The 130,022-nt window shown below is 39.5% G+C and overlaps 2 long non-coding RNA genes across 4 annotated transcripts; one reads left to right on the top strand and one right to left on the bottom strand.

Moving 5' to 3' along the window:
- Nucleotides 1-13,921: 13,921 nt before the first annotated feature.
- LOC141417364 (uncharacterized) lies at nt 13,922-51,964 on the top strand. 2 transcript variants are annotated; one of them, XR_012441903.1, is made up of 6 exons: nt 13,922-14,184; nt 22,211-22,360; nt 24,176-24,348; nt 24,999-25,303; nt 35,240-35,467; nt 51,872-51,964. It is a non-coding gene; the product is annotated as an uncharacterized lncRNA (long non-coding RNA). The 2 variants fall into 2 exon arrangements; XR_012441902.1 differs by lacking the exon at nt 51,872-51,964 and having other exon boundaries at nt 13,923-14,184; nt 35,240-35,484.
- A 17,151-nt stretch (nt 51,965-69,115) lies between these two features.
- Nucleotides 69,116-88,601, bottom strand: LOC141420702 (uncharacterized). Of its 2 annotated transcripts, none has more exons than XR_012445236.1 (4): nt 88,431-88,601; nt 88,186-88,302; nt 83,231-83,354; nt 69,116-70,777 (listed from the first exon to the last, which is right to left on the bottom strand). It is a non-coding gene; the product is annotated as an uncharacterized lncRNA (long non-coding RNA). The 2 variants fall into 2 exon arrangements; XR_012445235.1 differs by having other exon boundaries at nt 83,240-83,354.
- Nucleotides 88,602-130,022: the final 41,421 nt, after the last annotated feature.

Raw genomic sequence — 130,022 nt, 5'->3', positions numbered from 1 at the left:
CCACTTGGAGCTGGAGATGGGGGTGAGTTAGGCAGAAGGGGTGCTTGGTGATTGGAGGGGGAAGAGGAAATGGATGCTGGATAAACAATCACGAGTATCAGCCATCCAGACCCAACACAACGGAGACAGATAAGTCAATCAAAGTGACAACTTATTAATTTAAGGCAAAAATAGAAGTGCTAATCAAACTAGAAAGTTTGTGTCAGCTAATCAGTACATGTTAAACTCATAGAAAAAGCTGATGAGAAGCCATCAGAAAGTTACCTGGTGAGCATAGAATCTGATTTAACCCAATTCCCTGAACACAAATATTCATTGGCTTTCTAGTAGGTGGAGTGAAATTAACAGCTGGTGTCCCCAAGACGTAGTACACAAATAAATTTATGGATTCCATTAGTTTGCACCTGCAATCTGGGCACTGTGGTGTAGGTATGTAGCTGAGCCTTCACTCTTTGCTGCTGTACTGTTTTAGCCCAAGACTGACAGGACGTTGTAGTAATGTGGTTTTTCTTCAGACTGAATGTAATATAGTTGAAAAGATTTCAGCTTCTGTGTTTTGCTGAAAATCAGGATTTAGGGATTTAGAGGAGTCAACTATCCCTTACACATTTCAAAGTCTCAATATCAAGTGGTAGGGATATTGTGTTGCTTGAAAATTTTTCCCTGTGATGGTCACAACCATAAACCTCCCGGCTCCTACTATGCACAGTATCTAAAGTGACTTATTTCTGTCTTTCAAGCTAGAACTCCTTTCTTAAAAAAGAGTTTAATTAGAATTTTATTAGATTACAATAATTATTTAGAAAACTCTGTACATATTTATCATACACAATTTGACGAGTTTAGATGTATGTATATAACAATGAAATCATCACCACCTAATAAACCCATTCATCAATTCCAAGAGTTTCCCCATGGTCTCCCCCCAACTGAGATCTACCTTCTTCACAGTTTTTAAGTGTAGAATATAGTATTGATGGCTACAGATGCTGTGTTACACACCAGATATCTATACTTGTTTATCTTTCATAACAGAAACTTTATATCCACTGAGCAGCTCCTCCCATGTTTCCCTTTCTCCTTCTGCTGGCAACCACTATTCTATGAGTTCAATTATTTTAGATAGCTTGAATAGGTGGATTCATGCAGTATTTGTATATCTGTCCTTCTGCAGCTAATTTGTCTCACTTAGAGTAATGTTCTTCAGGTTCATCCGTGTTGAATATAGGGAGATTTCCTTCTCCTCTTCTTCTTTTCCTTTCTGAGACCAGTTCTCCCTATGAAGACCAGGCTGGTCTCAAACTCACCGTCCTCCTGCCAATTTGGAATTACAGGCGTGTGCCACCGCACCCAGCTGATTTCCTTCTTTTTAAGGACCGAGTAATATTCCATTATGTGTACATTCTTTTTTTCTTTATTCATTTACCTATCAGTGAGCATTTGGGTTTCCCCCACCTTTTGATGATTATGAGTTAATGCTGCAGTGAACATGGGAGTACAGATATCTCTTCAGGATCCTGAATTAGATTCTTTAGGATGTATATTCTGAAATGGGATTGCTATAGCATGTGGCAGTTCTATTTTTAATTTTTTTGAGGACCCGTCTTACTGTTTCCATAGCAGCTTCACAGTTCATACTCCAACCAACAGTGTACAGGGCTCCAACTTATCTACATCCCCACCAATGCTTGGTATCGTTTTTGGATAATTGCCATCTTGACAGGTGTGAGATGACATCTCATTGTAGTTTTGATTTGCATTTTCCAGGTCAAAGTCTCTTTAAAACCAAAATCGATCTTGTCACACTTTTGCTTAAGGCCTTTCAGTGGCTTTCTGAAATCTTTGATATAAAATTCAAACATTTGTATGTGGCTTTGAAGCCCTTCATTCCTTTAGTTTGCCCCACACAGACTGAGTACTGGCCTCAAATTTGTTACTTTCTCATCTCTTGGCTTTACTTCCCTGACTAGAACATTTCTTCCTCTGCCTTTGTTCAGTTCCTCTTCTTGCTTTAGGTGCCCCGGTTTGTAACTTCCTCTAGGAAGCCTATCTTCCTACCCTGTCCCCACCAGGTTATCTGCCCCTTGCCTCATACAGCTCCCACCCTGACATGCATCACTTTTTCCCCTCTAGACCATAAGTTTCTTGAGGTAGTGCATGTCTATATCAACTCAAATTCTATACCCACGGTCCAGCTTGGTATTGCCCACAAAAAGATATTTAAGTAAGGTATGATGGGGCACACCTGTAATCCCAGCACTTGGGAGGCTAGTGCAAGAAGGTGGCAAGTTCAAAGCCAGCCTGGGCCAGCCTGCCTCAGAAAAAAGAAATCCAATAAATATTTGTGAGACAGCAAAGGAAGTGAGTGCATGATGAGATGAGTGACTGCTTGTTACTGATACATTTATTAAGCACCTAAGCTGGGCGAGGTGTTATGCTCAGCTCCTGGGATTCAGAAGTATTGTATTCACACCTGTGGATAACTTAGTGGAGCAGGATGTCAGAAACATACAATTCGCAGTATAAGATACCTGGCATTAAACATGGAGTGTCCATGTAGACCAGGATTTCTTCTGTTGCCATTTTGTCCTGGAAAATTCTTTCTTGCAGGAGCCTGTCCTGCTCACTGTTAAGATGTTTAGAAGTATCCCTGTTCTCCACCTAAAGATGCCATTGGCACCTCTGCCTGCCCAGTTGTCACTAAAATGTCTCCAGACACTGTCAGTGTCCCGGGAAGCAGCAAAGTCAGACACTGATGGCTGTGGCCTGGAGTGAGGACGGAGACCCCAGAGTAGGGGCAGGAACTTGAGACTGGCAAAGTTCAGGGAATGGGTCTGCTGGTGGGTTCATACGGAGCCGAAAGTATAAAGGAAGCAAATGAGTGGGAAACCAAAAGGCTGGAGAATGTGAGATGAATAATATGGGAGAAGGAATGGGTCAAGGAGGAAGAGAGTCAGGCAACGCTCAAACCTCAGTGTGGACTTGGGACAAGTTACTTAATTTCACTTCCATCATGTATAAAAGTGACACTGTAACCTCATCATAGGGGTAGAGTGAGGAAACAATGAAGTAATATATTAAAGTGCTTCATTGAGGCCCTGGTTCTGATCAAGTGCAGTGATGGCTATGTACTATTATTATTAGACTTTGAGAACAAATGAAAGATATTAAAACTTTAAAGTTCTAATTAAAAATTAGAACTAGGTTAAAAATGAGCTTATACTTAGTCTAGAAAACAGTAAGTTATCACAGAGAAAATACAGTAGCATAAAAGTCACATGGCTACAAAAACTGATGTGCAAGGAAAGGGTCTTCAAAGAGAATGGTGCATTAAGTCCTTGACTTCTCCTTTCCTAGCTTTTGATCTAAAAAGTGTGGTTCCATGAGTTTCAGGACATGGGCTACTGAGATGTGCTTTGGTTTTCACTTCTCTGCCTGGTCAATTCCAGAGGCTCGTGAAAGGCGATTGTGTAGTGGTGCTGCTAGGGTGACAGTCCCCAGGGTCTCATGGTGACTGAGATACTCAAAGTCCTCAGGCCACATTCCTCCTTGCAGGAGGCAGCTCTGAAATGTTTGTGGAATTGAATTGAATGGTCTTAATGAACTTCAAACAAGGCTTCAGGTGACTTTGAATTAAACCAAGCCGGTTGTCCCAACCTCCTGTGGCCCATCACCAATGGAAGAGAACACATTTCACATCTGCTCGGAAAGCAAAACACCTGCTGGCTCAGACACAAGTCCTGTGTCGTGCTTCAGTAGCAAGTTAAAAACCCATCTTTCAACAGCCCCGTGATTCACGGGTGCTACTGTGCTTGGCAAATGAATTTTTCAGTGGTGATGTGCATTGTTGTCTGTGCTATTTCAAGGTAGAACAAAGACTGTCACTAAGTGATTAACTACAGGAGAAAATCTAGCTACAGCTTTGCAAAATAAAATAAAATAAAAATAAAAAATAAAATAAACCCCCAGATAGCTCTCAAGTGATGGATCGAGTTTTCAGGATGTGTTTTAAAAAGCTGCTGAAACTCTCTCTTTCATGAGAAGACCCAAAATACCCAGCTGAGATCTTCCTCCCAGCATTTTCTGAATCAATTTGAGTTCTGTAGATGAGTCAGTAAGTTTCTATTATGGCTTCATAAAAATTCAATGCAGTCATGTAAACAATGAAAGTTCAAAAAGACTTTTTTATAAAAAGCAAATAGATATACTTTGATTGACTGTTAATTGCCTTGTAGAGGTTGGATAATTTCCTGTTCTTGGATTTCCCAAGGGTTTTTCATCCTTAAGACTGTTAATTTTATGCCAAAAAAATCCATCATGTTTTTGAGATTCATAGCTAGATGCGGGGTGGGAGGGACACACACACACACACACACACACACACACAAGAGAGAGAGAAAGGGGTATTTTCAGAGCTTTCTAATTATGACATATATTCATGATAGACCTGCTATATAATCACTCTTTTCCTCAGGGTTTTCTACCATGACTTTGCCTCTGACTTTGACTTTACTGTAGCCAAAATCAGCTCTAGAGAGTAAGAAGTCAACAACCATGTTCTAATCTTCGCTTTGAAGTGAAAGCCCTTGAATCATTTCTTGAGTCTTCTCTCAGTAGGAATACCGCCTCCTTTGCTCTGTGACCATCCCAGCTCATTTCTGATCTCTCTGCCTCCCAGCAATGACAGAGGAGATAGCATGCTCTCAGGCATGTTGATGACAAACACCCAGAGACAGGTGACAGCCTTAGGGTGCTTTACCACTGAGATGTCAAAATTATTAAGCTCCAGTATACTCAGGAGGGAGATAAACTCCATAGAAAATGATTTGGACTAGGAAGAAAGGTCCACATGTGTTGTGACAAGTCATGAAATTCATCATAACCAATTGGTTAATAATTATAAAATATCAGAGCTCTGGAATTCTTTTTTTATTTTTTTCCCATGAGATTGGAGCCAACTCATGGTTATATCATCTAGCTTCATTCTTTTTCATTCTGATATGATTTCTTTTGATCGTTACTGATGTGCTGTTGTAGCTGTGATTACAAATGACTATGCAACTTATAATTATAGCTATTTCTGTTTATTTTTTAATTTTACCCTTGAATAAATTTTTAATATGCTAGAAGGCAAGGGCAGATGAAGGGTATGTGTGACATACATCTACATTGTATTATACAGAGGAAGAAAGAGCTGTGTATGTCTGTCAATAATATCAGACTTGTGATCACTGAATCAAAGACAGAGCAATGTTACAAATAAATTTCTTTTTTTTTATTGTTTTATTATTCATATGTGCATACAAGGCTTGGGTCATTACAAATAAATTTCTTGACACTATTCATTTAAAGAAAATTAAAATTTTATATTTTGTTTTCTATTTTCAATAATAGAAATACAGTGGCTATATTTGTTCTTTAGTAGTATTGACTGACTTTATTAATACTAACTTTGAAATGGGAGTTTAGAAAAAACTGAGTCTTTAAATGTCCAATTAAATAGTCATATTAGCTATATATATTATGACTTTAAATGGCTGATTTAATTGCTCTGACAAAAGTACTTTTAATAGATTGCATACTGAAAAATAAAGCATGTGACACTATTTGCTTTATTTCACCATAAAATCAGGAGGGGTGTTAAAAATTGAGGACGCCCTAAAAATGCTATGTCTTATATGCTTATATCATCATATTACATCTGTCAGAGTGGGAGAAACACAATTTAGAGCTCCTGAGGGGAAGTAAAATTGAGTGATTAGCAGCACAGGTCTTAGTGAAAGACTGCGTGGGTTTAAATTCTAGCATTGCCACTTGCTGACTGGGTGACCTTGGGCAAATCACACTCTTCTCTGTCCCTTAGTTTCTGTATCTTTTATATGGAATTCAGAATATATTGATACCCACAATGCACTTAAAACACACATGGCAGGTAGCAGGCATTCAATCAATGCATTTATCATTTGACATTCCTTCAGTCATCTTTATTACATATTTTTTTGATCTGAGGCATTTATTAAAAACTTGCTGCAAAAATTTTTTTTTTAGAATTCAAAATATTTCTGACTTTGATTCTGTTGTGTGGGACCTAGTTCCACAGAAATATGTCTACCTAGTTCCACAGAAATGTTCTTTTCTGCTGTCAGTACCATGGGCGTGTGCCTTTGGTAGCATAAAGTTCTCACTCCTGAGTCTTTCTTGCTGCAGGTCTGAATCAAGCATTGCAGTTCTTCAGCAAAAACTGAAATGGAACAAATAACATTCTTTCAGCCTCAACACTTTTCCCCTTAAAGTGGCTCTGACTACCTCACTCTCATCCCTGCAGGAGCATCAAATTCCTGGCAGATTAAGAAAAAAGAAATATGTTCATGGATCTTTATTATCTAGCCAAATTGGTTTTCATTTTCCATTGGCAAGGGTAGTGGTCCCGAGAGCTTGTGCAACTTGCTGTGTTTGAACTGAATCCAGGAGAGAGGGGAATTCATTTTCATCTTGATGTTTTTAGCACTGGGGATATCAAGCCAGTCAGCATTTGTCTTGGCGCATGCAGAAGGCAGTACGAGGGAAATTTTCTTCCACTCAAGACAGACCCCAAGCTGAATGTGAGATCAGTGCACCTCCAAAAGCAAATAGAGTGTGGCCCACAGATGTTGATCCTGCTGAGCCCACTTCCTGCCAGGCTGGGGGCCCGGCCTGAGCAGGCACATGTTTCTCCACTCTGCCTTGGAGCCAGCTTTGAGGACCGGAAGACAGCATGGCTGGGAACCCTCCACCCTCCTAAGATTCCGTGCTGCTTGAGCCTATTCAACAGCAATTTGCAAACGAAAACATCTTACCCAGAAGGGGATTTTGGTTCCCTGAATTGCATGGTACAACTGACGAAAATCAATAACCTCTGAGCTGAGCCGTGTAAACCCAAAGCCGTGAAGAATGCTGCCAGCACGCTCCTTTGTGGGGGCAATGTCAGAGTGAGGCTCTACCTAGTCGCTCCTCAGCTTTGCATCTGTATTCCATGTTCGTCTCTCACAGTGCCAGCCAGGGAAGTTGTGCTCTGCAAAAGGAGATGACCCTCCTTGGCACGCACAAATCCACCTCCACCAGGGTGGGGCCACTAAGAAGCATCACTGCTGTACTGTTGATGACCTTCTGTCCTGTGGCCAATTGTTGGCAGAGACAGGACAGGTTTGGTCGCAGCCACAGAGATGGGGATGGAGACTTCGTTTTGAAGTGTATCTGATGGCTTTTCTTTGACTAGCTGTCACTGGAGGGTCCATCTCGAGCTCATTCCTTGAAAGGTATGGCAGCTTCGGCAGTCTTAGCTTTACACTACTTTGCCTCCTGAGACTGCAGAAAAGTGATTTGGAGCTTGTCACACAGTTCCCCTCATGCACAGCCCCAGTGGGCTGTGAACAGAAATTCTGCATCTAGCCAGGCTAATTTACAAGCGTCATGTTATTCTCTGCCTGTGGTCTTATTCTCATCGGAACTTTTTGAAACCTACATTGTTTGCATCCATGTTACATGATTCTCTAACATTGTCTTAATTTTTCTTTATTAATATCAAACACTGCAAATTTATTTCCAAAAGAAGAGTAAGATAGGAGGCTGTTCAGAACATGGTTATTTAGTTTTCAGTCTCTGATATACAAATTCTGTATATCAGGAATTTGACCCCAAAGAGTTCCTGCTAGGAGAGGGGCTCTCAGCTGTGAAATCAACATGCCTCCAGGGTAGAAAAGCAAAGACATCGGACTAGGCTTTAAAATGCTGTTTTCTTTTGCTGCAATATTTAGTTTATTTGCCAAATATCTTGGCAGTTGTAAGAAGAAGGTATTTCCAAATGAGTATACCCCAAGGTCAAAAATACATACTCTTGGAGCTTGGTATCTGTTGTCAAGTACTTAACAACACAGAAGCCATGTGTTTATGGCTTGATCAGGTAAAATTCCTCTACAATTGCCATGTTCTGAGTCATCAATAACATTTATAGAGGACTAGAATTTATACAATTGTGGCACAATTTCCAATGAAGAAACACTGGTTCAATTCTATATGCACCCTTCTGTTACCTTCATACAGAACTCACATCCCTCTGGCTTTGCTATGAAATGGAATGACTCCCCACAATATTGCAGCAAGAGGCTTTAGAAGCTAAAAATCTGTTTGCATATCAATAATGAAATCTTTGGATCAAGCAATCAGATTGGATCGCCTGAAGACTTGTTTCCAAATACTAAGCAATGTCTCTTGAGTTGTCCTCTTTGCAGAACCCAATCCAAAGTAAATGTATTCAGAGTCTAAATGAGAAGTTAGGGCTTGAGTTTCTTTTAAGACATGAATATGCTTTTAAAAGCAAATGGTTTTACTGAGAGATGTTTTGAATCCTGGAGGGGCTGGAGAGAGAGCCTCCAGGTTAAGATAGTGATCTTTTAGCACAAAAACAGCTTTCAAAAGGTAAGCCATTTTTAAGTGTCACTCAAAGTGTTTAAGAGACCTAGAGGTTGAAAAAAAAATCAACAACCACCATGTTGTGTCGCCTTTCCTTTTTTCTTTCTTTGTGCCTCAAGGCACAAAGAACAACACAGAGGCACACAGGAGCAGGCAGTGAGGAAGTTGCAGGTGTTTATTCTCTTGCCTGAGGTGCTTTCTAAAAGGATTTTGGAGTTGGCTTTCTGATACCAAGTTGGGCTACAAACAAACTTAGATATCTTGGGTCACAGAAGCCACTCACTGGAAAGCCCAAGTGTCAAAGATGCTTCCTTCTAACAGTACTATTGCTTTCCCTCCTCTGTCCCTTAACTGCATCCGCAAGGGACTTCAGGTTATTTTAATACTTCTAAGAGAGGAAGGACTTTGGAGGAGAATGTAGTCCTCCACGGAGAGATGATATAACCCAGAGAGCCTCCAAATTCATACATCATAATTCTGGCTCTGACAATGACTTCTGTGCACATTTCTTTCTGTTTCTGTTACCTCTCTAATATGAGGCAAGGGCTAAATGGGATCTAATGTTCTAGCAAATGGTGTGCAGTTACTAATGAATGGTGCTTTGACATTTGATGTTACCTGTGCAACAGTCATCAGACACTAGATTTAATGGTAATGGTGATGAGTCTCAGCAGGTGCCCAGTGACAGTGGAGGAAGGGCCACCCCATGGAAGGCAAACACAGAGTGTGCCTCCAGAGCAAGACTGCCTGATGAAATACAGGCACCCAGCAGCTCTGAGCTTCACATAAGAACAACTTTCCCATGAATTTTTCTTTAACCTGGAATTCAAGTTTTTCTGGGATGCCTGCATTTTCATTTGCTAAGTCTGTCAAGCCCAAAGTTTGACTCACAAGGTAGGAGGGGGAAGATCTTAGTGACGGGGCAGGGGAGTGGGATGTCAAACCTCTGAATTATTCTGAGTTGGGCAGTTCTAAGTCAGGTTTGGGAATGAGCTCCTCAAACACTTGAGACATTTGGCTTGGAGTATGTCTTGTACTTTCAGAGGATGTCAGATTCTGCTGTTTTCTCTCTCTCTCTCTTTCTCTTTTCTTTTAGTCCTATCCAGAAAACAGATTAAGTGAATTCTTTCTCAGAAGAAGGATCAACTCATTCATCATTCTATGGTGCTCACTGAGCAACTACTATGTTGAACGCTGTGCCAACTTCTGAGCACGGAGAGGGGATGGACAGAGCTCTGCGTTCATGCAGTACCCTCTCAGGTGTGACACTTCACACCTGGACTTCAAAGTCTGTCTCCTGGGTTCAAAAGCCCAACCCACCTTCTTTTTTTTTTCCTACCTGCAATTTGATACCTCTAAGGCACAAATTGGGTTCCATAGATACAAGAGAAATACAGATTAATAAAATGTTGTTCTTGAGTACCAGGAGCTTGTAATGGTGACACGAGACCATTCTGTCAATGACTATAATAAAATATGAGATGTGACAAGAAAAATAAGAGAGATGAAGTGGAGGGTATGGGTCTTACAGAGTAGCTATTACCTAGCTTGGGGGCATAGGAGGATTTCTACAGAAATCCCAGGTGGCTTTGAGGTCTGAGGAGATATTCCCCCAAAACTCTTCGCCTATGATCCAACAATTATGGAATTATGGAAAGCGGTGTTCTCAGAAGTATACTTATCCAAACATTCTTTCTATGGCCTCCTTTGCTCAGTGTTGTTTAACTTTTGCTTGAATTCTTCTCATATCTTCCCCAGATGTCCATTCATGTGGCAAAACTAATAGTCGGAAATAACATTTCAAACAAGCTGGTTGAAACCCACTCTCTCTAAGCGTCCCTCATTGATTCCATACCTGGTTTTTACCTTACTTATCACTTTAATCAAATACCTGAATGAAAATTGGAGTATAAGCTTGCTAATTTTCCCAGGATAGAATAGAGAATACCACAAATGATATAAAAATCCAAAGCTAATAAGGTGAGATGTAATAGCAATACATGTAAAATCCTGCATTGACAGTCAAAACTATCAGTTACAGACTGGGAGAGAACTGGCTTAGTAGAAGCTCCTATAAAAGCAGGACTTCTTAACTTCATTTGAGCCAACAATGTGGTGTGACTGTTAAAGCATATACTAATCTTGAGCCACACAGCGAAAACAGAGAGGAGATCATAGAAAGTCATTGCCCAATACATCCTGACCTGGTCAGATTACATTGATATGCTGAGTTCAGCTTTGCATGCTGCAGTTTAAGAAATATGTGGATATATGCATTGTTGCCATTATACCTGGCAAGAGGGGCCTCTGCCCTGACAACAGGCTTGAGAGCGTTCCACTCATCACAAATATGAGTATACCCTAAATGTCTCCTACAATATTTTTTTGAAAATTGGGTAATTGATTGTTCAGATGGAGATTTTGGGAAAGAGACATGTGCAAAACTGGACCTTACTAAACCCTCACCAGACTGTAGAGGGTATAAGGATGTAAAGTGGTGGGTAAGACAGAGGGTACTGGTTAGAAGAAAATCATACCATTGTCTGGAGGCAAAGAGCTAGGCTGCTCTGCTTAAAGTTGGCAACCTAAACCTCTCAAAGTAGGTATCTAGGCAGATTGGACTTTGACCACACTCTTTTGAGGAGTAATTTTCAGAAGTGCTTAGAACCGCCTCCATTGGAGGTTTTAAGTGTCAAAGCAGACAAGACACTATGATTCTTCTAGTTTAGAGGAATACTAACTTCTGTTAGTATTTTACCGATGACCTTGAACAGAGAACCTGGCCATCTGTATTTCTAATCCTCTCTCCTTCCTTTTTTTTAAGCACAAATGAGTAATTTTTTGTAAAATGTTCAGTATAGAGCCTGACAATAATAGGTGTTTATAAATGTTAGCTATTTTCTTTTTCTAAATATCTTTTTAATTTTCTTTTAGCATTTTCTTTTTCTTAACTTCTGTGCATAACTACAAATATCAGCAGGTTTCACTATGATCTGAGCTTTGAAATTCTGTTCATGCAAGATCTTTTGTGTTCGGCCTTGATTCCCAGTTCCTTATTCCATTTTTTGGTATGTCTTTTGAAAATAAGGACTCCTCCCATCCCAAACTCTTTGATATTTGTAATGATTTCTGTAGATGTTTCCCTTTCCTTCTTATTGTGTGTGTGTGTGTGTGTGTCTGTGTGTGTGTGAGACAGAGAGAGAGAGAGAGAGAATCTATATATGTATATATACACACATTTTTTTCCCTCAAATCTTCCACTTTTGTGAATTCTATTATTACTTTTTTATAGTCTCAAGTCCTGGATTTCATTGTAAATTTTTCACATGTATCTTTTCTGTAGCCATTTTGAAAACAACCTAAAAGATCAGTGAACATATTTGAGTGTCCTTCAATTTTCCTTTGTATCAGGGTTCTTTGATGTTTGCATTGCAGGAATAGACTCTGAAGAAGTAGAAAAGGGTTTAGTGAATGGAGACTGGGAGCTCACAGACTTAAGAAGGGTATTCCCAGACCTCAGGAAGAGCAGTTAGACCAGCTTTAGAATTTTTTAGAGAAAAGTTTGAGTTATCAAACTTTTAAGTTGGCATAGTTGCAACTGTCTCCCTATTCCTCTCTACTCAATATGCTGGTTGGAGAAAGAGAGGTTCTGATTGGCCAGTGTGATCAAGAGGAGTGAAGACCTGTGATTAGCAGCCCCAATAGAACCTTAAGGGAATTGGTTAGGGTAGTTCCCTAAGGAAGGAGTGTAAGGATAAAAACCCATACATAAACATCACATTTTCTTAGCAAATGTTTGAGGTTATTGTTGAGTTCTCCATTTTTACATATTATCAATCTGTTCAGCTTGTAGGCTAGAAAGATATATTTCTTTCATGACTGTCTGCTACTGCTCTGAGCTTCTCTGCCTGCTTGAACTTCAGGACTTTCTTGAGGAAAGGAATAGGAAGAAGAAGGAAGTACAGGTAGAGTGGGAAGATTGGTGGATTTGGTTTTGCATCTGTTATTTGAAGTGTCTTTGAGGCAGACAGGTAGGGATGGCCAACACCCAGTTGGAAATACAGATCTTTTTATTATTATTGTTCATTTTTACGTATGTGCATACATACGTAAAATCTGGAATTTCCAGAATCTGTATTTCTGGAAATACAGATCTTAAGCTCACAATAAAAATCAGGACTAAGACAGTATTTGTTAATGATTCTAACATTATTCAATTTAAGTAGATAGTCAAAAACAATTATTAAATATCTTCTATATACAAGACACTGTATTGGGACCAGAATTACAAAGTTGAATAAGTCAAGGGGTGGTTTTAGGAAGCATATATAGTCTTTAGGCGATGATGGACAAATAAATCAATAATTGTGATAAATTGACTAGGGCAACACTTGAGGTCTAGGGTCCCAGGGAATTCAGAGCAAAGGGCACCTAAAAGATGGTTCTTTATTCTCTGATGTCACTTGCATTAATAATATATGTTCATAATCTGAATTCTGTTTTGGTCATTAGAATTTTCCCTGTCCTGGATCTGCCAGTGCCCCTCTCTTATAATGCCCACCCCGTCGAGCACTTTGAGTAGAATTTCCTGTTGTGTAGACGCTCATGGTCCTGGCATGAACAGAAAATATCTTAGAGGCAGAGCTGTTGGCTAGAGGTGAACAACTGATGTTAACAAAGATATTCCATTAAAATACACTAAGAACATGCAGACACAGCCTGAAAAAAACCTTAGACAGTATCTATTATTTTTGATACTTTTGTTCATTTCTCAATATTCCTTAGTCATTCCCCTTCCTTTTCAGCTCAATTAATTACTCTAGAAGCAAAGATATATTTTATAAAACCTCTAGTCATCCAACTAAAATTACAATTTTAGTTGCACTATTTAACTTCATTAGGGCCTTAGAACAGATGACCTAGAATAGAAATAATTCAGAATCCGTTTTCAATTTTCTCAGCTACTAAATCTCTTTGAATGCATATTTGTTCATTAGTTTTAAACACTTGTTCTGAACATAGAGTACACCATGATGTTTTTACTAGGAGTGCTGACACCCATTTTAGTTTTAGTGCTTAATCTGCATTATTTTTTCCTTTTAATTACATTATATAAAAATTTATTATACATGAGCCTTCAAAGATGTTAATTGGTGTTTTATAATAGTTTGTTTTTGCCAATTATATGAAGTATCCTTTTCTTGGCCTGAATACCTTATTATCTTTTAGTGGAATACTTGATGTTTTGAAAAGTTATTTAAGTATTTATGCATAAAGTCTTATTTATCAACTTTGGAGGAAAAATTTCAATCTTAATGCTCATACACCATCTCCAACTTAAGATGCTAAAATTAATCCAGCAACTTTAAAGGCAATTTAAACTCCCTATCTTTCGTAGTCTGCTGATTGCAGGGAATCTTGACACTTATGAGTCATAGTGAGAGGGTGGGAGAAGAGTCAGGTGCCGTGCTGGCTGAGTCACTACCAGCCCATAGCAACATCAGTCTGCAGGAGAATGAGCTCTGCAGGCAATTACAACAACATCACAGTGAGCCAACGTAGATACTGAACATGCAGCTTGGGTACCCAGCTCTCCTTGTGAACTGGAACAGATGCCTATAGGACCTAAGCTGGTCCAGGACTCGCTGGCTCCTTTTATCCCTCTTTTACTCTATAACTCATTGGCTTTTCCATGAGCTTCCAACATTTGTCCTCTACTTATGCACCCAACTCCACGTAAGTTTATTTCTCTGTTGTATGATTCTAAGATTGTCTTTATTTATATAACTTCTTCCTTTTTATTATGCCTGTCCTTCCATAATCTTGCTGAGCTGAACTTATTCTTTTAAAAAGTTTTAGTTATGGTAAAATACACATCATATAAAAGTTACTATTCTAACTGTTTTTAAGTACAGAGTTTAACAGGTTATGATTTATCTTATAAAACTGAAACCTGTGCCCATGAAGCAACCCCTCTCCATTCTACCCTTCCCTCCAGCCCTGGCAGCCCCATCTTCCTTTCTGTTTCTATAAATTTGATTACTCTAGTTACCTTATATAAACAGAATCAACAATATTTGTCATTTTATTTCAGGCTTAATTCAGTTAGTCTCATACCCTATGCTTCACCTATGTTGTAGCAGGTGTCTAAATTTCTTTCCTCTGAAGTCTGACTATTCCAGTGTATTTCTATACCACATTTTGTTATTACATTTATCTGATGTTGGCTCTTTTAGTTGTAAGCATCTTTTTTTGTTGTTGTGCTGGTAGTACATGGTGGTATTTGCAAAAGTTCTTACAATGTATCAAATATATCACAAATTCACCCCTTCCATCATTCCCCTTTATCCCCCTCCTCCCATTTCTGGAATAGTTTCAACAGGTCTCACTTTTCCATTTACATACATGTGTATACAATATTAGCACTGCAATGAGAATAGGTATAAGATGTCTCTTTAATACCAGACACGTTCTTTTTGTTGACACATGCACATATTTAAAAATAAAAACTTGTCATAGAAAATTTCAAATGTGAAAAATAGAAAGAATAGCATAATGAACTTCAGAATATCTGTCAGTCAGTTTGAACAAACATCTTGCAGCATATAGTCATATTTCACCTAAAATCCCACATATCATGTAATTTTACCTGTTAATATTTCACAATGTACCTCTTAAAAAAATAAGAACTCTTTTAAAAAGTAAGATAAAGCATAAAGGTATTTGCAAGTCAAGAAACTTAATTCCTCATTACCCCCAGTATGCACTATAGTGTTCATAGTATCCCGAATTATCTTTAAAATTTTTTAAATTTAAATTTATTTTAAATAAATACATAAAAGTATACATGCTTGGGGTTATATGTGATATTTCAAGACATGTATACATTTTGTAACAGTTAAACATATTTATTACCTCAAAAATTTAGTATTTCTTTATTGTGAAAACATTCAAACACTTTTTTTCCTAGCTTTGTGAGGTATATCGTACATAATTTTTTATCTCTAGCCACCCTACTGGGCTAGGGATTGTAGCTCATTGGTAGAACATTTGCATAGCATGTGTGAGGTCCTACGTTTCATCCTTAGCACTGGAAAACAAACAAGCAAACAAACAAAAACAACAAAACACCTATAGTCACCCTACTGTGCAATAGCTCACTGCAACATCTTACTTCTATTCAACTGTAACTTCCTACCCCTTGATCAACTTCTCTCCATCCCTCTTCCCTCCTCACCCCCCAGCCTCTGGTACTCATCCTACTCTCTCAACTTCAATGAGATCAACTTATTATAATCCACATATAAGTGGCCATCATGTGGTCTTAAATTTAAAAAAATTTTTGAGTTGGAATCCAAACAAACTCTACCAACTGTAATTGTTTTATATGACTCTTGCATTTCCTTTAATCTATATGTTTCCTTTCTATGAAATTTCTTTGAAGAAGCTCCCCCCCAATACTACAACATTTTTCAGACTTTGAAGTTTGCTTTTTGTTTCCTGTAATCCATTTAACATTGTCTTCTGTTCCTGAATTTTTTTTATAAGTTGGTAATTGGACTTACATGCTTGGTCAGATTTAGAATTTTGTTTTATTTTGTTTTGCAAGAGTAACTTATAGACAATGTTGTGTTTTTCCATTGGTTGATATATAATAGTTGGTTCTCTCTCTCTCTCTCAAGTGATTATGATAGACTAGACTAATTCATTTGAAGCTGCATATTAGAAATATTCTTTGTTCTTCATTTATTATTAGCTAAAATATTTGCATAAAAGTGATGCCCTTGGGTTGGTGGAGTGGCTCAAGTGGTAGAGTGCCTGCCTAGCAAGCATCAGGCCCTAGCAGCACTAAAAAAAAAGCGATATCCTGTTATCAGTTTTTTTGTTTTCTGAGGGATGATTTTATAAAAGGATACATGTGCAATTATTTCTCTTTATTTACCAGTAGCAATAATTTGGCTACTGAGCAGCCTCCAAAGGTGACCAATATGATTTTTGTTCTTTTAGTTAATTTGAACTCCATAATTAAAAACATACTTGATTTTGCACTTATTTCTCTTATTGAAGTTGGCTTCTTTTATATGACTCTTATTGCCAAGCTATTTGCTTGGGCAAAATACCTCAGACCCATCTTGTACTTTTTCATCCCAGTTTGGAATCAGCCATTTCTCCAAAGATCCTTGATTCCTTTACTGGGATATGGTATTTAGAGGCCACAATCTGACATCCATGGGATCTCATTGCCATTGAAGTAGTTAATGTTTCTTCAAAGCCTTTTCAGTGGACAAAATTAGGTAATATAGTTTTCATTTTAAAGACAAAATATGTCATGAGTGTATACTGATGCTTGCATTTCAATTGTAGAACTTTTAATCAGATTATTAGTATTAATTTTTAATTAGTCTTATAAATCTTTTATCTCTATCTCCTTTTACTTAAACACAAATACTGCTTTCAATATACCAATATTATTAACCTCCTCCCTTTTTTTTACTCCACACTATATGTACAATAGTGTTAAATGGAAACACCAACACTAGTAACAAGAAAACTAGAAAAAGTTTAAGATTTCTTTCCTGCACTTAATTTTCTTATTAATATATATTGCACTAGGGATTGTACAGTAAAACCACTGTGTTTATTACACAGAGATTTGGAAAATCTCCTGTGTGTTTTTTTGTTTTTATTTTTTGGGGTGGTATTGGGGTTTGAAGTTAGGATCTTGTCCTTGCTACATAGGCCCTTTATCACTTGAGTCATTGCCCCAGCCCTCTTTTGCATTAATTACTTTTTGGATAGGGTCTTGTATTTTTGCCCAGAGCTGGCCTCAGACCATGATCCTCCTCTGTTGGACTCTTGCATAGCTGGGATGACAGGTGTGGAGCACAATGGTCAGCTTATTTGTTGAGTTGGGGTCTCACTGACTTTTTGCTTAGGAAGGACTCAAATTGTGATCCTCTTGATCTCTGTCTCCTGAATAACTAGGATCAGAGGTGAGAGCCACCACATTGGCCATTTTCATTTATAGGGATTACTTTTTAAATTTTTGTCCTATAATGGCATAAAATATCTATGTGGCATGAAAATCAAACCAAGTAAGGCAGGATGTATTTTTAAAAGTATAGCTTCTAGTCCCATTCTTCCTCCCTAAGGGTCCTGTAGAGACTCATTTTTATCTACTCTTTATTTTAAATCTAGTGCTTATTGAGTTTATTGATCAAATACATTCTACTTCTACCAAGAAAATATAATATTAAAATATGCCTAAACATTGACTATTTGATATTTATATTTTTGGCTTTACTAAGTTATAGGATATGATGCTAACAGTGTACAGGAACAGAGAGAGGCTCAGTATGGATGCAGAAGAGTGAGACAGGGAGAGAATACTATGAGGTAAGAGTGATGGAGGCAGATTATTACCATTAGTGGGAGCCCATTTGAGTCCATGGGCTTGTGAGGGTTGAAAACTATGGTCACAGATCAAATCTGTTTGGACCTATATAAAGATATTGTTGGCTTTCTTTGACAATCATAACAAGCAAAGTAAGCCTACCAGTGCTGAATCAGATTGATATGAAGTGATACAGCTCTAGATGAAAGATCAATTCATTGGCTAGAAAAGGTCAATCTTCTGAAGTACTTCATTCCTGTGTGGCAAAGATGACATGGGGATGGCATCTCAGGTCCAGGATGTGGCAATGCTAATGAGCAGTGAGGTTGTCACTCACCCTCACAGGTGGCCTGCTCTCACCCTCTCCACCAGCTGGCATGTGATCGCTGGTGTGTGCATGTGTAAGCTGGTCCATGGACAGTGGTGCCTGCTCCCTACCATTCTCCCATCTCCTAGGATACCAGAGTAGAGATGGCCAGTTGCACAGATGTTTTTCACAGTGTTCTGTCTCTTAAGAGTAGAGATCAAGAATGTGTTTGACTCAAGTGGATGTACGACAAATTCTCATCAATTCGTGCCTGAATTATTCAACTCACCTACACGTGTATTGAATGTTTGCTAGATTCCAGACACGACGCTAAGCTCTGAGGATGTAAAAACGAATGAAACATTGCCCCGTCCTTATGTAGTGAACAGTTTACTGACAGGAAGCTAGTATAAAAAAAAGTGATTTTTGAGCAATGTAGTGATTCCTCTGGTGGGTAGATCATTCAGAAGCTCATAGTGGGGGTTAGAGATGGGAGCTCAGGAGTTAGGAGAAGCTTCCAGAAGCAGGTGATGCCTAGACCAGGCTGGAGCCTGAGGAGGTTTAGGAAGTCAGTCAGCAGAGGGACAGGAATGTGGCTCTTGAGCAGAAGTAGAGGCAGCACAAGGATAACATGCAGACATACAGGAAACCCCTGTGTGCGAGGCAGAAGTGGCTCAGGTATAAACAGTTTTTGTCAGCAGGGATCCTCCCGGAAAGCCTCAAATGCCATCCCGATGAGCTTGGACTTTATTCTGAGGCTGTCAACAAACCACTTAAAGGCTTTCAGGGCAGGGGTATCCGGAGTGAAATGGGTGTGGTGAATATGATAAATATCTGTTTGTTATAAATTGTAACCAGAAACCAACAAAACAAAACATTTTCTCTATATAAAATTCAAACATTACTGAAGTATATAATATGGAAAATGAAATTTCACCCCCTAAATCATTGATGGTTTGGTTATTGTTCTTTTAATTTGTTTTGTTCTGAAAAATGACATTATTAATGTTGAGGTGGGAAGAAAATCAGATAATCTATAAAATTCTATAAAGTATATTTTGGACACTTTTTGATTTCTTTCATATATATATCTTATTTTTATTTATTTTATTTTATTTTTTATTATTATTCATATGTGCATATAAGGCTTGGGTCATTTCTCCCCCCTGCCCCCACCCCGTCCCTTACCACCCACTCCACCCCCTCCCTCTCCCCGCTACCCCCTCAATACCCAGCAGAAACTATTTTGCCCTTATTTCTAATTTTGTTGAAGAGAGAGTATAAGCAATAATAGGAAGGAACAAGGGTTTTTACTGGTTGAGATAAGGATAGATATACAGGGAGTTGACTCACATTGATTTCCTGTGCGTGGGTGTTACCTTCTAGGTTAATTCTTTTTGATCTAACCTTTTCTCTAGTTCCTGGTCCCCTTTTCCTATTGGCCTCAGTTGCTTTTAAGGTATCTGCTTTAGTTTCTCTGTGTTGAGGGCAACAAATGCTAGCTAATTTTTTTGGTGTCTTACCTATCTTCACCCCTCCCTTGTGTGCTCTCGCTTTTATCATGTGCTCAAAGTCCAATCCCATTGTTGTGTTTGCCCTTGATCTAATGTCCACATATGAGGGAGAACATATGATTTTTGGTCTTTTGGGCCAGGCTAACCTCCCTCAGAATAATGTTCTCCAATTCCATCCATTTACCAGCGAATGATAACATTTCGTTCTTCTTCATGGCTGCATAAAATTCCATTGTGTATAGATACCACATTTTCTTAATCCATTCGTCAGTAGTGGGGCATCTTGGCTGTTTCCATAACTTGGTTATTGTGAATAGTGCCACAATAAACATGGGTGTGCAGGTGCCTCTGGAGTAACCTGTGTCACAGTCTTTTGGGTATATCCCCAAGAGTGGTATTGCTGGATCAAATGGTAGATCAATGTCTAACTTTTTAAGTAGCCTCCAAATTTTTTTCCAGAGTGTTGTACTAGTTTACATTCCCACCAACAGTGTAAGAGGGTTCCTTTTTCCCCGCATCCTCGCCAACACCTGTTGTTAGTGGTGTTGCTAATGATGGCTATTCTAACAGGGGTGAGGTGGAATCTTAGTGTGGTTTTAATTTGCATTTCCTTTATTGCTAGAGATGGTGAGAATTTTTTCATGTGTTTTTTGGCTATATCTTATTTTTAAACATATGTAGGAAATATTTTTATTTAACCTTTTTTCTGCTGGTAGATATTTGGATTCTTCCCAACCATTCTTTCTATTTTTTTAAATCAAAGTGATACATGTACGTCTATGCTCTAGGAAGGCAAATAGTAGCCTTGGAAGCATGTTGAAAAACAGGAGTCCTTTGTTCTGTATTCCACTTCTGTCCCCTCTACTCCGAGGTTGGTCCTTTTGGTTGTTTTCTTTAAATGCTGCTTCTTGGTTTTCATTTTTAGTTATTATGTAGTCATATTCTTAAAATGGGTGATGAGAATTAGGTTTCTTAGAAACTCCATTTCTCCATGGGCCACAGTTTCGTTTGTTTCATTGTCCAGTATAGTTATATACTTACCTCCAATTATATCAATCAATATTCAATGCTGACAATATTATGATTATGGAATTATTAGTTGGGGTTGAGCCATGTAGGCTTGAATGACATTTCCATATATATATATATATATATATATATATATATATATATATATACACACACACACACACACACACACACATATGTATGTATATATACATATATGCATATATATGGAAATATATATATACTTACATTTTTTCCTGCAAAGCAGGAAAAAAATCTTTAGTCTATAACTTTTGCCAGACTCCCTGCATGTTCAAACACACTGTTTGTTCTAACAGTTTCACTTTCCCTTTGGTAATATCTCTCCAAGACTCTTCCATCATTTTGCTCCACCTTGGATGGGTTCTGACCTAGGCAGGTTGAGCAGCTGTTGCCTTGACTTTCTCTCCCTGTCACTGTGGGACTCCCCTTCTCCTTCCTGGGGCCTTGTGGTCTTCTGGTTACCTCATCTTCCTTTCCTTGGTTTACTCCCTGTTTTGGTGCAGTAATCTTCCAGTAGTTTCCTGAGAAATATCTTAAAGCATTTAATGAAATTTTTAGGTGGCAGAATTCAGACTTGGTGATTGATTTGATACAGAATGATGAGAGAGAGAAATAAATGGTTCCCAAGGCTTTGCATGATACATCTAAATGGCCAAGTGTGCAGGAATTTGAGTAGGTTTGAGGAGGGAGGCAAGACACTGGATATATTGAGTTATATGGAATGTCTGGATACAGCAGCTAGTAGGTATCTATCCGAACAGGAAAGATGTCAGCAATAGAGAGCCTGCATTTGTAGTTGTCCTGGATATGCTTTCTAAACTATGACAGCAAATGAGATGGGTTGAGGAAAAAATGTAGGAAGAGGACAAGAATCAGTCAAGGAAAAAAAAGCCAGTCTGCAGTTTTTAAAGGGTCAGCTAGGAAATGTATATCATGAAGAAATTTCAAAAGAAGCCATTGGGAAGGTGGGAGAACCAGGAGAAATTAGAGCCAATGGACAAGCGAGATAGCACCTAAGAGTGTATAATGTGTAACGGGATTTTAAGGAGAAGGTTCATTAGAAGAAAGGTAATGGCAAAAGGATACATGCATAAAAATGTTTACTGCACCTTTGTTTATAATGGTAAAAAGTTGAAACAAAATTTCTCACTCATTCTTTAGGGAACTTGTTATAGAAATAATAATACATAAGTCATTGGACTACTATGCCTCTATCAAAAGTCTTATCCTTTTTGACATTTATACTTGTTATTCAGGAAAAGCAATGCAAGTTACTGTAAAAAAATGAGTAGTATATGCTATAATTTATGTACATCTCTATACACATAGCCATCTGCTTGTGCATGTATGAATAGACTAGAGAGGTTTGGAAGAAAGTGTTAATGGTGATTATCTCTGAAAGAGAAGATCTAGGTAAGTTTTCCTTTTCTGATTTGCATTTTAAGTATTGTTTAAATTTGTTATAATCATTATATAATAAAAGAACTCTTTTTATAGGATACAATGTTGATGTTAAATACTGCAGAGAGGCTGAGTTGTTAAATACTGTGAAGTGGGAACAGAGAAGAGAATGAACTGAGGACTGAACAGGGCCTTAAGATAATGAAATGCTAAAGATTGTTCTAGAAACAGGAACAAGACAGAAAGGTAAGAGATAGAATGATACTAGAAGATTAAACAATAACTCCTTCTATGTCCCCTCCAACTCCCCCTCTTTCCATCATTTAATTCATTCTGAACATTGTTTCAGGTAAATTCCCCAGATATCACTTTATTTCATCACTGTCAATGCCAGACCTCCATAGCTTCCACCCAATGAAACTGAAATTGTCCATTTGCCTTGCAGAGGCCTCTGTATTCTGAGTTCACTCACTTCCACATTATCATCCTTTTTCATTCAAACCAACTTTTCTTAAGAGAAACTTAAATGTGTACTTGCTGAGCAAGAACTGTATACAAGGCACTCTTAAAAATCATCAGATATAAAAGGATATTATGGTTCACACTGTCACTGTAGCTATAAACCGGTGAGGATGTCAGTTATAAACAATCAATAGCAACGCAGAGTAATAGGGGTTACAACTGACTGAAATGTCAATTATTTGGTCATATTTGTCCATATGGACAATGCAGATGAATTGCTTTTGTAGCTGTCATTACTTATATGGTCCATTGCTTCATCTCTTCATTTTCTTTAAACACTTAAATTCTTCTAACCTTTCATATCATAGATTAAGTCCAACCTTGGCATTTTTATTCTTATAACATATATAGAAATTGATTTTTAATTATTCCTTTATGTTTTTGATCATATGGTATTTCCCATTGGTAGTCAACTACTTGTGAGTATCAACCACCTTTTCTCCTGGAAGAGAGACTATGAGCTTTGACAGCTGTGACAGTACCTAACCCAGGGTTAAACATGTGTCAAGTGTGTGATAAATATCAGGTGAACTATATCAGGAAATTTCCCACTTGAGGTGCTGAATATTTTTAAAAAATACACCTTGGAGGTGGGATATTTGAGAGCATTCTAATATAATCTGTAAATAACACCAATTTTGAGGGGCAGAAGGTCAGAGGTGACAAGATAAGGATGTTTTAAGACTTTAGAAGGATGGAATTTAAAGTGTTGAGAAAAAAATTAGATAAGAAATTGAATGGTAGTCAGAACCTTATCAAGATTGCATATGCAATAAATAAAACCAAACCCAATTTCTATGCAGGACAGGAAATAAAAGCTTCATTATTATTTGAGACTCTAAAGCACAGTATGTTCTAAGTATGAGGGGGTATTATGAGTCTGTGGTTAGAGAGATAATTGCAATAATGGATATGTAAACAGAAATGTGACCTTGCAAAGGCTAGGAGGTCATCTTTGTACTGTATGTGATATAAACGATGCCCTGACTGGGATGCTGCCTCTAGCTTTTATTTTAATATTTAAAAAGGAACTTGAAAATATCTTGGAGCCCTGTTTCCTCAATTTCATTCCACTGAAATAGGAGATCATGAGCATTCTATTTCTAATGTGGTCTGATGAAACTGGGGAATGTTGATTTAGGAGATCCTGAAATGTTTTGATGAAAATGGTGTGCAGGACCTATGAATAACACTTAGAAGAGAAGGCACTTTTCTGAAGAGTGAAGTAGAGCTGAGGGGAGAACCAGTGACTGCAAGTCGTGGGAGGGTTATTCATTATTAAATGCTGGGTACATCTCAGCTGCTTTATCTCCATAAAGTCAGAAATTGACATATGGCAGCAAGAGAGAGATGGGTTAGAGATGGACTGCCTGGTGAGGGTGTACAAGGGAAATATTAAATTATTATTGTGACATAGCACATCATCTTCAACTTTGGACAAATGATAGAAAAGACAGAAAACTATTTTAGGGTGATTTATGTGTCTTGCTGCCTGGAGCTGCCAGCCAGGTGACCCTTTGAATTTATTTCTCCCTCCAGAATTCCATGACTCTAGTGCTGCGGGCCCTAGGATGAAGAATATGACTGTAAGAATATCTGGTTCCAGTTCCACTTCGCCATCAACCTATTGGGCCATCTATAAACTGACCATCATGACTTCCTACTCTATTCTGCTGCAATTTTCCTAGGATTCAATACACTGTGCTTGCAAGGTACTTTGAGCACCATGGAGGATGACATCGAAAGTTTGAAGGATAATAGTTCAGATCCTATGAAATTGCTGGCATTTGATCATTTGTGAGCTATAAAAATGGCAATTTCATGTGGTTTAACCTAACAAAATTCATCATTCATTGAACCTGCTGTGTGGTAGGCAAGGGCTAATTCTGAGGATTTGGAGATGATTAAAACACTATTCCTGCCCTCAGGGAGCTCTCAGACCAGTGAGGGAAATGAACACTTTAATAAAATACTGCAGTACAATTGGACAAATCCTACAGTGAACATATTATAAGATGCTTTGAATAAAAGAAGGAGCCAGGGATTTTGCTGGTCCAGAAGGGAAAGACTAGTAGGAGGCCAGCAAAGGGAGGCTTTGTACAGGATATGACATTAATTTAGGTTGGATTTTGAAGGCTGAATAATTCACCAAGTGGGAATGAACACGCTAGACAGAGGAGACAGCTGTGCAAAGACAGAGAAGTAGGAAAATGACTTTGGGGAGGAGAAAAAGTCATTCAAAGATTCAATAATATTAAGAAGAGGAGATATTAATTAAACCTTCTGTAAATCACTCCTGTCGGAATGCCCTCTTATTTAATATTACCTCATTAGTATTTATCATGTTTTGCTCTTTCAATAGGTCTTATACAAGCTTCTCAGAATGGCTGAATCACAGAATGCTTTTCTGCTGGTCAGGTTGCAAGAAGCCAGGTTATGATGAAATTTGCGTCCAGCAACAAGAAGTACCTACATCCTGTAGGTACTGGGAGGCACTACAGAATTTTAGGTCTGTGTGTGGGGAGTGACATGATCACATTTGCATTTGGGGAGCAGAAAGACAACTATGATGGTCTCATGAAGAAAGATGATAAACAGGTGCCAGAGAAGACAAAAGAAGTGGCTGGAGAACAGTAAAGAGGAGAGACTCCTGACAGGGAGCAGCAGGTAAGGAACACAGCAGTTTAGGAGGCAGAAGGAGAATGAAAGAGAATGAGTTCCCAAAGTCCAGGGATAAAAGCACACCAAGAAAATGAAATAAATTCAGCAAGATAAAAAAAAAACCCTGAAATCTTTCCCTTGGGTATAGTAGTTGGTCATTGATGACGGTAGTGAGAATAGTTAGTTTTAGTGGAATGGACGGAGGTCAGATTTCTGTGGAGGGAAGTGTGAATGGTAGGTAAGGAACTGGAGTAGGTGTAGGTGCTTCTAGTTTTCATCCTCTTTAATCTTAAAGAAGATTAGCCGAAAAAGAAAGAGCTGGGACAATCAGAGGGGCCAGCACTATTGAAGGAAGCCACAGAGATGGTTGCTTGTTTTGAAGGAGTGAACAGTCTTGTGCAAGTGTGAAGTTGAGGGATAAAAGCCAGGGGACAAGGAGGAACAAAGCTAGAGGTTATAGAGTGGGAAGGAGGCCATAGCTTCAGCCATCCACAAAGGTCTTTTTTTCCAGAGCAGGGAAATAGGGAAGTGGATGCCCATATAGATAAGTTTGATGATGAAGTTGTGAAGGTGAAGAATTGATGTCTCTTGATCTTTTTTCTGTGAGATGGGTGCAAGCATATCTTTGGACAATAGGCAAGGGTGGATTGAGGGTGGCTCTTGCCAAGAGTGGTGGGTGTGTGAGATGCCCATGGAGTGGTGGCCATTACAAAGAAAACTTGCCAAACAGTACTGTGAGCCCAGCAGAAGCTGGAAACCACTGTGGTGGTTGCAATTTAGATGTTTGTATTATTTCCTCTAAGCAGTACATGGGTTTATGAGATTAGGATGAGTGGGGACTGTGGACATTGCTGGAGAGTAGTGAGGAGAGAAGTCACTGAGAGGGAGTAGTTGAATGACAAACCATAGCATAAGATCCAGAGTACGGAGGAAAGGTAGTAAACCCCAGAGAGCTGATAAGCTTGGAGGTCATGGGTGGATTCAGGATACTTGACACAGCCACCTTATGTGGTTCCATGGGCTCAACAGGAAGAATAGTGAGAACAAATATAATGTGATGAGGACATGAAATGGCTGATCAAAGTTCAAGGTCTCAGTTATGAGGTCATTTAGGATAATAACAAAGTCCCAGTATGGATTTGAGAGTTGCTCAAGTGGAAAGAGATGGAGAATGAAGAAGAGTAGATTAAAATTTTTTCAGGCAAGGGTAAAAGATGGGAAATCTAGGAGGAAAGATATTTCTTTGTTTAGGACAATGAAAGAGTTAGGCAACAGAGATTGAGATTAAGAATCGGTTGCCATATTGCTCTTTAGGAAAATGTACTCGATCAAGTCAGTCTCTCCTTGAGCATAATCTTCAGCCAACCGGTTTCATGTGCCACAACCTACTGTAATATTTATTTCCTTTTCTATACTTGTAGTAGGATCAGAGATGATCCCTTTTCTCTGATGACAGGAAACTCTGGCTTGCTTTTCTCTCTTTCCCAGTCCCCATCATTTCTCCATGATTTGCTGCCTTCCTCTGCTGGTGGATGGCTCATTAACCATTGCTTTCTATTCTTGCCAATCCTCATTTACCTGCCTGATTCCAATAGGTTTGGGGTCAGAGAAATTTAACCACCCTATTCAAGTGGGCATAGATCCTGTCTCTCTGCCACAGGATCCCTCACCAGGGCTCCAAGGTTTCTAACTCTCTCCACCTCCACACGTAAGAATTGTTTGTTTGCCAACCCATTCTACTCCTGCCAAAGCTGATTGACAAATTCAATATGAGCTGTTTGAAACTGATTTGTCAGCCATATCACATTTTAAACTCCTAACCTACAGTAAAGCAGCACAGTTATTCGTATTTTGTTTCTGAGGTGGTTGTATCCGAAATACTGAGCTTCAAGATTTTCCTGCAGACATGTGCTGAATAATTCCACTCTCACTCCATTATCTATCACAGCTCTGCCTGCAGCAGTAACCACAAAGCTGTATCAAGTTAAAAGTTCTGTGGACTTTAGGATCAGGAAAACCCAGTCTAGCTTCCTTTTGTGTGGTGAATGCAAGGCTCTTTGGGAGTCTTTCTGGGCTTCACAACGTCCTTTCTGAAGTGAGTCAGCATTTCTGTGTTTGCTCAATATCTAAGGATACTGAAGCACCAAAGGGGGCATAATTTATCCAATTTCACCCTGTAAGAGTGTGGCAAGCTGAAATCAGACTAAGAACTTGCATCCAGCAGGCAGGACTCCTTGAATCTTGTCACGTCTACTGGAAGCAGTTATGTTGGTAGAAGCCCCACACTTCCATCTTTAAATAGTCCACTGGCAACCAGGATTGGAAGTCCTTTTGTGGAATGAGTTCAGGCCTTTGTATGCAGTTCAAACTGCAGTTTGAAGGGATTCTGATGGTTTCTGCCAAATGTAATGCTTAAATCTAAGCATAAGAAAAATAATGCAGGATGGCAGAGATATGAAGTAGAGACTGAAATAGATCTGCTCTGTTCCTTTGCTTTTCAATTGGCAGTTATACCCCCATCCCCTGAAAATTCTGCCAAGTCCAAAATCTTTTTCTCCCCTTGAAACAATTAGATTGGATGTTCGGGATGTGAGCTTCTTCATGTGCACTATTAGTATACATTCACAGAAACTCCTCATGTTCCAGCGTGCCAGGATACAAGGCCAGGGAAGAAGGGTGTATTGGATTAACAGCATTCTAAATTTATCATGCATTTTCTTAGCCTCTTTTCCTTGAACATAATTTTGAAACAACAAGAATTCAGTACAGTGGATGTGGTTTTTTGTTGTTGCATGCTGCTTGTCACATTGCTACATGTAAAATATGTAGCCTTCTTTCACTAATAATTGATCACAAAATCAGTGATAGCCATCATAAACAGTAAACACACAGTGAATGGCTTTAGTTAGCAATTTATGATCTCAGAATTGAGAGGATATTGGAAGTAATCTGAACCAATCACCTTCTCAAAGAAGGAATCTGTTCTTCAGTGGTTTTTGTTGTGTTTCCTTGTGGTGCTGGGGATTGACCTGGGGCCTGTGCTTTCTAGGCAAGTAGACTACCACTGAGCTGCATCCCCAACCTACATTCTCCAACATTCTTGATGAGAGATCTACTTCAGTTGCCCTCAAACTTTGCTGCATATAAGAATTATCTGGAGAACTTTTAAAGACCCCTGGGTCCCATACCAAATCAATAAAGGAATAATCTCTTGGAGTGGGACCAAGGTGTTAGCATCTCTTAGAACTTCCCAGGGGATTAAAATGTACAGTAAAATTTTGACCAGTGATCTAGCTTCTACATAGCTGTGGCCTGGGTAAAGAGTTTGTGCATTGGGAGGCTTGCTGTTTGTGATGGCCAGCCCTTCCTATCAGAATGAATAGAGCCCGCAGCCTCTGGGATCCACATGCAATGAATCAGCTCTCCACTGGATAATCCTTTGAATGCTGAAGAGGGTAAACAGTCTGCAACATGCTAAATTATTCTAGCTATATTTTTGTTTAATATGACCAAAATACCAATGAAAATGAAGCTCTTGGTTATGCTGTTTGATAAGGTGGATTTTGAGCCACAGTTGGCCAATATTCTGTTTCAGTTTCTTTATTTTGGTTCCTTGATGAAACAATTGGATATAGCTGTAGAGAAAAAGGTCAGATTTTGTTTGAAGTTAAAGCCAATAATTAGATTTCTAAAGAGTCAGTTGGCCAATCAATTGGGCTTCCCCCTTTCTATCAGCTGTTGTGTTCCCAACAGCTTGGGCCCTCCATGGCCAACAGTGTCTCCTTGGCTGTTCCACTTGCCTCTGCTCTCCCTATGTCTATGTTTGAGCTTGAAGGACAGCCAGACCACAGAAGAGCAGCCGAGGAAGAAGACAGAAATAAGAGGAAGATGTCATTGTCATATCCTCATAAAAGGACTATGCCGGATCCCAGAGACCTAATCCAGTGCCATTTGTTAAGAGATCAAATTCTGGGCTCTTAACTTCTTAGATTTGGCCCCTCACTCTGTGGGAACAACCTTGGGCAGCTCTCTTAACCTGTTTGAGCCTCAGTTTCTTCTTCTGTAAGCTTGTAGTAATAATAGTAACTAACATCTATGATATAAAAATATACTGTGTGTAATGCACTTGGTACAATGTGTCTGAAGTACAGCTAGTGTCTAATAAGAATTAGCTCTGATTACATGATCATAACCTTAGTTCCCCCACCATTTCCATGTCTGCACTGGTCCACAGGCACTCTGTCCTCCTAATCTAAACCTGTGGGCTGCTCACCAACATTTTTGACTATAGTTTCTGCCAGTCTCTTCCCCCTGCACCTGTCCAATGCCTAGCTTGAACTTTCAAGTTCAATTCCTTTCTGTTTAACAGTTCACCTGGGCTTATAATACCCCCAAAGTCACTGAGGGGTAAAAAAAATGGTTAATATTCACTCTTGTACCCACTGGTTCATATAGTTTGAAAGAAAGAATTAGCAAATCAGCAGCAAAACATCTTTTTCCTGACAAGATTTTTCTTTGCTGCTTTCATTGATATTTTGAACTTGGAACTATGATTTGCCCTTCCTTTAAAGTATGCCAAGAAAATCATTAAGTTTTTAGTGAACACTGGAGGATACACTCTTATTTCCCTTTCCATTTAACAAACATTAAATTTTTGACCAGAGTTTCTTGAACTCCAACACTAGCAATATGGCCTTTATTTTACTGGGTTTTTCATTTTATTTTATCAGTACTGCCAGCAAAACTCTGGGAACGCGGTCTGTTAGGCCTTGTCATCACCAGCCAACATTTAAAGGTTGCAACAGATGGAAGATTTTTGAACCACAGAACAGTGCTTCCAATATGTGTCAGTGGGCAGCAAAATGCTTCCTTGCGGGAGTCCTTGCTCCCTCTATTGGGTAAATGGATGATTTTCCAGGGATGCTGCATGGAAGAGTGATTTTTTAAAAAAATGGCCGTGTGCAGCTGTGAGACAGATTTTTCAATCTAGTACACATTTCTTACTGTTTAAAAACAAGTTTAAATTGGGTCCTATAACCATTCAACCAGGTCCCCTGAAGTCTGTCTGAAAGTCATTCACCAGTGAAGGAAAAAATGAAATTGGGAAATTAAATGTTGCTGGAAAATTCTCAGGTGCCCATCACCCATGTGTCAGAATAGTTTGACATAGGCTATACTTAAGTCTTTTAGTTGATTATCACTATGGGTTTGTCCAGGTGGGCTTCAAAGCAAGCTGAAAAAAAAAGTGCCAAAGGAAAAACAAAAGAAGCACCAACAGATGAGAAAACAATGTTTAGTGCCAAGAACTCAGAATCAGGATAAACAATCCCCAGTACTGTTCTTACTTCAAATTATACTCCCTTAATTTTTACACTCACTTGCATTCACTGCACTCTTAACAGAAAAATCTGTCCTGGTATCAAGATGGGCTTGATTTACCTACCTATGTGGACATGTAACACACCCACAAATACCCTTGCAGGTATAACTGCACAGAGAGGTTCCCAGCAGCTCATCCTGGCCTTAATTTATGCAGAGGATGCAAATGCTGTATTCTCTCTCTAGAAGATTGAGTGCAATTTTTCTGAGATGACTTTGTTTTGCTTGCTACAGTGGTAATAGGTGTGCCACTGATGCTGACTGGGCAATAGTTCGGTGTGTGGTACTGGAGAAAGAAGCAATATTACCTTCATAACACCATCCTAGAACCAACTCTACCAACCAACCTGAAGATAATTAACAGACATATACACTTAACAAATATTTCAAAACTGCCCTGGCATAGACATTATGCCACTTAATTTCACTTCATTCATTCATTCACTTACTCATCGAACAAGTGTTAATCCAGCCATTATTAAAACAAACTTGAAAATATGAGAAGCACATTTGTTGTTTCTAAAATTCATGTGCCGACTCTCCTTTGTCCTTTAGTTAAATGGATACCAAGATACAACAAAATCAATATTTGTCCTAGTTATTCTGCATAAATATTTTCTAAGACAAGTGGCTATTTACCATATTGAGTCAACACAGACCATAATATAAGAAGGTTGTCTAAAATGTTCTCGTCCCTCCTGGGCCTGGTAACACAACAAAAGAGAAGGGAAGAGACACTGTACATCTACCACAATGAGTTGCAGTGCCAGCATTTACATACATTATAGCATTTCCTCCACCTAAACACCCTAGGACATAGCCATTCTTGTTTACCTCATTTGATAGATGAGAAAATTGAGATTCTGGAAGGTTAAATAACTCTCTTCTTAAAATGTTCTCCTTCCCAAACCACACTAAGATTCCACCTCACCCCTGTTAGAATAGCCATCATTAGCAACACCACCACCAACAGGTGTTGGCGAGGATGTGGGGAAAAAGGAACCCTCTTACACTGTTGGTGGGAATGTAGACTAGTACAACCACTCTGGAAAAAAAATTGGAGGCTACTTAAAAACTAAACATTGATCTACCATTTGATCCAGCAATACCACTCTTGGGGATATACCCAAAAGAATGTGACACAGGTTACTCCAGAGGCACCTGCACACCCATGTTTATTGTGGCACTATTCACAATAGCCAAGTTATGGAAACAGCCAAGATGCCCCACTACTGATGAATGGATCAAGAAAATGTGGTATTTTTATACAATGGAATTTTATGCAACCATGAAGAAGAACGAAATGCTATCATTTGCTGGTAAATGGATGGAATTGGAGAACATCATTCTGAGGGAGGTTAGCCTGGCCCAAAAGACCAAAAATCATATGTTCTCCCTCATATGCAGACATTAGATCAAGGGCAAACACAACAGGGGATTGGACTTTGATCACAAGATAAAAGTGAGAGCACACAAGGGAGATATGAGGATAGGTAAGACACCTAAAAAACTAGATAGCATTTGTTGCGCTCAACACAGAGAAACTAAAGCAGATACCTTAAAAGCAACTGAGGCCAATAGGAGAAGGGGACCAGGAACTAGAGAAAAGGTTAGATCAAGAAGAATTAACCTAGAAGTTAACACACATGCACAGGAAATTAATGTGAGTCAACTCCCTGTATAGCTATCCTTATCTCAACTAGCAAAAACCCTTGGTCCTTCCTATTATTGCTTGTACTCTCTCTTCAACAAAATTAGAGATAAGGGCAAAATAGTTTCTGCCGGGTATGGAGGGGATGAGGGGGAGAGGGAGGGGGCAGGGTAGGGAGTAAGGGAGGGATGGGGGAGGGGGGAGAAATGACCCAAACATTGTATGCATATATGAATACTGCTTCTCAGCCTCTTTGCTCTTTCTCCTTCTCCCTTTCATCTGTGGCTTGGTTTTGGATGCTGTGTCCCTTCCCTGGTGATCTCCTACAGTATGGTGGTTTTTAATATCACCCATGTACTTATGGCTCTCCCATAAGTACATCCAACTGCCTGTCTGAAACCCACACTTGAATGATGGATTAGCACCTCCAATCCAGTATATCCAAATTGGATATCTTTATTGTTTTTCTCTCTTTGGATCTCTTTCTCCTTGAATTTGAACCTCTTAAGTAAATGGCTCTAATATTTACCTGATTGCTCATACAAAAATCTAGGACTTCCCCTTTTCTTTACCACCTCTAATCCACAAAATAATATGGGGAACTTGTATTTCTCCATCTCCACCTTTGCCTGAACTAATGCAAAATATCCCTTACCCCTAATAGCATTGTATTTGGCTTCCCCTTACTCCTTGTTAGAATGTGGATTTGAAAGATGGAGTTGCTACAAGCATTTGTGAATATGAGGGATGAAAAGGCACCAGAATCAAATAGTCATGAGCCCTGATATACTATATCTAAGTGTCATACCTGCAGACATCACCAATAACTCTGATCTGTTTAATCAAGTGGTCAGATTTTTTTCACCTGCAAATGTTCCCAAGTGGTGTATCTTCTCGTTCTCATCCACCCCTATCCCTATATAACCACACAGCATCCAGCATCCAGAGAGATCTTAAAAAACATTAGCAAGGTTTGTTCAGTAATCAAATATTTTCTGAGCATATATTATGTGGTGTGCTAATCAGTTTTTCCACTGTTGCACCAACATACCTCGTTAAAACTTAAAGGAGGAAAGATTTATTTTGGCTCATAGTTTCAGAGGTTTCAGTCCTTGGTTGGCTGGCTCCATCGCCTTTAGGCCTGTGGCAAGGCAGAAACATTATGGTGGAAGTGTATGGCAGAGGAAATCTACTCACCTCATGGTAGCCAGGAAACAGAGAAAGTCAGGAAGGGGCCAGGGACTTACTCTTCTAAGGATAGTCTCTTCAAAGATATTTCCCCATTGAACTACTTCCTCCAACTCTAGATCCTGTTCCTAATAGCCCATGCAACTATGAACTCATCCAAGGGTTTAATCCATTGATGAGGTTACCATCCCTATGACCCAGTCACCTCTCAATAGTGCCACTAGCTGGGGACCAAGTCTTCAACACATAGGTCTCTAAACACTTTTAAGTACACACACCTAGATGACATGCCAGTGAAAAAACCCCAAACAAACAAAGTTGGGATATACTAATGAACAGAACAGACATTTGCTTTGTGGAGGAAAGAAATACAATCAACATAATAAATATATTAGAAAATGATGTGTACTGTTTTGGAGGTGGGAGAGAAATACAGCAGGATAAGTTCGATCAGATGTGAGGGATGGAATTTTAAATAATGTCATCAGAAAAGCCTTCAGTGAGAAGGTGACATCTGAGACAGGATGTGAAGGACCTGGGCGATAGTGGTGATTGTAGATTGTTTTTGAAAACAATGAAAAGGGTTTGCTGATGGATTGTGGATAGGGTTCAAGACTAAAAGGACTCAAACATAACTTCCTGATTTTAGTTTGAACAATTGGGAGGATGGAGTTGCTATTAGCTCAGATGAGGAGGGCTGAATACAAAGCAGATTTATAGTCTGAGCTAGATATACCAGTTTTAGACATCTTGAACTGTCTATTGTCTATCACACATATGGGAGGAAGGGAAGAAGTATAAGCAGTTGAACATATGAATCGAGAGTTCATTTGATAGATACGCACAGCAAGTATGAAGTTGTGAGTCGTGGCTTATAGATAGTAGCAAAAGGCATGGGATTTTAGGATATCACTGAGACAGTATATGTAGCTAGAGAAATAAGAGAAGCCACGTCTGAGAACTAATGTAGCACAGCAGTAAGAAGCTAGAGAGAGGAGAAGCCAGAAGAGGAGACTGAGAAGAAGTAGCCAGTGAAGTAGAAAGAAAACCAAGATTGAGGTGACTTGGAAGCTAAGTGAAGAAATTATTTTAAGGAGGAGAGAGTGATTCCTGCTCTGATTTGTCAAGTAAGGTGAGGATCAAAGTGTATCATTGGATTTAGAGGGGAGAGGAAGCTTTTTTTTTTTGGTGGAACTGGGGTTTTAATTCAGGGCTTTGCACTTGCAAAGTAGGCACTCTACTACTTGAGCCTCACCTCTGGTCCAAGGAAGCCTTTTGAAATGGGTTTAGGAGAAGGTAGGAGGACAATAATGGAAGCAAATGTGGGGATTTTTGCTGCCCAGGTGAGAAAAAAATTAGACTGTATGAAGAGGAGGGGAAAATAACAGGTATGTATAATGATGAGGATGATCAAGTAGAGATGTGAAAATGGATGGTGTAAGAGAAAGGACAATTACTATATGCTCAATTCTTGAGTATAAATAGAGGAATTTGCTGAGATGGTATGGTCTTCAAAATGTATTTACCAGTCCTTTGGCATTCCCCTCTTCAAAAGTTGGAGCCTAATTATCTTCCCTTTGAATATTGGGGTGACTTAGCCATTTGCTTTTAATCACAGAAGTGATGGTGTGTGACTTCTGAGGTTGAGTTATAATAGATATTATGGATTCCCTCTTGCTCTCTCTTGGATCACTTACTCTAAGGGAAACTGCTCCATGTTTTAGGACTCTCAAGCAACTCTGTAGAGAAGCCCGTGTGGTGAGGAACTGCGGCCTTATAACCAACAACCATGTGCAAGTGCCATCCTGGAAGCAGATTCTCCAGAACCAGTGAAGCCTCCAAAGATTGAAGCAAAAATTGACCCTTTCACTGAAAACTCAAGAAAGACTGAACCAGAGCCACCAGCTAAGTCATCCTCAATTCCCAACTCACAGACACTGTGAGATAATAAAGTATGTTGTTGTTTTAAGCCACCAAATTTTGGGATAATTTATTATGTAGTCAAATATGAGTAATATGGGGGGAACCCAAAATAGTTCATGTATAACAACGAGCAGGAAAACAGACTATGCAAGTCCAGATACTATGGCTGGTGAGTAGAAGTGGAGTGAGGAATTTGTGGAGCATTGTCTCAAATTGCTTCAATTTTCTCAGTGAGAAAGCAAACAATTTAATTAGGACATGGGTGAAATCATATTACTGCCACCCTGGGTACCATATTTAACATCTCTATGTCTATTTCTCCATCTCTAAAATGGGTACCCTACTAGCTCTTTCTTCACCAAGTTGTTGTAAGGATTAAGCTGGTTAACATAGGCCAACTAAACTAGTAGCTGTGCTACAACAAAGCCCATATAGGTATAATTTATTATTATCTAAAGAAATGCCCCTAGTTACTCTATTTCATTGGTTCTCAAAGTGCCATCTGTGGAGCAGCAGTATCCCCATTACCAGGGATCTTGTGAAATATATAAATATTCATTCCCCCACTCCACAACCACTAACTCTGGGTGTGGGGGTTGCCCAGAAATCTATCTTTTAACAAGCCTTCCAGCTATGACTCTGGACTGCTGCTCCAGTCTGAGAGCCACTGGTTTATCTCATCTATTTACTTCCTTAATATTACTGCCACAGGTAGACATTTTCTTATTTATCTATTTACACAATTAATACTCTATCAGAAACAAACCTTCTACAAGGGACCTTGTCGATCTTACTCATGTCCGTGTTCCCAACTGTTAGCATAGTATCGGACACAAAATAACCACTGAGAAAACAATACAGAATGAACAAATGAAGTGAGTGAACCTGGATGATGTCTTATATTTATTAAATAATGGACCTGATGGATATTACCTCCAGGCAAGGCTTGCCCCTCTGACACACTGAGAATCAGTGGTGACCTAACTCCTTAGCCCGTGAAAAGCTGGGCTTCCAAATCACATCTGAAATGCAAATGTGGGAGCTTGCTCTTCCCTTTGCTCTATGTTCACCACTTCATTACTTTTCTTGTAATTGTCAGTGAGCTGTTGTCCTGCTGTGTCACCAGGTCACCATTCCTCTGTGGCTATTAGTGGCTATGGCTGGTAAAATCATTTTGTTTCCAGGAGGCCACTTCACATCTTGGTTTGGGAAAGATTCCTTTTTCACCTTGGTTTCAGAGGAGAGAAACCTGGGTGTACAGGCTGGGTCTCACAGGAAAGAGCCTCCTCTTTCTTGGCTTCTCTCCTGTTCCTCTCTGACTCCTCCATGGCTGTCTCTCCCTTAGTTTCTCACTGCATCAGCCTTTAGTGGCTCTCGGGGCCTGTCAGCTCCTTTCTCGTGCATATTCCTAGGATGACCCTCTTTGTTGCACAGCAGGGTTTCTAAATCAGACATCTTGGTTAGCACACACATCAGGACAGCATATCCAAGGCTATATTTTCCTTCCCTCTTCCTTGTCGTTTTCTTATAAGTCTTATATTCTGTTACTCACAGTAAAATATTGGGAGAGTCTGTGTTCCTCTCTTTATCTTATTTCCTGTATCTTATCACTCTCCTACTTTTTGAAGTCCTATCCCTTCGTCATGCCTCACACCACTCCCTGACCCCTCTCCAGTGCTGCTCAGGCTGTACGTGGTGCCATGTGGCAGCCCTGCTGCAAAGCTTCACTCCTCTCACCTGGATCACTTTAATCCTCTAACGAATACCTTCTTTTCTGGCCTTATACCTCTATACATCCTCCACACAACTGCACTATAATTAAATAATTTTTGAAATGCAAATTAGGGTCTTCTTGCTCCAGTGCTTAAAATGGCTTTAAAGATACCATGCTACAGAACATGACACAAACCCCTTAGCCAGATATACTAAGTCCTTCATTATCAATCCAGCTATCTTGGTCTCTGTACCTCACTTCAAAACCTGCTGTTATGGACTGAATTGTGCTTTTCCTCCCCAACCCTCAATTCATGGGTTGAAATCTAACCTCTAACGTGATGGCATTTGGAAATACAGGTCTTTGGGAGGTAAATAAGCCATAAAGGTGGAGTTTTCATAAATAGAATTAGTACCTTTATATGAAGGGACAGGAGAGAGCCCTCTCTTTCTCTCTGTCATGTGAGGACACAACAATGAGCTGGTTGTCTATAAGGAGAGCCCACCAGGAACCAAATTAGCTGAGACCCAGATCATGAACCTTCTCGGCCTCCAGAACTGTGAGAAATATGTTTCTGTGGTTCAAGTCAACCTAGTCTGTGGTGTTTTATGATGGCTGCTTGAGGTGACTAAGACATTGCATAACCTTCGTACTAACCCTGCTAGCACCATCAACTTTTCAAATGCTCTTTTGACCATTCTGTCTCCTTAAGGATCAGATGGAAATGAACATGCTCTCCTCTAAGTCCATCAGTGTGGGTCAGGTTTTGCTGCAGTAACAACTGCAAATTAGAATAACAGATATGGTATTTGTCTCTTGTTAGGTGATGTGAGGGCTATGCAGAGGGCTGTAGTTCTGTTCTGGGCTGCAGGGGCACATCAGGTTTGGTTCACTTGCCTCTGCATTCCAGGACCCAAGCTGGAGGGCCAGCTGCTCCTTTGGACAGACTCTTGTGGTAGTAGGTATCAGAAGGGTCGGTAAATAGTATAAGTGAAACACATGGTTGTATTTAAAGCTTCTGATCATCTGTGACTTGCAACATGTCTGCTTACCTCTTCTTGGCCACAGAGAGTTCCATGGCTGAGCCCCATATCAGTGAGGTTGGGAGGTTCACCCATAGAAAAGAACAGAATGAAGACTGGGAAAAATCAGATGACTGACCCACTAGTCAACCACTGGCACATGTTTTCTTTACTTATCCTCAGAACCTATTCTTATTTACTTATCTTTCTTCCCTAAACCTTACACTCCTGACAGCAGGATCTGACTTGTTATTTTAATACTTTGCCAGGACTTAGAATAGTTAATAAATGGGTAAATAAGTTAATGAGTTAATGAATGACCCAATAAATCAAGATGGCCCATGCAGGACAATGATTGAGTTTGTTGGAGAAGCATTCAATGTCAACCTCATAGCTGAAGCCAGGCAGAGCACTAGTTTGGTAATGGAACTGTCATTTTTTAAGACAGCTACTGGAAGCTAATATGTTCTGGGTTCTGTACTATATTCTAAGGATCACTTTTTTGGAAAAGGGCTAATAAGCTTAAAATTGTAAACAATTAATTACCTTAATCTTAAATTTTCTCAAATTTTAAATATAGATACTGATAGTTTTAGAGGTGGCTTTCTTATTTTCAGAAACCGTCTTTACAGAACACTAATTATGTAATTGTAAACTGTAAATGGCCACAGAACTTCAAGATGACAGCAAGAGAAAATAGAAAGACACATAAAGGCAAAGTTTTTAGATCCAAGGAATCCTCTAAATCCTGAAATTGTAAAATATTACACTCAATATTTTCTAGAAATAGACTATAGTTTTGCATCCAATTCTTAAAGGTTCAGAAATCACAAAAGTTTAATCTCACTGTAGCAACAAGAGAAGACAGAAGAAACACCATTTTTATTTATTCCTAGATTATAGTAACAATAACTTATTAAACATTTATTTTGTGCTGTCACCATTCTAAGCACTTTTGTTGATATTCTCACTTAATTTTCAAGACAACTCTGTTATTACCTTTAATTTAAAAATGAGGAGACTGATGTTTGGAGAAGATAAATATTGTAAGTTATTCCAAGTTGTATGCCTAGCTAGTAGCAGAGAGAGAGGCCCCAAGTCTACCTTCTTAGCCAGTATGCTGCATTTCCTTCAGTCCTCAATTTTACTTTATCCTCTGTTACTTAATAATTTGGGTTAAAAATTAGCTTTTAGATTTAGCTCCCTGGCAGCCAGAAACTGGTCAGCTCTCATATTTCTGGCAGAGTAATCCCATTTGCATGGCATAAATATAACTTGAAGATATAACTAGATACTTAGGTGCATTTCTATCATTGTGCAATCTCACTAATTGATTGGACTCAGGTTCCAAGTGGAAAAGTTGGGGTGTCTTACCTAATTGGCAGACACTTCCCAAGTTCTGTTCGACCATTAAATTCTGCTCATTAGGTTAATGAAAAGCAAATTTGCTGTACCCATGCTAGTATAAAGCATTCCAGCAGAGATAAATTTGTATGAAATTTATTTATTGGTTCTTGGGTAAGTGGTTGCAAATCCCCAGAAATAGCTCTGCATGTTATAGAAATTCACTTGCTGAGGATAACCCTAAAAATCTGTCCCATTTCCAGAGATCCTCTTTCAGAGAAATATTTAAATGAGGACAGTAAATTGTATCAAATGTATCATAGGCCATTCCTATGTGCACTGGAATGGGTGCTGGGTTTGTGGTCTGCCTGAATTCAGGGATAAATCACTGCAAGGCACTTCAGCTAGAGAGTCCAGCTTCTCTTCACCTTTCATCTTTGAATGGTTACTGTACGTATTTGACATTTACATTTGCGAAATGCCTCCAAATGTCACTGTGGATGCAGGTGCAGTTTATGCTTGCTACTTCAAAGCTGAAGACTGACAGAGCTGTAGACAGTGGGGAGCTAATCCAGACACTAGGGCTCCTTGAAGCAGTCCTATGGTCAGTCCTCTGACATTACTGCCTCATGTATTTCTTTTGTTTGTTCCCTCTCCATTTTTCCCCTTCTGTTTTTATTCTTTCCCATTATACGCTACAATACAACTTAAATTACAGGAAGCAGCAAGTAGTGTCCTGCTTATGAGAAGAGGCTCTGGCATCAAATAGACTTTAGTCCAGAAAAAGTGACCTTGGGTGGCTAACTAAATTTCTCTGAATCTCATCTAAAAATGAGGCTAATAACTTTTGTTGCCATCATCAGCAACAAAGTGATATGAAGTAGAAACAAAGAAAGGTTTACTTTATAGTACAGACTATATTCTGTGTGATTTTTATTAAAAGACCAATTGCTGAGGTCTGGAACAAACTGGGATGTCTTCAAGGTTTGATGACATTAAGCCAGCTGTAAAGGATGACAGGATTTGGATAAGCAGACTGAAAGGGGGAAAACTGTGGCAGTTTTACATTTCTGCAAATTCTTTGACCTGTATTCCATAAAATACAGTCTAATCTCCTGCCTATTGGTGTGGACTGGTGTTGGTGCCTTGCTTCTGATGAATAGAATAAGGTAGAAGTGAGATTGACTGACTTTTGATTCTAGATTAGAAAATGTGGTGTATCTTCTCTGCATCTCTATCATCTATCCACCCATCCATTCATTCATCCATCCGTCCATCTGCCCACCCACTCATCTACCTGCCTACCTACCAATGTACTTGCTTAACTACCTATATCTATTTCTTGATTGATCTACCTACTTAGATCTATCTATCTATCTATCTATCTATGTTCCTTCCTACTTAAATCTACCTTTAGATTTCCAAGTTCTTTTTACGAAGTCAGCCCACTCAAAGTCACCATGGAGCCAAGTGGGGAGGCTGTTCATAGTAGGACTACAGCCCAAGGAGCCACAGTTGTACTAGCATCAGCTAGCTCTGGCATCAGTTATATGAAGAGACTTCTGATAATGCTAGTCTCTGTCACTATAAGACAGTGACTGTGAGAGACCTTGAGTGAAAACTGCCTAGTTGGGGCCAGTCAACCCCTGCAACCCTGAGAAATAATAATAAAATATAGTGTTAAGTCACTAAATTTGGCAGTACTTGGAGTACTTTATTACTCAGACCTAGTAACTGGAACAATGATCAAAGACATTAGGGCACTTATAAACCAAAGAACATTTATAAATAAAACAACAAAACTACAAAACCAGAAAAAGTCAGTTTAGATAAATGAATTAATTTTGATGGATGATTTTTGGTATGAGCCCATTTCATGCTGACATCATTAAAAGTTGGATGCTACCGAGGAAACTTTCAGCAGATTGACACACATGTGCTGTGTGATGACGTGACTCTCCATCACACCACTCCATCCCAACCACCAGAAACCTGTGCTGTACAGTGTACTGTCACACCTGGCCCTCACACAGTGCTCACACACCATCTCTGTTTTCTGTTCCTGCCCTGTTCTTTCCAGATCAGTCCATAGCAGTGAGAAACATTCTCTCTGACACCAATGGGGTCACACATACAAATCCCACACAGATACTGAGTGTCAGTATTTTATAATAAGGGCTTAGTCAAAGAACCCAGATGTTAAAAAGTACTCCATTCTTTTTAGATTAACATGAAAAACCGAATGCAAAATTTAATAACTATAGGGAACTATTGACTATATGGAAGGAGTCAGGTGCTTGGCTAGACTGTGCTCCGGCTAGCTCTAAGCATAAGTTGAGTTGAAGGGGAGTAGAGTTGTGTTACAGATAGCCCTGAAAGCCGGAATCTAGATTTTGAACTATTTGCATGAAGCCGTATTGATTCTTGAGTGGAGGAGTGAAGGACTTGAAAGCTCTATTTCAGAACCATATCACAGTTATACGTCTATGGTGAGTTAGACAAAGGTGAGGCTGGAGTCAGGGAGATTGGTGAGCTGTCTATTCTACTGTACTAATTTCAACGCTTCAAAAATCAGTGTTTGAAGTAACATACTATACCCTATAAGTGTGTGCAGTTACTACGTGTTAATTCAAAATAAAATAAAACCAAAAAAATCAGTTTACCAAGTTCTCATGGAATATGTGATACTCCATTGGGCTGTTTGAAAAGTACAGGATAGACTGTGAATTGAATTTAGTTTCAGTACTTAGGGATTTATGGTGTTCTTCCTTCTAGTCCTGCTTGTCATTGATAAATGATACAACCTTGGTCAAACTGTTCATATTCCCATACCTCTGAGCCTTCATTTATCAAAAAGGGATAATGATATATACATTGTACCCAAGTTATAAATATTAAATATATATATTAAATCCTCAAGCAGCTTCAAGCCTTCACAGAATAGAATGAGTTTATACCCTTTAGAGAACACTTTAGTGTTAGATCATACTCATAAGAAGACATTTAACTGTCATAAAAAAAGAGATATATTTTTTATTGCACAAACTATATTGTAACACCATTAATAGAAATTTTAAATATGAAAAAAGCCCTTGGAATTCAACAGCCACCAAATATTAATTTCTTACTTTTCATAGTTCTGCTAGTTTATATATATAAATGTACATAAATACATTTACAATACATAATCTAGGCGTATTGTTATATTTTGCTCTTTCATGCAATCATTAGTATTTCCAAACATTATTTATGCTATTCAAAACTACAATTTTATAATAGTCCATCGAGTTGATTTAGAGCAATTGATTTGGCTAATTTTTATAGTTTGAAGCACATCTATATGAGCAAAAATTTTCTTTTCTTCCCTCTTTCCTTCCTTTTTCCTCCCCTTTTCCTCCTTCCTTCCTTCCCTTCCTTCTCTCCTTCCCTCTGTTCTTTTCCTCCTTTACTTCTTTCCCTCCCTCTCTTCCTTCACTTCTTCCTTCCTTCTTCCTTCCCTACCTCTTTCCTTCATGGAAAAAGGATAGAAGGCAGATTATAAAGCACTAAAAATGGAAATATTGAGGCAAATAGAACAAATATTTTTAACAAATCATTTACTGAACTCCTGTTTTTCAACATTAGAGAGCTTTATGTATTGTAGAAAAGTCAAACTGGAGGATAATTGAAAACTCAGCACAGACAAGGTCCACTTAGTAGATTCCTTCATGGAAATTCTTGATTTTTGAACACTTGGTTTTCTTTATCTTAGTGGCATGGACATAGCAGGAGGTCACTTTCTGAGTCTACTCCTAAGAGTCTTTTGAGGAGCATTACTTGTGACCCACATGCAGGCTATTCTGGGCATAGGGCTTGTTGACTGAGTTAAGCAAGCAGTGATTGAATCAGGCCTGACAGATGTGTGCTTTAGAATAAGCACAGGCTTAGGCCTACCGTGATGTCAGACAGATAACTGTTTGAGACAATCTTTACTCCCAGTCAAACAAGGTAACCTCATGGATTAATTTGTAGGTAGCTCTCTGACTTAGGAGTGACCAGTGCATGTGTGCATTAGGGACAGCTGTAGGAAGCACAGTGGTTGCCCCTGAGGAAGCCAGTCCTTCACAGAACCAGTAAAGAGGGTCACCAGATGCCAGGCAACACATATAGCTGAACAATATCATCCCGGGCCTTACAAACTTTTAACTGTCACATTTTTGATGGTTAGGAGCTACGATCTGAGCCACAACACCTGAAGGTTTGATAGTCCAAAGTCCCTGAATTGCCACACAGGCTGCTGAACTGTCACCAGGGAGCTGAAATGAGATTATGGCGCAGCAAGTTCTCCTCTGCTAGCCTTGGCCCAGCGGGCACTTATTGAACTGCTTTGTAAACAGTGTGACTATTAACTTTGTTATTGTGTGCCAAGCCTGAGTTAGGTAATAGTCAAACAATAATGACGGTCACTGAAGGCAGGATTTAGTCCAGAGAATGATAAAAGGATTTCAGTTTTGTTCTTTGATTTTGGTGCACCTATGGAAACGCCTGCCTCCAGGAAAAGCAAACAGGCACCTGAGTTCTCCTACACATTTATCCTCAACCTTGGCTAATTCTGTACTTAGAATCCCCTAATTACAAAGAGCCAGGCCCTGCCCACAACAACTGAACTGGGCATTTCTGTGTGTACGTGGGGTGGGGTAGGAGGCATTTCTTGGAATGTTAAATTTTGAGAAAGAATTAAGGATCACTCTTCTCACACTACTACAAAGGTGTCCAAGACCTGGATTAAAGTATAATGAATGCTGATTGCTACCTATATGCACTTGCTGTCCTCACTTTATGATTGTTTGATCATTCCCAAAATCCTGCCCCCTGGCTCCTTAGCACTAACTAGCTCCTTATCTGCAGTCTCAGTGTTTGTTTCTCCTCAACTTTCTCCCAAGCCACAATGTAAATTTGGCCAGGCACCACCTATAATCTCTTTTACAGTAGGAAAGGCAGTATCATTTAATTACAGGAGAATTCTGGCTCCTCTTCACTAAAGGAAAAGGGCACACTCTTTCCCTAAGGTGCAGGTGACCTGTGAAGCAACCTCAGCTCAGAGAGGCTGCAGGTGCTCCAGAAAAAGCAGATCAGGAGATCCAAAAGAGTGTAGTTAATAGACTGGAAGGGGCCTTGGTACCACTTCATCTCATGTGTGAGAGAATTGAGAACAGACAGTTTGGTACTTGTTCAGGATCACACACAGTCAGTTAATGGGACAGTTGCATTTGGAACTCAGGTCTCCTCGTTCCCCTTCCATAATAAAGAGAGTGCTTGGAGGAAAGCAGTGGGGGCTTGCTCCCCTTCTTCTACCTGAGCAGCTTTGCTGAAATCTGTTTTGCAGAGAAGGTTTATAGAATGGGCTGGAAACCATGGCACACAAGAGCATACCTGTGGTTCTGGTTTCAGTCACCATATTTTTTTTTGCATGTTCTGCTAATCCAACACAATGTGTTTACAGAGCATTCAGCAAAAAACTTTCCAGCTCTTTAAAACAGACAGACAGACACATGTACACACACACATCATCTTTTTAGAGCCTTCATCAAATCCTATTTCAAGAGATTGTCGCCCCCTTATATGAGTTCCTTTAACTTGCAAAAGATCAATGGATAGTGGGCATTCTGAAATGTAGGAAGTTAACTTTTATTTGCCTGTATATGAGGACACTTTTCTAGGTTTACAACAAGTCCCTCCCCCCCTTTTTTTTTTGCTTTATGATCTCTCCAAAATTCCTTTTTCAGATTATACGTATCTATGATAATATATAATATATATTTCTACTACCACTTGTTGGAAAACAAAATCAATCATAAGAGTTTTCTATGTCCCTTGCAATTTCTGAATGTTAAGCCATCTAATTCTTACAACAACCCAATAATGTTAGTTCTGTTTTACAAGTATGATTACTGGGCGACTGAAGTCTCTGATTGGTCATGAATCTAATGAGAAGATTTGAACCCAGATCCCCTGGATTCCAAAGCTGAATCCTAACCCACTAAGACCAAAGTATGCCTCAACCCATAAACTCTATTAAAAATACATATTTTTGGCTGAGGCATATTAAAATCTCTATATTTTCTTTTTACATTATCTTCACACTTTATTTACTTAAGATATAAGCACAGTGATTTAATTCAAGGACTTGAAACAAGGATTGCCATGAGCCTATGAAGATGGAAGTCATACCAGGGCATAATAAGTGGTAAAGCTCCAGAATTAAAGATAGCGCAGGACCAGCACCTGTTCCATTGCTGACTCAGTAGTCTAGGTACTTTGCTAAGCACAGAAGCTATACAGTTGGAAAAAATGGCTCCTTTTGTCCTGAAGATCTCAAAGACTAGTGGGGAAGACAAGCTCATAACCTGGTAATTTCAATATAATATGACCAGCACTCAATTAGCATGCTACAGTTTGGATGTGGAAGGTCCCCCAAAGGCCCATGTGTTAGAGGCGTGGTCCCAGCCTGTAGTACTATTGAGAAATGCTGGAATCTTTAAGAAGTTGTGCCTAGTGGGAGGTTTCAGGTCATTGCAGGTGTGCTATCAAAGGGAATTGCAAGATCCTTGTCTCTCCCTTTCTCTCTTTCCCTTCCTGACCACCATGAGGTGAGGACTTCTCTGCGAGGCCTCAAAGCAGAGTTGGCAACCATGGCCTCAAACCTCCAAAACTTGAGCCAGGATAGACTTTTCCTCTTTTTAAATTGATGATCTCAGGTATTTTGTTACAGTAATGGAAAACTGACTTACACATAGTATAGTGTCCAAGGCGTATTTTGAGCACAGAGAGGAGTCAATAAATCCAGTCTGTGAGGAAGGGATAGGTAGAGTATGGCTGAATGACCTGACCCAAGACCAGTCATGGGAGGAATAGATGGAGCTAGCCAGACAAAGAAGGTTGGGTATGGGTGGTAAATGGGGAAGGGCATGGGCAAGAAAGAGCACAAAGGCTAAAGCACACAGGAGAACTCTGAGAAGATCCATGTATTGGAGGGTAGGGTGGGATGTGGTAAGGAAGTTGTGAGCTCCCGGGAGACCTTCTGGGTTATATTAAGAAGTTTGGAGGTCTTTGTAGATGTTGGGAAGGTGTTTAAGAGTCTTAACTCCATGAGGGACACAATCAGATTTGCTCTTAGGTCAGTCATCCTAGCCAGCTCTCAGCTGTTTTCTCTATCATACCTGTGACTCTCATGATAGTCTCCACACAGTGGTTATAAGTGATTACTATCCTGGTTCTCTGTCCCCACCACACTCAAGAATGCATGTTAGAAAGTAGAACCTAGAAGACATTAGGCTGGGTAGATTGAAAAACTGGCCACAGTTCTCCATCCCTCCTTCTATCTACATGTTTTATAAAGCAACTTTACTGTTCCCCCATTGATGTGTGGAGACTGTTTCTCCTTACTTTGACATGGAATGACTTTGTGTCTTGTTTTGACCATTAGAATGGGGTAAATGTGACAGTGTGTTCAGATCCATACCTCAAGAACCCCCCTCTTCTACACTCCTAATGCTCTCATGTGACCTAGTTTGTCTAGCCAGCCTCAGGATGACAGCCCATGCACAACGGCTCTAAGTACACTGGCTCTAAAAGAGCCCAGGCACTTCACAGCAGACCACAGACACACAAAGGTGGTCAGGCAAGAATGGAAGCACCCAGCAGAGCCCAACCCAAATTTCTGACCCACTGCGAGCTGAATAAATTATGCTTGTTTCAAGGCATTAAGTTTGGGGTGACTGGTTATCCTGCAAAAACTAACTAGTAGATGGGATAGTTCAATCTTGTGTAATCCATCAGAGTAAATCATTTACAATCCTTGACACTTTAACAATCATAAGTGACAAATTACTTGGAACATGTTGGGATGTCGCAACATAATGGCAAAGCATGACAAAGAGCACTCCTCAGAGCATGTCCTTGAAAGGCTTGTAATCTTAAGAAGATGGAGCAGATTCCTTACTCCTCTATAACCAAATCCTCTGGACGTGAGATATAAAACAAATGAGACTTTGAAGGGTAGAGAGAAAACACAGAGCAGCTAGGGAACATGAGATCAGAGGAATGACACAGTGGTGAGTCTCTGGGTTTCTTTTTGGCTTGCACATCTTAGACCTGGAACTAAAAAAGCCAACAATCTGGGAACACCTGCAGACACAGGCAAAAAAAAAAAAAATACAGTACAAACCTGCTTTCTCTAATCAAAGGACCAGAAAGGCCTGCAGTCCAGTGACAATTTACTCCAGCCAAACGTCATAGGAAACACTGTGACCTCCAGCTCCAGCCTCCCAGGAAAGGGTGTTTGGAATCTGGACTTCCACCCTAGAGAGACTATAATGAGGTACTTCAATGTCTCTGCTAGGGTGACATCAATGAAGGACAAATAGGAGTGGGAAACTTTTATTCCCTTCAGCTGATAATGAGTTGCTTCCCCCCAGTCCTCACCTGTGTCAGTGGGGAACATATGGGAGCCTAGATTTTCACCCTCACCCTAAAGTGTTGAGGCCTTCTCTCCCTCCCCCTCCTAGGAATGATGTCCTAGGAGGCCTTATTACTGATGAGGCCATCCCCGCTAATGTCAATAAAAACCACTGGAAAGCTGGGGCTCCCACCTCCATCTGGCAGTAATGAGAGAACCCTTCTCTGGGTGTCAGTGGAAGCTGGGTGGAAAACCATAGCCTCTACTTGGTAGGAATGAGGCAGTGTCTCCCCACTTTCCACATTGGAGTAGAATCAGAAACAACCAGTAACAGAGGTTAAAGAATAGCCAGCTTCTCTTAAGATAATATGAAAATGTCTAGGTTTCAATAGAAAATCCTTTATCATACCAAGAATCAGGAAGCTCACAAGTTGACTAAAAAGATAACAAGAGGGTGACAGAAATGATAGAATTATCAGACAATGATTCCAGATTAGCCATGGTATAAATGCTTCCATGAGCAATCACAACCATGGCTGAGACAAATGAAAAAGTTGAATGCCTCCCCCAAAGAAATAGAAGGTATAAAAAAAAACTAAATTGAAATTTAGAATTGGGCAAGACAATCACCAAAACAATAAGCTCAGTAGATGGAGAGGATAGAGGAAAAGTTAGTGACCTGGAAGATAGAACAGTAAAGGGAAAAACAGGTAGATAATCAATGGTTCTGTGATACTGGAAAAAAGGACTTCCCTCAGACTACCTGAAGCAGAGGGGCTAAGTAGAGAATGAGCTTGATGCTTGCTATGGGGACTTGGCCCCTGGTCTGTGACTAGAGAGAGATATAGCCTCTCTATGACATCACTAGCTTAGGCAATGGCTTCCAGCAGTTCAATAAGTAAGACATCTATATTCCTGAGGTCAATGGTGTAGACTGGATTAATTACTGGATGTGGCCTCCCAAGAGCTCGTGGCTCCCTTCTGAGAGTACTCAAGGGCAACCTGTTTTTTTACCATTCCTTGCCAGCCAACAACAAAGATGTTTTCATGAACTGGAGGAGGGGAGGTAAGCAGTGAAGCTGAAAAAGTGCTCAAAAAATAATGGCAGAAACTCTCCAAATTTAGCAAAGGACACAAACCTACCGATTCAAAAAGTTGAATAAGCCCCCAAGAGGATAAGCTCAAAAGAAATCCACATCAAGACACATCATAATTGAATTGCTGAAACTTAAAGACAAAATAATCTTGCTGTAGTCAGAAAAAAAGGATAGTTTATCTAAATTTTTAAAAATTTAGACAGTAGTGGATTTCTCATCAAAAGTCATGGAAGCCATAGACAGCAGCACTACACTTATCAAAAGCCAAAAGCGAAGAACTGCCCTCCAGAGTCCTAAACCTAGGAAAACTATAATGAATCAACTGGATTTTATTTTAAAAAGTTAAAAACTATTGTTCTGTAAAAACCCTGAAGAGTATGAAAAGACAAGCTACTGAAATAACGAGCATATTTGTAAACCATGTATTCTATCATATAGAATATATAAATAACTCCCGAGTAAAAATTTAAAAAGCAAACAATCCAATTAGACTTGAGAAAAAACATGAAGAGATATTTCACTAACGAAGATAAACAGATGGCAAAAAAGCACACAAAAAGACGTTCTACCTCATTAGCCATTCGGAAATAGGAATTAAAACCACAATAATGTGCCATACATGCCCAGATATCAGAATGTCTAAAATAAAGACAGGACCAAATGTTGGTGAGGTTATGAAGGGATTACGTGACTCACTCATTGCTGGTGGAAATGTAGAGTGGTAGAGCCACTCTGGAAAAAAAATGTGTCTTACAGTGGAGACAGGGGAGCAGTGAAATGGAAATGGCTAGCAAAGTTCATTCAGCATGATGGATCCTTGTAAAGAGATGAAAGCATTTTGTATCTTGACTGGATCCACACCCATATCTTGCTGTGGGACTGTATTATAGTTTTGGGGGACACTGGGTAAAGAGCACACAGAATTTCTTTCTATATTTTTTACAACTGCATGTGAATCTACAATCATCTCAAAAGAAATAAGTGTCTTAGGAATGCCGGTACCATGTGTAACTAGTGGCCACTGTATGAAAAAGAATTTCTGTAATTAAATAAGTTTGGCAACACTGGGATAAACAAAGGTAACCAGGTTTCTTTGCCTCAGAGCTTTCATTTGCATATTCTGCTTAAGTTATGACAGAAGATTTCCCAGGAAGGCGGTTGTGAGAATTCATGGGGAGAGCATATGAGTCCCGACACAAATGTTAAGATTCTCAGCATCATCATTGGTATTTCATTCACCATTTATCATGGTCCTGTCCCGTAGGTGTGATTGTGTTAAGTGTACAAATAGGGCAGTGAGGCTCACAGAAGTTCAAGAATTTAATAGGACATAGCTGGTATGAGACAGAGCCAAGATTTGATCTTAGATTTCACTACCAAATATCTGCTATGAATTTTGATAAGACATTCCATCGAAAGTATGGTTTTTTTAAAAATTCAAAAGTGAAACTTAGAAGGTGAGGAAAAAACTAGGTAAATCTTAGAACTATATTTTAAAGAGTTTCATTTATAGCTCCTTGAAAAGCCTTCACAAATCAATAGTGGACACAGTATCAACATACCAATTCATGATAGTGACCAAAGAATATCTAAAAATATTCAATATTGTAGCTTAACAAAAGTTAAAATAAAATAGACAAAATTCCATTTTTCTCTGTTGTGTTTCCCAAATTGATAAAATGTAACAGCCCCTCCTATGATGGCTGTGGTGAAATATGCACTTCCAAATAACCTCTGTCATTGTTACCAGCACAACTTTGTTGACATATGACTTGCCTTAAAATTCTTGTGAATTCTTTGACCTAGGAATTAATACAATTAACTAAAAATCTTAAAGAATGAGGCAGATAAATAAGCAAAGATTTATATTTGAGGATTTTTTTCCATAGGACTGCTTACATGAACAAAAACATGAAAAGGACCTTTATATCTGTCAGTAGGGTAATGGTTAAAATTACACAATATTCTCATGATTGCAGTCATTAACAATTATGTTTCAGAAAAAAATGATATGGGAAAAAATGTGTATGCTATATCTTTAAGTGAAAAAAGCAAGAACCCCTCAACTTTGTATAACACAATGTATCTACGCACACAGGCAAAAGAAAATACATGAAAACATGTTCATGTCTGGGCTGAAGATTTCATGTGTGATGCTTATCTTCTTTACTATAATTGTCAAAATTTCTACAATAATAATAATTCAGCAAAACTAGAACTATATCTACTTCCTATGGCTTAGACTCAAAATTTCTCTAATGTAAATACCACCAGGTCCATATTTTAGCCAGTACCTTACAGTTGGGGTCTGGAATATTCTAAACAGGAGTTGGAAGCACTCCAGAGTCAGGGTGCTCTGTTTTTAGGGTAAGGTTACAGATAAGAGTGGAAAAGAGCTGGACATCAGTGGAAATTCCCTCCATATGTGGGTGTCAGTCAGCAGCCAAGATGAAATGTGACAGAATGCAGATCTGGCTCCCCCAGAGCTGCCTCCCCAGTTCCTTCTGTTCGTGTTACCACTGACAGACTCTGCGATTACATGGACATCAAGGTAGATGTGTGTGTTGAGCATCAGATGACTATCCAAAGGACTTCTTTTTGTCATTTTGTTCAAAGTAGCAATAATAAAATAGCACTGGCAACATTATTTCACAAAAAGAGTAGACATCTGTCCATATCAAAAATCATTTAGATATTTTTAAGTGTGGGGATGCTATACCTTTGTATTTGCAGCATAAACTGTCCAGGTCATTGAGTATATAAACAACTATTTAATGATCAGGGGCCTAACAAGCATCCTAAACTTAACCCATCCACAGGTTTGTTGGTTTCTCCTGCCAAATCTAGTCTTCTTCCAGTCTTTACGAACTCAGTGAAAGAGGCTACCATTCTCCATTTACTGAACTTCCAATTGGTAAGTTGCTCTTGTTTTGTCTCTTTAGTCTTACTTCAGTGCCATAGACGCAGTGATTTCGAAAGAAGATAAGTTTCTTTCTCATGGTTCTGGAGGGTAGAAGTAGAGGTCAGGGTGCCAGCCTGGTCTATTAAGGGCACTCTTCTTATTGCAGACCACTGGCTTCTCATTGCATTCTCGTAGTAGAAAGAAAGCTAGAGAGCTCCCTGGTGTCCCTTGTATAAGGGCACTAATCCTATTCATGAAGGTGTCACCCTCAAGACCCAATTACCTCCCAAGGCACTATCTCCTAATACCTTCACATTGGAGTTAGATTTTCCACATATGAATTTGGAGGTGGGTGGAGTCATAAACATTGAATCCACAACGACTTTCCTACACCTTTGACTTTCCTAGTTTCTGTTCTGCTCTCAAAATATGTTCTGAATGCATCTATTTTTTCCAACTGCACAAAGTATCTGGACTTAAACATTTTGTCTTCTACAGGTCTCTCTGCTTCCACTCCAGTCCCTTAGAGTCCATTCTCTGGCAGGCAACCCATGTGATCTTTACAAATATAGATCAGATCACCACGCTAGGCCACTGGTCACAGCCTTAATGAAATCCCAACTCCTTACGTTGATTTGATATGAACGTCCTACCTGGCTGAACCCTGTGGACTTCTCCAACTTCACTCTCCCTACCACACCCACTCCCAGAGTCTTCTTACTGGTCCTCAGTGGTATAAAGCTTTTGCCCACCCTCAGGCCTTTGTCCCAGCCAGTCCCTGTCTGGACACATTTCCCACTCCCTAGACTTTTCTGTCATTCATACCTTCACTCAAATACCACCTCTTCATTAACTACACAATTTAAAGTCACTCTATCACTTCACTCTGCTTCATTTGCTTCACAGCACTGACAATTATTCAACAGTGTGTTTAATGTCTGTCTCCCCTAACAGGATGTGAAGCTCATGGAATAGGAGTTTGGGCTGTCTTGTGTCTCATGCCCCTAAGAAAACTACTTGACAAGTCAAGTATTTGTTGAATGAATGAACATGTATTTAATATACAAAAACTAGATATTCTCTTATTGATTGGTGCTTATTAATCACTGCCAATTACATCTATATCCTGTAAAGCATTTTCAAACATGACTGGATGAACTGTATTAATACCTAAAAATGAGTGACTGGTTATTACTTCTTGGTCATAAGAGGATTCTAAGTGCAAAGGAGAGACAGAAACAGGAACTGATAGTGTGGGACAGGGATTGTGAACCTGGAAAAGCCCAGGGGTGGGAACTAGGAATACTCCCAGTCAGACAGCTAATGACTGTCAGCAGGAGTGTGTGGTCACCCAGGCAAAGCACAGCAAAGGGTGATGTAGGAACAGATGGTGGCTTCAGGGACAGCTTCCATGAATTACAGGCTTCAAGACATTTGCTAAGTTGCTGGGAGAAATGGCAGGATAAGGAAGTCCCAAACCAGCAGGAATTGGAGTGTAAGATAAGTCATTAAAACAGGAAATGGGACTCAATGACAAGGAGGGTCTCTGTACTAGTAACTGATGCTCAGGATGGAGCCTGGGTCTGGAGTTAAAAGCAAATGTCCAGCTTTGGGCTCCAGAGTCCCCAGCTAAGCTAGATTGCAGCCAGTATTTGTGACTAGAAATAGAGGCTGGGCATAAGGTCTGTGTGGCCCTTAGGGCTGTGTTCTCAACTGTGACAGCAAAGAGGAGTCACTGAAAAACTGTAAGAACACAGAGAAACCTGAATGCCACAGCTAGATATTTGGATGCAATTGGTACAAGATGCAGCCAGATTTTCTGGGATTTTTAATTTCTGAAACAGGCCTAATATACAGCCCAATTTGAGGACATTGGCCTGAGTGACCCAGGCTAGACTGAACCACAGATGGAAGAGTCAACAATATCCCCAGGGTGAAGAGGGACTCAGAGTATTTGGAAAGCAGATAGAGTCTGATAAATTCTATTCCAGCACAAATGGCTTTCACGTACCTTGATATTATCAGAAAAAAACTTTAAAAATTCACCCAGATTTTATTTCATTATTTATGAGGTTAATTTTTACCTTTCTTTCACTTAGAAGAATTAAGTGACCAATTCAGGGTTATGGCTTGGGGCCAATATGGAGCAATTATGTGTTTGAAGTAGTATTGCTTAGTGACTAAAGAGCAGGCAGACCTAACTTAAGATCTCAGTTTGGGCAGGGTTTGCCGGTGGCTTAAACCTGTAATCCTAGCTACTTGGAAAGCTGAGATCAGTAGGATTGCAGTTTGAGGCCAGCCAGGGATAATAGTTCTCAAGACCCCATCTCTAAAATAACCACAGCAAAATGGACTGGAAGTGTCTCAAGTAGCAGTGTGCCTACTTTGCAAGCATGAAGCCCTGTGTTCAAATCCCAGTCCCACTGGAAAAAAAAAATCTCAGTTTAGCCAATTCTTAAGTCTGTCAATGAGCAATGAGATTAATGGAAACAGCTTCCTTTCTGATAAATGTCTTTATAAGGATTAAATAGGCTTCTATGTGCAAAGTAGATAGCCTGGTAGCTAGCTTAATTAATAACATACTCAATTAGCATCTCTTCATCTTAGTTTATTAGTAATACTAATTTTTCTCCCATCCAAGTACTAACCAGGCCTGACCCTGCTTAGCTTCTGAGATCAGACGAGGTTGGGCTTATTCAGTGTGGTCTGACTATAAACAGTAATACTCATTTTCTTAACTGAAATGTTTCTTCAAAGATTGAAGTTTTCAGTTTTTAGGCTTGCACTATCATTTTGGCTTTTAAAAATTGTAAACCGCAGAAACCAAATCTAGCCTTCTTAAGGGGGGGAGGAGATGAATTGTTGGGAAGGATACATCATACTCAATAGTGACTGAGCCATGATAAAACCAGGAGCCACTCAGAGTGGCTTTAAATGAGGAAATAAATCTAAATCAGATGCAAAGTTTTCCAGCCTCAGTGTCTCTCCTTCCAAATTTTGCATCTCTATCATTTGTTTGGTCATCTGAAGACTAGGGGGCAAAGCCATTGAGATGAAACATTCATTTTCTATTACTGAATGGCAAATTATCACAAATTTAGCAGCTTTTTAAAACAATGCATTGCTATTATAAGTTCACTCCAGGGGTGGGGAGTCTAGGCATGGCTTAACCGGGTCCTCAGACCAGCATTTCACTAGGCTGGGTTCTATCTGGAGGCTCTGAAGGAAAATCCATTTTCAAGCTCATTCAGATTGCTGGCAGCATTCATTTCCTTGTGGTTGTAAGACTGAAGTCCCATTTTGTGGTTGAATATCAGCTGAGGGTGGCTCTCAGCAAATTGGGATCATGCTCAGGTCCTAGCCATGTGGCCTTCACAAATATAGCCATGTCCTTTTCCTCAAAGCCCCCAGGTGGAGCTGTCCCCAGCCTGCTGCAATGGCAGCTTCTGTAACATAACATGAGGACAGAGTGAGCACCCTATTACATTTGCACATACTCCCTGCACTCCAGGGAGGCCATTATGCAGAGCTTGTGCATCCTTAGGGAGGGATCTTGAGGAAGTCTACTGAACTGAACGATGTGACCCCCATTTCATGTCCTTGCAAAACCAGTGAATGTGGCCTGATTTGGAAATAGGGTCTTTGCCAATGTGATAAAGTTAAAATGAAGTTATACTGGATTGAAGGTGGGGGCAAATCCAATAACTGCTATCCTCATAAGAAGAGGGGAATTTGGTCACAGAAACATAGGGAAGGAGGCCATGTGAAGATGGAGAAAGAGGTGAAGTTATGCTGCCACAAACCAAGGATGCTGGCAACCATTAGAAGGCAAAAGATGTAAGTTGGGAATCTTCCTTAGAGCCTGTGGAGGAGGCATGGCCCTGCTGATCCACTGGTAACAGATTTCCAACTAGGAGAGAGTAAACTTCTGATGTTTTAAGCCACAGTTTGTGTTTCTTTGCTACAGCTAATACCTTGGCCACTTAGCATGCTGTCTATCACAGATGAAAATGAGAAAGACGGGGAGGAGTGATCCTAGGGAGGGGATGCCTGGAGCAGACAAGCCCCTGTAAATATGACAGATCATACATTAGATTCCCTCCAATTTCCAAATTTTGGCTTTTTTAACATGGTTTTTCTGTTTTATTAAAAAATCATCATACTTAACAATTATGAGACTAGCACACAATGGACTCCTGCATGCCCTTTGTCTAGACTTACCCATTGTTATTCTTTTGCATGGTTTTCTGTCAGAGACCATGGAAAAGATAAAGGCATTGAGTAAGAAAGATAGGAGTTTCAGTAACACATTCACCATAACTGGCTTTGTGATTTTAGAAAAATAATTTTTAAATACTTTGAGCTTTTGTTTAATCCTGTGCAAAACGAGGCTAGCAGTGCCCTTTCACAGAGCTGGTTGGCATCAAATAAGGCAGCCCTGAAGAACGCCAGAGAGACTGGCATGTGTGGGTGCCTGGTGCTTGTGTGCTTCTCCATTCTTTACGCTCTTTTTTCAGGATTTTTTAAGTGAAATTTTTTTTGGCCTGCTTCACTTGCTAAGGAAGTCATTTTCTGGATTTACTTTTCTCTATGGTAAGTGTCTCCAGGCTTTAGGTGCCTTTGGGGGCAGGGGTGCAAGGGCTATTTTCACATTCCTTGGGGTGCCCCTGTGCCTATACCTTCTTGCATAGCACCTCCAATCCCTTGAAAAGTCAACCGCTTTCCTCCCCATTACAACTAGGTGTCCTATGGTCCTGGTGAGCATTTAACACTGCTGGCTCTCCCTCTGTGCTCTCTGATGTGGCCACTGTACTTTGCTGTCCCTCCACATTGTCCCACAGCCATGGTGGACCCATCACTGCTCTGGGCTGCACTGTTACAATAGTCATGTGCCAAGGTCACACAGTGATCTGCAGGAATGGGGGAGACTGGGCCCCTCTTGGCTAGAGTCCTGAAGCCACCTGTGCTTAAAGCCTTTGCTGGTTTAAAGAGGAACTCACGTTCTCACTCACAGTTTTCTTCTCCTGAGATTTGGACATGGGTTTGAAGGTGAGGCCAGGGTTGACTCAGCACAAGATACTGTCTTATGTTAGCAGTCCTCATCCCATTCCAGCGACTAGTGAAACGCCATTATACCTGGGCATTCCTTTTCTTAGGACAGTTCTCCCTAAATGAGCTCTTCAAACTGCCTCTTCCCCCAAATTTTGTTTTTCCCTTCAACCGGTCTCCAGAAGTGCCCAGATGTTTCTGAATTCCAGCATTGAACTGGAAGTGTCTGCAGGACGCTATGTACTTAGCAACCATGTCAGTAGAGCTCAGTGAGCCGGCCTGTCCCCTCTGCGACAGATTTGCCCAAGAATGCTGCAGCCTACATGAGCAGGGACTCAACTCAAGGCCTCTGCTTAATTTTTTTCCTGTTCTTCCTTGCCAATTTTCTTTATCCATCCCCCTTTTCACATATCTTTATCAAAATTTTATTCCAAAGGATACATCCTTCTGAATTTTTTTTTCCTTTTAACAAAGGAAGAATTTCAGAATGGTCATAAGAAAAACAAAAGCAGTGAAACAAGAAAATCAGCTGAGCAATATATGAACTTCAGTTGAATTTATCAACTTGTCACTGATAAAACTATATTATGCTTGAACAGAAACAAGTGGAGAAACAAATTTTTCTTTCACATAGTTTAAAATCTTCAGTGGCATATAGGAGTCCATCTACCATTCAAAACGTTCCAATGGGGCATATTCGAAGTCTAAACCTCCAACAGCAAGGTAATTTAGTACTTAGGAAAAATAACTTTGTGTCAGAATATAGCATTATTGCCAGAGGGGCATTACAAACAGATAAAAGTCAGGGCAAAGATAAAGCAGCCATTTCAACTGAACAAACATTGAAAGATTTTAGCTCAACAGTTCTTTGTTGAGTGGCTTTGTCTGGGTTAGTTTTTAGGTTCTTGTACTTAAGAGCCAGGAATTATAGTTAGTCTTGCTATCTTTGCTCAGGCTTTTAAACTTTGTGTGTGTGTTTCATTTTCCTTTCTTTAAACAAAATTTAATACAGAAAAGAAAATGCAATGCTTCCAATCCATTTGTGGAATATTGTGTGCCAGTTGCAGGGTCAAAAAACAGTGTTCCTTTCCAGTGAAGTATTTCTAAATGGTTCACATGGAAGAGACTCCACTGGCACTCTTTAAAGGAGGATTTTGCTGAGGTGGTGGTGTAGCTCAGTGGTAGATTAGTTGACTAGCATGCACAGGATCCTGGGTTGAATCCCCAACACCTCAAAAAAAAGAGGGGAAAATGACTAAAAATAGAATTTTATTGCATGTGTAGTATTATCAGTGTCAGATTATCCACATCTGTCACCTTTTGTCTATAAATCGAGAAGTTAGGAGAATCTGGCTACTGCTAAGTGAAGAACACTATCTGTTGTTTAAATCCCAATTAAAATCTGTAAAGTAGATTCTTTTTGCCTACAGAATTTGACAGCATGAAGAGCGTGTGCACGCCTGTGTGCATGGCATGCTCACAGGAAGGCCTGTGGGAGTCTGATTAAAGCTGGGAAGAGGGGAAACAATGATTAACTTACATAGGCTGGAAATAATCAATTGTACCCATCCAACACATCCAGTATCAAAGTGGGCTGATCTCTCTCCTTGTCAGAACTGCAGCTTGGAAACTGATGATGGTTCTTTGGTGAACTTCCTCTTGCTTAATAATCTACCTGTGGCTAGTCAAGTGACTGAAAGATGTATTCCAGGAGAGAGGTATACCAGCGAGCTGTTGGTGCTCCTCTGACTCTTCCCAGACTTGTAGACATTTCTAGTTTCAAAACCCCTTTCCAATGTACAACAGACGAATATAATGTGAAGTTCTGCTGAGCCCTCCCACTAACACACGGAGATCCTCGGGAATGCCCAAATGTGGCTCTTTAATTATCCAGCAACATGTTGTTTAAGTAGCAGATGAAAAACCAGAAATCTTTGGAAGGAGAACTGTTTACAGGACTACGAGGCTAAATTGGAAATGTAAATTGGTTATGATTAGAATAAGTATCATGGCTGGGGATTTTTTTTTTAAGTCAACCTCATTTTTTCTTCAGCAGGAAGAAGGAAATAAAGTCTTTATCTAATTATCTTTTTCAGTAGAAAATAAAAGCTAAGCATTATTTTACCAATGACTTATTTCCCCTTTTAAAATAACCTCTTTGTGTCTCTACCAGGATTTTTGTCTCATACTCAGTGCTAGGATGAAATGCATAGAATTCCAATCTTGTGATCCATGCTTTTGGGCACCTTTGAAATTTTCTATCTGTAGTGAGGGTCTTGGTGGGGGGTTGCCTATTTTCCCAGTCACCTCTGAAGTCCTGGCATGTTAGGGCAGGTGAAGGGTCTTCTTGAGAAGAGTCCCCCATGCACCATCTAGCAGGGTAAAGTAACAAGATATATTGGGGCTCCTTGTAGCCTCAAGGCTGAGACAAATGAATGAGCAAAATAGGGGTGAGGGAGATCTCTTACACTTCACACAGGACCTAGTGCGAGCAAGGAATTTATACTCAGAGTAAGAGACATCAGATCTCAGCTCTGGGACATGCCGTCCTGGGTGAGACACTGTTTCTTTGATATAACCTCAGTGCCTGACCCATTACCCAGCAAATGCTAGGTATTCAACAAATAGTTCTTGAGTTAGTTCACATTTTTTTCCATCTGGCTTCCAGGGATTAAATGCAAAGGATCTGTAAGAAGCAATGAGGCCAGTTAGAGCTGTTATGCCAGGACAGTGTTAAGAAATGAAGAAAATAGGGATACAAATTTGGAAGTTTCATCAGTTAGGATATGTTAGGCAATGCTAGGTAATACCACCATTAAAATCTCAGTGACATAACACAACAAAAATTTATTTATAACGAACAGAAAGTCCAGTGCAGATAGATATTCCTGGTCAAGTTGTTATTTGGAGTGTTTCTCTTTCAGCTGGTGATCCAGAGACCAGATGGAAAGCCATCTAGAACCTTTATCATCCCCTATGTCATATTTTTTTCCTCCTTTATGCTTCCCAAAAAGCCAAATGAGGAGTGAAAAGAGAACATGATCTAAATTCTTCATGATAGAAGTTATGCATCACTTCTGTGTCCAAGTTCTATTATTGAGAACTTGTCACATGGCTTCACCAAACATGAGAGGGCTGAGATATGTGGTCAAGTCATGCATGGAGAAAGAAAGAGTTTGGTAAGTACCAAGACAATATTTTCCATGACAGGGACCTGATTAAAAGTACTGATAAGATGAGTAAGGAGATGGGGCTAATAGTTGGAGAAGCCAGCCACAGCAATAATGTCAAAGTGTCAGTGGTCTTGAAGACCACAACCATCACAGCAATCACACAACACCAAAACCCAGAAAGGCAGGCAAAGGTCAATGTAGCCACACTGAATCATAGCAGAAGAACAGCAGAAGTGAAGACCAGGTGTTGGAGAGTGAAAGCCTGGACTGGACAATTTCTAGATCTCTCACTTTGAAATATTGCTAGAAAATGAAAGTGACTTAGGGGACTGGGGTTTAGGCAGGTATCCTCATTAGGGCCAGATACATAGACCACTTTCATAGTTAGCTATTTCCTGATTGCAGTCATTGGGCTTCTGAAATATGAAACTTACTAGTTACAAGTCACAATAACCTTAACCATACATGCATATATAAACAGACTGTTGTCTTTCATTGTTTGAACACCAATTATTTGCCAGGCATTATATATATAGCATCTCTCATGCTTTCAGTCCTAAACTGGGTTAATTTTCCTCAGTAGCGATTAACTTATCACACATTTTGTGACTGATAAGGTTGGGATTTGACCGTGTTAAATCTGGCGCTTCCAGGCTGCAGTGTAGTAGCATCTGTGTTCATACTCTTTCTGATATATGTGCATATATAAAATACATATTTAATGAGGAAGTGTATCAAATAGCTTTTGTTGTGTAACAAACCACCCCAAAATATAGTGGCTTAAAAACAACTCATCATTATTTTTCACAAGGATGTGGGTGGGCTGAGCAGTTCTGCTGGTGTGGGCTGGATTTGGCTGATTTGGGCCAGAGTCTCTGACACATCCATAGGCAACCAGCAAGTTGACTGGGAGCTTCCTAGTCCAGAATGGTCCCAACTGAGTGATCTGGCTCTGTTCCAGGTGGTCTGTCCTCCAGGGGCTAGCCCTGTGTTGTTGCAATGGGAACAACAAGCTTTCAAAAGAGACTGGAAGCACACCAGCCCTCTAAAGGTCTAGGCTTAGAACAGCATACCACCAGGTTTGCCTTATTGGCCAAAGAGACTCACTAGACCAGCCCATGTTCAAGAGTAAGGAAGTAGAATCCTCTTCTTGATGGGAGGAGCTGAAAAAATCACTTTGCAAAGGGCCTGGATACAAAGAGGGGTAGAGAATGAGGCTATTGCTGCCATCACCCTATTACATCTAATATCTTAGACATTTTTCCCTACAAAAATAAAAAGTAAATTAGATAATACCATGTTTGCTTAGAATGTGGTTTTATTAATTGGTACAATAGCACATGAGTCTTCTAAAATGTGTATGTGGTCTAGTTCCTGTGGTCTAAAAAGTGTTGAAATGGAGAATATGTTAAATGGATAAATACCTCTTTTATGTAGGGAGGCAGAGCACGGAAATATCCACTTCCGGGCATCAGATCCATCAAAACAGAAAATAGTCTTGCAATAAAAGATTTAAAAAGAGCTAAACAAAACTGAAAATTTGACTTCCTGTATGCCCTGCAAAGGGGGGTGAGAGAGAAGAAGCTGTGAATGCGATGAGCAGCTGGCTTTTATTTTTAAACACATATTATTGCTAGCAAGATTTTTTTTTGTAGAAAAATGGAAGGGGACTTACTAAGGAATTCTAGCAAACAGGAATATCATTTCAAGTAGGTGCTAATGAGATTGACATGATCTTTCCAAAGGAAAGTCTTCTCTTTGCAATCTAATTTTTTCTAGTCTACAAAATTGGAGAAAAAGAAATACACAATGAATGCTGACAGGTGGAAAATGTTATAGATTCCTTGTAGGCCCTCAAGAAATATTTGGAATACCCGAGTTAGACTTTATTCACTATGGCAGTTGACTTGTCCTTCAGGGAGTATAGTTTGAATGTTCATGAGTGTGAGAACCTTCATGTCAGGTTCCCGTGACACTGAAGGCCTGTGCTCAGAGTGAAATCTAGAGCTACCCATGGTTAACTAAGGTGGTACAGCATTATTCTGAGGCACAAAGGTCTGAGTAAAGTAAAAGTATAACATTTAATAAGCCACAGGGGAGTGTAAACTAAATACTCCTTCCTTTCTGAGACTACCTGGTAGTAAATCTGGATATGATAAGGCAATCAACTCATAACCAAATTGTTTTGTAGCATTTATGGTCAACGTATGGAGCTAATGTCTGTAAATTCTCATCAAGAATGAGAGAAACATGCTCATAGGGCTCAGAAGGTAATATAAAGGATTAAGCTAGGAGGGCACGGTGAGTAGTGGGGATCATGGTGAACTGTAGGATATGAATACGAGCCAAATGAAGGGAGTTTTTGGGTCAGATCCAACGTGACTGAGCCAAGTCATGGCTTCTGCTTCTAAATCAACGTTAGATCAGTAGAAAACTAGATACTTCAAGTCATAACTTCTCTTGTACCAAATCAACACACGGATTAAAGACAGTTTTCCTCTTCATACTCTCTCTTTTGGAAAGTTAAAATAATATGACAAAGTATGTTTTAGTCTCAAGTAGCCTGACCAGAAGTGATCACCAGCTCTGAGATTTCACCTGCAGTTTTCTCTGGAACTCTCACTAGGAAAAGCAAAAAACAAGTATTTGGGAAAAACAAAGATTCTAAACTCCTAATTTTCTCTTGGAGCATATGTGAAATTTAGACAAAGGGTTATATTGTTTTGTATCATATAGATAGGTTTTAAATAATGTAATTGTGAGACCTGAATACAGCTGGGACCCAAGGTGGCTCAGCTTTTACAGAGTCAATGAAAAACAGCAGAACATAAATATTTTTCCATATATCTTCATGTAAAATAAACATTGATACAATGGAATCCCCTGATTTTTTTTTTTTGTCAGACACCTGTGGCTCATATCTGTTATCCTAGCTACTTGGGAGACAGACCAGGATGATCATGGTTCAATGCCAGCCCAGGCAAATAGTTCACGAGACCCCATTTCCAAAATAATCAGAGCAAAGTGAACTGGAGGTGTGCCTCAAGCAGTAGAGCACCTACTTTGCAAGTGTGAAGCCCTGAGTTCAAAACCTTAGACCTATCAAAAAGAAGAAGTAAAAAAAAGAAAAGAAAAAGGAGTCCCTTATTTTTTCCAATTAGAAGTCACTGAAAACATGACTATGTTCTTTTTTGAATCATTCCCTACCATATCCCACAGTGCATCATCTGTATTTCTGTCGGAGTCACTGGAAAAACAGCATTTTCTTTTTCCTTTTTTTTAAAGATAGTATCTTGCTACAGAGCCCAGGTTGGCCCGCAATCCTCCTGCCTCAGCCTCCTGAGTGCAGGGATTTTGCATGACAAAACAGCATTTTTTGATGCTCTGTATGATGTCATCATTGGAAATGTCATCTCAGGATTAAGTACCCATTGTGTAAAATTAGGTCATTTACCTTTATCATTATATTGGTGTTTATCTTTGATGTCCACAACAAAAACAGATGCTGTTTTTCTTTTTTAGAGACCTTAAAAGGGTTCTATAGCTGACATCAGCAATTACAATTATGAAGTCGATATTCCAGAAATTAACTAAACTCAAACTAAATATCTTTACTCTTTTCTTATTGATGCCATCAGCTGATTCCAGAATCACTCCAACCTGACATTGATTGAGGTCATTTTAGGCCACTGTGCTTTCATCAAAGAGCATCTAGCTGTTCAAAATAAAAGAAAAAGAGCCTGTCATATAAGAAACTTTGCAGGATGTGGCTGATTCTTCTCTTCTGAGGGACACTGATGAAAAAACAAAGAATTTCAGTTTACAATAGGCACATATGCTAATCAAACAATTCCAATGTTATTTAGTTTTTTAGAAAAGATCAAAGGGATGGAGGTGGGATGGGGTTCTTAACGTCTAACAAAATCTCTTAACAATCTTCTCTGCTCCTATTTTCCACGCAGGCAGCAGCTGCTCCCCATAAATACAGTTCCCATTCTCCATTCCCACTACAGAATTCTTCTCCCACATGCACCCCACACAGTCTCCCACTCACATCGCTGCTGACAATCTGCTTCTTTTCTCCTGTCTCCTCCCAGTCCTCTCCTCCACATGGCTGCTCTCTTCCCTCTCCACCCTCCACACCCACCCCAGAGCCTCCACTTATGCTCCCCACAAAAACACTCTGCAAACCCATAGTCTGATGTCTTACTCCAATTGTTTCTCTAGGAAAAATCTGCCCATTAACCAGAATCTGCAAAAAGGAAAAGTTCAGTTGTTGACAATCACGGAGCAGGAATCCAAGGAGAGAGCTCTTGTCGTCATTAATCCTTTTAATCCTTGCTGTGCTTGAATAGATCCATCCTGTCCCTGTGGAATTGAGTCACCATGTCAAGGAAGTTACAAGCCCCTGCATGCCAATAAAAATGTAATCCTTCTCAAACACAATGTGAAGTCTTTCATCTAATTTGTACATGTTTTTTTCAAGAATGTTTCTACAGGAATTTTGTGGTAAGAAAAGTTAATCTCATGTTCTAATATGTAAGAAAAAGAGGTCAATTGGTGAAAGCTCTACCTTAAATTTATCAAAAGGAGGAAGCAAGCTAATTCTGGGATTTTATTAGATTTTAAGTGGAATGAGAATAATATTTTAAAATTAATTTGTTGAATGTTCATTCATAATCTGTTCTGGCAACCCGCCTAAATTGATTTCAGACAACAACCATCCTTGTGGGTCATAACGTTGGACAGGGTGTAGCTGGATGATTCCTCTGCTCCTGTGGTGTGGCTTGGGCCAGGGGAAGTCAGTGGAATTTGGCTGGTCCTTGGCAGCGTGGCTGGGAGGCTGGGTTCTCACCACTGGATATTCTCGGATCCTCTCCATACAGACTCTCCAGTATCTTCAGATACGGTACTTCAGAGTTTCAGAGTGAGTGTTTCAAAAGTCAGAAGTAGAAATTTGCCAGTCTCTTCAGGGCTGAGCTGGAAGTGGGCATATTATCACTTCTATTATATTATATAATATAATATGGTTATGAGTTCAACCAGATCTAAGGTGAAGATTCTTGCCATTGATGTAAAAATATATATATATATATATAACTGTGGATTTCTCTAATCTACCATATTCACTTTTCAGGATGTATGCCCGTTTTTTTCTGTAGCAGAGGTTGGCAAACTGTGGCCCCAGTCCAATTTTAGCCCTCCACCCATCATTTTATTTTATTTATTTAATTTATTTTTTGGTACTAGAGTTTGAATTCAGGGTCCCATGCTTGCTAGGCAAGCGCTCTACAACTGGAGCCATACCCACCCATCATTTTAAACAAAGCTAATATGGAAACACAGCTGCAATTATTCACACTAGAACATCAGAACTGAGTATCTGCAACAGAGACCAAATGAACCACAAAGGCTAAAATATTTATTGCCTGGCCTTTTATAAAAAATAGTTTGCCAAATTATAATTTGATCAAAAAAAGAGAGCCCAGAACATTTCTAGCCCTCATAAATTGGGAGAGGAGGAGAAAGAGAGAGAGGAGAAGGAGGAGTAGAAGGAAGAAAGAGGTGCTCAAACATGTGAACCTCCTCCTGCTTCTCCTTTTTTACTTTTACTATAGATCTTGGAGTACGTCCTCTAGGGGAAGAGGGGTCTGTAGTAAAAACATCCAGATACAGGGGAGTCGGAGACTACCAATGGTGAAAGGCAAATGGCAAACTCTTCTGGCTATCCTGGGGAGGAGGAAGAGATGGAAAGTTTCTAGGAGACTGGGCTTAGGCTCTGCCAATGTGTCAGGGTGCAACATTATAGCAGATGAGCTGGGATAAAACTTGTGTGGGATCTGCTGGAAATTATAAGGGCCCCATGAGTTTTGACGAATAGTTGCATAGAAGTGGACAGGCCTGGGGAGCAGCTTAGAAGGCTTACAACTAGGACAGATGTCTAAAACAAGACCCACTTCCATGTGTCATTAGTTCAGAGACTGGGCTGGAGGCCTCCTACAAAACAATGAGGGCTGAAGTTTCCTGTGTGAACATAGACCCTTGTACGGACTCCACCTCATTGCCTACCTTTTCCAGTAAGAGCAGGAAGAGAGGAAATTTGAGTCACATAAGAGGAATGGCTTATACTGGAAGCCACGCAATTTAGTGGCAAGTTCAAATTTTATGTCTGAACTCCCCCTCCCAACTAATCCATAAGGTAGGCTTGAAGGATGTCAGATTATTTATAAGAAGTAGATAAACTACATTTATTATTTATTATTTATTATTTATAAGAAGTAGATAAACTACATATATTTCTGAGTATAGAATATAAATTTTAGACCCTTATACCATGAGTTTCTTATATTTTTCAGGTTAAGTTGACACTGTAAAGGTCTTAACATCATTGCCAGGCTTTAACATCAAACTTCTAATAGAACTGGAAAGAACCTCCTTCTGGAGAGATGGAGGACATTCTTGTGGTAGGTCATAAAGTGAAGTTTATGAGCAGTTTGGCCCAGTTCCACTGTGGTTTGGATGGATAATGACCTTGGGCAATGCAGTGTAATATAATGTTGAAAGGAAGCCATTAAGGCTAAATTCCTACCAAGAAAATAACAGTGGAGTTAATTCAAATGACTCCCTAGCAAAGTTCCTGCCTCCACTCCAACAACACTATCACTTTGTTTGACATGTTAAAGGGTACAGGGTCACTTTTCTTCTTTGCTAATGAACAAATTATTGGCTGTCTAAAAACAGAGCTGGAGGAGTAGTTTTTAGCTTGCTGAGTAGTTTTTAGCTGGCCAGTTCAAGTGTATAAGCATAGCTACGGGATTTTTCTCTGGCTAGGGCCCTGGAATGGTTTGCAGTAACTGCTTGAAAACCTAGGGAAGGAAGTTCTTGAGTTTGAAAATAAGAGCAGCCTCTTTTCTGGTGACCCAAACGGGCATAGTTAAAGCCACCAAGGAAAACTGAGGTTTTAGTAGACAGAGTTGACCTTGAGTCAAATTTCAAGGAACGTTATCTATTGCCATGTAACAAACTAGCCCAAAATTTAGTGGATTAAGCCACTTTTCTTATGTCTCATGATGCCATGGTTGACTGAATTCAGCCAGGTGGGTTCTGCCCTACATAGTATCATTTGGAGCTACAGGCATCTGAGGTTCATCTGGTTTTGGGAAAAATGGCTGGGGGCCATTGACCAGAGCACTTCGGTTCTCTTGCTCATATTCTATTCAGGTCTATCAAAGCATGGTAGCTGGATTCCAAGAGGAAAGAAGTGGAAGTTCCCAATCTTCCCAAGGTCTAGAATTAGCAGTCATGGAATTTCACATCTACTATGTGTTACTGATCAAAGAAATCACAGGGTCAGCCCAGATTCAAGAGGAGCCTCTCCATATAGTCTCTCCAGCTTCTTTTATTGATTTTTAAGATAGGACCTTGTTATGTTCACAGTTAGTAGGCTAACTATGAACTTGAGATCCTACTGCTTCAGTTTCCTGAGTGCTGAGATTATAGGTGCATGACATTGAGCCCAGGGAGTCCTACCTTTTCGTGGATGTACAAGGAGGGAGAGATTGCTGAGGGCTTTCTTAGGGTTCTCTAGAGAGACAGAATCAGTAGGATAGGTTCCAATATCAATTGGAGAAGTTTCTATCCTGTTTGATTCTATCTAGAACCAATAGGATATGTTTCTATTTCTCCAGAGAAATGAAAACAATAGGGGGGAAACGAAAAATTGGCTCACATAGTTGTGGAGGTTGACAAGTTTAAAATATGACTTAGGGGTAGGTAGACAACCTACTCCAAGATTTTCTTCTTGCTTGAGGTAGGGCATTCTTGCTAGTAAGGCCTTTCTTTATCTGATTGGAAGAGGCCCACACACATTATGAAGGGTAATCTATTTTACTCAAAGTCCTTCTATATAAGCATTAACTTCAACCCCCAAAAAACACCCTCAGAGAAACATCCAGCATAATGTGTCTGGAATGAGTTGACATATAAAATTTTGCATCATTAGAGCCAAACTTGGAAGCTGGCTACCATAAGAGGCTTTTCTGTCACACTCCTTCTGGTCTGCCCTTCCTCTTATCTTTCTCCCCTCCCCCCCACTTCTGTGTATCTTCCTTTTGAACTCTAGGCATCCATCTCAGGGTCCTCTTCTCTTGCCTCAGCTTCTCAGTCTGTGTCTCTGTCTTCTCTTTCATTTTCCATGAGCAGCAAAGTAAATGAAATATTTCCAACTGTGACCACTACACAGGAATGCCTCATTTGTTTGACCCTCAGGGAATGGAGTGTTGAGGACTGTGGTGAGTGTATCAGAAAGAACACTAGGGACTCAGCCTCCCAGGGCTGCAGGATGTGCCTTGTGACTTCACCCCTCAGGCCTGAGCTTCACCACCCATTTCTAGATTGTGCATCCTAGAACTTTCTCCTATGTGTCAATGGGAGAAGATTAAAGGAGGCCGCGGCCCACTTTCCTCCCAGGCACTATGTGTGCTCTGCCACATTGGCCATCTGGAGACAGTCTTATCTTTTTCGTTTTGCTTTGTGTTAAAAAGCAGAAATTTCCTAGTTGTTAGGAGAAGAGAGAAGCACCTTGTCTGGGCAGTGGGAAAAGATGAAGTCTTAATGGGTAGAACTTGGAGAGTGTTCATCAAATCTTTATGTAAACAACTCCCACTGAGTTCATGTGGGAATGGGGGTTACCTCTGAGTTGAGTAAAAAATATCGTAAAACTTGCATTTTCCCTTTCATCAGTACCGTGTGTGTGCCTGTCTGTCTGTGTCAGCATGTCCCTTCTCATAAGGACAGTAGTCACAATGGATTAGGTGTCAACCTACTCCAAAATGACATCATCTTTACTAATGCTATCTGCAACAACCCTGTTTCCAAATCAGGTCATGTCCTGATGTACTAGGAGCTATGAGTTCAACATATGAATATTTGGCCCTCTACAATTCAACCCATAGCAGAGTATCAGGCAAAAATGGGCATTTTATACCTTTTTTTTATTATTAAAAACAAAAACCAAACAAACAAAAAAACGTTTTTCAAAGAATTGTGAGAAACACCTTGCCAGGCCAGGGATCCAACAGGAGTCAGATCTGCACCTGAAATATGTGGTTAAGAACATCTGCCTTTATTTCCCTAAGGCAGTGTGACAAGGGACATATGATATGATGTACAGGAAGAGCGTGCACGGGAAGAGCAAAGGCCTTCTCCTGGGGTCAGTTTATGGAGGCCTGAACAGGGAGCTCAGCTGCTCACACACTGTGACTAGAGATGAGTCACAATGGAAGCAAGCACCTGGAACAGCAAGGAGAAGCACACATATGTCTTGTCCTTGTAGCCAAGAAGTGACAGGCCTCACATCTAGCCTACCTTCAAAACCATAAGTCGCTATCATTAACCTGCAGGAAGAGATGCTAGGAATAACATTTGTGTATTTTAAGGCTTTAGTTCAGCACTTAGGAAAACTGCTTTCATTTGAACAGAACTTTATGTTCTGAGCTTCAAAGCATGGTCAAGAAGCAGCACAAAAGCCAAGGGGAAATAGATTTGTAAACTTGGTTTACAGCAATAGTTTTTAACCTTACTTGGGACAAAAATTATTTGGAGAACCTTATTTTGAAAAAAGAAACAAAACATCCATGCTTACCTTGAAAAAGGCAGGTGAGCAGTTCTGTATATAATTTCCAGGTCATGAAACTCAGATTCAGAATCTCTGAGTTAAATAAAAGTTTTTAGATAGTAGAAGGCACTCACAGAAGGCTTAAGAAAGGGAGGTTTTTAGAAGAAACCAGATTTATTCCAGAACAATAATTTTAAAAAATAATCCTCATTCTTACTAAAAAAGAATTGCAAAAGCTTTCTATGTAATGCGTCCCATTTATATAAACATACTTTGACTCAGGGTGTCCTTGGAGCATGGAAGTTTTTGACTTTGAGTTGCAGTTTCCTGGAAAGCCTCCACTGAATGACTCTCAGATCATTCCTAATGATGAGTTCTCATGGTGAAAAAGCGACTTTGTCAATCAGGGCTTTCTTTCAGGTAAGAGACAAAGTGCAAACTTCCAGAAGTTTCATTCCTGCAGTGTGGGAGAATATCTGACAAAGTGAATGGCTTCCTGTGAGGGAGCCTGAAGGACACATGGTGCACAGGGTTGCAGCACTGCAGGTGAAGAGAAAAACACTTAGAAGTTGGGGATCCTGAGATAGGAGACTCAGGGCTCTGCTCCCTTCCCACTGGGATGAGGAAATAAATCTACTGACTGGGTTAGAGGGACCTGATGACAGCATAGGGCTGGGCTGCAGCCTCATTCCCAAGTGGGTCTTCTCCAAGAGCTGGGTCTGAGCCTCCTGGATCTATGTGCCATGGGGCATAGTGGCATGTTTTTTATATACAAAAGAATGGCCCAGAGGGGCAAAGGATCTTAGGTTCTTTCAAGAGTTTTGCCATCAGGAACGCTTGTTGGCCCTCGCTGTCTTCCTCCTCCTTTGGCCTTCTGCTGCCATGCTCAGGCTCCCATGGGTGAACTAGTCTTCCTTTCCTTTTCTCCATGTTTTGAGCTCTGCTTTCTTCTTCAGTGTTTGTCCTGCTGCCTCATTTTTCATATCTAAATGGCAAATCAACAACCACAAAGATCCTCGGTAAGATGGCTTCTATTTCAACATTTCAAGCTACAATTATTTTTTTCCCTGTTGTATCAATCCTTCTTCTGTGAGAGGGCACAAAACCCACCCTGATTTGGTGCAGGGGTTTTCATTACAGTTTAGTCTTTGAAGTGACCTGTTTCCCTAGCTGTCATCTACTTTCCTTCCATTTCTAATAGGGTGACACCAGAAGCAGAAAGACAACATGGTCAATGTGTTCATTTGGGCCATATCTTATTGATCCAGAGGCTATAGATCAGTCAGTTTTATAGCAATCCACAGTCATTGTTAAGACAACCAAAACAAACAGCAGCCAGTGCAACCTGGTCTTTTCACAAACACAACCCACGTCCTTCTGCAGGAAGAATTATGTACCTGAGCTCCTTAACTGTGGAAATAAAAAATGAAGTGTTCAGAGCAGAGAAACCCTAGGTAAAAGATGACTGAAAACAGCAGTCACACAAAGCTGCAGAGCTGTCTGGAATTCTAAAAGCAAAAAACAAGTCAGCAATAATTACTAACATAAAAATGTTAGCTTTATTCTCTTCTCAGGTTTCACATCTTACATGCTGAACAATAGCAGCTTGGCTAGAAGGAATTCACTTAGGGAAAATCAAATATGCTATTACCTATGAAATCATGTGGTTTAATTTTAAGAATGTTTTTAGTTAACGGAGAAAACAAGGTTAAGTGCATACTGGTATAGTTCTTAATATACTCTGGAACAGCCAGGTAGAATGAACCAGAAGGCACTCACCTCCTGACCCTCACACCAACAAGGGTTACACCTGTGGGCAGAGCACCAGGCTGCTAAGGAAGTGTGCAAGGGACCTGTCTCTGATAATGTCCACATTAACCACTGGAACCTGTAGAGGTCACCATGGGATCAAGTCTCCTCATCCCGAATGAGCTCAACCCTGGTAATGTCCTCAGAAGACACAGCCCCAGCACCAGGATGCTTCACTACTTACTTCCTTGGGAGTTGACTCTTCTGAAATAGGACATTTGCCCTAATAGAGAATTTTACAATGCACGTAAACACGCTTCCATCTTTGGAATGCATTGGCTCAAATGGTTCATAAAGTTAAAAGAGCTGAAAAAGAGATTCGTGTTTTGAGGGCGTGCTGTGATGCAGAGATGGGGAAGGAGAGACAGTTTACTCAAACACAGGCGCTTAAGTGACCTTTCAAATAAGGCATATTGGTGACACAGTAGTATAATATTCAGGTACAAAGAGAACAAAGTCATTCTCAGTACACTGGTATAGAAAGAGCTCCAGGATATGTTGAGTTAAAAAATACATAAATAAATAAAAGAACAGTTTATTCAGTATACTATCATTTGGGAGGATATAAGAATATGTATGTATTTGTATATAATTTTATTTACATAAAGAAACAATGGAATAACATATCCCAAACTAACAAAAATGGTAATCATAGGAGGCAAGACTAGGTTATGATGGGATGGGTGAGATAGGTTTTGAGAGACAGGTGTAGATAAGGGTGAAAGTGAGACCTCTTAATGTCCTTATGTTACACTTTGTTGGTTTTTAACCTGTATGACTATATTAGTTTCTCAAATACATAAATCATTCGCGTGAAGCACAATAGTAAATAAACCTACTCCCCTTCTCTGTCTACTGAATTGGGTCTTATTTGTCCTTTCAGGCTTACATTGATTTATTCATCCATAATCAAGAAAATCTGACGCATGCTTAGTGTTATACTCAGTGATTGCCAGGTGTGGGGATGCTCTAGGGAGCATGTTTTCATGACACTGACAGCTTGTCTGGAAGTTGGGCCACTAAGAAGACAACTTGCTATGGAAGGAAAAGGATCCAGGAGCTTTGTTGGACTCCTGCACCCTTGGGCTCCCTGCTGCCATTACTGTTCTCTGGGCTCCCAAACTCCAAGCTCCTTCCTCTACTGGACTAACACACATTTCTCAGGTCTAGTTTTCTGCCTGTGAGTTCCTGTAAGGTGGAAACCCTTCCATCTTATTTTGGAGGCTTGATAGCCTAGTTCCATATTATACGTGGTAAGCACCCAATGAGTGCTGTCTGAACAAATGAATTGATAAGATGCTTGTACCGTGGGCATCCTTGGGGCATGGAGAGGAAGTTAGGTGGTCAGGAGGAAATGGAAGGGTCCTGGTGATGAGAAGTGATTGCTAAAGGCTCTGGAGCCCAGGGTGGGGAGATGAAGTTAAGGGCTTATTTCATCTTATTTATTTATTTTGTGATACTAGGATTTGAACTCAGGGCCTTGTGCTTGCTAGGCAAGTGCTCTACACTTGAGCCATGCCCTCAGCCCTTGTTTTATCCTAATTAGGTCTAACCAGGAATGGGTTGCCCTTGTCAACCTCTGCCCAGAAGCCAGGTCCTGGGCACATTGGCCCAGAACCCATCAGCCTTTGAACATAAAATACTGGACCAATAGAGTATAAGAAAAACTACCAAAACATTTCCTAATTCGGCAAGGTCTCCTACATCACCACTGCTCACTGTCTCAGGACACCAAGGTCATTAAACACAATAAATACAAATGAGGTTAAGTTCACGTTGCACAGTGAAATACTAAGAAATTGAAATTCAGACTAGAAAAGCACTATTATTTGCCTTAGAGATTTACCTGCTATACTCAGCTTGAATAGATTCTAAACTTGATCAATTTCAAACCTAAGCCCCTGTTTTTCAAATGTGGCAACTTAAATCACTTACTGAAAAGGAAATATTTCTTCAAGCTTCGTGTCTTTCTTAGGATCGCTTTCTGGGGTCAATTTTGAAAGCAATTTATGACAATTCAGCCTCTGGTCTCCCCTTAAAACCACACGTGTCAGGTGGATAATTCTCCCAGCTTGGTCACCAAAGCAGGCCCTCCACTTACAAGGTGTTTCTGCATGGTAAGCATTTATTTATGTGATTTTGCCTGTCATGCCAATTCATAGAGAGAGGCCAGCCAATGAAGACAGTCTTCCCTTCAGCTTTAATTACTGTAGGCCCACAGATGAATGAAAGTCCTTGGGTAGTAGACACAAAGGACCAGGGTCACAAAAGGAAGGCAGCCTGAGCTGTCAGCTTAATCTTCGAACCTGATAAGCTGCAGGCCAAGTTGAAAAGAAAGTCACTGAGCTTGCTCAGCAGCTGAGGGCTGCCAGCATCAGCATTAGGCTAATGAGACAGAGACAAATTAAAACCGTTTTCGGGATCAACAGCTGTCCTTGGGGCCTCTTGCTCACAACTGGCTTCCTGTTTTCCCAACACCGCTTCAGGTGCAGATGTGGGAGGAGAGAGAAAATGAGTTTTGACTAAGAGAGGGTGCCCTGACAGGGCTGGCTGTCTCCTTCCTCCCAAATTCTGCTTGAGAGCAGGGGGACATACACAGAGCCAAGACAATAGGAGGGAAAATCCATTCAAAAGAGAAAAGAATAAACCAGGAAACTGGGAAACAATGCTATACAATGGACAGAAAACCAAGACAGGGAAACAAGAGCAATACAACAGAAATTTAAAAAAAAAAACAACCCATAATCATCTTAATTTCCCCCAGCACACCATCCATTAAAATAAGCCCTGCTACAGTGTGGTGAGTATTCTGCCAGGTTGGTCTGTTTGTTTTCCTGTAGGTATATAAGCACAGCCATTCCCATGTGGAGGGTATGATTAAGGAAGTGAGGCTGGAGAGAGAACCACAGGGAGATGTGTGCCATCTGGCCTGCCATGGCCCTCACAACAAGATGGAAGTCTTGAGCGTCAATGACCCAAAAGTGACCTTTGACCAGTGTGAGATGTGCCTTGGGGGATCTGGTCCAGCTTCCTCTCCTCACAGGAGAATGCTTCTGAGGTGTGCTTCTGTTTCTTAAGTGGTAATCTGCATGTCACTGTGCCTTTTATAAGTTTTCCTTCCTTGCCTGCCTCACTGCCACATTTCCAAAGCAAAACAAAAGAAGGCAAAATAAGACAAGACCCAAATCTTTGATTCAGAATTTACTATGGAGAAAACCTAAGCTGAGATAGGACATAAATGGATATAGGGAAGGTAGACGGATTTGTGACAAATTTAGTACACAATTCACCCACAAAAGGGGCAAAAAAGAAGGCGTGAAGGAGAAGGGGATAGCATGTGGCTGAGGTTTCCTAAGCTTACATAATTGGTTAAATGATTGTTACAGTAACCAAAACAGTTTGACTTGGTAAATGAAAGAAGATAGCATTAATTTGGGCCACCTTGAGGAGCACGCATGTCCAGTAGCATTTTCCAGACTGGAGTTCCCAATACTAGCTATCTCTTATCATTTTACAAGATCTGTGAAGTTTTCCACAAAAGAAAATTATTTAATTCTCCCTAGCTTCTTTGACTCTAGTGCTTACCTTTTCCCCTTTTTTCCATATAATAATAACCTAGAATTTAGTGCCATGGCACACATGCTGGGGAAAAGCTGCAATGGGTTTCAGTTCTTTATAACTAACTTAAAAAGTGTTTGAATTTTTGTGTGTGTGTGTTTTTATTATATTATTGTGGTACTCGGGGTATACTGTGATAATTACAGAAGTTCTAACAATATATCATAGTTGAATTCACCTCCTCCATCATTCTCCTTTATTCCCCCTTTCCCCTATTCCTGGAATAGTTTCAACAAGTCTCATTTTTCCATTGTGCTTGACTTTCTTGTAAGATTGGGCCAATATATGAGAATGGACCACTTTATCAGTAATTGAGGTTGCTCTAACTTTTTGGCAACTGTATTTCATACTGCTGGGCTGCTCTTTACTCATTGTGGTAGAGAAAAATGATACCCTTTAATGACATTTCATGCAATTGGGAATTTGTGAAAGTCTTAGGGAGCATCATTTGAGACTATCAGGGTCTACCTGAGTGGGTCTGCCGTTCAGGAGACAAGTAGAGGCTGATGGTACAGATTAGAAAACCACCAGGTTAATGAGTGAAAAAAATCAATGATCAAGATAAAATAAGATTTGATTCACTGAATCTGTCGAACTAATGGGGAGCAAGAAGAAGAAACTGATGTCCCCTTTCATTGTCTTATTTCTTCATTTACTATCTGAATTTTCTCATGTGATTTTTCTTTCAAATTCAGTTTTCTCCCATTTCCTTGTAAAGTAGGAAGCAACACTGAATAATTTGTATTGAAAATCCAAAGCGAAAAGAAAATAGGAAAAGCAAGTTTAAGTTTTGAGTAAAAGCAATGATGCTGAGTGCTTTTGTAGCAAGCATTAGAAAGAAAGAAACATTCATTAAACATTTGCTGTGTTGCTTTCATATGAGGCAACTCAGCTGGCCTGGGTTGTTCAAAGTCAGTCATCTCAGGAGGCCACAACTTTATTCTAATCATATGGCCAGTGTTCAAATAAGTTTTGGTTGCCATTTTGGGGCTTTTTTTCATATGTGTCATTTTGATATTCTTTCATGGCAGTTTTCTGTCAGCATTTGGGAAAAGACATGCATTTTTAGAGACGTTCAATAGTAATTTAAAGAATATGTTTGATATGTGGGTGCGTTATCAAAATGGGGTGGGACCATAAATGTTGGAAACTAATTGTAGAGATAGCCTGAAAAGATTTCTAGAGACATTTGCAGGCAAAAGTGTCCAAATATTTTGAGCAGTAGCCAAGAATGAGAGCATAGACTTAGATTTTAAGGTGTCTGTTTTAAAATACAACATTTCTTTGGATAGAAAAATTGCGACTTTATTTTTTAAAATAATAACTTATGACATTACTTTATAGTTATACTCCAGATGGGGTCAATAAAAAGCTAAGAAGGCCAATAATAGGATGCAAAATGTAGGTGTAGACAGAATTTAGACTCAAGATTATGGGCAGAGAAGGCATAAAATAAGAACAGCAAGAAGAACAAAAGGATTAATAGCAGGAATAAGAAAATGGGAGAGCCAGGTGCTGGTTCCTAGCTACTCAGGAGGCAGAAATCAGGAGTATCTCAGTCCAAAGCCACCCCAGGCAAATAGTTTGTGAGACCCTATCTGGAATAAACCCTTCACAAAAAAAGGCTGGTGAAGTGGCTCCAGGTGTAGGCCCTGAGTTCAAACCCCAGTACCGCGAAAAAAAAAAAAAAAAAAGAGATAGAGAAAGGTGACACAGAACAAAATGAGGCAATGGATAAAATAAGATGAAGAATGAGAAGGACACAAGGAAGTGAAACAAATGAGGGGGAATAAAGTAGTGAATGAACTGGTGGAGAAGCTCAAGTGGTAGAACACATGCCTAGCAAGCTTGAGGCCCTAAGTTCAAACACCAGTGCCACCACAAAAAAAAGACATTAAATTAGTGAATGACAGAAAAGATTGCACAGTAAATTAGAGGTGTTCATTTTATGGGCAAGGAAATAGAAAGGAATATTAGTGAAGATGGATAATGAATGAATTAGTGAGCAGAAAGAATGGATGAGAGAAAGAGAGAATTGAAAAAAAAAAGGCTCCAAATGATTGAGTGATTGAAACCATGAAAATGAAGGTAGTGGAAAAAATAGGTGGCCCTAAAGATGAAAATAACATTAAATTAGGTAATGAAAGAACATCAAAAAGAAATACACAGAATGGGACAGAAGAGATCTTCTGTGAAGAATGAGAAGAAATGCATACTTTCTAAATGAGTCAAAACCTCATGTAAGTTTTCTGAAGTTTTCTCTTGGAATTATGTGCTGTTTCTCCCTTCAGCCAGAGGACTGGATGGCGCTTGGGGATGTGAAGGGCCAGGAATTCTGGAGATGGAGAAGAACAGCTGCCAGGGAGACAAAACTCACTGAATTGCAGAGATGCCACCAACGATAATCCCTACTTAAGTCCTCCAATGAAGGAAAAAACAAAACAAAACTCTAAACCTTATTAAACTTAGCTATGCTATTTTCATCTGTCTAAGCTACTTTAAAATCAACTTTTTTCCCCTAATATTAATTTATCATTGAAGGAGAAATGAGTCCAGCTGATATCACCAGGAGATCAGAAAATAAAATACCTGTACTACTGCAGTTCCCAAATCTTTTTAGCTTGGTGTGTGGTCATTCATCCAAATAAAGACTACATTTCCCAGCTTCCCTTGCCACTAGGGGTGACCATATGATTGTTTAGACCAATAGACTGTGAGTAGAATTGAAATCCACCACAATTGAGTGTGTTGCCCTTAAAAGAACTGGCTATGCATTGCTACTTCCTTTTCTCATTCCTACTGCCTAGGAAGTGATGAAGGTGGCAGCAACAGCCACTTTTACTTTAGCACAATAGAATCCAAATGTTGGGAAGGTGACAGTCAGGGCACAGCTGAGCCAAGCAGAACATTCCTACCAGATGAACCACATGTATCTGGGTCTTTCTGTGAGGGGAAGTCTTAGTTGACTGCATTTTGAGGTTTTGTAGTTATATCAGCTTAGCCAGTGCTCTAATTAATTGTACATTAACTGATCTTAGAATTTAGAGATACCACTTACTGCCTATTAATAAGGTGTGTAGGGGTGTGTGTGTGTGTAAAAGAGAGAGAGATGCAGGATATTTATATTATATATATATATAGAGAGAGAGAGAAAGAGACTATGTATATATGGTTATAGATATATGTGATTTTATATAAGTATATATATATATATATATACACACACTATATATAGTTATGTGATCTATATGCAATATATATACACACACTAAATATATATATATGGTATATTTGACAAATATGTACTGCAAATGTAAAGAGAGGATCATTATTATTCCAAATGTAATGATGGAGATAGATAGATAGACAGATAGATCAGTTTTATCTTCACAACCATTGACACAGGCTTAAGCTTTAACTAGCTTATTACTGTCTGGTTTTTTCCCAGACTAAAAGCCAGACCTGTGTCCCCAGAGCAGTACTCTTGGCTTTGTGCTGTAATCCTTGAGGAAATTTACTTAAGTGTGAATTGACTTAGGGTAGAGTCAGAGGTGGGTGGGGGCACTTGTTTAAGGGTTAAGAGCAGAGATTCCAGAGCCAAACTGCTGGAGTTCTCCACTCAAGTCTACCACTTACTGACTATATGGCCTGGGATAACTTACTTCCCCAAGCCTCAGTTTCATTGTCTGAAGGAGGGGCATGACAATCATGTCTGCCTCTAGTTGTGGTGTGGACAATCTCATGTTATATGTAAATTGTGTAGGACAGTGCCTAGAATGTAATAAGCACAAGTAAGTCCTTGCTGTGATTGCTTTTTCCTACTGTTGTTAATATTTTGTCATTTTCCAGCATTGTCTGTCAAGCACCTGGGTTGGAAATGTCCCCATTTAATGGATAAAGCAAATGACTTGTGAAAACCCACACTGGCTTGTTAGAAGAGTTTCCAAGATGGGAGTTCCATAGATGGATAATCTCATTTATTAGTAGTTTTTCCCCCAAGCCTTACTTCTTACAAGATGTCTCCGAATCACTAAGATGGGGAATGTTATGTAACTGCTAAAAGGCTAATTATAAGCCTTATTCTCAATATGTATCTATGAAGAGCCTGGAACAGAAATACAATTAAGTTAGCTTAAGTAAAGTATGAGATAGATAATGTCACTTACCCAAGGTGACACAGGTAATGTGTGAAGCTGAGATGAGAATCTTGGCCCTTTGCTTGTAGAAGTCTTATTCTTAACTCTTAAACTCTGGATGTAACCTCACACTTGACTCATCATTTAAACTTGCCCCAGTCCTAGGCTTGGCCTTGTTATGGCACCGACCTCAAGAGAGGAACCTGATTTGTCCTCACTGTCTCTGATGTCTGCCCTTGGTCCTACCAGCTATGGTCACTGGTCTGGGTCACTTGATACAATTTGACTTCTGGACCTACCCAGTGGATGGAAGCTGTGAACAGACAGTGGTTCCAAGAAGAGAGAACTTTTAACACAACCACTTCAACACCAATCTTTTAAAACTAAGCTGCCCGAAGGACCCCGAGATTTGTAAATCTCATGGGAAACTAAGCTCATGGGAATAGATCAGGGAGACAGAATTGGCTGGCACGCTTTATAGGCAGGATCATCTATCCCATAGGAGAAAATGATGATGCTCAAAGGGAGAACATGGGAAAGAGCACTTCCAGAAGTACAGTCCCGTTAAGGAGACTGAGGCTCATGGGAACAAACATTCCAGAGAGGTCAGTAAAGAGATGAACTCAACGCTGTCTTTTGTGTTTGGGGATTCAAAAGTTCTGACACTGAGTGCAAATTAGGGAAATCAGGCCTTACATTGACAGAAAAGGGTTGATCAGAGCATTATGGAAGATGAGGAAGTAGAGATCATGAGTCTAATTATTTTTCAAGCTAAGCTTGTATGGAAAAGAGAGTTTCAGGGCAATAGGAAGAGAAAAAAGGAGAAGGTTTTAATATTTTATTATGTCAAGAATGTTGTATAAGCCGGGGAGAATCAGTAGAAAAGAATTAGTTGAAGATAAGAGAGTGGTTAATTGATGGAGACAGAGGTTTATGGGATTTTGGACAGGATGAAAGCTAAAGTTTTCTTTTAATTACCTGGAAAATTTTACAGAGTTCACTGATTACAGTAAAACTAATGTGCAAAAGAACCAGAGGAATTCCAAATTTTGCATTTATATTTGTTTGTAATTTTCACTTTAAATCACGGTACTATAGGCACACAGAGAAAAAAAGAATCTGGTTGGGTGTAAATGAAATTCTGTTGTCCCTAGAAAGTGTCCCCACTTTTCAACATCCCAATTGTACCCCAAGTGACACAGACACTTAACAATTTTTAAATTCTCATCTTTAGTTGTTTTTGAGTTAATCTACATTTTCTAAATAATATTCCTATATCACTGTTTCCTAATTTATCAAATAATAAATATTATTTATTGATTTTCTGATGTGATAGATGAGGATTTATATGACTTGTATTGTTCACAATTCTCATAGCCTCATCCTATAAAATTCTTTCAGCATTTTATTTCCTCTTTGATTACTTTCATTAATTTAAATACTGTTCTGAAAACATTGTCATTCCATTTGTCCATTGTACTGATTAGCTTTCTGTTACTACAATAAGTACCAATAAATCAACTAGATTCATTTTGGCTCACTGTTTGGGAAATGATAACCTGGAATTGGGCAAGATGTCTTTGACTTTAGTTTAGACAAAGGGTATCCACAAGAGTAGGGATACACAAGCATGTAAATGAACTCAACACCCACCTATCCCAATGCCTCCCATCCCTATTGCAGGACTTCCCTTATTTCTCATAAAAGGTTAAAGTTCAGTGACTCTAGGACCTAAGAAATAAGAAATCTTGCTGGTCAGGGGACCTGAGGATTGCAGAGTCTTTGCCTTGTAGTCTTTTATAGGAATAGAACAGAGGGTGTCAACCCATGTTATCTGGACTTAATATTGGGTTCCAGGATCAAAATTTCCTGCAGTTCCCTAAATATAAATTCCTTCTCCTGTGTTTTGTTTCTTCCTGTGCCACTGAGGTCTCAGTGTGTCCTCCTCCTCTTGGCTTACCCCTTGCTTACTTTTGTTCTGGAGTACACCCCCAAGTAATTTCCCGAGATAACTAGCATGGGATAAAAGTTTCCAAGTCTTTGTATTTTAAAAAATGCCTTTGTCTTATCTTCTCACCTGATTGATAGTTTGGTTAGGTATAAAATTCTAGGTGAAAATTTTCATCAACGGTTTTGAAGAATTTCTCCATTTGCCTTCTAACTAGGTGTGGAAATCTGAGGCCATTATGGTTTTTTGTACACAAACTATGCTTACTTCTTTCTGGGAAGCTTTCCTGATATTTTCTTTAAGTTCAATATTCTGAGATTTCATAATTTTCTATGAATGTTTTTATTTCATTAAGCCAGACACTTGGTAGATTCTCTAAATATGGACACCTCTATCCTTCAGATCTTGAAATTTCTTTTAACATTTGTCATTTTACCAATTTCTTCCCTTCTGTTTTTTCTCTTTTTGGTTTCTTTCTTTCTTTTTAAATTTCCCTGTCTCCTCATCTATCTATCCTGCCTTACCCATTAATCATGGCCAGCTCTTAACAATCTCTATTTTTGCTCTGGTTATTTTGGAGATGCAGTCTCTCAAACTATTTGCCTGAATTGGCCTCAAAGTGAAATCCTCCTGACCTTATTCCCCCCAAATAGCTAGGACTACAGGTGTGAGCCACTGGCACCCAGCTCTTTTTGGTTTCTTATTAGTGTGATCTTTTAGACTGATAACCCAAAAGCTTTTACCCATTTTTAAAAAGTTTTCTATCTTTTCAAAAAATGTTTCTTTCTGGAAGACATTTCTAATTTTGTCTTTGAACTCCTTCACTTAACTCTTAATTTGCAATGATTTTATTTTTCATATTTAAGTGACATTTGTTTTTCTCCACTGCTTTTTTTTAATAACATTCTATCATGTTTTGATGGTATACTATCTTCTCAAGCATCTCTGAAGATAATAATTACTTTTCCTTTAAGTACTTTTGAACTATTTATTCCATTTGGTACTATACTTTTACCTTTTGTATTTTTTAGGGCTCTCTTTCTTCCATGTTGAAGGCCCTTAGATTTCTCATAATTGTTGGTTAGCCATTTGCTTTTAAGGATGAGGCATTGAAAGCAATTAAGAATATGGTATGAGGTAGGTTATTGACTGGCAGGCTTCTTTTTTGGGTGAACAGGCATGGAGCTGGCACTAAGGCCAGACTTCAGAAGCATTTGCTCTGCAGCATTTATTTCTGTAGAGAACAATTCCCCAATTAGCCTGAGGTGGAACAGATTATATAAAAACCCTGAAGTCCTAAATTTGAATTTGAAGTATTACTACTATGAACTCTTCTATCTTCTTACTGTAATTACTTTGTTAAATATAGAGAATCATGGTTTTCAAGGACCCAGAGGACATCATCATTACAACCTGTTTCTGCTTTTGTTCCCCAGAGTTCAGGTTGAACATGGCAGCCAGAGAGTTCCTTTTAAAAAGCTTTTAATTTTAGAAGCTTCAGATTTACAAAAAAAATGTGAAGATATCACAGAAATGTCCCATACATCTCACAGCTAACGTTTTATATCAGCATGGTACATTTGTTACAGCTAATGAACCAACACTGGTACATTATTAGCAACTAAAGCCCATGATTTGCTCAGACTTCCTTGTTTTTACTGAATGTCCTTTTCCTGTTCTAGGATCCCACATTATGTTTAGTCATCATGTCTCCTCAGGCTACTATTGGCTGTATGAGTTTCTTAGATTTTCCTTATTTTTTGATGACCTTCAGGTGGACTGGTCAGGTGTTTTATAGAATGTTCCTCAATTTGGATTTGTCTGTTTTGCTTGTGACTAAACTGGGATTGTATATTTGAGGGGGAGGAGGGCCATACATGTAAAGCATCATTCTCATTACATCATGCCAAGGGCAGACACTACCTACATGACTTACTGTTGTTGATATGACCTTGATCTCCTGGCCGCGGTAGTGTTCACAGGTGTCTTTCCTCTGAAGTTAGTGTTTCCTCCTCTCCTTCATTCTTTGGAAGGAAGTCATTAAGCACAGTCTGTAAGAAAGGAGTAGGGAGTTATGCTCTACCTCCTTGAATGTGAAATATTTCCATAAATTATTTGGGATTCTTCTACACAGAATGCACTTTCAAAAGCACAAATTTTATTATTTGAAGACTTGATTAAAATATTGTAATGACTTTTCAGCATTCTTAGAACAAAATCCAAACCCCTTACCATGGGCATGACTTTTGCCATCTGGCCCCCACTTTCTGTGGTGTCCATGAACCATGGCCCTACCCCATCTGTACCTTCTTCTTAGGCACTGCCCTGATCTTCCTCCCTGACTCTATCCCATCCCACTCTTCCTCTTCTATGCTCACTCACACTGGTCTACTTTCTGATTCTTACAAATTTCAAGCATATTCTCATCTTAATGTATCCTCCTAGCCCTTTCGTGGCTACTGTTTTCTTGTCATAGAGGTCTTAACTTAAATGTACTGACTGTAGTCTCAGGCAGTCCCTTATTAACTTCCTATCAAAGCATCCCTTTTCACTTCCATCACATTACTCATCATACTCCTGGTAATTTCAGGTTAATGTATTTTGTTTATCGCCCACCTCCACCTATCTAGTATGTCCAGTTGTTTTGAGAATAGTCTTTCTCTGTCTTGCCCTGATCTCTAATACTTTACATTTACTGACACAGGAACAATGAATAAGTCAGTGACTTTATTTGTTGTCTTCTGGAAGCAGATGGAAGGAGAGGATATAAAAATAAGGTCAGTCTACCATCTTGAATCAGAATTTTCTGCAATTACATTTGAGTAGTTGACAAAGGTCAAAAGTGTGCCTAACTGAGAAATCAGTAAATAAAGGCAGCATGGAATGCACTTTTTAAAAGGAAATTCATTATATGGCAATCAGTCCATGAAGCATGGCATTCTCTCTACTGCCTGGCTTTTTAGTTCACTTTAGGTTAAGTGAACCATCATTAAGTTGGGAGCTTCATTATATTTGATGGTTAAAAGCACTGTCACCTCCAATGTTGCCTTTAAAAAAAAAAAAAAAAAAGCAGGCTTCCAGCCTGAAAATTTGCACTAATATATTTCACAGCTTTGGAATAAGTCGGGCTGGAAATGAACCAAACTCATTTCTCCTTTCTCCCCAGTCATACACAGCAGAAAGGCTTTCAGGAGCCCAAATCAAACTTTTCCAGAGTGAATTTCCATCTTGTGGCCCCACTGACCATCACCAATTTGGGGTCTCTCTTTTCTTTCCAGAATGGAGTCAGTACAGTCATCTGTCAAAGAAAGAAGGATCTTGGTGTTCACCATAAGATAGATATATAGACAGACCATTTAGTAAGAAAGAAACCAAAAGAGACTTTGAAACTTATTTCTTAAATGTAGACTATGGATTTAGTATGACTTAAGTCTATGTTTCATACAGTAGTTACTTATTCAGAGGGCTGATATTCAAGATAGTAGTCACGGTGCCAAGCACTGTGCTCTAAAGCTGTATGCCAACCCAATGAAAGACTGGAGGTCAGTCCATATCAGTCCCCTTCTCACAACTGTCTTCTAGTGTCTTCCTCCCTTGGCCACAAGGAGTGACCGAATATTAGCATAAATCACTGCTGCTATGTATAGAGCTTAGCTCTTCAGATCTAGAAATCCTGGCACCTTGAGATTCCATAATTTTCCATCACCACCTGAAGATGGGGATTCTTTTATTGTTGCTTATAGTTAATTATTTTACTTTAAGTTATGTTATTGTTATCTTATTGCTTATATTTACTCATTGCTTATTTTATTGTTGCTACATGATTCAACCTGCATAGGTGTCTTAAGCTTTTGATGCTTAAGTGTGGTAGATAGTCTCCTGTTTGTCATCACTTGGGAGCTGTCAAACTTGTCTGTCAGAAATGCAGACAGTTGGGTCCCACCCTGACCTGGTAATCAGAACCTGCATTTTGTTGACATCTTGAGTGATTAATATCCACATTAAATTCTGAGGAGTACTGTATCAGGCCTGCTCTAAACTATGCAGATGGCACCGTAAAATAACAGGATTTCAAAGCCCTCATGTTGTTGACAGACTTGGTTCTGAATTATCCCCATGTCCTCTTGATTTCTGCTAGGGCTTGTCCCTATCAAAATTCATCTTGAAATTTAATTCCCAATGTATTGGTGTCAAGAAATAGTTAAGTCATGGGGGGGTCTCTCTCCTCATGAATGGATTAAAGTCTTTTAAAGGTTAAGCCTCTCAAGACTGTATTAGGTCTCATAGGAGCAGAATCTTGAGGAACTGGATTAGCTACCTTGAGAATAGGTTGTTATAAAACAAAGAATTCCCTGGTGCTTTGGCCTTTTCTGCATGTGCTCACTTGCCACTCTCACATATGTTCCTGCCATATCCAGTCACCTGATATGAGACTCTCACCAGAAGCACACCATACTCTTAAAGAACTATGAAATAAATAAACTTCTTTTCCTTATAAGGTACTCAGAATCATGTATTTTGTTATAGCAACACAAAATGGACCACGTTTCTTAACTGTCTTTCTTTATGTGGCCTCACTGCTAATATCTGATGTCTGAAACTACTTCCATGGTTGGGTCTTTTCTTCTCTCCTTAAATTGGATGAAAATTCTTCCTCTGTTCCTATAACCAAGATGAATAGGGATAGATGTGAGAAAGCAAAAGAGGTGAGAGGATACCCAAAAAAGTGATAAATAGAAATCTTTTTAAGTATCCCAATTAAAAATATTTTATTAGAAAATTACAACATTCCTGGAACCCAAAGTAAGAGTTATGGCTCCAGGGATGAGGAACTTGTGTTCCTGCCCTAGAGCCCTCACTAACAGTGACTAACAGACCTTTAAATCAGTGTTCCATTGTCACTTCTCTCCAGCTACCATCTGACTTAGCTGTTACATTTCTCAGATCAACTTGAGAAAAACAGAGGACTTGATTGCTCAGTCTAGCTCATGGAGGGCTTGTCTGTGCATCACGGGTGTACTTGGGATTGACCCAATTAGCTGTGACTTTCCAATGTACAAATCCAGCTGAGGCTGAGTGTGAGACAGGCTCTTCTAGATAGGAAAGTGGTTAGGGAGGTTCACAGCTCTAATATAAACCTTAAACCACAGGTAGGAGGGAAGATACTGATCTCTGGGGTGATCCTTATTTCTCTAGATTGGCTGACCCATAATAAGTCCTTTGACTTCTAGGCTCACATAACATTGATTCCGATATGTTTATGATTGCTTTGTATGTTTAAAACAGATTTCATCTTTGGTCATACTAGGTGTATCATTTCCTAAGACAATATGCAGCTAAAAATATCATACAGAATGTAAATCTCTAAATGACCATTAAAGAATTTTAAACACACTTAAATATTAGCTCACTTTAGGTTTAATACAGAAGATGCTGATATTTTAGTTCAAAAACTTTAATTGAGCACAATTCTGAATCAGTCTATTTCAGTAGATTTTTCTTTAAAACTTTTAATTTAGTGAACTAAAAATTGCATATGGCTTTGGTTTAGAGTTCTGCAAATAAGGATAGATCATTCCTGGTTTTGTACACAGAATATTCAATGAAAGTTCTTTTTATTTTTCAATGTAGTTTCTTGATGAGCATATAGCAGTTCAAACAAGACATAATTATGGTTCTCTAAAAGGAAGGGGAGAAAAACCTAAACCCCTTTTTGTTCTTCCTTTTGCCACATTGGTTTACAACTAAGCTGTCTTGATTAGTGGGTTTTGATGATATTTTAAAACTCTTTTCTAGTAATGGTGATGCCAAACCATCTTTGGTTAGTCCATTTTAGCATGTTTTTTCCATGGGATAGTCTTCCATGTAATTACCTGCAGTTCCAGGCATGGCAATTTACATTCCTAGCCTTGTTTTAACAGTGTGGGTTACTGCCTTGTAAGTGTCCATTGAGGCCATGAAGAGAGTCAGCCTTCTCAAGCCTGAGAGAAATGACCACACTTTGGATTGAGTTCTAGGTCCTAAGTGATGACAAAGGATAATAGTGTCTTGTCCCCATTTGGATGCACAAGTAGCTTTAGAAATTGCAAGTACTAGATTTAAATTAACCTGATAGCCACACCTTGATATAATGCTGGACAGTTATAAAGCAGTTGACCTAACACACACTTATCAGACTGAAGACACAAACCTTTTATCTTTATTGAAGAGATATTTCTCTACCTGAATGAATTCCCATGGAAATGGTGACAATTATGAATGACAAGTGTAAAATGAAAACTTTCATTAGCCATAGTGTACATTTTTCCAAATCTATTAACTGAATGGAAGGGGGGAGTAAGCACATTTATAAAAAGGGGAGAGAAAATATCATGAAATAGAACTGAACTAGCTTAGAATTCATGAAAATCTGAACAGAGAGAATTATATTTACCTCTGACTACTTATAAAGAAAACATTCTAGAACAAATTAATAGGGCATGAAAAATTTTAGGGAACACGTTGAACCTGCTTATGAAAATAAGCAGCCTTAGTTCTTCACATTTGATATGCAAATCTTAAATGATCTTTCTTTATTGCTTGATGCAACTTTGCCAGGAATTTTATATGGGATTATATTGTTAACGATGCCCTTATACTAATTCTATGCCTCAAAGCAATAAAATACTGTAACTTAGACTCCAACTTGAGGTAGCCATCTCCAATTGCTTCATTTACTTAGGCCTTACTATATTGCTATTCCAGAAAAAAATGGCTTGAGGACAGCGGAATGAAGAAGAACTTTAAGCAACATAGTCTCACTAATAAGGCATATCTTCCCAGACAAAAATCCAAAAAGAATTGTGACAAGAGAAAACTTCCAGCAAGCTGGGAATTACTTACATACGACCATTCTGGACCTAGGTGAACTACTGTCACTTCCCTTGAGTATATACCATGTGGTCTCCATGCTCCAGAAAAGGGGACAATGCCCAGTCTCTTAAAAAGTAGCCAGGATTTCTTGAGAAAAGAGGACAAAAGATTATGCTATGGAACAGGTTTATTAAGAAAGATAAATAGGTAAGCTGACAGAAGTGACATTTGCTGTCAAGGCTTCAGGTATTGCTCAAAGCTTGCCTTTATCTTACCTTCAGTCCCCTGGGAATGAAGTTGTCTTCCTGGCCTGGACGGTGCCTTGTGGGGTCAGTCTGTCTCAGGCTACAGCACTGGTTCTATGGTGAAATGCAAGAAGACTCCTGTGATCACCAAATTCTAATGGAAAGACCTTGTTGAAAAGATGTCACAGCCAGCAATACCGAGCTGGCTCAGTATTGATGTCACTAGCTCTCCAGAGCTGCACTGGACTGATGACCTCTGACCTCAGAGCTTCATCTGTTCAGCAGTTCAGTAACATTTACTTTAAAAGCCTGACTAGCAAGATTTCAGCCCAGCTGGCCTTAAGGGAGTCTCTTAAAATGCTATTTATAGTGTATAATCAACCTAATCCTATTTGCAAGTACTGTATCATACATAATGAACCATTTGATTTGCAAATTTTCTAGTGCCTTTCATTTGACAACTTTGTGCCAGGTCACCCTGCCTGAAAGGGCTGTCTTCACCAAAAACAAAACAAAACAAAACAAAAAAAACCTCAAAAATCTCAAGGCTGAAGCTTTGAGTGTTATTTCACGAATGTTGGTGTGGATTACAGGAAGGGAACATTCTGGAAGGAAGGATATTTTCTAGACCCTTGGTCAGGCCATTTGTTCCAGCTTATCAAGTCATCAAATGGCAAAGGATTAAGTGTTAGCTAGTAAGGTTTCTTCATTTTTAGGTTTTTTTGTTTTTTGAAGCAGGGTGTTACCCAGCTTAAGTTGTATGACCTTGGACAGTCACTTAACTTCCAAGGCAGATTAAGCTACATGGACACCATCTGATCTTACCCTCCAGGCAGGCCTCCCAAAGCCCCCAAGCAAGTGCCTCTCACCACAACCAATATGTTGAAATGATTTATTTGAGTGAAAGCTCCATGCCACAGTTTGGATGTCTCCACCAAAACTCATATTGAAAATAAAGTATTAAGAGTGTAAAAACTTAATCCAACTATGGTATTTGGGACTTTGGCAAGTGACCAAGATTAAATGAGCCAGGCACCGGTGGTGGCTCACATCTGTAAGCCAAGCTACTCAGGAGGTAGGGATCAGTAGGATCATGGTTTGAAGCCAGTCTGGACAAATAGTTCATGAGACATATCTCGAAAAAAACCTACCATCAAAAAGGGCTAGTGGAGTGGCTCAAGTGGTAGAACACCAGGGCTTCAAGTGGTAGCAAGCATGAAGTCCTGAGTTCAAACCCAAATACTGCCAAAAAAAAAAAAAAGCTTAAATGAGGCCATAAGGCTGGGGCCCTAATCCAAGGAACTGAGGCTTTACAAGAAGAAGAGATATCTAAACTAGGATATTCTAACCTTTATAAATCTCTCAACCTGAGCTATTCATTATAAAAACAGAAAACAGACTGAGCCACACTATCAGGGCAGGGACTGGGTGTTATTCATCCTCAACCCCCTTGCATCTAGCAAGTGATAGCACATAGCAGGAAATCAACACATTTGCAAATCAGAACTGAGGTCTCTTCCAGTCACAAAAACCTCATGATTTTAAATTAGTCACTATGTGAGAATTTCAGACAGGAGGCAAAATGGAAATATATTCAGGTAATATTTTCTAGTGAATCTGATTCTAAATGATGACCAATAGAGTCGAAACTAATGAATCTCATTCTTCATGACATATTAGCATCATTTAGAGAAATTAACAACATAAACAAAAACAATCCCTAGCACCCCAGCACATATGGATCTGATTCAGTTGGTCATTGTTCCCACCCTTTTTGGCAGGGTGGGATCATAAGCAATTTTTAATCCCCCCTTCCCAGGTGATTCATATGTTGCTAAGGTTGGCGGCGAAGCTTTAGCAGCGTAAGGCTTATTTAAGGGGAGTAACAAGCTATTACTTAGAGTTTTTAAATCTTATAGATTAAGCTTTTAACAACTCATGTCCAGTTATATGAAAAAAAAACTTGAAAAAGTATTTTTCTAGCAGGAAGAAAATGGTAAACACAACTGTAATTATACATTTAAAAAAATAATTTTCTATCTATCTATCTTTACACACATCATTTTCTCTAAGAAAAGCACAGTTTCTGTCTTGTAACTTGCTTTTTTTACACTTGGCAGTATATTGTAAACATCCCTCTACGTCAGTAAGAGCATTTTTTCACCATTGCTGATTAAATTTTCATGGGCATAACAGCTGAGTGATGCTTCTTTCAACCTTTTTCTGTGCAGACATAGATAAGGCACAAGCTTAGATACATTTACAACTTAGATTTGTTTTGAAAAGAATATTGTTGTCCATAACACCTCTAACAACCATTTCCTGCAAAAAGTATCTAATACAGAATATTTGCTTGTTTGGGATCTCTCTTCTGTTGTATGTGTAGCTTTTTAGATGTACCCAGAGACCTGAGGATAAAAGATGAAGCCAGTCTGGAGTCTGTGGTTGTGTTGATGCTAAGTAATTTAAATACAAAATATTCTTGGGGTTTTTTTTTTTTTAAATAAATGCTTTGAATCCTGGAATCCTCTCTACCTTAAGAAAATGTGGTATCTATACACAATGGAATTTTATGCAGCCATGAAGAAGAACGAAATGTTATCATTCGCTGGTAAATGGATGGAATTGGAGAACATCATTCTAGTGAGGTTAGCCTGGCCCAAAAGACCAAAAATCGTATGTTCTCCCTCATATGTGGACATTAGATCAAGGGCAAACACAACAATGGGATTGGACTATGAGCACATGATAAAAGCGAGAGCACACAAGGGAGGGTGAGGATAGGTAAGACACCTAAAAAACTAGCTAGCATTTGTTGCCCTTAATGCAGAGAAACTAAAGCAGATACCTTAAAGCAACTGAGGCCAATAGGAAAAGGGGACCAGGAACTAGAGAAAAGGTTAGATCAAAAAGAATTAACCTAGAAGGTAACACCCACGCACAGGAAATCAATGTGAGTCAATGCCCTGTATAGCTATCTTTATCTCAACCAGCAAAAACCTTTGTTCCTTCCTATTATTGCTTATACTCTCTCTACAACAAAATTAGAAATAAGGGCAAAATAGTTTCTGCTGGGTATTGAGGGGGGGAGAGGGAGGGGGCGGAGTGGGTGGTAAGGGAGGTGGTGGGGGCAGGGGGGAGAAATGAACCAAGCCTTGTATGCACATATGAATAATAAAAGAAAAATGAAAAAAAAAAAGAATAAATCAAGCCCAGTGGCTATTGAAAGTACAGCAAGGGTATTGGGGGGGGGAGGGAGGGGGTGGAGGGGGTGGTAAGGGAGGGGGTGGGGGCAGGGGGGAGAAATGAACCAAGCCTTCTATGCACATATGAATAATAAAAGAAAAATGAAAAAAAAAAGAAAAAAATAAATAAATGCTTTGAATCCTGGAATCCTGTATATAGTCTATATGACCTTGAGGTATGCAGGTGCCACTTGCAGAGAATTTTGCATGTAAAAATTATATAGTTGAATTTTGAAAACAAATCCTATATAAACTTAATATTTAATCTGAAGTATAGTTTATGAATAGAAAGAACATCAGTAAGTTGCAATCTAATGTAAAGAGTAAAAAAAATGTACTTTAAAAAATTCACTAGACAAAGATTTTTGGACAAGAATATAAAAGTACAGGCAACAAAAAGAAAAATACAAATGTAAATACATCAAACTAAAAATAGTCTGCCTAGCAAGCAATCAACAAAGTGAAGAGATAGCCTATGGAATGGAAGAGAATATCCCCATATTATAATATCCACAAGATACAAGGAACTCAATAGCAAAAACAAATAATCTGACTTAAAAATAGGCAAAAGAACTGAATAGACGTCTCTCAGAAAAGATATGCAAATGTCCAACAGGTGTATGAAAACTGCTCAACATCACTAGTCATAATGGCAAAACCACAATGAGACACCATCTCACTAGAGTAAGAACGGTGATTACTAAAAAGACAGAAAATAATAAATGTTGGTGAGAATGAAAAGAGTCTTATATACTGTTGATGGGAATGTAAATTAATTCAGCCATTATGGGGAGCAATATGGAGGTTTCTGAAAAAATTAAAAATAGAACTACCATATCATCCAGTAATCCCACAACTGGATATATTTCCCAAAGGATGTGAAATCAGTATATGAAAATGAGATTAGTACTCCCATGTTTATTGAGGCACTATTCATAGTAATCAAAGTGTATGGAACCAACTGGAAGTGTCCATCAGCAGATGAACAAAATGGAAAAAGAAGAATGTGGTATATGTACACAATGAAATGCTATTCAGCCATACAAGTGATGAAGTCCTGTCATTTGCAGCAACTTGAAAGGCACTGGAAATCATGATACTAAGTGAAATAAGCCAGGCACAGAAAGAGACATACAGCCCATTTTGCTCATATGTGGAACTTTCAATTTTGGGGCTCTCATGAGTAGAGAGTGGAGTAGTGATTACTTGGAGCTGGCGAGGGTAGGAAAGTGAGATGAGGAGAGGCTGGTTAATGTGTACAAGGTCATGGCCAGATGGGAATAAATTCTGGTATACTGTCACAGAAGGTAATCACAATTAACAGCATTGTATAGTTAATTCAAAACAGAATATTTTCATCATAAAGAATGATTGATAAACTGAGTGTGATTTTATCTTTACACAATGGATAAATGCACCAGAACATCACACTGTATCACACACAAATGCACAATTATTATCTGTCAATTAAAAATGTCTTAGGTTCTGAACTGAGACACCTTCCTTCCCCATGCAATTCTTCACCCCACAAGACAACAATTCTGGAAACTGGAAACTACCAGCTGTGTTGAGACGCCATTGTTAACAGCAATTACCAATACAGAGAGATTTTATCTTGTCTCTCTCAAAGTCATTGTTTGCCTGGAATGTGGGAGAGCCAAAGCAAACACCAGATTTACCCAGTGCAGTATCTGGGCTTAAATATACATTTATTCCCTCCTTATCATCTTTAATTCACTCTGGAAAACCCTGCCACAAAATGAAAATCAGTTAAATGAAAAAGTGTTTTCATTCTTTTCAATTTTTAAGTTTACTTTTTAATTTTTTGAGGCAGTGCTTTACTGTGTGGTCCAGGTTGGCCTTGAACTCTTGATCCTCCCACTTCAGCCTTCTGAGTGCTGGGATTACAGTCATGCCCCACCACACCCAGCTTAATTCATTTTTAATGGGAGAAATAATTGATTTTGTCCCAATTCAAGATATCTAACAAATTTTCACGGGTGAAAAGAAAACATTTTGGTTGGATGTTAAAGGCAAATTTATCTCAGTAATATACACTTGGAAAATAAATATAATTTGTAGGTGAAAAGTGATAAAGATATATTCACCAAGGGAGGAAGAGAAGTGTGCATGGTAGGAGGTGGTGGATGGAGAAGGTTGCAGGTATGGAAGGTGGTGGTAGTCAAACGAATGACTTAGGCAGTGTTTCAGGGACTCAAGGGTACATCCAACCGCACTTAACAATAGAGCAAACACACAGGAAGTCACCTTCAAGACAATACAAAGTCAAGGGCCTTGGAAAATGTGCAGAAATTGTGTATGTGCACCCCATTCTGAAGAGCCGTAGGCTCAGCTACCCCACTAGAGGTATGCGCCATGGCAAAGTAGTTCAAGTTCATCCAAACATGGGGCACGATTCCAATCTGTTACATGTGGCATTTGCTTACTACAGCTGTTGCATTAAGACGAATGTTCTTTTTGTTTTGCTTTTTTTTTAAGGAAACCATAATGTTGAAATAGCATTTCTTATGATGTGTTTCCTTAGTGTGTTTTTGAATAAAAAATCATGACTCCAAAAATAAATAAATAAATAATCCCACACCATTGTCTGAATACTGGTTTAGTTTTCCAAGGCATTATGGTGAAATAACATTAAATGAAAGTCTTTCCATCAGGTAAGTCCGTACAAATATGCTCAAATCACAGATGTGTCTTTGGCCCTTTAGAATTGAGTCACGCCATTCATATGGGTCATTTCACTGACCTGGATAAAGTCCAGGGATTTTCATAATGAGCTTGCTTTTTAATTTTTCTAATTTTAATTTCCATTAAAGAGACAATTTACCGGTAACTCAAAGATTCATGAGAGTACAAGATGGATTTAAGATAATGGTGGAACGCAAAACGCATACACAAAAAGGTTATAGAAAGGCACACAGCGGTTATCACATTTGTCGAGAATAGTCACGTCTCAGGAATGGCAGCAATCATTCACTTTTGCAGCCTGCCTTTTGTTGTTATGTTAATGGCTCAGTCATTTTTACAGTCATTTACACATTTTCAGGCATTAGGCATTCCATTTTGTTAGAGCATGGAGACTTTTGACATTAGGAAATAAAAATGCCTTAAATATGATTCAGTAATTGTTTGGCATTAGCTGTTAAATCATCAGTGTCACCTTTCAGTCAGGGAACGAAGGATAAAGTTGAATGTTATAAAAAGATGCTCACCCTGAATTTCAGAAGACAAGGTTACATTTTCCAAGCAAACAGGAAACTGCTGGTCTTTTCCTTCTTAAAGTGATATTACTGCATGGTTAGACATCTTAACCAAGTCAGAAACAGAATGAAAGCAAGGAGTAATTTCAGTTTTGCCATCCAGTATGTGGGAAATAGGAAACCATATGTCTCATTTTTTTATGAAAAGAAAACATTACAAAGGCTCTAAAAATAAAACCCTCTTTTCCCATCTCTTCAAACAACCTATCAACCTCCTACCAATTCAGACTACAGCACCAAGGAGGAAAGAGGCCTCCAGTGATTTTTGGATGGGAAAGGTGGTGGTGGGGGAAGGTGAGGGCAGAACATAATGAAGGTCTTGTCTTGCTACTTTGCATTTTTACCTTGAATTTATTAGGTGTGTGCTTTTCCTTTCTGTAATACATTATGCACTCCCTCTAGTGTCAGAGTTTGTATATGATCTGAAATCCAGCTTGACAAAGTGCTGCTATAAACATTAAAGGAAGGTTCAGGCTCCTAATTATATCATATTTCAAAGATATTAAAGGCCACCCAATAACACGAAGAACAGCCCAGCATGAAATCTCCCTAGCTTAGAAAAGAATGCATAGTTTAACCTGTGTTATGGAGAGACTCTTCCCAGCTTTGTCCTCCTTCCCCTCCCCACCAAAGTGACTTATAAATAAGCTTAGCACTTTATTAAAGCTTTAAATTCCTTTAATAATCTGAAGTATTTATTAAATCCTAAGTTCTGTAACAACAAAGATCCCACATAAAAACAAAAACCCCACCAAAAATGAAGGAAATCTCAGCTAGAAAGTAAAGCCTGTGGGAGCATCATGGAATTTGTTGTTAAGATTTTTCAGAAGTTTATTTTAGTTGTTCCCATGTCTCTTTCAGGAAACGGAAGTTAAAATGGCTGCTGTTTATCTTTGTACATTATATCACATCAACATTGCTCTTAGTGGCCTATGCAGCCTAGGTCCTCTCTTCTCCACAGCACTTCTCTCTCTCCCCACCCAGTGCAGATGCCTTCAGGAAAGCTGACACACCCCTAGTGCAAGGTGACCCCAAGTGACCTGCAGTGAATCCCACTGGATCCTACCCTGCTTCCTTGTGATGGCTCTGCAAGAGGCACATGACCCAATTCTGGCCAATGAGATATATGGGGGAGGGGGGGTGATACAGACATGCTGATGTGGAGCTTTGAACTGCTGTAGCCATTCTGTCACTCATCATGAAGATGAGACTGACTGTGGGGAAGATTTAGGGCAAGAAAATCACAAGGAATTGGAATAGAAGCCTCTAGACAAATCCACTCTGGAGCCAACTCTATTGCTGGATTTACAGGAATGGGAGCCAATATTTGTGTTTTTGTTTAAGCCAGTTTAATTTGAGACTTTTATTATGTGTAGCAAAAATTACCTCCATGTTTTAGGTATTGTCATATTTAATTAAATCATCTTCTTAAATTAACCTAATTTTACATCCACTTTCAAGCTGTTTCATGAAAATACAATAGAATGCAATAATGTTGTATCCATTATGCATTATTGAATACAAATTACCCCCAAACTTAGACACTTAAAATAATAAAACAGCAATCCATTAATAATTTTTTGAAAGCTTGACTGGGGCTAGAAGATATGCTTTCAATATGGTGCGTGGACAAGTTGGTGCAAGTTGGTGCTGGATGTTGGGAGAAGGCCCCAGTTCCTCCTCACACCTGTTTCTCCTCACACGAGCCTCTCCATAGGCTGTTAGGGTGTCCTTAGGACATAGCTTCCCTCAGAGAGTGGTTCATCCAACAAGGAAAGATCCAGGAGCTAGTCTTTTTATGACCTAGCCTCAGAGCACCTAGCATTTCTACCATATTGTACTCACAAGAAACAAATCTCTGAGTTTGGGCGGCTTTCAAGAGGAGGAAAATACGCCAACTTTTTTTTTTTTTTTAAATCAACTTTATTTTAACAGCAGTTTTCAGTTCACAGCAAAGTTGAGCAGAAAGCGCAGTTTTCATATAGCCTCTGTCCTCACAGTCATACAACATCCCCTATTATCGACACCCATGCCAGAGTGGTATATTTACCACAATAAATGATTTTACATTGATGCATCATTCTCATCGAATTTCAGAGTTCACATTAGGATTCACTATTGGTATTGTATATTCTATGGATTTTGACTAATATATGATGTGCGTTAACCATTCACCATTGTAGCATCTTACAAAATATGTTCATTGCCCTAAAAATCCTCCGTGCTCTGCCTGTTCATTCCTTTACACCCCTTTGTGCCTGGCAACCAATGATCTTTTCTCCATAGTTTTGCTTTTCCAGAATGTCATCTGGTTGGAATCATGCAGTGTCTATGTCTATGCTTGTCAGTTTGGCTTCTCTCACTTAGTAATGTGCATTTAAATTTCCTGCACACCTTTTCGCAGCTCAATAGTTCATTCCTTTCTCGTACTGAATAATATTCATTGAATGGATGCATCACAGTTTATTTACCCATTCACCTACTGAAGTTCACCTGGGTTGTTTTGACTATTTCAAGTAAAAGTACAAGCAATATCTGTGTTCAGAGTTTTGTGTGGATATAAGTTTTCAGATTATTTAGGTATCAAGACCACAATTACTGGATTGTGTGATAAGAGTATGTTGTTTTATAAGAAACTGTTAACTATTTTCTAAAGTGGCTGCACCATTTTTGCTTTCCTCCCAGCAATGCAGGAGGCTTCTATGGTTCTGTATCCTTGCCTTCATTTGGTGTTGACAATGTTTTCGATTTTGTCATTTTAATAGGTGTGTGGTTGCATTTCATTGTTTTACTTTGCAATCCTCTCATGTATTATGCTAAACTCTTTGTCATTTGTTTACTTGTCATCTGCACATCTTGGGCAAAGTTATTTAGTTATTTTGATTATTTTTAATCAGGGTTTGATGACCCTGTTGAAGTGGGTATACAAGGAGGGAGACAGAAAAATAGCAGATGATGGTCCAAGTGGGGTGATTGAAATTGAGATTATGAAGAATGTGTGTTCATTGACAATGACTCAGTCTGGGGAATAGCCATGGGAGTGACTGACTGTCAGTGGGAGTGAATGTGAAAAATCATGGAAAGAGCAGAGATCAAGAATGAGAATTCAGGATTTTGGAAGAATCATCTATGTGGCTACTGAAACCACAAAGAATAATGTCAGGGATCATGTTGAGGAGGAGAGAGTGAATCAGGTGCTAAACTCCTCACGGGATGAGGAGTGACCTGGAGGTGTGTGATGACTGTGACAATTTTACTGCAGTCTTTAAAGGCAATAGTACATCAAACACGAATCTGAGCATAGAACCGCGGCCCACTTAACTTCTTCCTAGGCAGTAAGGGAGGTCATTTATCTTTGCTGGCAGATAAGCGTAATATGTCTTTTATAGACACCAGTTAATGTAGTTGCATTTAAGCAGCTGTTCCATATTGCAGGCAGAGCACCATATTACCCCCAGAATTTCCTGGAAGTACCTGAGGGACTGTACAGATGGGGAAGGGATGGGAAGGGATGTGGAAAGAGATTGTCTAGTGAAACAGAGAGTGAAGAAATGGTCTCTGTGTTCTCTGCTCTATGTCCATGTAACCTGACAAGCTCTATCTTCAATTGGTTCTCTTCAGGGCTTTCATTTGTGTGTGTGTGTGTACAAAGTATAGAGGATATAGTCAACTCTTACAACTGTTTCTATGATTATGAGTTCAGGATTCAAAGATGATTTCAAACACATTCCTTACAAATACAGCTCATTCACTGTATGGATTTTCATTGTGAAGAAAGTTTAATTCATGACTTACCTCCATCTTTGAGGTAATGGATTGAGTTATAAAGACATTCAGCTCTACTTGAAATAAACTTTTCAGGAATTCCACTTTTATAAGAGGCAATTTATTGCTTCTGTTTTATTTGCAAAGTTTTCATTCCACTCAAGGGAACTGAAGTTTAGGCGGAGGTGTATAACACATACAGACAAATATAACCATTGATTTTTTTTTTTTACTTATTTTGCACTGATATAATTTTATTGTGGCATATGTTTTGTCAAGATGTTGTGACATTACCTCAGGGTAGGCTGACACATTCTCCTGACTTTATAACGTAAATGTTTTGACTCAATGAATGTTTCATTCAGGACAAACATTGAAAGCTGGCAAATCCATTGTACTAAAAGCCCTCCTGGATTGTGTACCATCCAACCGCAGAGATGAAGCCTGACCACTGAGAACTTAGCTTGAAATCCTAGAGAAAAGCTTAGAGTTTTATGGTTGCTCTTTCATGTGACAATATTATTCCAGGAATGAGCGGGGCAAGGATAAAGGAGAATGGTAGAGGGGGTGAATTCAAGTATGATATATTTGATATATTGTAAGAACTTTTGTAAATGACACAATGTACTCCCACCCAGCACAATAAAAAATTTAAACTAAAAAAAAAAAAAAATCAATCTTGTCCCCATTTCTCTTCACCTGGGACAATGGCCTCTTCTTTTAGTAACATACTCTAAAAAATGTCGCACTAGAAGACACGAATAAGCAGTGACCAATGTGCTGAGTCAGAAAAGGCTTTGGTCCTCTGGTGTTTGGTTAAACTGGCTTGGAAATAATGCAGTTGCCTTCACTCTGAAGTTCATCCATGACCAGAGTGGTGCCTGTTTCAGGGATTTTCATGCAGATTGGATATGATCTCCCCAGGGCTGGGTGTGCAGAATGGCACAGAGTAGGCAATAGACAATTTATTTTGTTCATGTGGAAGTCTGGACCTGCTGTGCACAATTGTTTCTTCATTACATTCTTCTGAGAAGGTTGAAAACAGTCTTTTGTAAATTCATGTGGGGTTTTTGCTCCATTGCTAGGAAGCTGGGCAGTGGACATTCCTCTCAGCTGGTATTAAAGAGGCTTAGTAACCAGCTCCCATCAACACAGCTAATAGTTTGGGTCATGGGGTCCCACGATCAGCCTCACTTGTTGGAGTGTGATTAAGGAAGAGCTGGCAGAGGGACCGAGGATGCAGAAATACATAAATTTATACTCGAATTCAAGCCACTCAACCCAATCACAATGGTTAGCCTATCCTCCTATACATGAATGGGTTTGGATCTTGGTTTATTTTTATTTAATTTATTTTTTTATTATTCATATGTGCATACAATGCTTGGGTCATTTCTCCCCCCTGCCCCCACTCCCTCCCTTACAACCCACTCCGCCCCCTCCCTCTCCCTGCACCCCCTCGCTACCCGGCAGAAACTATTTTGCCCTTATCTCTAATTTTGTTGAAGAGAGAGTACAAGCAATAATAGGAAGGACCAAGGGTTTTTACTAATTGAGATAATGATAGCTATACAGGGAGTTGACTCACATTGATTTCCTGTGCATGTGTGTTACCTTCTAGGTTAATTCTTTTTGATCTCACCTTTTCTCTAGTTCCTGGACCCCTTTTCCTATTGGCCTCAGTTGCTTTTAAGGTATCTGCTTTAGTTTCTCTGCATTGAGGGCAACAAATGCTAGCTAATTTTTTAGGTGTCTTACCTAAAAAGTTGATCATATGGTAGATCAATGTTTAGCTTTTTTTCAGAGTGGTTGTACTAGTTTACATTCCCACCAACAATGTATGAGGGTTCCTTTTTCCCCCGCATCCTCGCCAACACCTGTTGTTGGTTGTGTTGCTATTGATGGCTGTTCTAACAGGGGTGAGGTGGAATCTTAGTGTGGTTTTAATTTGCATTTCCTTTATTGCTAGAGATGGTGAACATTTTTTCATGTGTTTTTTGGCCATTTGAATTTCTTCTTTTGAGAAAGTTCTGTTTAGTTCACTTGCCCATTTCTTTATTGGTTCATTAGTTTTGGGAGAATTTAGTTTTTTAAGTTCCCTATATATTCTGGTTATCAGTCCTTTGATGTGTAGCTGGCAAATATTTTCTCCCACTCTGTGGGTGTTCTCTTCAGTTTAGAGACCATTTCTTTTGATGAGCAGAAGCTTTTTAGTTTTATGAAGTCCCATTTATCTATGCTATCTCTTAGTTGCTGTGCTGCTGGGGTTTCATTGAGAAAGTTCTTGCCTATACCTACTAACACCAGAGTATTTCCTACACTTTCCTGTATCAACTTTAGAGTTTGAGGTCTGATATTAAGATCTTTGATCCATTTTGAGTTAATATTGGTATAGGGTGATATACATGGATCTAGTTTCAGTTTTTTGCAGACTGCTAACCAGTTTTCCCAGCAGTTTTGGTTGAAGAGGCTGCTATTTCTCCATTGTATATTTTTAGCTCCTTTGTCAAAGATAAGTTGCTTATAGTTGTGTGGCTTCATATCTGGGTCCTCTATTCTGTTCCACTGGTCTTCATGTCTGTTTTTGTGCCAGTACCATGCGGTTTTTATCGTTATGCTTTGTAATATAGTTTGAAGTCAGGTATCGTGATACATCCAGCATTGTTCTTTTGACTGAGTATTGCCTTAGCTATTCATGGCCTCTTGTGTTTCCATATAAATTTCATGATAGATTTTCAATCTCTTTAATGAATGTCATTGGAATTTTGATGGGAATTGCACTAAACATGTAGATTACTTTTGGGAGTATTGACATTTTTACTATGTTGATTCTACCAATCCATGAGCATGGGAGATCTCTCCACTTTCTATAGTCTTCCTCAATCTCTTTCTTCAGAAGTTTATAGTTTTCCTTGCAGAGGTCATTCACATCTTTTGTTAGGTTTACGCCTAGGTATTTGATTTTTTTGGGGGCTATTGTAAATGGAATTGTTTTCATACATTCTTTTTCAGTTTGCTCATTGTTAGTGTATAGAAATGCTAATGATTTTTCTATGTTGATTTTATATCCTGCTATCTTGCTGTAGCTATTGATGATGTCTAGAAGCTCTGAGTAGAGTTTTTTGTGTCTTTACGGTATAGGATCATGTTGTCTGCAAATAGGGATATATTGACAGTTTCTTTACCTATTTGTATTCCTTTTATTCCTTCTTCTTGCCTAATTGCTCTGGCTAGGAATTCCAGTACTATGTTGAATAGGAGTGGAGATAGTGGGCATCCTTGTCTGGTTCCTGATTTTAGAGGGAATGGTTTCAGTTTTTCTCCATTAAGTATAATGCTGGCTGTAGGTTTGTCATATATAGCTTTTATAATGTTGAGGTACTTTCCTTTCATTCCTAGTTTTCTTAGAGCTTTTATCATGAAATGATGTTGGATCTTATCAAAGGCTTTTTCTGCATCTACTGAGATGAACAAGTGGTTTTTGTCTTTGCTTCTGTTAATGTGGTTTATTATGTTTATTGATTTTCGTATGTTGAACCACCCCTGCATCCCTGGGATGAAGCCTACTTGATCGTGGTGAATAATCTTTTTGATGTGTTGCTGAATTCGGTTTGCCATTATTTTGTTGAGGATTTTTGCATCAATGTTCATTAAGAAGATTGGCCTATAGTTCTCCTTTTTGGAGGTGTCTTTGCCTGGTTTTGGGATAAGTGTAATACTGGCTTCATAAAATGTGTTTGGCAGTTTTCCTTCCCTTTCTATTTTATGGACAGTTTAAGGAGGGTTGGTATCAGTTCTTCTTTAAAGGTCTGATAGAATTCAGCAGAGAATCCATCAGGTCCTGGACTTTTCTTTTTGGAGACTCTTGATTGCTGCTTCAATTTCATTTTGTGTTATAGATCTATTCAGGTGACTAATATCCTCTTGGTTCAGTTTTAGATGATCATATATATCTAGAAATCTGTCCATTTCTTTAAGATTTTCAAATTTATTTGAATATAGGTTCTCAAAGTAGTCTCTGATGATTTCCTGGACTTCCATGGTGTTTGTTGTTACCTGCACTTTTGCATTCCTGATTCTACTAATTTGGGTTTTTTCTCTCCTGATTTTAGTCAGGTTTGCCAGGGGTCTGTCGATCTTGTTTATTTTTTCAAAGAACCAACTTTTTGTTTGATTAATTCTTTCTATGGTTTTTTTGGTTTCTATTTCGTTGATTTCAGCTTTTATTTTTATTATTTCTCTCCTTCTATTTGTTTTGGGATTTGCTTGTTCTTGTTTTTCTAGGAGTTTGAGATGTATCATTAGGTCATTGATTTGGGATCTTTCAATCTTTTTAATATATGCACTCATGGCTATAAACTTTCCTCTCAGGACTGCCTTAGCTGTGTCCTATATGTTCCAGTAGGTAGTGTTTTCATTTTCATTGACTTCCAGGAACTTTTTAATTTCTTCTTTTATTTCATCAGTGACCCATTGTTCATTAAGTAATGAGTTATTCAGTTTCCAGCTGTTTGCATCTTTTTTGTCTTTCCTTTTGTTGTTGGGTTCTAGTTTTATTGCATTGTGATCAGATAGAATGCATGGTATAATTTCTATTTTCTTATATTTGCTGAGGCTTGCTTTGTGCCCTAGGATATGATCTATTTTGGAGAAGGTTCCATGGGCTGCTAAGAAGAATGTATATTGTGTAGAAGTTGGATGAGATGTTCTGTAGACATCAAGTAGGTCCATTTGATCTATTGTATATTTTAGATCTTGAATTTGTTTATTGAATTTTTTGTTTGGATGACCTATCTATTGATGATAATGGGGTGGTAAAGTCTCCCACAACCACTGCGTTGGAGTTAATATATGCTTTTAGGTCTTTCGGGGTATGTTTGATGAAATTGGGTGCGTTGACATTCTGTTGAGAGGTCTGCTGTGATTTTGATGGGTTTACCTTTGTATGTTATTTGTTTTTTCTTTCTTACAACCTTTAATATTCTTTGCCTGGTTTCTGAACTTGTTGTTTTAATAATATGTCATGGATTAGTTCTATTTTAATCTGGTCTGTTTGGTGTTCTGGAGGCCTCTTGCATCTGTATGGGAAAAGATTTCTCTAAATTTGGGAAATTTTCTGTTATTATTTTGTTGAATATATTATGCATTCCCTTTGCTTGCACCTCTTCTCCTTCTTTGATGCCCATGATTCTCAAGTTTGGTCTTTTGCTGGAGTTGGTGAGTTCTTGCATTTTCTTTTCATAGGTCTTGAGTTGTTTAATTAATAGTTCTTTGATTTTTCCTTTAATTACCATTTCATCTTCAAGTTCTGAGATTCTGTCTTCTGTTTGTTCTATTCTGCTGCATTGGCCCTCCGTTTTGTTTTGCAATTCTGTTTTATTTTTTTTCCTGAGATTTTCCATATCCTGGATTGTTTCCTCTTTAATATTGTCCATTTTTGTTCTGAGTTCATTTATCTCTTTATTAATCATGTTCTCTGTTTCACTTTGGTGTTTATACAGTGCTTCTATGGTTTCCTTTATTTCTTCTTGTGCTTTTTCAAATTCTCTATTTTTATTGTCTTGGAATTTCTTGAGTGTCTCCTGTACATTTTGGTTGACCATATCCAGTATCATCTCTATAAAATTCTCATTGAGTACCTGTAGCATTTCTTCTTTTAGATTATTCTTGTGGGCTTCATTGGATTCTCTGGCATAGTTTATCTCCATTTTGTTGGAGTCTGGATCTGAATATCTGTTTTCTTCATTTCCCTCTGGTTCCTGTACTAATTTTTTGCTGTGGGGAAACTGGTTTCCCTGTTTTTTCTGTCTTCCCATCATTGCCCTTGGTGTTGTTATTGTCCCTGTACTGTGTGTATTGTCCCTGTACTGTGTGTGTTTTCTGGCTTGTATTAATAGCATAAGTGGTATTTAGAATGGAAGGGTGAGAGGGGATGGAAAGCAAAGAAGTTAAAGGAAAAGGGAAAAACAAATAAACAAGTAGAAAAAAACAAAACAAAGAAACAAACAAAAATAGTTTCAAAGATATAAACAGGGAGAGACAGTGTACTAATCAACAGTAATCTGAAAAGGCATTAGAGAGACAGAGAGAGGATTGAAAATAAAAAAAGAACAAAGATAATAATAAAAATAAAAAATAAGTCAGTGAAAGAAAAAATATATATAAAAAATAAATAAAATAAACATAAAAAAATCTCCAAGTTCAAATGCAATGAAGTTTCAGTCTTAATAATTTCGATGTTCATCCCTCAGCCTCCAATCCTGGAGATGGTGCCTCAGATGTTGTTCTGTAGTTGTTTCATCAAAGAGGAAAAATAAAATAGAACAAAATCACCCAAAACAAAGCAAAAAAAACCCACAAAGTGTCCCAAGTTCAAATGGAATACAGTTTCAGTAAGTTTTTCAGCATGCAGGTATAGTTCAGCTGTTTTCTCATCAAAGGTAGGGAGAGAGAAAAAAAAGTCTGGAGACAGATCTGTGAATGGCTATCTGCAGCTGTGGCTTGCCTGCCCGCTGCTGTCAGCCTGCTGTTGCTGGAGGCATTGTTTATGCAGATCTCTGGGGTGAGCTTAGCACTCACCTGGTGCCGCAAGCTTTGTTTACTCAGAGTTCTGTGAGCAAGCCGCTGCTACAAGCTTTCCCCTTTCCAAGCACACTGGGGGAGGTGACACTGTACCCGCTTTCTCAGGCCTGCGTGTTTGTTTACAGCTCTCATGGGAGGTGGGTCTTCCCCTCTCCTGTGGAATTTTCCTCCCTCTGCCACTCTCACAGCTTTCCTGCTCCTGGTTGCTCCACGCCGCTGCTCCCGCCCTCTCCGGCCAGGCCCAGCTTGTTTATTTACAGTTCTGTGAGGGATTCCCCTCCCCCCATCTTTGGCGCTCAGGACACCCCACCCTCTTTGCTACATGTCTCTATTGTTCTTATTGCTTATTACTCAGTTTCTCTTTTTTTCCCTGAGTGGGGGTCGGTCTGTCCAGGGAGCTATGCTGATCTGGCCCATGGTTGTCTGTGGGAATACCGTGTACCACTTAGCTCACCTTGTGGTCCGCGTCTTCCCAAGCCATCTGGGAGCCGGCGTCTGGAGGTGACCTGGAGGCCGTCCTGTTTTCTCCGTTCAATGTGAAGTGGAGATGCTCTGCACAGGCTGGAGATGTGGAGGGGGTCAAAGTTTTGCCTCTTTTTGGTGGCCTTGCCTGCAAGCTGGATCTTTGTGTAAATAGGATACATTTGATTTTGAAAATTAACTACTTTGGCCACATAGCTGATAGATGCAAGCATGACAGGCAAAGCACTGAGGCAGCTTGGAGTCAGAAGAGTTCAAGACTTGGCTCTGATACAGTCATTGGACAAGAACTTATATGAGTTTTAATCTGTCTAACAGAGCTGCTGTGAAACATAAATATAACTTTTAAACAGATGTTTAGATACAAGCTTATGGACTATGAAGGTAATTGTGTATGCTTGAAAGATACTCAAAGATCATTTCTGTTTAACTTCTTATACAAAAATTGGTGTTAGGTTGTTCTTAAGGAAAGGGGTAGATACACATCCAATGCCAAATATAATTTTTGCTACATAATTCCTGCCCTGTTGCTACTTGTTGAGTGACTGAATAAAGGAATGAGTGAAAATGTAATGTAATGAAATGATCAGAGACAGAAGTGTGGGGTGTTAGCTGGGTTTTCCCAGAAGACACCACCAAATACTGGCATGTGCTCATATCACTCATTGGTTTAGGAGTGTTGAAAGATCCCCAGGTGCTGTGACGGAAGTCAATGGCCCCAGGACTGGAGGCCTGCCTCAAGTGATAGAGTACCTGCTTTGCAAGCATGAAACCCTGAGTTCAAACCCCAGTCCCACCAAAAAAAACCCCAAAAAACACATGGCCTCAGTTGGGTACCATGGCAGACCAACGACATGGGGCTACCTGGAAGGGCACCTCAGGCAAGTGAGGAGTGATGAAAGCTTGGGAGGGAGAGACTCTGGCAGCCTTTGCTTGAGTTAGATCTGATCACTCTTTCTTGTAATGGCTCCAACCATTCCCAGTACATTCATGGGCTTGGTGTGCTGGGGAATATCAGCCAATGGTGGACCTAATTGAGAATCACATGATTAAGGATTTCTCTGAGGTTCTCACAGTTGTGTAGTTTTTAGATTTCACTCTCTGCTTGGAGGAGAGGGAATTTCTTTTCAAGCCAATACATCAGGTTCTACTTCTACCTGAGATGTAGAAAGCTGAAGAGTGTCACTCCCACTTTAACAAGCAAAAGTTTGATAAACAGCAAAGTCATAGTTGTTCTTGAAACCATTAGACATTTGAGGTTGCAAGCAACCAAATAATCTGAAAGCCAGGAAAAGACAGAGCCTTCCAGGGGGAGATGGGAAAAGAACTCCTGCTCTGCTGAGCAGAACCTGGGCTGAAGAGACACTAGGACCACACTCATGAACATGAAGGATTTGGCTAAAACTTTAAACAGTTACAAAGTCATGTGTGGACTAGGATGGAAGGACAGAATCCTGGGTCACAGTCACAAAGAGAAGTCCCAGGCACATGAGAACTCTTCTTTATAGACCTTATGCAGTACTCGCTGAGAAAGATCAGACACAGGGAAGAGACTGGCCTGGCCAGTTAGGGTAGAGACTGATACATGGGGGTTGGGGGAAGTGGCCAAATAACAAGTGTAGATACTGCCCTTCTAGGAGGTGGAGTGTAATCCATCCTCTTGAGGGTGAAGGTTTACTCTTTGGAAAAGAGTAGAGTATGGAGAGTGAAAAGTAACTTTACAGTGGAGAAAGCTGAGAAGTGATCGAGGTCACCATCATCAAGATCACCATTGCAGATGATAAATCACTTAGATGATGTTATGAGACAGGCTCTTCACCTCTCTGTGGCACTTATCTCCTAAATCCATAACCCCAGTCTAATCATGAAAAAGCATAAGGCAAACCCAAGATGAGGTACATACTGACACTACAGAATACCTGACCAGCACTCTTAAGAAGTGTCAAGGTCATGAATGAGAAACTGTCAGAGATCACGTGAGACTAAGGAAACCTGACTGACTACACACAGAGGAATCCTGGATGGATCTGGAACAGAAAAATGGCATTAGTGAAACACTGGTGAAGTCCAAATAATGTCTGTAGTTTACTTAATGTAATTCACTGATGTTGATTTCTTAGTTTTGATGCATGTAACATGATTATGGAAGATGTTATAGTTAGGGGAAACTGGATGGAGGATATATGAGAGCGCTCTGAACTGTTTTTGTAAATTTTCTATAAATGCAAAATTGTTTTCAAATAAAAAGTTAAATCTGGAAAACAATTAGTGGTCACCATGAATTTAGGGTGGGGTTGAGGGTGGGGGTGGGGAAGGTTTGACTCTAGAGGGAAGCCAGGTGATTTTGGAGGTGACGAAAATGTTCCAGCCATGTATGTGATCTACATATGAATTGTATCCTTAAAAATGTGATCTTTTTTGGCAGTATTGGGGTTTGAACTCAGGGCCTCAAGCTTGCTAGGCAGATGCTCTACTGCTTGAGTCATATCCCAGCACTTTTTGCTTTAGTTATTTTTCAAGTAAGATCTTGCACTTTTGCTCTGGGCTGGTCTTGGACCAAGTTCCACCTACCTTCACCTACTGAGTAGCTTGAATTACAGGCATGTACCCATCATGCCTAGTGTTTTTAGATAGAGTCTAATTAACATTTTTGCCTGAACTGACCTCAAACCATAATCCTCCTGTCTCTGCCTCACAAATAGATAGTATTACAGATGAGTGCCACTATGCCCAGGCAAAAAATGTGAGTTTTTGATACACATTAAAAGTTATATGTAATTATATGTGCTGGTGGCTTACGCCTGTAATCCTAGCTACTCAGGAGGCAGAGATCAGGAGGATCACGGTTCAAAGTAAGCCCAGGCAAATAGTTTGAGAAACCCTATCTCGAAAATACCCATCACAAAAATAGGGCTGGTCGAGTTGCTTAAGGTGAAGATCCTGAGTTCAAGTCCCAGTACCTCAAAAAAAGAGCTAAATGTAAATTATACTCAATGAACCTGACTTAAATAAAGGTTATATGTCATTATTGGAGACTTCTACAAATGTGAGGCTTAGCAGAGAATGAAAGTGAAAGTCTTACTCTTCAGGAAACTTATCTTGTCCTTGTCCTTCCCTTATGCATAATCTCACCTTCAATACAGGGGGAAAAATCACATTTACCTCAAATTGATTATTTAACAAAATGCAAAATATGAGGGATGGGCCAGACTTGCATCGTTTGTAATACAGTAGGAATATTCATAGACATCTCAGCAGCTCTGCACAGTAAACATCTTCCTTGCAACAGAAACTCCATGGTAGGTCAATTCTCCTCTGCTTGCCAGACCTAAGACCTAAGAAGAATTTCTCACATGGAACCTCATTTAAAAAAGCTAATGTGGTGAAAATCCTCTACAACCTTACTTCACTTTCTTTTTCACTTAATGTATGTAGGTGATCAATTCACGTCTCTACATGTAGAACTGACTCATCATTAGGAACTTCTGATTAACCAGGGCCCCCCAGAGAGACAGAAGCCATAGGAGATACTTAGATAGATGATAGATAGCTAGATAGATAGCTAGATAGATAGATAGATAGATAGACAGACAAGACAGGATTTATTAAGGGAATTGGCTCACATATTTATGAGACCGAAAATCACACAACAGGCTCTCTGCAAGCTGGAGACCCTGGGATGCTGCTGGCCTGGCTCAATTCAAGTTAAAGACCTCAGAACCAAGGAAGCTGATGGTGTAATGCTTAGTTCAAGACCAAAGACCTGAAAACTTGGAAGGCCACTGCTGTAAGTCCTAGATGTCAAAGTCTGGGGAGCCTTGCATTCCGACGTTCAAGTAGAGAGGAGAAAGAGTATATCCCAGCTCAAGAGATAGACACATTCACCTTTTCTGTTTTGTCCTCTACTGACCTTGGCTGACTGGATGATATCTGTGCACATTTAGGGTAGGTCTTCCCACCCAGATCATTCAGACTCACACACTAATGTCCTCTGGAAACACCCTCACAAACACTCCCAAAATAGTGCCTTCTATCTTTCCAAGTATTCCTTAATTCAATCAGGTTGATACCTAAAATTAACTATAACAGATTCCCTGGTATATAGTATTCTGCACGACTATCCCATGATTCATTTCACCAATCCCTATGGAGGAGCATCTGGAGTTTTTCTAGGATTTTGCTCTTTCAAGCCATGCTGCTGTGTATTTCTTCATGCATGCATCAGTTCATACATCTGTAAGCATAGCTGTAAGATAAAATCCTACAAGTTGACTTGCTGGATCACTGTGGATGGCTACTGTCTATCTTAATAGCTATTACAAAATTGTTCCTCATAGTCAGTTTACCAATTTGTACTTCTCACTTTCACATATGACTGTATCTGCTTCCCTGTGCCTGCTCTTCTCAACATATGTTCTTTCTGTGGAATGTAGAAAAACAACTATTGTGAATGAGATTAAGCATTGTTTTATTTGTTTAAGAATATTATTTTTTCTTTTCTTTGACCTGTCTGTTCATGTCTCTTGTCCATTTTTTTTCCTTTGGATTTTTGACCTTTGGTTAATACATAAAGTATGAATACTTCACTTATTACTTTTTGTGCTATCTATTGCATTTTTCTCCCGTGTGTGCTATTTATCTTTTAATTTTATTCATGTAATTTCTTTGGCCCATCCAGAAAGTTTTCATTGTTATGTAACAAAACTTATCGATAGTTTCTTTTATGGCTTAGGGGTTTGGAGATCTGTTTGTGAAGGCATTCCCCACTCCCAAATAATCTATACTATTTTATTTTAGTTCTTTAAAGTTTCACTTTGGAATTTATTAAGCTTTTAAAAATCAATTGAAGCTCCAAGTTTACCTTTGCTGGTTGCAGTTCAGCTATCCCAATAGTGAGCTATCCATCTCTGTCCCTGATTCGAAATAGTAAGAGACAGCTTCTTGAACTGAAGGGACCCCGCAGAGACCTGAACAATCTTTCTTTGCAGCGATTGTGACCTCCAAACTCTGCTGTCCTGTAGCTTAGGCAGCACAGGAACCCAGCCTTCAGATGCCTTCAAGAAAGCCAGGTCAACCTACACCGCTCCTTACCCAGTGGACCAGGAGACCCTGGGTTGACTCATGCCCCTAAGCATCCTGTCATGACTGTGAAAACACTGTAGACTTGTACTCTCATTTCTCAAGATGCTCTGGTTAGATAAGATTTCAAAATTCTCTTTTGTAAGGGTGAGTTTCTCCAGAGAATGAGACCTTCTCTGGTTGTTCCACTAGAGGGTGCTTCAGCTATACATATTTACATATGGATAAACACACGACCTATGTTGTTTGTGTGAGCTGCACATGCATGCCAAGTAACTGGTTTTTTCATGAACCATCTATGCCATAGAAGCACAATGATTTCTAATTCTTCCCACTCCTTCCACACATCATCAGATGGCCTCCCCAAAGGTTCCTTCTCTCCCAGAACCCAAGGATGTGGGAAATAGAGATCTACCAGGATGGTAGCAGTGGTTGCAAAAGGGACTTGTGAGCTGAGTTTCTGTCCTTATTCCCTTTTCCTCATGGGTGCTTTTGGGGAAGATTTGGGCTTTCAGGGATTCCTCTGAAATAAAGGCAGAGGGCTAGAACTCAATTAAAAGTCACAGATAAAGGCCCAAAGTTATAGGGTTACAAAGGTAGTCAGATGGAGCCATAAGCATGTTGATGCCACCATAAATGATCGCAGGTCCTGTGGGAGGAGGGAAAATGTATGAGGATTGCTGAGCAGAATTTGGGACCAGCAGTCATGAGGAGAAGCTAAAGGATACAGATTTTTTAAAAGGAATTTCCCTTTCAGTAAGGAAATTGCAGAAATGAGTTTAAAAGATCACTTTTGTCTAAAAACTCCAATTAGAATAAATAAGGAAACTGAAATATTACAAGAGGATGATGGGGTTCTAGTAACTGACTTTGGAGCTAAAGATAAAGAATGTGTCTATGAGAGACAGTGTTAACAACTTTTTGCTGCATATTAGAATTATCTGGAAGGCCTTTTCAAAAATTGTGATGCCTGGGATTGGGAACCATGGGTAAGTTTTTGTTGGTTGGTTGTGTGGTTGGTTGAAATTTTCAAGCATTTCCAGTGTGCAGCCAAATTGAAGAAACAATAGCCCAGATCAGTGGTTCTCTGAGTTAAGTGCATGTCAGAATAACCTGGAGGGTGTTTGAGCACATCCATGACTGGGCCCACCTAGAGCTGATGCTTTAATAGGTCTGGGGTATGTGCCCAACTGATGCTTGCTTGACATGTGCTTAGTCTGAATTGAGATATGTGGTAAGTGTGAAATACACACCAGGTCTCAAAGACTGTGTACAAAAATAATTTGTAAAGTTATCTCCATATTTTGTTATTGATTACATACTAAAATGATAATAGAGTAGATCTAATGGGATAAACAAAATATATTCTTTAAGTTCATTCCTTCTGTTTCCTTTCCCTTTGTGAAGCATAGCTACAAAAATGTAAAATTACATATGGTTTGCACTGAATTTCTGTTGAACTGTGCTAGTTCATTGATTTTTGTGGTGCTGCAAACTGAACCCAGGGCCTCAGACATGCTAGGCTTGTGCTCTATATGACTGCGCTACACTCCTAGCCCAGCTGACTTAGATAAGCATTTTGCAAAGGATAATCTGCAATTCATCTGCATAAGAAATACCTGAGCTATTTGTTAAAAAGACAGATTTCCAGCTGGGCACCTGTGACTCACTCCTATGACCCTAGCTAGTTGAGAGGCTGAAATCTAGAGGATTAGGGTTTAAGGCCAGCTCAAGCAAAAAGTTCTCGAGACCCCATCCCAACAGAAAAAGCTGAATGTAATTGTACATCTATAATCTTAGGAACTGCAGGATGCATAAATTGATGGATCAAGGTTCAAGCTGGCCTGCCCAAAAATTGAGGCCCTATCTCAAAAATGACCAGAGCAAAAAGGACTGGAGGTGTGGTACATGCAGTAGAGTGCCTACCTAGGAAATGTGAAGCTCTGAGTTAAAACCATCCAAAAAAAAAAAATAAATAAATAAAAGATTTCCTGGTTATGACTTCCTGATTCAGACTGTCATGGGTATGTTAGGGAAATTGTATATTAAACAACTCCTTGAAACTCTAAAATTTCACCTGATGGCTTAGAAGAACAAATAGGATGGTGAAAAATAAAACTTTTCACATGTAGGATTTGGTGCAATGATAACATTGGGGTTCAGAAAACAATAATCCAAAGTATGTCACTTTGACATGGTTAGAACTTTGAACTAAAAACTGAAGTCTCAGAACTTAGGTCTCACTGACTTCTCCTACCCCATCTCTCACCTGTCTTTCTTCTCAAAAGGATAAGGAGAGAAGCTTTCTCTGAAGTTTCCTGAATCCTCCAGAAGATTAACTTGTAGGAAAGAAGGTCAAACGCCACACCCAGAGTCCAGATGAACTTGGTCCCAGGCCATTTTCTGTTTTTTAGCCCCATTCATCCACCCTAAAACATCTACTCTTCTTTAAAATTGATCTGCAACTCCTACTTACCTCTTTCCCATGAAGAAGGGTTGATAAGCTTCCAGATATCATTGGGTTATTCTTGCCCAGTAACACATTTTTCTGTGATGTCCTTATGCTTGTAATGAACTTGTGTGCCTTTTCTCCTGTTAATCTGCACATTGTCAGTTTACTTCAGCAGATTCAATTACAGAACCTTAAGAGGGTGGAAAGGAAATTCCCTTTGCGCCTGCACTGGCATGATTTGGTGCAAGTGAGGAGTCAAGAAAGAATGGGAACATTGGGATGCTTCATCTTCATAGCAAAGCCCAAGGGAGACGGTTGGTTACATTGCAGAAGCAGGAGTTTGGGGTATTAGTCTCCTTGCTACTTAAAATGTAGGCTTTAGACCAACAGTATCAGCACTATTTGGGAGTTTATTAGAAATGCAAATCTTAGGCCTACCCCTAAATCTACAGACAGAACCTGACTTTTAACAAGATCCCAAGATGATTCAGTTGCACTTTAAAATATTTTCTACAACTTTATTGAGGCATATTTTACATACATAATCCATCCATTTTAAGTATACAGTAATTTTTAGTGACATTACCAACTTACGCAACCATCACCATCAATCAGTTTAAAAAATATTTCTGTTACTGTTACTATTGTCTTAGTCCAAAGGCCTGACTCTGGGGGCATCCCAACAAATCAGGTCTGCCCACACTCCCAAAATCAAACTGTAAAAGCAATTGTGGAAAACATGAATGTATAGCTATACCAGGAAGACCTAGGGGTCCTTAGCCCTGTCTTCAGCGCTATTGACATGATCTTCCAGATTACACAGGAAACGGGTAGATGCATGGGGTGAAAAACTGTGATCTGGTTGATCATTACCACAGGATTTGTCAGGCAGGGGCCTTGTGGTGAAAAGAAGGTCATTGCTGCCTGGGGAGGAGGGTAGATTCCACTTTTGTCACAGATGTTTATTCATCAGATTTGTTGTTCCTGAAATCCAAGGTGCCTGTAGGAGAGAATGACTCAGAGCAATGGAGACAGATGTAAAATGGAGGCAGAGAGGCCAAACTTTGATCTTGGTTTCAGTTACCTATGGAGTATTTGCAGAGTCAAGTGAGGAACCAGTTCTTTTAGCAAAAATAACCCCTAAGTTTGATCCCTTGTGCCTATTTTCTGTCAGTCTTTTTCCTTTCAATCTGTTTCCCAGTCAACCACTGATCTACTGTCTCTGTAGATTTGCATTTTCTGGACATTTCATACAAATGGAGTCATTCCATATGTGGTTTCTTGAGTCTTGCTTCTTTCATTTATCATAATTTTTTTAGATTTATCTATCATATACAATGATGGCTAATCTTGATTGTCAACTTGATTGGATTGAGAAACACCTAGCAGATTAGTAAAGCACACCTCTGGGTGTGTCTGTGAGAGTATTTCTAGAGAAGACTAACTTGGGGGAAGACCTGACCTAAATGTGGTGGTACCATCCCATAGACTGGGAGCTCCGATGGAATGAAAGGAAAAAAGGAGAAAGCCTAGCTAGCGCAGGCATTCTCTCTCTTTGCTTCCTGGCCAGGTTGCTGTGAACTGCTGTGATGGACTGAAACCTCTGAAACCATGAGCCAAAATAAATGTTTCCTCCCTTAAGTTGTTTTGCTCAGGTATTTTGTCACAACAAAGAAAAACTGACTAACAAATACAGATAGCAGTAATTCATATATTTTTATTGTGAAGTAATGTTCCTTTGTATAAATACACCTGATTTATTTAGCTGCTCATCAGTTGATTGACATTTAGCTTTCTTCAGCAATTTTGAACTATATGAATAATGCTGCAAAGAACCTTTGTGCACAAGTCTGTACATGGACACATGTTTTCATTGCCTTGGGGAAATACTTGGGAGAGGAATCACTGGATGCAATTGTAATGCACTTTAAAGTCTGAGAAGCAATGTTCTGGGTGTGCGCAAAGCTGTGTGCCATGGTGGAACAGAATGTTTGTGGGCTTGGAAGTTGTTCAGGTCTGGGTGATACTTAGCTCTGGTACTAGCACTTACATGATATTTAACAAGTGACTTTATTTGTCCTTGAAATAGTTTATAATCCCTACTGCCTGGTGTTACCATGAGGATTAATTAGATACAGGGGTCATACTCAGACACTAAGCCTAAAGCACTTTTGATTGAAGGCCAATTTTGTTATCTTTTTATGATTGTGGGTAAGTCACCAAATCTCTCAGTCTTGGTTTCTTTATCTGTGATAAGAAGATAATAATACTCCTTGTTAGACCATTCTCAGGCTTAAATAAAGTAATATAAAAATATATAAGGCACTACTATAGAAAGAATTTAGCTCAAAGTGGGTGCACATGAATGTTGGGTCATTAAAAGATGGGTTCTACATCTTATTTCTTCCCTGGGAAAGAAACCAAATATGAACATACACACATACTCAGAGAGAGATTGAGAGAGAGAGAGAGCACGTGCCCTGTGTTATTTTGCTTTGTGAGATATCAGGAGTTTCTCATAAGCAAAGTTAAACCTTGATGAGCTCACTTGTGATTTACAGATATTCAACTCCAAGTCCAGGAGCCGTACCCACAGCACTGAGGGTTCAGTTCTGGGACATGCAAATGCACATTGCTTGATTATAGGCTCACATTAATTTAGGAGCTCCTTTAGCACTGAGCTCAAAAAAAAGAAAAATACACCATAGAGCCCTAGAATGGATTGACTCAACTTAGTAGAGCAGAGAATCAACTTGCAGCAACTAAGAAGTCCTGGGTCAGTGAGTGTCACTGACCATTCTTTCCAGATCATTCTAAGACCAGTTTCAAGGATAAGGTGAATCTTGTCAATGCCTGGTTAGCTCCCACTACCTACACATACATTATGCTGACATGCTTTCTCCCTCATTCTAATTTAAGGAACTCTTGCAAAAAGTCAGACAATTGCACACAAACATAGCAATCAATGCCTAGTTACAAGAGCTTCTGTACTCATCCCTTCCTTAGATGAGGCTGATGTCTTTGGCCATTCAAATCCATTCCCTCTGCTCCAGTGGCTGGAGGAAAACCTGCTCCCCATACCTCTGGAGACAGAGAAACCTCAGCAGTGAAATCATCCTACATCTCTGCTGGTTGGGTTTTGTCTACCGCTGTTCTGGTTATTAGGGCTTGCTCAATGAGGAGTCTTCTTCTAGCTGCACTCTGGAAAACTACCATATTAGTCTGCTCAGGCTGCCTTCACAAAGTATCTCAGACTATGTGGTTTAAACACCAGAACTTATTTTCTTCCAGTTAGGCTAGAAAATCTCCAATCAAAGTCTGACAGGATTCAGTTCCTGCTGACAGCTCTCTTCCTGGCTTGCAGACAGCCACTTTCTCCCTGTGTCCTCATGCGGTAGAAAAACACAGCAAGTTCTCTAAGGTCTCTTCTTATCAGGATACAAATCTTGTCACATTGGAGCCCCTTTCTTATTTAACACTAATTAACTCTGTAGAAACTCCATGTCCAAACACAGACACATTGGGGGTGAAGGCTTCAACATGTGAGCTTGAGGGGCACATGATTCAGTCCACAGCAGTCACATGCTAGAAGGATGTTTTAGAAAGATCCCAGTTTGAGAAACATCTGTTGTAAAGGCAATGCCAGGCTCAAGGAGTCCCAAGTCAATTATATTCACATAAATGAATAAAATATTCACATAAATGAATAGAATAAAATGAATATTGCTGCAAAAAGTGAAGATAAGAGTGGAAATGTGGCCATCATTTCATCTTATACTAACTAAAGGGGGAGAAAGAACAAAACCTACTGGTTCAGGCACAAATTGCTTCCCCTTAATTGTCTGTGTGACTGCAATGGCGCAGCTGTCTTTCGGCATTTAGCAGAAGTATTAAAGTGTATTAGATCTCTGCTGGGCCATAGTGACAACAGGAATCATCCCAATTCTGAAGGCAATTATTTATCTGGTGACCTTTTACAAAGTGGTAAGTTTCCCTTCAGGATTTTTTACTGTGAATGATACTTCCAATAAACTTGATGCTTTCCCCTCCCCCCAATCAATTGTTGATATTTGAATGTCATGAAACTAAAAACTGTGAAATTAAACCTGCTGTGCGAGTCATAAAAATATGAGATTGCAGGTCTCTCTCGTGTACTATCAGTGCACGGTTATGATACAAATATGAGAGACATCACCCAACTTGAGGCACACTGGACTGCTGTGGTAATGAGAATGTGTTCTGTGGCGCAGGGAGTACTTGTTTGGAAGGGTTAATGCTGGTGTCTTCAGTGCAACACTGCTGTAGTTGCTGGCCATGCTACAGGATTCCTTTGTATTTACTTCCCCAATTTCCATCCCAATCAGCTGTGACATCATGGATAATTCCCTTTGCTATCTGTACAGGACTGAGGCTGAGGGAGTGAGTGCCTGGACCAGCTCATCACAACACTCAGATTTCCAAAGGTGTCTCTCTAATGTCTAAGTATGTGCAGTAGGTGGACTGCATTTGTGTCACTGTGGTTAGCGACAGTGCTCAGAAACACCAGAAAGGAGGTCTGTTCTCATCTGTGATTTACAGTTGAGAGTTCTGTGGCCAGTGTTTTCAAATGTAGGTTTTATTATTATTTCTGTCTGGCAAAGCCAACAAGTCAGAAGACAACTGCCATTGAAAAGATGGTTTGTTTTTCACAATTGCCAAAGAGAATGAGGTACATCACATCATGGGGGCCACACAGGGAAGCGCCAGGGTAGCTTAGAAGGCAGAGAGGGCAGAGGAAAAACTTGGGTAAGAATTTTTATTGTGGTTTCTGAAGGAAGTGATGGGTGAGGCAGAGTAAGCAGAATGGTAATAGTTTAGCCTGAATACTTTCAGCAGGCTCTCTCTCATGCATAGGGACTGTCACTAGCTGTCTGGTACCTGGCTGTGAGTGATTAGGCTAGGGGTTAGTGGCCCACTGAGCCCTGTAAGAACCTGCTAAAGAAGGTGGTTGGGGTATGGGCTCTGGGGTGGTTGGTTTGCAAATGAATGGCTTGTATGAAGGTAAGTTTTCAGCTATCTCTACGAATTGGCTTGCTCTTCTCCCCAAGGTCAAAAAGGCCCCGATGTCAAAGCATCAAAAACAGAGAAGGAGTTGCTACATATGAGAGCTCATGCAAAAATACAGAAATTTCTGGTACCTAAACATAGAATCATAGCATCCAGCTGAGAAACAGGCATCAGAAGGATCCTACCTTCTTGTATGGATGAAGGCAATTGGATCCTAGAGAGGCCAGAGATGGCCTGCACAAGGTAACCAAGCATCATGCCTTCATTCTCCTCTCTCTGGTCCCTTTCTATACCATCCTGACTTGTCCACCACTTCTCAAAATTACAACCCTGACCTTCCCCAACTCCTCCCCCAGGCACATGCATACACAGGGGCTTTTCTCTTTCTTTTATCCAGTTTCCTGGCCATGAGTTGTGACTGGTTCAGTATACCAGCAAAAAGAAAATGCTTGCTGGGAAAGACCTTATCAAACCATGCCAGGAAGCTCTAGTCTAAAGAAAGGAGCTGTCCTTTCTAAATAAAAACAACTCTGGAAAGAGAGTTTCAGTGTTTCCTTTTTCATAAATTCACCTTTAGGATGTCACATAATAGGACCTCATGTCTGTAATTTTTCCTTTGATTCAGTTATAGTAACCAACATCTAGTGTCTAGAAACTTCTTTTCTACCATGGTGAGAGGATGGTATTGAATGTTGCAATTTGCAGGTGTAGCTCTCAATGAGTTTTAGACTTGCAGCATGAGCTACTTTCCCTAGTTCAGGCTGTGGGGTCAGTGCAGAACTTCCTCCATGGTTCTCATAGATAAATCCCCCAAGGACCCCTATAAGATCCAATGCCAGAGCTCCTACTCCCGGACATTCTGATCTGATGGATCTGGGGTGTGGTCCAGGAAATGGAGTATTTTTATTGCTCCCTAGTGATCTTAACACGCCACCAGCAATGAAAATCACTGAACTAGAAGGAGAGGAGTATGAATGATAAAAGCAGCCAATAGGGACAGGAACTTGGCACTCTAGATTCACCTAAGAGGATTTATAGCTCTGAGAGACAGAAATCATAAGCCAGATGGTCTTTCTCATTTCACACCAGGTCTCCCCAGTCCTGCTATTCAGACTAAACACAAAAACAGGTGTCATCACACCATCTCTCTTCCTCCAAAAAGCTCTTCAGTGGCACTCCATGAAAGAGAGTAAAGTAAAAACGTGCAGTGTGACTGTTCTAGTTATGGTTGCTCCATTACAGGTCACTCCCAAATCGCAACCATTTTTTCATACTTGTGGATTTGGTGTGTCAGGAAACCAGAGAGAACACAATATGGGTAATTTGTGCACCACAATTAATGCAATTGGTAGTTTGTCTGGGGTCTCAACTGGGAAGACTCAAGGACTGGGGATGACTTGACAGCTAGGGTCTGGAATCATCTGGAAGCATTATCACTTATATGTCAGGAGACTGCATACTGTCAGCTGGGACCTCAGCTGGGGCAGTTGACCTGAGCACCAATATGTATCCTGTCTTTGTGACCTGATGGCCTGAGCACCAACATGGTCACCTCGGGCTAGTAGGACTTAGTTGGTGGCTCAGCTCTGCAAGTGTCCCAGTGGACAAGGCAGAAGTTATGGTGTCTTTTCTGACCTAGCTCCAGAAGTCACATAGCATCACTTCACCATACCCTACTTGTCAAGGCAGGCACAAACTCACTCAGACTCAAAGTGTGGGATGCAGCGTGGGATGGGGGAGGGTAGCAGGCAAGCTCACGTTGCAGGACAGGGGAAGAGGAAACACTGAGCTGTCTTTGGAAAATTTATTCTTCTGCAGTGGCATCAACAACTGGCTAGGCTCTTCTCCAATCAAGCTAAAGTGTCTGTAGTTTGCAGAGAACACCATGCTCTTACACCCGCCCAATTCCCATCTGTTCTGTGGAGCTTGGTTCAAGCATTGTCTTCTTAGGGTATCTGTTTCCAATGCACTGGGTGTCCCCTCTCTGTGACCGTGCCTCTCTGATTACTTCAGAGGTGGTCCTGAACACATTGGTGCTCGTGTTTCTCTCTCCTTCACTAATCAAGTTTCTTCAGGGCAGGGGCTCTTTTCTATTCATAGTCCAATGCTTAGCACTGTTTGACACATGAATATTCCAAAAAAATAGCAGTATTTGTTACACAGTTCTTATTATTATGGAGTACACATACTTTATAAAACTCAGATTGAAAAATTATACTTGCTTCTGGCTTTGCCATACCTCCCTAGTATTTAAAAGGTTGGAGAATCCAGCCCACTGGATTCACTGGGACTCCTTGCTCTGCACCACAGCAAGACTTGTACCTTAGCTGTAGGTCGGCCTTTTGCATCTCTTTTGGCTTCTCATTCCAATTACAAAAAGGCCTCCCTTGAGTATTAGTGAATAAATTTGTTAATGTTGGAAAAGTGCTTAGGAAATGGAAGGAGCTGTTTGTGAGCTAAATATTATTATTAATAATGAGAGTAAGATTGATTACTCATTTCTACAGCACTTTTGTTCAGTCTGTGCAAAATTGGAAATTGGTTGTGTTAAATTGGCTTACCTGCTTCATTTGGCCCTGTCAGGAAAATCAATGAGATACACATGAATATTCTCCTATACATATAGCCACTTTCAAAGTTAGACAATCATCAATATTTATTGTAAGTGCATATGGAGAAAATGGATGAATATTTAACACATGAGGGCATTTAGATATTATTAAATGTACTTGACCAGGCAAATTTTGAAGCTATATTTTGGCTTCAGCTTTAAACAGAAAATCCATATTTTTAATTAGATACATGATCATGTTTGAGAGTCTGTTGCTAGAAAGGTCACAGAATCTGAAGGCAGAAACAACTTGTGAATGGCAAAAGCTGCTATGTGCCCTTATACCCAGCCAGAAGTTCCAGACAGCTGGAAGACTATGCTTCTAGAAATTTCTTAGTCTGATTCAAGGATAGCATCCCAATGTCAGATATGGAAAATTCCCAATTGAGGGTCACATGTTCTTCAGTGGACTCTGGATGCTCCGTTTGAGGACAGATGACAAACTTTGCAAGAAAGAAACCTGAATGGTTTGAAGGAACAGATTCTTATTCCAAAAGTATCAGAAAGACCACAAGGAACAGAGGCCGTGCAAAGAGCATTGAAGTGGGAAGTGAAACAGGTGGACTCTAACCCAGTCTCAGCTACTAACCTTGACCTTGGGAAGTGATTTCATTTTTATGGACCAGAGTTTTTCTCATCTGTGAAATAAACTAGAAGATCTTTGATAACTATGTTGGTCAGCTTTCTGTTACTGTAACAAATATCTGAGACAATCAGCTTATAAAGAGCAAAGGTTTATTTTGGCTTACAATTTGGAGATTTCAGTCCATGATTGGTTTTGGGCCTGAGGTGAAGCAGAATGTCATGGTAGGGAGTGCATGGAAGAGCAAGATGCCCATTTCATGGCAGCAGGAGAGCAAAGGGAAGAAGCAGAAGGGGGTGAGGTTCCATTATCCCCATTAAGGGCATGCCTCCCATGACTGGAAGACCTTGTACTCTGCTTGACCTCTGAAAGGTCCCACTATCTTCCCTTCCAATCCAGTAGATGAACCCTCTATCCTTCTATCTACAGCACACACTCCACTTGTGCCCTGGGGTCTCAATCCTTTTTTTAACTATTTAAGTACATTAATTCACCAGTTCTTTTCTCCTCTTTTCTGAATATCCCCACTGTACATAAATGTAGGATTAGCTCTCTCATCTTAAACACACACACACGCACACACACACACACACACACACACATCCTTTCTCTCAATCCACTTGTGCCTCTTGCTACTGCTCAATTTCTTAGTTTTCATTATAGGAAAGAGTTCTCTCCAATGTCTGGCTTCCTGATCTCCCTTCAATCCACTCCAACCAGGCCTCTACCACCACTGCTTCACAAAAATCACGAAATCACCCACATTTATAACTCCAGTGGCCATATCCCAGTTATACTCTTATACACAGTGGCATTGGACATAGCCTATGTCTTTATCTATGCTAAAATCTGTTATTCCTTCAGTTTCTATGACACATTCCCTCTTTTCCACATACTAAACATTTCTCTACTTTTCTTTGCTGTTTCTCCATCCTTGGCATTGGACTCTTCAGACTTCTTCCTATCTCTGCTTACACCTACTCTCAGCAATGCTTTTTTTTTCATTTTTTGGGGGGAGGGGTTTCCTAGTACTTGGAATCAAACCCAGGGCCTCATGCATGCTAGGAAAATGCTTTACAACTAAGCTACACCCTCAGCCCTGTTTGCATTCACTCTCTAGGCTTCTCTAGATCTCACTCTTCTCCTGTTTTTTAAATGCCAGATATGCTAACTCATAAAGTAAACCTCTAATCTGGGCCTTTTCCCTGAACTTGTGACTTTACTCTTGACTTTACCCTTAGATGTTCAACAGGTGTCTCATACTTAATGGAGCTCAAATCCATCCTATCCTGTCCTAGCCTATTCCTCCTTCCCACTAACTATCTAGGAAATGTCCACATTCTAGGGCTTCTCTAACAAAATACCACAAACTTGGTGGCCTAAGTAGCAGAAATTTTTTGTCTCACAGTTCTGGGGACTGGAAGTCCAAGGTCAAGTTGTCAGTAGTGTTGATTCCCTCTAAGAACTGTGAGGAGAATCTGTTCTAGAGCTTTTTCCTGGCTTCTGATGGTTTGCTGGCCATCTTTGGTGTTTCTTGTCTTGTCAGTTTCTTCCATCTTTACAACACATTTTCTCCTAGTGTCAGTCTAAATTTTCTCTCTTTAAAAAGATACTAGTCAGATTGAATTAGAGGCTTAGATTACTCCAGTGTGACTTCATCTTAGCTAATTACATCTGCAATAAATCCTGTTTCCAAGTAAGCTCACTACTGTGATTTAGGACTTTACCATATGAATTTTGGGGAACACAATTCAACCCATAATTCTCTCCAGCCAGTCTTTTTCATTTCAATTGATGTGAACTTCATCTTTCCAGTTGTTTAGGTCAAAAATCATTGGAGTCATTCCTGAATCCTGTCTTTTTAGTCTCTGCACCTAACACAGCAACAGAGTGCATTGACTTTGACTTTAAAATAAACCTAGAATCCGACTGTTTCTCACAACCGCACTGCTGCCACCTGGTCCAAGCAGCACTCATGTTTCTCCTTGTTGACTCCAGCTTTCCATCTGGTTTCCTTGCTTTCTTCTTGCTACCCACCGTCTAGCCAGTAACTCTGACTCATTTAAAACAGGAGTTAGAGTATGTCTTCCTCTGCTGTTCCAACAAGGCCCTACACTGTCTGGCACCCTGCGTCACTCTGACCCTCTATCACTCTGCTGTAATCACATTGGTCACTTTATTGTTCCTTGAATACACCAGGAATTCTCATGTCTGCGATGTTTCTTCCCCATGGCTCATTCCTTTGCTTTCTCCCAATATTTGCCACAATGGTCCTTTGCAGTAAAGTTTTCCTAACACACAATTTTTTTTCCTGTTTTTATAGAGCTTGTGGCAAAAATGAGGCAAGGAAAGTTTGTGCCCAATATCTTTTTTTCAAGTGCAATTAACCTTCTCTATTCAAATTATTTCAAAATAGCACCTACCTGGTTTGTCTACAAGTAAGCAGATGTAAGCAGACACTTAGATCAGATACATTTCAGAATGTCCTAATTTTCCTTCCTTCTGGAGTAAGCAAGCTCAAATCTGCCAGAACGTATGGCCATGAATTGGCAGCAGCCAATGTTGCAGGAGACCATAAATCTTGCTCAAGGGCAACGTAGATGGCTCTATAGGCTCATACAACATTCATGGAATCTCAGCTATTTTCAGCCTGGATAGTTTTGTAGCCAGGGGACTGGTGACTTGGTCTTAAAGGAAATTAAATTAATGGTTTTTACATCCTGATCTCATAAACATCCAAACCTTCAGTATGAATTTAACTGAGAAACATGGAATGCTTCTGATAGCATTCATTCCATACAGCCTTCAGCATGGTTAAATTCCCTAAAATGCTAAATATCCAGCTAAGCAAGGAGAAAAAGGGGAGATCCACTGTTCAGTCTCCATTGTACCTCCCTATGTGAGCCTCTTGCACTCACCTGCCATTGCGGGCAGCAGAGTCCCCCAGCTGCAGCTGCTGTGCTTTCAGAAAATGCTCTTGCTTCTTCTGGTTTCTCCTGTTCTCATCTGTCAGACAAAATGATGCTTTCCTCTTTCTGCCCTCCCTCAGATGACCTCTGATATCCCGCAGGGCTTGTGAGTGGTGGGGATTTGGCCTTTTCTTCCTTACTTGGACTTTGGGATTTGGGGACAACCTTTTCACTAACATTGTTTCAAACATTGTCTTCCAATGCAACCATTCTGTATCCTAGCCCTTCCTCTTTCAAATCTTATGGTTAGGATTTATTATTTAAAGGATAATCATTTAAACTCAAAAAGGGTAAGAACTTGTCCAGAGTTGCACAGTTGTACAACTTGTGAACAACACATCTGGGGTTTGAATTCCAGTTCTCTTGGACTCTGAACATTTTCATATCTCTCTCTCTCTCTCTCCCTCTCCTCTCCTTTTCTTCTCTCTCTCTCTTTCTCCCTCTTCCTCTATCCCTTCTCTTTCTCTCCTCCCTCCCCTCTCTCCCTCTCTCTCTCTTTTTGAGGTAGGTCTCACTACATAGCCCAGGCTGGCCTTGAACTCATGATCCTTCTGCCTCAGCTTCTCCCATGCTGGGATTACAGGCATGTGTCAGCATGTCCAGCTCAAAACTGCATATTTAGTATTGCTTTTAATATTGTTATTATTAGCATGGGGATTTTTCCTAGTCCATTACTTATTGCTGTAACAAAAATATCTGAGATTGGATAATTTATCAAGGAAGGAAGTTTTGTTTGACTCACAGTTCTGGAAGCTGGGAAGCCCAAGAGCATGGTGTCTTGGAGAATCTCATGTTGCATCATGAGTTTCATCTCAAGGCAGAAAGTGGAATGGAAAGCAGGAGTGTGCAAAAGGAGCAAAGCATGAGGGCAGACAAACTTTAGATTAATGGATCTCATGGGAATTAACCCACCATGCATGAGAACCAAGTCATTCCAGCGAGAAAGGTATTAATTCCTCTTAAGGACTCACTCACCTCCCAACACCATTAGGGGTACCAAAGGTCAACATGAGTTTTGGAGGGAACAAACCACATCCAAGTTCTAACAGCATTCAATATGCCATTTACTCTTTTTAGGATAATTATAATTCCTCCTGTTTATCCCTTTCATCCTTAGTATCTTCTCATGTTCTTTGTCTGTATTTGCCTTTTGAATAAACCTATTCATTCTGGTGGTTTTCTTAGTCACTTCTGGATGATGTTTCTAAGTAGTCTTCAAATCCAAGGTCTTACATTGACTTTGGAACCACTAGGCATGCGAACTAGAGAATGACCTGCCATAGATTCAAATTAAAAAAAAAAGAAAAGGAAAAGTAGTACCTCCTTTGGCCAGCACCTCCCTCCCCTTCTGTCAGTACATTTCCCCTTGCCTGCTCGATTTCACACCATCTGCTCCATTAAGAGGAGGTTCTCAGTAGAGTTGTCACAAGCATTACAAGTGTTAGCAACAGCTGGTTAAGCATATTTATGCTACAGTAGGAACATGAGGTTTGGATACAATGCACAATATGGGTTTTTCTGGCAAGGAAGAGTAATGGACAACAGATACGGGACATGATGTTTCAATGCTAGAGACCAGCATGACCTGGACATATCTCAAAGGCAATATAAATCAGCTCCAGTCATGAGGAAATAAAAATCAGAGCCTGGACAACAGCAACTCTGGAAATGTGGCTGGATGAGATACTCTAGGGGTTAGATAAAATGATCACTTTAGATGTGAGATGTTCACAAAACCACTGACCTCTCTGTGCCTCAGTTTCTTACCTAAAATGCTGATAATTAAGGATGTAAGGAGTTGAATATTGTGGAAATATTGTATACTCAAGTTTAAAAATGGAAAGATGAGACCTGTTGAAACTATTCCAGGAATGGGGGGAGAGGGGATAAAGGAGAATGATGCAGGGGGTAAGTTAAACTATGATATATTGTAAGAACTTTTGTAAATGTCACAATGAACCCCCAGCACAACAAAAAAGGGATTTAAAAAGCCGTAAAATCAATCAAAAAATAAATCTATCTGAATCACAAAAAATGCTGATGATTATAGAAGGTGACCTCGTAAAGTTGTTATAGGAATTAAATGGGATGATAAATGCAAAGTCTCTGGTTCAGGAACACACAATAAAAAAAGCCCAATGATACTAGAAATTATTGTTACCATCTTCCTCGCCATCATTGGTATGTTATGTGAAGTAGAATATAACCACTGAAGTTCTGTGGTATTTGCAGGTGAGTTATGAAGCAACGAAGAAAAAATGGGTTTGATTCATTTTTTTCTATTCAACTAAGAAATATTTACCAAGTGCTTTCCATGTACTAGGCACAGTTCTATCATTCAAAATATAGCAGTTGAACTAAACTGAAAATGTCCTTTACTTCATGGATACAATGCTACAATGAAAGCAGCAAGTAAACATGCCAAGGGAGAAATACATGAAATACACAAGCAAAAAAATCAGAATGTGACATGCATTCTGCAGATGGTTAAAACAACCACTGTGACTATGTAGATATGTTGATTTGGATGGTCTTAAATGATATGCAAAAGACATTACATGAAGGTCAGAAGGTAATGCATCCCAGACAGAGCATAGCAGTACAAAGGCCCTCAGGTAAGAAGTAGCTTGTGTCTGGAGATTGGAAAGGGAGCCAGGATGGAGTGTAGGTAGATAAAGAGGGGAGTGGTATTGAGTGTGTTCAGAGGAGGCAGGAGCCAAGGTAGATAGAGTTTCATAAATCAGGACAAGGAGTTTGGATTTTATCTGAGGCCCCAATGAATTAGTATTGGGTTTGTTCTTATGATAGTTAATTTTGATTATCAACTTGGTTCTATATAGAGACACCTACGAGATTAGAAAAGTATGCCTCTGGATATATCTGTGAGGAAGTTTGCAGAGATGATTAGATCATGAAAGTTCTGACCTAATCAATGGTTTAATTCATTGACAGATTCAAAAATTGAACAGACTATTGGGAGGTGGTAGAAACTGTGGATGATGGAGCCAAGTTGGAAGAAGTAGGTCACTGGGAACATGCCTTTGAAGGGCATATTTTTCCTAGGTCACCTCCCATATTTGCTCTGCTTCCTGGTTGCCATGAGTTGAATAACTCTGCTCCACTATGCCCTCCCAGCCATGGCAGACTGAAACCTTTGGTGAGTTAAAAAAGATCCTTCTTCCTTAAATTTGTTCTCTTGGGTATTTGGTCATAGCAATGAAAAAGTCTGACTAACACAGTCCTTTTTTAATAAGCAACTATATAACTGGACAAAAAGTATGAAACAATGGCTTTCAGATAAAAGGCAGAGCAAAACCGTGATCCTTGAAAGAAACCAAGGAAGTGAGCTCATCTCCCATGCTCTGTGTGGATGCAGAGACTTTCTAGAATGCTATGTAGGAAATGGAGCACAGGCAGATCAGAGCAATCACACTGAGCTGAGCAGCAGAGCCTGTGGGTGCTGAAGTCTACTGTTGATGTAGAGGAAAGAGACATTAAGCAGATAATTAAGCAAAAAAGCAAAGAGAATCATGTGATGAGAAGAGGGAGAGGTCCTTGATGATATATGTAACACCACTACTGTGGGAATTTAGGGAAAGTCCTTGACGAAGTGACCTTTGATCAGGTGGTTGGAGAAGAGACACTGGGTGAGGGTGAGGAAGGAGTACTGCAAACAGAGAGAATGCAAAGAAGAGCAGAGTATTTGATTTGAAGGGTTCAAGTAAGTGAATAAATAAAGCTGGCGGGGGAAGCGGGGGGGGGGGGGGAGAGAGAGACAGAGAGGTTGCAGAACTGAGTAGGGGCCAGATTATGAAGAGGTTTTTTCCCAATGAGCAATGGAACAGTGGCAATCCAATACCATACAATAAAGTTTCAAAGAATTCATCCTGAGAGTCACAGACTCACCACAGAGTCCCAAAGCCCTGAAGTTACCCTGGTCTAGGCAGACAACCTGTGCTGGGCTGTGGATGAAGATGTAGGCTGAAAATTTTTAGGGGGAACCTCAGACCCTGCATCTCAGAGGCTGAAGGAGCCCCCTGAAAAACAGAAGGCTCTGCCTATGAACACAACTTCCTCTATACTGGATCAAATTACTGAATTAGAAAGGAGGTGTTTAAGACGAATGGGAGTTTTTAACATTAATCACCTAATGATGGCAATGTCTGGAAGATGTCAGGTTTTATTTGATAGATTTATTCTGAAAGTGGTACGCACACTGACAGTTGAGCAAATTAATGGTTTGGTTTTACCAAGGACGGACAGGATAAACTGACTCTGACAGGCTAAATTAAGACCGGGCTGTAACTTCATATTTTGAATGTAATGTTTTGGAGGTTTTTTGATACTGATTTCTAAGACTTGCAGATGTGTTTAAGTAAATGAAAATTTGGAAGACACTGTTTTGAAGAGATGACGTTATAGTGCAGTGATGAATAAATAATTTATAAGTGGCATCTTCAACTGGCTACATTTTTTAAATGTACAAATTTACCAATAGAATTAAATAAGGTGAAGCAAAACAAACTGATTTCAGGCTTAGAGTTGCAACTTGAGTGGGTGTGGAAATTCCTTGGTGTCTCATGCTGGGCTGGATTTTTAGTGTTCAGCACAAAGACAGGCACACAGTCAACACTCCATAAATGCTAGCTGCAAAAATGTATGGTATGGTATAGCAATCAGTGTTAGTGACTGGTACCAGGTAATTGCCAAACATACATCATTTTCTAATTTACTCAATACTGTCCAATAAACATGCAAATTATTTTTATGTGTAAGAATGAATTGCAGTATTCCATGGAAAATACATATCACTAAACTCCTTAACCTCTAGGGTAATTGGAAAAAAAGTTTTAATCAAAATGATACAGTATCTTTCAGTCCTACTCCATTGAGCTAATTTAATGATCAGTTTTCTGTATAGAAGATATACTATTTTTATTGTTTCCTCTTTTATTTTTCCGAAATTATTTTCAATGTGATCAATTTCTTTTTAAAGAGAAAATTTTGTAGCACAACTGTGATTCATTGATTGAGCTTGTGTTCCTATCAAACTTTACACTTTATGGCTATTGCCATGTATTTCCTTTTGAGGTCATTATTTATACCAAGTCCAGTTCACTTGGCTTAAATTTTATGGATCTGAATTTTGGCTAAAATATTTTCATCAATTTTTAGTCATAACAAATTCTACCATGTGTGGTTTTAAATACTGTCAATTTTATTTTGTGTTGATTTTTTTCTTCCAATAATGATCTTTATGTATTGGAAAAATATCTATTAGAAATTTGTGAGCAATATTCCAAAAGAATATTTGCAGAGAGACTAGGGTTGAAGTGGTTTGGATGAATATGAGATGGGAGAGAGATGGGGAAATAATATTTTCATCAGACCCTTATGTTAAAAATATCTAGCCTTAGTCAGATGCAGCTAGCTTGTGCCTGTAATCCTAGCTACTTAAGAGGCTAAAATCAGGAGGATCACAGCTTGAGCCCAGCCAGGATAAAAAGTTAATGAGATCTCATCTCAATCAGT

This window comes from Castor canadensis, chromosome 2 (assembly GCF_047511655.1).
Source record: "Castor canadensis chromosome 2, mCasCan1.hap1v2, whole genome shotgun sequence".
Lineage (NCBI taxonomy): Eukaryota > Metazoa > Chordata > Mammalia > Rodentia > Castoridae > Castor > Castor canadensis.
Note: the sequence above shows the minus strand (reverse complement) of the source record. Positions and strands in the feature narration are given on the sequence as shown.